The sequence below is a fragment of the Rhamphochromis longiceps genome, linkage group LG4, assembly GCF_057381845.1.
Source record: "Rhamphochromis longiceps isolate RC_006_pf linkage group LG4, R_longiceps_female_GT1.1, whole genome shotgun sequence".
Lineage (NCBI taxonomy): Eukaryota > Metazoa > Chordata > Actinopteri > Cichliformes > Cichlidae > Rhamphochromis > Rhamphochromis longiceps.
This window is the reverse complement of record NC_140560.1, coordinates 6,445,706-6,571,181: the sequence shown is the minus strand read 5'-3', so window position 1 is coordinate 6,571,181 and position 125,476 is coordinate 6,445,706. Positions and strand designations below refer to the sequence as shown.

General features: G+C 41.7%; 6 protein-coding genes across 8 annotated transcripts; 2 read left to right on the top strand and 4 right to left on the bottom strand.

Annotated features, from left to right (window-relative positions):
* Nucleotides 1-9,527: 9,527 nt before the first annotated feature.
* Nucleotides 9,528-22,800, bottom strand: LOC146670936 (uncharacterized). Of its 3 annotated transcripts, none has more exons than XM_085403059.1 (7): nucleotides 22,562-22,800; nucleotides 20,003-20,298; nucleotides 19,662-19,908; nucleotides 17,587-17,676; nucleotides 14,796-15,002; nucleotides 14,525-14,707; nucleotides 9,528-11,161 (listed from the first exon to the last, which is right to left on the bottom strand). In XM_085403059.1, exons 1-7 carry the CDS (start codon nucleotides 22,694-22,696, stop codon nucleotides 10,994-10,996), a joined length of 1,326 nt encoding a protein of 441 aa, XP_085259185.1. In that variant the 5' UTR covers nucleotides 22,697-22,800; the 3' UTR covers nucleotides 9,528-10,993. The 3 variants fall into 3 exon arrangements, with proteins under 3 accessions (XP_085259185.1, XP_085259186.1, XP_085259188.1); XM_085403060.1 differs by having other exon boundaries at nucleotides 14,525-14,704; XM_085403062.1 differs by lacking the exon at nucleotides 17,587-17,676 and having other exon boundaries at nucleotides 22,562-22,798.
* A 929-nt stretch (nucleotides 22,801-23,729) lies between these two features.
* Nucleotides 23,730-41,570, bottom strand: rab11fip4a (RAB11 family interacting protein 4 (class II) a). Its single transcript, XM_085403058.1, has 15 exons — nucleotides 41,199-41,570; nucleotides 35,557-35,644; nucleotides 35,016-35,104; nucleotides 32,212-32,357; nucleotides 31,941-32,102; nucleotides 31,092-31,226; nucleotides 30,171-30,206; nucleotides 29,817-29,925; nucleotides 29,380-29,483; nucleotides 28,995-29,135; nucleotides 28,225-28,306; nucleotides 27,857-27,994; nucleotides 27,581-27,727; nucleotides 25,654-25,797; nucleotides 23,730-25,573 (listed from the first exon to the last, which is right to left on the bottom strand). Exons 1-15 carry the CDS (start codon nucleotides 41,349-41,351, stop codon nucleotides 25,457-25,459), a joined length of 1,791 nt encoding a protein of 596 aa, XP_085259184.1. The 5' UTR covers nucleotides 41,352-41,570; the 3' UTR covers nucleotides 23,730-25,456.
* A 572-nt stretch (nucleotides 41,571-42,142) lies between these two features.
* On the bottom strand, nucleotides 42,143-50,241 carry coil (coilin p80). The gene is made up of 7 exons (XM_085403057.1): nucleotides 49,698-50,241; nucleotides 47,737-48,718; nucleotides 47,551-47,640; nucleotides 44,655-44,702; nucleotides 44,450-44,519; nucleotides 44,057-44,145; nucleotides 42,143-42,724 (listed from the first exon to the last, which is right to left on the bottom strand). Exons 1-7 carry the CDS (start codon nucleotides 49,946-49,948, stop codon nucleotides 42,677-42,679), a joined length of 1,578 nt encoding a protein of 525 aa, XP_085259183.1. The 5' UTR covers nucleotides 49,949-50,241; the 3' UTR covers nucleotides 42,143-42,676.
* A 991-nt stretch (nucleotides 50,242-51,232) lies between these two features.
* Nucleotides 51,233-59,737, top strand: scpep1 (serine carboxypeptidase 1). Its single transcript, XM_085403056.1, has 13 exons — nucleotides 51,233-51,369; nucleotides 51,575-51,714; nucleotides 52,889-52,978; nucleotides 53,068-53,223; nucleotides 53,360-53,434; nucleotides 55,376-55,448; nucleotides 55,626-55,663; nucleotides 56,084-56,212; nucleotides 56,915-56,999; nucleotides 57,168-57,281; nucleotides 57,397-57,534; nucleotides 59,223-59,386; nucleotides 59,496-59,737. Exons 1-13 carry the CDS (start codon nucleotides 51,309-51,311, stop codon nucleotides 59,556-59,558), a joined length of 1,326 nt encoding a protein of 441 aa, XP_085259182.1. The 5' UTR covers nucleotides 51,233-51,308; the 3' UTR covers nucleotides 59,559-59,737.
* A 13,016-nt stretch (nucleotides 59,738-72,753) lies between these two features.
* Nucleotides 72,754-92,715, bottom strand: engase (endo-beta-N-acetylglucosaminidase). Its single transcript, XM_085403055.1, has 14 exons — nucleotides 92,350-92,715; nucleotides 90,532-90,608; nucleotides 90,247-90,448; nucleotides 88,429-88,577; nucleotides 88,109-88,263; nucleotides 85,202-85,350; nucleotides 84,860-85,028; nucleotides 84,682-84,788; nucleotides 84,178-84,289; nucleotides 78,601-78,788; nucleotides 78,327-78,469; nucleotides 76,744-76,843; nucleotides 76,543-76,654; nucleotides 72,754-76,029 (listed from the first exon to the last, which is right to left on the bottom strand). The coding sequence occupies exons 1-14, from the start codon at nucleotides 92,433-92,435 to the stop codon at nucleotides 75,652-75,654; spliced, it is 2,127 nt and encodes a 708-aa protein (XP_085259181.1). The 5' UTR covers nucleotides 92,436-92,715; the 3' UTR covers nucleotides 72,754-75,651.
* Nucleotides 92,716-93,772: 1,057 nt separating this feature from the next.
* On the top strand, nucleotides 93,773-116,128 carry csnk1da (casein kinase 1, delta a). The gene is made up of 9 exons (XM_085403054.1): nucleotides 93,773-94,256; nucleotides 102,905-103,015; nucleotides 107,760-107,908; nucleotides 108,106-108,334; nucleotides 108,420-108,590; nucleotides 108,683-108,831; nucleotides 109,222-109,390; nucleotides 109,480-109,589; nucleotides 113,175-116,128. The coding sequence occupies exons 1-9, from the start codon at nucleotides 94,181-94,183 to the stop codon at nucleotides 113,223-113,225; spliced, it is 1,215 nt and encodes a 404-aa protein (XP_085259180.1). The 5' UTR covers nucleotides 93,773-94,180; the 3' UTR covers nucleotides 113,226-116,128.
* Nucleotides 116,129-125,476: the final 9,348 nt, after the last annotated feature.

Genomic DNA, 125,476 nt, shown 5'->3' with positions numbered 1-125,476 from the left:
CTGTTCCCGCCCTCTGGATGGGTATGATTTGTGCTAAAGTTAAAGAAGTTGTCTTCGTGACGTTACATAAATGACCTATGGTGAACCCATGGTGGCTGTCAAACAGCGGGACGGGGCCTCCATTTTGTTTTAGGGGCCACAAGTGTGCTGTAGTAAGATGGTAGGAAACCCATGTCCTCGTTTTCATACGTCGTCGCCAGGGTCCTTTTCCCCACCAACTGGAACAATGTGTCAGCTATGGCGTCGATGCATTACAACCAGGCACACTCTCGTAGTTCGTCTCGCTTTAAACACTTTACTGTGTGTTGTAGTTTCCCTGTGAGGTCATGGCTCCCAACAGGCGATACCCAGAGTTAAAGTACAGCGGGAACATGGCGCGCTAGCCTCTTCTCCAGCAATTTCTGCACATTTCTCGGTGTGAGGCGCACACAGGAAGTAATACCATGGCGAAGTCGCTCGCTACGCTTCACACGCACACTGCGCGCCCCTCTGGGTGGATGTCTCCTCAAAATGGAGGCAGTGCGTGATGCAGGCCTGCCTCTCCCCCACTCACTCATCACGCTGGAGTTTGGCTGTGGATATCGGCTCCCTTCTCTCCAGGTTGTGCCAGTCTCGTCTCATGGTTTTCTAATTTTGACGGGCTTGGTCTTGGCTTTTAAAGGGCCCCCTTTTCTCTGTGCACGAGGTTTGGACTTTTTAGCCATACTGCACACGCCCGGGGGGATACGTGGCACTCTGGTGAAGCTTGCTTTGGTTAGAAAATGGCTTCCACTCACAAAATGGATTCAAACCCTCAAAGAGAAATGGAGCTCTCGCCAGTAACTGTTGAATCATCAGGAGTGGGTTTTTTTGTTTGTTTTTGTTTTTTTACAGGGGGAGACATTAAATCTGAAAAGCACATCACATATTTCCCTTTTTTTTTTTTTTAAACTAGGCCTACTGGCTGTATTTTGTAACAATATATTTAATCAGTGTCCACTTTTTCCTCAGTGTCGTTTGACATTTAGTTTAGTACAGCGATGGTTAAAAACATCTGTACTTACATATTCCTTTCAGAACAAATTTGTTACCAGTTTTAATTCAAAGTCAGATTAAGTCCACAACTGTTTGTCTCAATCACAGACAGACATCAGTCACAACAAGCATTTATTGGAGTTTAGCTGCATTTAAAAACAAATGTTAAAGTGCTCAGTGTGCCATAGTGCCTTAGTTCACCTTAACTCAGCAGGAAACGTCACAATAGCCTTGGTGGGGTTTTGTCCTGAGATGGATAAGGCACAAAGGACACCTCCACCCAACCCCCACATGTCCATTAAAGCCTCAGCTGTGATTAAGACCAGGAACTAAAACCTGGCCTTCCATACGTGCCTGTTTAAGATTCAAACATAATCTCGTGTTTTTGTTGTGTAGCGTTAAAACGCACACCTTTATGCTTTATGGACATTTTTTTAAAAAACAGAATTGTTTGTTTGGCTGACGAGGTGAACGTTGTTTTTATGAAGTCAAACCTCTAAAATCCAAATTTTCATTGTATCAGAGTTAAAATGTTAAACGATACTTTTTTTTAGTGTGTGTGGGGTTGTTACACTGTCTAGATACTCTCAGCCGTCTCAGAGCGTATGTCCCCTGTATTCAGTTTTCCATGAAAACTATAATAGTGTCCTCCTGTGCTTACCTGGAGCTGAAGCATCTAAATGAAAATGCAGAGTAATTAAGTTGATGAACTTCACTGCTAACCACCAGATTCCTCCTACAAATCAACAAATGCCTTCCTTTGTTCTCTGAAACTTTCTAAAAACTGTATCACAAGATCCTGTCTGCAGTTACTCTTCTGTGTGTGTGTGTGTGTGTGTGTGTGTGTGTGTGTGTGTGTGTGTGTGTGTGTGTGTTGGAGGCAGAAGGGTTGATGGGCGGAGGTCAGATGCAATAGAGGAACTGCAGGAGGAGGGGAACAGGCTGAGGAAATGTGAATGAGTAAATCTCTCATTTATTTCCTGCCACACTTGTAATGTGAGATCACTGCATTGCAGGTGATACAGTCGTTCTTTAAAATCACCCGGATGGACAAATGATGATGTTTGATTTTTGGAACTAACTTTGTGAAGACACATTTCAGAAACGGCCACATTCCAGTGGAAGTTCAGTTAGCTGCTGTGTATCCCTGATCGTCAGGAGCCGGCAAAAGACGAATTCCAGTCAGAGCTGAACCATCGCAGGAACCTCGTTCCACTTTGAACTGAAAGTTTAGATCTCTAATTACATTAATTGCAACCCTTTAAGTGTGAGGTGAAAATAGGAATTATTGTAATCTGCTCGCTGTTAAAAATCAAAACCATCAGTGTGTGTGTCTATAAAAGCCCACTCTGTGCCACTGAGCTACAGGGGGAAACCTGTGCATCAGTCAGCTAAACAATCCCAGCCTAACAAATGTGCACGGGCCTAAAAGCTGCAGGTAAAGTGTTTGTTAGAGATGCAGGAAGACGTTGTTGTCTCAGTGTTTTCATGAAGCCTGAGGAGCAACCAGAGCAGCCCTTTAATGAGTGTTTTTACGTATGATGCTGTCGGAATAAGGCAAGCTGCAAAATCCCCAACGTGAAGTTTTCATTCATCACTTAAAAAAACAAAATACACAATCACTGTTCTGAGAGGCTGCGAGGGCATTTATGCCCAAAACGTTCAAGAAGAAAAGTCGGACCTCTCGCCTGCTTTGTGCCCGTTTTAGGCCCAGTGCTCCTCCTTGCAGAGCCTGCAGGTAGGAAACGTCTCGTTTCAGCATCTTTGTGGAGAAAACAAAAAGACAAACAACAGTCCTCATTACTGTAATGATGAGTTTGCTCAGGCAGGAAAAGAGGAGACCTTGTTCAAAATCAAATAATGAGGTCTGAGCTTTTATTTATTTATTTATTTGCCTTTTTTCAGAAATGAGCAACAGAGTTTGACCGCAGATTCCAGTTTTCTCTACAAAGTCAGCTAAATATGCTCTTCGTAAAGCTCGGGCCCTCTGCTTGCCAATTTCCAAATATCAGATACGTAACATTTTTGCTATTAAATGTAAAGCGAGCACTCTTTCATTCACACTGTATAATAGTCATTCGGTTTCTGTCACGTTTGAAGAGTTTCAGTTAGGCTTCTTCCACCACTTCCTTCTTAGTGCCCTCTCTCTCTCTCTCTGGGTTAGCACAGAGCAAACATGCATGTCAGTCATGTGTCACAGCTCTTCCTGTCTGCAGTTCAAAACACATCTCTGCAGATGATCTCCATGCTATCTGCTGCACACGCACAGTCGATAGAGGATGTGCTGCTGCTGGATTAATGAGATCCACCATCAGTGTGCACAGCCTGCACGTTAGTCCTGTTCATCTCAGCATTTCTCCCCATTGCTTCTTCCCCGTGTTGCCTTTTCATAATTATGACCTCAGACTTACTTTCCAGCTGCTCTGACCTCTGGCCTCGTTGCTGCTGGCTGATTGGGACTATTACAGTGTAGTCATGTGACCTGCTGGACAGCGAAGAGTCTTAATATGTAAATGTGGAAGTACCAGCATTCACACTCTGCACTGTTTGTGTGTATTATCTGCTTCACGTGCTTAAACAGCACAGATTTCTTCAGTGTAGTGAAAGCGATACAGATGTGAACCAAGAGGCAGTTGTTTCATTACAGATGTGCCTCCACCACCTGCCAACACCTCTGTAATCTGGTCCAGAAACAAATGTTGGCTCCTTTAAATATTTGTTTCTGACAGATCTATTCTGGTTCGATGGCTTTATAATATCAGAAAATTCGAAATGAGAAAATGAAACAAGCATTCAGATGTTGGACGTTTAATATGAACCTCCAGAGTAACTAAAGTACACTTTTTTAAATCCTTAGCACTAAAGTTGAGTACATAGTTACTTTCCACTGCTTCTATGAAGACCTGCTCTGGTCTTTTCTTTTTCCGCAGCAGCCTCAGAAGCGATCAGACAAAAAGGATATTTTGAAAGGACGCGATGACGACTGGGCACCCATCATGACCGAAAGCTCCTCATCGGCTGCTAAATGGACCTGGAGGAAACATCCTTCTGCCAGTATTGTTTCCTTCAGGTTTTACCACAAGCACTGGGGGAGAAAAGAGACAAACAAATCAGCTGTATATATTTCTACCATCTTTGCTATGTTGGTTTTTTCTGTTTTACAAAAACAGTAGGTAGAAATGTAAGTAATGAAAAGTACTCAAGCAGACTAGAGTCTGCACGTTTTTAAAAAGATGTTCGATGAAACGTGACAGGAATGTGAAAAAGGCTTCAGGGGAACTCATGGAAAATGTATAAAATGTGCAACATTTTCAGTGGGAAAGAAGGAGAACGTGCCATTTATAACCTCATCACTTCTTGTTTTCATTTGATCATTTTTAAGTAAGAAAAATGACCGCAGGAACATTTTTACTTCCTTAGTATTGCTGTAGATTTGGTACATATGTGACTCCTCTGTATGCAGTCACACAAACAAAAAGTAAAAGTTGTTGAAAGCTTCAAATAAAACACAAAGGAGGAAACTGTCCCGAATGTCCCCTCGTGTTTTGAAGAGATCCCCGTGGAACTGTGGAAAAAACAGTTTGACGTTTTTTCTGTCATCGACTTATTTAAGAATGTTTCACGTCTTAGATCTGGAAGAAAATTCACGTTTTGATTGTCTGCTTTGTTTTCACAGTATCATTCAGTGGTGAAGGCCTCGTCCATGTTTTGAAATCTAACTATTTAAATTTTTGCTGTATCTGTGGATTTACCTAATTTAAAAAAAATCTACAAGATTTTGTACATTTTTCATATTTAAAAAAGCTGTTTTCCCTTCCCCTCCGCTCCCAGCAGAGTGGAGTTGTCAAACCACATTCCTGGAGGAACAAGGACATTTGTTTAGCTTTTTATTGTATTTTCTCTTTACTCACTGGTCAGTGTAAAAAGGTTGGAGAACAGGTCTTATTGGAAAGATACGACAATAAAACGGTCAAAGAAAAACTACCAACTCGAGCTTATTGCAACCAAGTAAAAGTTCCACAAAAAAGTTGGGAAAACTTTATACTCATGTTGAAAAAAATGAGCCTGAATACACGTTTTCATTTACTAACTAGTATTTGGAAAAAGGATACATTTGAAGCGTTTTGGTCAATATTTACTCCACAAACCCTTTTTTAATGTGTGTGTGTGTCATACAGGTCATTTATAGTTCAGTCTCAGGATTCATTGCTATGATTTGTAGCGTGGCGTTGCTGTCAATCTCATGCTTATGGTTTTTGTCAAACATGGCAGACTTGATTGTGAAAAAAACTAAATGTTTTTATCTGCTCAAATTGTGGAAAAAACTTGAAAATTAATATTTCAATATTCAGTGATACTGAAATAATATTTTGAAATTCTCACAATAGCAGGCTGTCAGTGTTTGCTTCCGTTTTTGGAGGTCAAATGTTAACTTTCAAACATGTTTAGGATTTTAAAACCAAATGAGACATCGTATGACACAAGGCTTCACTTCCTGTGCCGACATGGAAACAGGATGTGCTGTCTGCCACTAAGAGAAGCATCATCATCGGGATGATGACAAATCCTTTGTGTTCGAGTGAAATCCTGTTTCTTCGTTTCAAGGAAAAACAAACGCACGTATAATTATGTGGTAATATGCAACTGATTTTATAGAGGGCTGCAAACAAGCTGTGAAGGACATAAACATGTATGCGTGCATGCAAACGTATGCAAGTGTATTTGAAACTTTACGGAAACAATAACTGAAGTTGTTCTGTATTTGTCAAAGCAAGATTGGCAGCAAACACTGTATAATCTGTGCACAGGGGACTGAATACAGACTGTTTCGTTGTGGAATGAATGAAAAGTACAGACCTGTGCGTGCACACCAAAGCTGAAATACATCTGCACCGTGTGTATGTCTCACTGATGTCTGATGATGAAACTGTGGTAAAGTTTTTCTTGTTACCCGGTGGCTTTTTCCTGGGAAGTGTTCAGCTGCTATAAGCGATGTGAAGTATTGTATTTGTACAACCGAGCAGAGTGAGCTTTACAGAGCTGCAGAGTCAAACAGAAAGTTTCCACACAGCAGCCGGGAAAAGATTGTACAGAGAAATCAAACCCCAAAGTTAATGCAACTTAACTAACTTCGTTAAAGCTGGCCGTGTGAATTCATGAGTAAACAGGATGTCGCCTGAGAGCACCTCACTGAAGCCTTTTCCACGTTTCTTGGGACAAAAACTCGAAAACGACTTTCTACGTGAAATGAGATGAAAGCATTGATCACGAATCACAGCTCCGTGTGAATTATCACGATCAAAAGCATCGTTTGTGTCCAAAACAGATGCAGCTCCAATCAACTAACTGCCACTGGTCAAATACAAAAAGACATTTAAATGGCTGGTTGGATTTTAGTTAATGTGAAATAGGTTAAACAGAGGGGGGATCCGGATCCTAGATCTAACAGTCATTATGGTCGGACAGGATTGGATGACCGAATTAAAAGAAGAAGAAGAAGCAGAAGGGAATTTAACTGTTTGTGTATCGGACTCACCGGCTACGACCTCGATCAGAATAATAGTCTCTCACGCGGTGGACAACGAGAAGACCCGGGGACGAGACCTTTGAGCAAGCACGCAAAATGGAGTGAGGGGGGGGGGGGTCTACTCTGAAGAACCCGCTGATTTGAAGAAACAAAACGGCCGAAAACGAGGCGGTATAACGTAATAAGAACAATTTCATGAGCGGAAATGGGCGGTTTTATTGAGCTGTAAACTCCTTGCAGTGGGCTATTGTTTGGAAATGTTGTGTTTACAATTAGCATGAAGTGGCATCAAGATTTAGAAGTCAGAAGTAAAAGCAGCACAAGGATGTAGGCGGAACTATGTACTCTCTAAAACTGTTATTCTTAAGTCAACTTCCTTTTTATCCGTACAAATCCTTTAGACAAGAATCATCCCGCCTCATATGCTGTACGAACATTTTATTTTATTTTTTAAATCTCACACTGCCGCATTTAAATCTTGGCAATGAAGCCTAAAATGACATAAGCTTTGTGTTCTGCTTGTGATTGGAGGTTGCAAAGTAAAACAGCCCACAGTAAATTTGCTGCATGCGGCTTCTGTCCTCTTCTCCGACCCATTACCGCCACCAAGCGGCTGACTCAGGTCGCTGCACTGTGTCGTTAGGCCTGAAAGAGGAAGTCGAGGCCTTCAGCCGGGAGGCCTGTCGAGACGCAACAGTCTCAACCAAGTAACGCAGAAACGTAATCATTTGCCTGAAATAAAGTACTTAAAAAACTTTTTTTCTTCATAAAAAATATTTAAATAATGGATTTCGACTTTTTCATTTTTCTAAACGGCTCTTTTCGGCGGTCATATTTCTTCGTTATTAAATGGATAACTTATAGAAAATATTATCTAGATTATTATCACGCATTAAATAATATTATTTTATAAAATTTATACAATTTAATTTGTAACAACCCACTCATATTCAACGCATATTTCGATTTTGTATTAAACAAACAAAGAAAAACACGTTTTTGAGTCGTTTAACGCACCAACACAGCTGCTAATATTACACGCCCTGGTTCGTGCATCATTGGTTGTCGGGGTCAGGTATGGCACACCGGTCTGTAGGTGAGTCAGCGAAAAGGGGACAATTTGGATCCGTTTAAACACGGGAGTCAGATCCACCGAGGCCCGCACACGCTGAAAAATCCGAGCCTGGTCATCGAAACGGCGAACGATTTTTCAACAGTGACCAGCGTCCATATGGAGCAAACGCTCCATCCACTGACGAGTGGAAATTAATTCACTGCCAGCCGCGCCGGAGTGACGCGCGGCAGGAAAGTTCACAGGCTACCGGAGGTCCGACAAGGACGCGCGACCGGCTCATTCACTTCTCCATCAGATGGAATACAATGCGCGTTCCCGGCATGTGCACGCAGTCTTATACACTATATGGACAGATCAGACTTAACGTGACGACACCTGCAGACTTTAGACTGACATAATAAACCAAATCATTCCCCTCTTTATAAATATTTCATCTCTTACTGTAAGGCTTCCCGGTTTTCCGATTGATCACGTTAATGATTGTGATTATTCGATTAAAAGATGTCGCTGCAGTGTAAACGCCCACGTCCTTGTTGTACAACTTTAGCCTACTTTCACGACCAAGGCATTTAATCACTCTCCATTTAAATAATCTGCCTTCCCCCCTTTGTTTTTAGAATTCAGTATATTAAAAAAAAAATACAAATTCCTCCAAGTAACGTAACGTCCTTCCATCCCAGTACAGCGGTCTCTTATCACGTGGCTTCAGTCCTGACTGACTGGAACCTTTAAGATATAATACATGCTAACGTTAGAGAGACAGTTTTTACCCACAAAAAGCTAAATGCAAACATCCTAAAGTGCCCATTACTTCATATGGGGCAAACCTGAGGTTTGAAGCACCTTACCATTCAACGATTTTCTTTTCTTATACTTATCAGACTAACATTCAAGCTGCACTGTGCCGCTTGTTTTCACATTCATCTGGGCAGACAAGGTTATCACCTGGATGTATTTGACATCAAATCCTAGTATGAATTTGGACAAGAATGACTTGGAGTATTGAACTGTTATATGAAAATTCATAGATTTAGCATAAGGACTTTCTGGCAAAGTCAAAAAGTCTTTGTGGGGAAAACCTTTGTGGCTTAACTGTTAAACTACAGACACTTACCTGAAGACCATTTGTCATGTGACCATGTCCATGCAGAAGACCAGGCATCTTCATCTGATTAGCCATTCATTCAAAAAGTTCACTTTTATTTGAATTAAAATATAAATCAGTGCTTTGGGTGCATTTCAGACAGTGATGTGATGAGCAAACAGATGTGAGAAAGAGCTACACATTTGTTTGCCTTGCTCTCCTTTTCTCCCCCAAAATTCAGAAAATAAACTTGCCAAATCCATAAACCCATCATTTAAAGTTTATGGAGGTCACAGAACGAGAGAAATGAAATGCTGTTTTTCCACAGAGGTCTTTAGAAATATAACAAGTCCTCTGCTGGGCATTACAAAGAGCACAGGTTTAACCTCTGAATATTTCAAACATAAAAATCCACCTAAATGCTACATAATCGTTTAAATTAACCCGCATCTTGCAAATATACACACCCCTGCATAGGTCACTAAGAAAACACAGCAGACTGGACTGATGTTAAACAGCAGCATATTACAACTACCTCATTTACATCACAGGTCCGATTCCTCGGGTCCCATTTTGCTCATGTGTGGACTATGATGACAAGGATGAAAACTTACTTATTCTGCAATTGTAGCTGCATCACAGTCTTCAGCAGGGGTTGGCTTTTCTGTCACACAGAATTTAATACTTTCCAAAACTTCAGGCAACTTTTAGACTCTGTAAAGTTGAGCGTGATCTCTCAACAGCTGCTGTTGAGCAAAGCAGAAATTCTACTTCCAAGTCAAATATTTACATCTATGTCCTCTCTGTGAGAAGAGCAGCACTGATGGTGATAATAATAAAACATTTTATTTGTATAGCACTTTTCTAAATACTCAAAGACACTTTACAAGGATAGAGAAAGCAACAATGAAAACATATGAATAAAAATAGAAACAACTTTAAAAAGAGAAAATACAATGTCAGTAGAACTGTGGGTATTTCAATGAACACCATGTTAGCGAGAGATATTCTAACAGAACTACATACTGGAGCCAGTCTTTCACTGTCAGATTGGACTAAATTCTTATCAACTTGGCCAGAAGTGATTGGCTGCTTACTGAAATCTAGGCTTTAACTAAACCCTGGGAGTAGTGAGTCAGGTGGTGTCTTGTGTGTGTTTGATTTTTCCCTACAGGAGCTGGAGGTGTGTGGGAGCCAGGCCCGGTGCGACCGCTAAGTCACTGGTGATGGCGTGAGCGAGTGGTGGTGGGAGGGGGTGGCAATGTCACATCTTTACAGCAGACACAGCTCTCGGTAGAGGGGTGGAAGTGAGACCGTGATAATTATACAGCACTTCTTCAAATGCTTCAAAGTGAAAGGAACAAACCTGGTAACAGTCAGTTTGGAACAAAAGGGATGGAGGCTCGCTGTTATCTTCTAGATTTGATTCCCAGCCAACATATTATTAAAACTACAATAACCACAAACCACCAGTTTAGAAAAACGTGAGCTTTCAGTTGTGTGTTAAAAGAACAGCGCCCCGACTGTCCTTGTTCGGTGGCTTCAGTCTCCACAGCACACCTGAGCTGAGCGGGCAGGAACAGGGAGACATGGGTTTTTTGCAGAAATGTTTCTTTTGTGGTCCTTGCTGAGAGAACGGAATTCATTACACCTCCTAACGCACAATATACACAATGTTCGTTCTGGAGCTCGTCCGAGGGGCGGGTGAAAAAAAAAATACAAAGAAACTGTTCATGTTCCCTCCGTCCTTACTTTTTCCAGAAACCTCATTGGACGAAAAAATAAAATAAAATGTTATGTTTAAAAAACTTTAACAATTATTTTTACAACTTGGCGCCAGGAATCCATTATCATTCATGGGTTTGGAACACACTCTTAATAAAAATAGGCTTCATTTAACATACGGAAAAGGTGGTGGGAGACACTACTCATAATGGGAAGGATAAATATTTCATAACTAGGGTGATAGAGGAGGACGAGGGAGATAAATTCTTAGTGAGGACAGATTAGGAGACAGACATTTTAACTTATATCCAGTACATGGCATAGATCATACATGAGGGTCAAGGCAACACATCGTTTTAAACCTAACTACTCAGTAATCAATCTCAACTAGTTCTCAACGGTGCCCTCCCCCAATCCCAAACAACGTTCCAGAGGAGGACTGAAGGAAAAGGCAGGCGTCCGGCAGTCGTCCGTCCTTGACGCTGGATCTGAGAGGGTCGGGGTGGAGAAGGAGGGTGTGTGGTCATAGATGTGACGCGAACAGGGAGGTGTTGGTTCCCCAGGTGTCTCATTGGTTGTAGAGGGAGCGCTGTTCCCAGGGCATGGCCTGGATGGTGCGTGGCACGGGGGAGGGCTTGAGTGTGGGCGCTCCGTTCGGATGAAGGGAGTGGCCGATGGGGTTGATGGTGGTGAGGGGTCGCTGGGGGGGCAGAGAGAAAGTGTCCTGGTGCTTCGGCTGGAGAGGGAGGTGGAGAGACAAAGAATTGTGTCACTGGTGCAGAAAAAGAGTCGGTGGATGAAATAAAACGACAGTCATGAATAATGCAGTGGATGTACGAGGAGAAGGCAAAAGGAAAGAAGTCACAGCGATGCATGAACGGTGGAAAAAGCCACTGCAAGGGCACAAAACACAAAAAGCAATGGCGGTGCAAAAGCTGCAACACAACACCTGACTGCTGTGATATAGATCCTCCCTTCTTACTCAAGTGGAATTAAACCATCAGGGCACAGTAACTCGTATCGAGAGTTAACTCCATTTTTGACTTGCTGTGGGAATGTGCACGAGTGGACGCGCTACACAGAAGGAAACGGGCAATGTTTCCTGATTTAATGACGAGAGCTTCGTTTTTGGTCGACAGTGTTTCTTGTTTTCGTTAGTTTCCACACTGACTTTGTTTATTTTAGTTTACCATTGAAAAATCTTTGGTTATTTCACTGCTTTACTTCATGAACACTCTTACAGGTGGTTCTAGAACAAGAGCCCGTGTTAAATAAACTTCACAGTCAGTCCTGTTGATGTTATTGTTTTTATAAACAGCATGTTGAAACACTCGACCACTCTATGAAAGACTAAGCCTGGACAGTCTAATACAGGGGTCTGCAACCTTTAACACCCAAAGAGCCACTTGGACCCTGTTTCCACGCAAAAGAAAACACGGGGAGCCGCAAATACTTTTTGACATCTAAATTAAAGATAACACTGTATATATTGTTTTTTACTTTCATGCTTTGTGTGAACAACTAAGGTGTGTTGCTTAAATCCATGAAGTGCTACAGAGAAAATTACATTTTATTTATGTAATTAACACATTTTGAACTCTTAAAGAAATATAACAAAAGGAAAGACACCCAGCTGAACTAAAATGATCCATGTAGCAAACAAAAACTGTTGTGAGCCGCCACCCTTATATCGCCTTTGGGCTTTTGGAGCCTTGGCCTGGCTTTTAAAAAAATAATTGGAAAAAAAGCACTATGCTGCTAAAAAAATAGATATTTGCAAAATTCTGCCTAAATATGTATTTTACCTGGTTAATGTGTGTGGCGGGGCGTGGTCTGCAGCGCCGCTGCAGGGGAGGAGGACGCACCTGAGCGGCACCTGCAATCACTGCCGTGATATGTTTACAACGGGACTTCTGTTCCTGAACCTCTGCGCACAGCGTCTGCAAATCAGGGCTGTACGAAGTCACTTTCATCTTTACGCAGGACTGTAAGCTGTCGTCTGTGAGGCGTGAGCGGTGTTTGTTTTTAACATAGTTCACGGTGGAGAACAGCTGCTGATATAATGTGGATCCGAAGATCCATAACTGGCCTACCCGGGGTTGAAAGTCTCGATAAATGCACGGCGTTTCGGCGGGTATACCGGCTTCCGCGAGTGTGACGCTTATTTTGAGCGATGAAAAAATAATAGAATATAATTTTATTTTCATATTTCAAAATCACAATAATCTTCCAATTTAGAACTACAAGTTAAAAAAGAACTAACATAAATAAAATACACTTCAGCTAAATACTTTTCCCAAACCACGTGGAGCCGCACTATAAGCACTAAAGAGCCGCAGGTTGCCGACCCCTGGTCTAATAAAATAATGGCACCAAAGTGGAAGAAGAAGGCTGTGGGTTCAAATCCTACAGTCTTCAGCAGGTTTTCTCATTTCTTTAGATAATATGACAAATTATAGCAGCATAAATATATTTTAAATACTCCAATCTTATTTGTATGCCTTGTTTAGAAGAACTAGGCATTTATTCTTTTAATCATAAACTACTCCAAAGAAGGAAAACCTTTACATTTGAAAGGTTTTCTACACAAAGACTTAACAAAACTGTTTTTACACTGATTTTTCTGCCTTTCATTCACAGGTCCTGACCGTCTGACCTGGAACATGTTCCTCCAGGGTTTTTAGAAGTGTTTGCAACAGATCTATGTTGCAGATGTCCAACTTTTTTAAACTTAGTTTTGGACTGCTGTATGAACATGGATGTCATAAATATGTTTCAGTATGTGATGGTGTAAAGCCTAAAATACAACATGGAAACGTGCAACACAAGCTCACAGGGTGACTGGTGTGAAAGAGCAGAAGGCACAGCTCCAGGTTACTAATGTTAGAGAGCCTCATACCGCCAGTGAAGGTCCACAGGTCACAGCCCACGACAAAGGATCACCTTAGCAGCCACATTTTAGCCTGTTTTCTTTGCTGGCTGACTAATTGAAAAATGAAATTTCTACCATAATTGGAGGCCGTTAGTAATAAACATCCTTCTTACGGAATGTCAGTATTTGATTCAATACAATGATTAAGGTTTAAATTAAAGCCAGGAGTGCTGCTCAGATGGGCTTATCAGCTGACAGGACATGGAAGAAGATCAGCACTAAACTGGCTTTATTGTTTACAACCAAGCAATGACTGAAGCCCTTTACTCCTGTATTGTTACAGCATTACTGTAAAGACCAAGTTAACACTAACATGTAGTATAATAATACACTAGAGTCAGTGAATCACTGCCTGTGTACGTGAGGTTACAGACTGTGAAACTACCTGGATTCTTTTAATAATTTTCCTTAAATTAGAAAGCTTAGAGTTTTACATCCTAACCTAAGTTACAAGTGACCACGCTGAGCAGAGGGTCAGCTAAAGGTCAGCTCTGAATCACACCCTGTATAGCTATGAAGGGGGAAGCTATTCACACACACCCAAATCATTTTTGTACCATGCTGTAAAACTTGTTCATTTCATTTCTGAAGTTGAGCGTTCTGACACGGGACTCAACCATCGTTGGCACGATGAGAACTTCTTCCTGTTACCCAGTAATAAACTCTAAAAGCCTACAGTTGTTCTCTTCGGACAGCGCTTTAAGATCCAGCGTGGGTCACGGATTCGCCGCTACAGAACTTTCCCAGTGTGAGCACTTCACAGAGAGTGGACACTGAAGGAGAGCATCTTGAAGTCTGGCTCAGTGGTAGCTTTGCGCAGTTCTGCTTACACAGCTGAAAATGACACGTACAGTTAACCGACACTAATTTGACGTTGTGCAGACAGACGGTCCGCTTCACTTTGCAAAGAGGAAGCCACGAACTTGCCACCTTTATCATAACAGAAACTCATTTCTGTCTCTTATAGATGAAACTGTTTCCCAATAGCAACAGAAAATGTTTCTCTGCGACTTTGTCAAGAGTGAGAAAGACCTGTGAGGAGAAGCTCCTGGTAGAGAGAGTATTATAGCACTAGTCTCTCTCTCCTGGTGTTATTAGGTAAGATAGAGGAAAGGCAGCTAGCCAGCAGAAAGCAAACAGCGAGTGTGTGGCGGTGCTCTCTCATACCATGGGGTTGGCGCTCAGCCTAGTGTATCCTGAGCTCATCTCCTTTACCTCAGGCACCAGGGGCTGAAGAAGGGAGTAGGAGGAGGACGGGGTAGCACTGGACGAGGAGACGTGTTTATTGGAGGACGAGCTCCTCATGTTCTGCTGGCTGGCCTGAGAGGACACTGAGCTGGGGCGGCCCTGCTGAGACACAAAGAAAGCTCGACGTAAACGCCGACAACAACAGAGCTACGAAGAAACAATCGCTCACCAGAGCTCCTCCTGACATTACCTGGTGGGGGTCAGGAACAGACTGACTAGCCACGCCCCCACCCTGCCCTCCTTGGGACATTGGTGAGACGCAGTGAGAGGGGAGAGGTTCCGGCTGGCCATGTCCACCATGCGGTTGCATCATAGAGTTAGCATTATTCTGCTGCTGTTGCTGTTGTTGCTGCTGGCGACGAGGTGTAGCTGAGAAGTTGGAGCGACGACCGCCGGACTGGATGGAAGCAAGGGTAGGAGGGAAAGACACAGGAAAGGGTGATTGTACCTGTCGTTAGACACGCTGTTAAACAGAAGAGGTGACAGATGAATGTGATGTTACTGTCGAGGTTGGTCTCAAACCTCTTGTGCTGTTCAGACCTGATTCTTCCACATCTATCTCACACCTTTCACTGCCCTGCCTAAACCTATTAATATGATGAAGATGAAGTGGTAAAGTTACACACACACCCACGCACGCACAAACATATACACGCGCGCACACACACGCACACATTCAAACAGAAATTCAGTATTTCTATTAAGGTTGCCGCTCCTAAAACGGGACAGTCGACTCCAATCTCGTCTCTGTCATTTAATCACGGAAGACACCGTCGTCTCATCGTGCCGTCCTCCAACCCCGACAGCGTCAGGATTTCTGCTGACATTAGTTTAAACCTAACATGCTCTCTGACGGTTTCCCTGAGCAGCACATAAATCCCTCTCACCCATACCTTTGCCTCCTCACACCTCTAACAAAACGAGCTATTTTATGGGAATTTGTGGTTGGTTGATTTTTTTGTCTGTTTTACAACCTTCTCATCTTTGTGGATATCGCTCATATTTACTTTTGTCTACTGTTATACAGAGCAGTGACATGGAAGTGAAAACAAATGCAAACGTATGAGACTCGGGCAGTATTAAAGTATGTTTGAGTATTTAGAAATACAAACACTAATGTGTTTTTAATAATGTAGCATTGGGATTCTGTATTGTGCTGCCATGGCAACAGTAAGTACAAACAAAGTAACTGTTGCACTGAATTTAGCCCAGCTGATAAAGGTGAGCCAGTCAGGAACAAAGCTGCGTGACTTCAGCCCGCTGACGTCTGCTGCTCCAGCAGCTGTCTTCAGCTTTAACAGCCAGATGTTTCCTGAGCTGCTGATTTTCTAATCAGTAACAGAAATTTAAATCGACATGACTGAGCTTGTCTGAAAGCTTAATGTAGCCTGTGCTAAATTACAGTTTGGGCTACATACTAAATATTCAAAATGCGGCCTTCCACAGCAGGAAAACCACACGTATAATCAATACATTACAAGCTGCAAAGCACTAGAGATCACTGCACTGATAGGGCGTTTTCACAAACTCTCAGATTTAGTCCATTTAAACCAAAGTCTGGACAGTGTTTGACTTTGATGCTATTTATTTGTGCAAAAAGACAGTTATAATTCCAGGCGTGGACCTTTGGAGTAGCTGGTCTCAGCCCTGTTCCATCAAACTCTAGAACAGTTACCTTGATGGTTAAAACATGATCCGACCTCAACCCAACTACTAGTTATGGTAGTTGGATGCAACAGGTGTCCAGTACACTTTTGCCCATTAAGTAAATTAGGAGCTATCCACTAGTCCACAATTCAACACCAACTTCCTGTTTTTACTTGTGTCTGCACAGACCTCAGACATATCTGGCAGGCTGAACATCCTGATGTGGTTTGTAGTGACACATTTTGGCTTGCCTGCTGTTTTCTGTGTATGAAAAGAAACCAAACCGTGGGAAAACGCTACAAGTACACAAACATATCAACTGATTCAGACCAAAGTAAATAAACCACAGGTCTGAGAACAGCAAAATTAGAAGTTGTTTAAAATAATAATTTAGCTCATGGTCTCTTTTGGTATCAATATATTTTTTTTTGTTTCCTTAATTTGCTTCTTTCTTTTCTGCAGTTTCCAGGACTGATACCGGCTGATGCTTGTTAAAATCTGCTGATACGTCACTGCATCCCTACAAGCAATGCACACTTCAAGCAGAGATGCTGCTCAATATTCACCATTCATCAAACAGCTGTGCAAAGCTGGGGTAGACTTGTGGATGTGTTAGCTCTCCCTGGCAGGGTTTGCACTGGATCTCATTTTTGCTGGTTTGTTTTGTTTTTTTAAAGAAGATGACTGCAGTAGTCTTTACTGTTCCACACTTGTGCTGTTTTTTCAGTTACCTCTGATCTCACAGCTCCACAAAAAAGTCAAAAGGTTTGCTAAGTAAACTGACGTCAACTCTACTTAAATATGGTCAAAGAAGTATTGTTACACACCTGCACGCCAAAATAAGTGGAAAAAAAGTAGAACCCATAAGGCTGTGCCTGCTGGTCACCGTCTCTACTTTTGATTGGATTGAGACGTGTCCCATGACTAAGGTTTAGTTTGAGAGTTCGAACATTGATGCTAGTACTAGCTGAAGTTATCCACTTTGGCCACCTTGCACTCCATCTCAAATATCAGCAGTCAAGTGTTAGGAAAAAAAAAGACTCAAATATTTCTGTTAAGAGATTTTAGATGTTATAGTCAACAGCAAGCTCCAAATATGGAATCCAAAAGTGTAGAGTATACATTCTGTGAAGACAGCGCCAGGAAAAAAGATCCGATCTAAAAAGAACATTGTGATGGTTTTTTACTAAAGAGCCGCGCGTACATCAGAAGCAGGCTGCATCAGGAATTTGATCTAAAATCTAAAATGCCCGTATGCGCTGGTTCTCCCTGAAACTGCCGATTCTGCCTCACACGCCACATTCACACACATGCTCACTCACGCTCACACCAACCTGGTTTTTGGCCGCGGCGCTGCAGCGGTGCTGGGCCAGGTCCAGCATGGTTCGGTAGCTCTTAAAGCAGGACGGGCAGTTGAATCGGTTCTTATGAACCAGCCCCATGCACACACAGACACACACAGACACACACATATAAGTTTGTATTACTGTACTTGTTAGGAAAATCAGCTGAAATGTATTCATTCTCTGTCATCTGAGCCCTGAGCCTTTCCCTAATCTCAGCCTAACCCTAGTCTAACCCTAGTGCCGCGGCACACTTCCACTACAGGAAGACTGGATAAACATTCTCCCAAGCAGGTCAGTGGAGAGAGGAAGGAAAACACAGTACAAACTACACTGTATTACATGCACACACACTTCAGTGTAGAAAAAGTCCTAGCCATACACATCAACATCCATACATGCCAGTGTTCCCACTAATATACATATACATACATATATTATTATATATATATTATTGACCCCCACATCTGTTCCAGCAAAATCAAGGAAACGTCTTTACAAGAAAAAACATAACACATTTTCTGAAAAATTAAAGTCTTCATTACTCTTCACTTCAAATATTCACCCAATGCAAAACTGGTGTGACACAACAGATAAAGCGTCAGTAGCTTTAAATGAGTGCATCGCTAATGTTAAAGGTTAACCGCTGTAACATGAGTGAAGAACAACATAACATACGTTTTGTTTGATTAGACAATAAGTGTGTTTTTGTCTGTTCAGGAGCATCTCTATCGAGCTCCAGAGCTACTTGAACGTAAGGGGAGTAAGGGGTAAAAAAAATGATATAAATAATCTTTCATATTGTTCTTTATGTTTTATTAAAAAAGATGCTAGCTCTGTTAGCAAAGTGTAAGCTACAGCATACCAAAGCTTCAAGTCAGGATCTCCCTGCTGCTGCTTCATCATTTGAGTCTTTTAATCGATGACGTGAGGCACGACACTAAGTTGCAAGATTACTCTTTAAGAGGTTAGCTAATGAGTGCGATGTTATTCCACAAACTAGTTACTGGGAACAGTTGGTTTACTAATGTGTATTTTATGTGCATAGTAAAGCTGGGAGTTTGTAACAGAGGACCCAGCAGATACAATAAGGTTGGCTTACATGGAGCTCACATTACATCAGTGCATTGAGCTAGCAGGGTCTGGCTTTTTCACTCTTATGCAGGTAAACTTACTTTATGACCAACTAAAAGCTAAGCTGTAATAACTGTTAGTTTCTCTGATGATGGTATAGCATTTTATCATGAAGGTGATCACACAGAACAGCTTTGTATTGATGTGCAGTGTCCCTTATAGCAGTGGTCCCCAACCCCTGGGCCATGGACCGGTACCGGTCCATAATTCGTTTGGTACCATGAGTTGAGGATCGAGTGGGAAATGTATGGTTTTCAGGGTGTTTTACCGTTTTTATCGTTATTTTGTTATAGTTTTTATCGTTAACTCGGTTCCCTGGGTCTTTTCCCGTGTGTTATGAATAAATCTTCTTCTTTTTTGGTACTGGTTTTATTTTGTTGTATTCATCCACGACACCTTAAAGGCCGGTTCGTGAAAATATTGTCAGACATAAACGGGTCTGTGGTCCAAAAAAGGTTGGGGACCGCTGCCTTATAGTTAAGAGGACAAATGGACCCAAAATGCACAACTCCCACAACACATCAACACAAGGGTCAAAGGGTCAATTTGTAACCAGTCTGTGTATTCATTAATTCATGCTAGGAAAAAAGAGAAAGCAGACTTCCCTTTAATGATATTCTATATTGCTCTACTTGTGTAATTACTTTACCACTGAAAATAATCCCTAACGAACTACATTTCCTCCTGTGAGTAAAGTTTAACAACTACGATACCCAGGTGTTTCAGGAAAACACTGAGCCTTTTTCTTTTAGATCACGCTGTAGAATAGACACACTCATCAGTGGGATGTGTTTTTGTAGCAAAACAAGTCACATTTAAACGCAGCTGCATTTTACATTTCTTTCAAATACAACACAAAAAACGGCTTCGAGAGAACTACAGTGTTAGTCACATCAGTTAAGCCCACGCTATCATCAGAAACACAGACCTACCTGGTTGGACACAGCAGCGCTGCAGCGATGCTGAGCCAGCTCTAACATGGTTCTGTAGCTCTTGCAGCAGGAGGGACAGTCAAAGCGGTTGGGCCCATCGTCGTGGATCCTCTGATGGTTACGGAGGTACCGGGCCAGGCGAAAGGCCTTCCCACACAGGTCGCACATGTAGCGCTTCTGACCGTGGATTCGCATGTGGTTGCGCAAGGACATGTAGTTGGTGTAGGGCTTACTGCAAAAGTCGCACCTGGGTTTTGGAGTTGAAAATGGCGTGAACATTAGTAACAAGGAAAGGAGTAGAATGTTTCATGCATTTACGCAAACAAGCCTCACGTCCCAACCTGAAGTCTCCGGTCTTGTGGGTGAGTTTGTGGTTCAGCAGGGAGCTGGCGTGTTTGTAGGCGCAGCTGCACAGGTCGCAGACGTACGGCCTCTCGTCTGATTCCATGTCGTCTGACACTGTTGTTGCTGGTGGCGGCGCCGGTGCTGGTGCTTGGGACTCCATAGAGAGCCTGGAGCTGGAGAGCGACGCTGAGGAAAGGCTGGAGCTGGAGAGCGATGCTGAGGAGAGGCTGGAGGTGGAGAGGGCTGCTGAGGATGAAGGAAGCTGATCGCACCAGCTGATCGTTGAACTTGGCTGTGACGGTAACGTTAAAGGAAATGTTAACACTAACTACATTCATACATTAAAGAAGAATGAGCAAAAATTCCTCAACAGCAACGCAAAAGACTCATCGATAAGTGCAAACGCTTGATTGCAGTCACTGCTACCAAGGCGCAACCACTGACTGTGAATTACTTTCTTATACAGGGCGAGGTTTTCTTCCCTTAAATGAATTCATCATGCAAAAAATTCAATCATAACACTTGTTCATAGCACTGGATAGTCTTGATATTTAATTCATCATTGACCTCCTCTCTCTTTCTGACCACTTGAAACACCTGACAAACCTGCACATGCAGCTGCCTGGTGTGATATGTGGATATCTGGGATGATAGACAGTTCTGAGACAAAGCTTTACACAAGAAAATTGCTAGAACACAATTCCAGCCAATCAGAGCCCAGATCTGACATAGCTTCAGTACCTAGTGGGAACATCTAAACACTTCAAATAAAGGGTACAGCCCTTCTTAAATATTTATTACTATGTATTAAACTTAAGCAACATTTAATTATATTTGCATTAAATGACAGCTAACGACTCTTATTATGTATTTAATACATATAATTTTACTCTTTCACGCATACGTATCTTCACATAAGTTCAATCAGTATGTTGAGAGTAAATTCTGAAAAACTACTGCAGTACCACATGTAGAACTACACTGTGGGCCTAGAAACACTAGAACCAAACACACACAGATTCTGTGGAGACACTAACAACTCAAAATCCTCAGGTCATTCATTAGACTGACACCAAGCATAGAGCAGAATGGAGTAATTAGATAAATCAACGCTTGTGATGCTTTGACAGTTCAAACACAGGCCTAATATCAGCCTCTAATGTGTATCCCCAAATAAGATGTCATCTATCAATGGGACTCTCTGTTTATCTGTTGTGCCACATCAAGTTTTCCTTGCCCCCTGCCACAAAGGGGGTAATTAAAGAAAAAAGAAAAAACCCGCACACATTACAGCAGCAAAATGATGATTTTAATGCTCAGTATCACTATGACCATTCTTACAGCTAGTGCATCCCAAAAAAATTCACTACGTTAGTTGTAAGAGTCTGAGATGAACACCAGAACTGTCTGCTTGTGTGACAACTTGTTTTTTCACCCCCAGAGTGACTAAAACATCAGGACAAACAGAAATGTAAACATTAAACTTCCATATTTGGCACTACATGTTTGAGATGCTACGTGACAACACACCAGCAAGCGTTTTATTGTTTTTGCATATCAACTCCTAAGGAGCTTCTGTGGAAGAGTATACACTGTGAGACAAATATCATGCTGGTGTGTCCACTTTACACTGTTGGACACTAAGGGAGAGAGGGGAAGGAATACAGAGTGACACACCGCAGAACGACTTCCACAAGTCACAAATCACAACAGATGCCTTGGACCTAAAAGCTACGGGACGCTATGGGAGCTACAGTGAACTCAACGGTTCATACCCCGCAGGCCGTCCCACAGACTATTATGTTTCGATTCTAAAGATTAAAGTGTGGTTGTGGTCGCTGATAATCTGTCGGAGACTGAATGAAGTGCAGTCCTCCGCGGGGCGTCTTCCGCTCCCGTTTCCTGCGAGGTAGCCAGCCGTGTTTACTTTGCGCTGCTCGCTAATATTGTAGGCCTGATACATGTAAAACTGGTTCCACTGCCCAGAAATGCACGCTTGTTTTGGTCTTACACCAAAGACAGATTAACGTGTAGAAGTCTACACATTTAAACTGTTTTTCCAGTCTTGTCGTAATGTGCAAAGACTGCTGCTGGCTAAGCGTACTCTGCTTTGACTGAGACAGTGTTGTGAGAAGTTAGCTTAACCGCGGTGCTTAGCTGCTCCATCATTATTTTCCTAGCAGGTAGTCACTTGGTGTTTCTCTTTCCATGACAGCATGCGTGGACATAAACGTCCAATTTCGCCAAACAGTTTGTGGAGTTGTAACAGAAACGAAATTCAAAAGGAACGAGTTATTAGCTACTTAGCTCTGCAGCTATGAGTCAAACTAGGCCGGAAACCGCTCAGCATGACGTTAGCCGAATGCTAACGAAGCTGCTCTGTGACACAGCCTGCAGCTTCAGCTCACCCACAGACACTCAACCAAAACCCACGTGTAACAGAGAGGCTGCTCTAAATGCTTAGCTGTAAAATTGTCGCTCCACTAGTTATTTGGTGCAGCTATTTCTACCCATGGTCGCTAGCTAACAGTGATGGCAGCTGCTGGCTTTCTTACTCCGGAGTCGTTGGGGTCCTTTTTCCAGAACAATTGAGAGCAGTGGCCGAAAGACTCTGTCGATGTAACATAGTTCACCCCGTTTCTATCTTGGAAGTCTCCATGTGTGCTGCTGGTATTTGTCCGAGCGTACATCGTCGGTTTTCAGATTTTCGACTATGTTTTATTTTTTTAAGCTGAAAAGAAACAGGGCCGCTTTGTCGGGATCTTCTTCCGAAAAGAAAAATATTGTTTCTGTGAAATGAGCGTTTTGGCGGCGGGTATATTGAAGCGTATGGAGCATTACTGCCGCCTCCTGGACCGGAGTATGACAGCGAAATGAACGCATAGACGCTAAATTTCAACCAAAGCTTCATATTTTCTTTGCAATGGTTTTAAGACTAAGCGAGCAGTTTATTTACACATCGGATGCTGACGAAAATCTTTACCATAATGCAGTGTGTGTAATTTTTTGAGAACGAAATGACCCAACAGCTGCCAAAACAATATCAACTTTTTGAGGACTTGTTTTATAATTACATGAGAAATACTTTTTAAGTGTTTCTTTGAATCTTTTTGAGTAATAAACATGACAGTATTTCATTTAACGTAATTAACTTATTTACTAAAACTAACAAAGCCACACTAAATTTTACCTTCGTATGTAAATGGTCCAAGTTACAGGCCTACAAGTAATTTCCAGTAATTTTGATCCCTCATAGTTTAAATAGGAAAACAGAACCCATTTAATATGTATACAATTTTTTAAGGGATTCTGCTATTGAAACTCCAACATAAATAAGACCAAATGATATTAATGCCCAAACTTGTTCAGAATAAATCCTGTTATTTAGATATGGTGACTTAGTTGCAGCTTTCACAGAGCTTAAATATGCTTACATGTGACCAGTTCCTGTATGTAAAAATGAGTGCTAAAAAGAAAAAGAATACCCAAAAGGAATCAAATTTCAACGCTGTAACGTGGGGACAAACCCCCAGTTAATAATTCACATGACTTCATTAAATATATTAAAGTGACTGTATGTATGTCCCAACTGAGGTTGGACAGAATTCCTATCATTCTGTGTACAACATGACATCACACCTGCATTAACATATGTTACTTTGTACCCAGTAACAAGACAAGAAGACTACGAATAAGCAACCAGGACCAACTTTGTGGTGCTAAGCGAATGGATTTTATTTACACATCTAGTCACCCATTGCTCCATGTGTGGTACAAAAATAAAAGAAATCAATGTGAACATGTGAATTTTGACAGAACAAGAATGTTTACACCCTATTTTAAAATCATTGTTCCAGGTATATAAACTTTGCCTACGAAACAAGTGTGTTACTATATCACGTGCTATGTGCTTTCATAGTTGGGCTACAGTGCAGAACCTGATTTTAAAGGTGCCCCACAGAGTTTTCTTGTAATCTATATTCAATGCAAAGAACATTAGTTCACACTGTTAAAATCCTCGAGCTTCACCACATGTGTCACATGTATTCATTTCCTTGCAAAGCTAAATACAATTTCCTGAACCTGAATATTTTCATATTTGGTGAGAAAATTTGGAATAAGCTCAGATCAGAACAGCACGACACGATCTGGACTTGCAGTTTTTATGATGTGCGCACATTTCTACACATTTATTAATAAATGCATGTTACAGTTCTGGATTCATAGATACACATGCTAATTTGGCTAATATACAAGTACATGTAAGCCATCCAGCTCTGCAGTATGATGCTCTTCATCTACTAGATTTGTGGAAAACAAATGATTTGGCACATAATTCTGTTCATTGGCACCTTTAAATATCTCTATAGTGAAAAGTCTTCAGAAAGCAAAGGCTTCATGTAGTTAGTGACATTAACATTTGGAACTACTACTGAAAACCGATATAAAAGCATATGGTTCAATGTAAACATTCGGCTGTGTTCAAACAGCTAAATTAAAGGGTTAGAAACGCAATCAAATGATCACAAGAACTGAAAAGTTGAGTGTCACCAGAAAGGCTTACATCAGTGTTCATGTACTGTGTAGCTATCTACAATCTCTACAGAACAACTCGTTTCTGATTTTACTACAGAAACGGTTCACCTTCCCATTTTATTTGCTTCACTTCTTAAATCTGTTTTCCACTTGGTGCCTGTGAGTCAAAGACAGTTGTCCAAATTACATAACATACAGGAAAGATGCTTTTCTTTTATGTACTTTCAAACATACAGTGATAAACATCGGTGGATAAGATTAAAATGGCAAAGTTGCTCTACAGTGATTCCTTATAAAGAGGAGTTTACTTCGGGTGGATGTGGAGACCAGCTGCTGTGGTAATGTACATACATTTGTGTGCAAGTGTCAAACATTCAGAATGTTAGCTGCAATGTAAAGTTGTAATCCTTAACTTTTTAGTGACATCAGATTCTGATTGTACCCAAACCAAAAACTGCCCATTTATTGCATTATCAGTAATTTGTGGTAACATCCACACATTAAAATGTGTTACCAGATTCAAAGTGGTCACACATTAAAGGGATTAAATATCCAGGGTTAGTGTCACCTTCCAAGTAAAAGCAATGATACCCAAAGAGTTGATGCTGAAATGCAGGAAAGCTTTAATGTGAACTGTTTGCTGCAGTTCAGCAGGAAAAAATATTTATGTCCACCAACAGAACATTTCCTGCATTTTGTACTGCAGCTTAAGATTTACATCTCACAGGGGGGACCAAACGTGCACAATATCTGTGAAAAAAAACATCACTGAGTGAACAATGCGAATGTGTTTGTCTGTAGCGTAAGCAGCTCCATCAGCTTCAGCCAGGACAGGAATGTTATGGATTACAACTTTACGGACTAAAGGTAACGGTAGATCAGCACAGCTTCACTAATACAAATGTGCATTGTGTTTAATTCTTGATCTCCAGGATGGAAGGATTGTGGTCGAGAATGGCCAAAATGATTTTGTCCATGTACTGCCTCAGACGCAGGTTGATCTCCTCCTGCTCCTTCAAAGCATCCACAAGCTGAGCGAGAAGAGGAATGCATTACAAGCGCAGTTATATCAAGAATAACCATTTCATCCAACCAACAGTAACAGACCAACCTCATCTCTGGAAGCGTTGTCAATCTCAGCTGCCAGGCACTGGGCCTTGGTTTGACAGGAGAACAGGTTCTTGGCCTCGTACAAGCTCAGACTGAGAATCTGAGCGTTCAGGTCGTCGTTTTGATCGCGCAGCTTGTGGTTCTCCTACAGACACAAAGGACCCGGTCCTGACTCGATGTGTGTGTGAATTTGAGAAAGCAGTGAGCTTGAAAAATCTCACAAATATAACCGAGCCATATCCATTACATGTGATTAGGATTGCCTGCCTTTGACTGTGGGTGTAGGTCTCACTCTCCCTCCAAACATCACATACACTTGGGTTTCTCTTCAATTTTTCTGAGTTGAAAGGAAGATTTTTACTTCATGAAAATATTGTTTTAATGATTTAATCAAGTATGAAACCACCGCTGGCCAATGCCAGTTTGGCAAAACTGGGTATTAACAGGGAAATGCAGGGTAGCCCAAATGAATGGTCATTACCAGTGATGGGAATAATGGCGTTAAAAGTAACGGTGTTACTTTTTTCAGTAACTATTTTTCAACACAGACTGTTGAAGCTGTCTTCAGCTTACTGGGAGATATGGGGGGGGTGCGCGAAACAATCGCACAGGTACTGCTGATTGGCTGAGAAAGAATAGGGCAGTCATGGTTAAACCAATCACATGACCAATTCAAGATGACATAGCAAATCCCAGTTAGTGTGTAGTGTAGTGGATAGTTTTGCTGTGTGTGTCAGAACAATGAGTTGCTGCCATAAAGCCACCAAAGGCAGATAACAGTATAAACGCTGTCTCCAGGTAGAAAACAGGACGAGTGATACACCTGTTGTCAGGCCTGCAGGTATCAGGCCTGTGATGTTCTCCTTTATCTCATGGTGGACAGAAATTATTTTTGCACAAATAGTTTGTGTGGCATCTAGATTGATGTAGAACACCTGATTGTTCTGTAAATAGTTTGAAATGGTTAATTTTTTTTTTAGGTAAATAGCTGCATACAACTTTGTGGTTTGCAAAACTTGTGCATAGATTTGTAAAGTTTACAATGTATATTTGCATTTCAAATTATGAAAATGATTCGTTTGTGGTTGCTACAGTAAAAAATGCAACTTTTTTTCTACTCTGTTTTTTGTCTGATTTCGGATCAATTGTGCTAATGCAGTATTTCAAAATGAAAAAACAAACAAACTGTAAATTCAGACATGTGAGGTTGTGCTGAAAAGAACGATACCAAACAAGGCGAGGTAAACACTTTTTAAAGCGGTAAAATCAAAAGTAGTCAAAAACAGCCACCCCAGAGGGTTAACCATAACGCAATAGTTACTTTTCCTAGTAATTAGTTACTTTTATAATATTGTAACTAAGTTACTAGTTACTTCTTCAAAAAAGTAACTACAACTAATTACTTTTTCAAAGTAACTTGCCCAACACTGGAGATTACCCTGTGACTGTTGGGAAGAGAAAAACAGACAAGGACACAACAGAGAGCATTTCTGACCTGACAAAGCGCCTTTGGGCTTGCTGTGGACTTTACAACTAAAGACTAATATTTGGCTTCTCTGCAGCTCAACATAAACATAAAAGTTTGAAACCGAAATTGATGTGAGAGCAGTTACGAAATGGAGCGCACGTTACAGGTGGTCAGAATGGGACTTTTACACAGCAAAGTAAAGTTAGCAGGACTGAGCGATCCATCAGTGTATCAACACAGGTTTGGGAGTTCTACTTCAGTATGCTACTTCCCAATACACATTAACGGGGCTCAAGCAGCTCCTTGTTTGGATATATGCATGTTTCAAGAATTTATTTTTTGTGTGGATTAAATAGAAATAAATGAAATGACACAAATCTGACCATTGTGGAATTAAAAGTAGAAGAGAAAGTCTTTTCTGCAATGAGGAAGAACAAGGATGAGTGTGTTCTGTGTGGACCTGTTTCAGTCTCTTCACTTCATGTTCCATTTCCATCTCCCTGGTTTTGGCGTTGAACTCAGACAGCCCCTTGCCTTTCCCAGGATGTTCCATCTCCAGTTTAAACAACTGCAGATACTCGAGCTCCCGACGGAGATCATCAATCAGCTGCAGACAAAACAGTCGGTCAAACAACTCTAACATGTTCCACATTAACCTTTTCTTATCTTACCTGGTGACTACAGTGGGAAATGAAGTTATTTTCATAGAAATGATTGCCTGGGAGGAGTGTCTCACCTCCTGCATGGACTCTTTTTCCTTCTGAAACTCGTGGCGGTTTTGCCAGAGCTTGTCCATTATCTTCCTGTACAGGTCCATCTCATCTTTCAGCCTCAAACTAGTGTCCTCCAGTTTGTCTGTCACCCTCTGCTTCTCCTGCAAAATACACAAGTCAGGAAACAGTGGCTGAGAAAAAGAAACACTCATGTTTTTATGATATATGTAGGAAAATTCGCAACATTTGAGATATGGAAACCTAGCAGCAACCAAGATGAGTACAGACAAACTAAAAGAAAAAAGCTTGTCAAGGTGAAACTACTCATGAAGTTTATATAAAATAATAAAAGGATTACATCATGATGACACAGGAAGATACTTCAGCATACCTGATCCATTTTTTCAGTCTGAGACTTGAGTCTGCACACATTCAACTTCATCTCTGTATTCTCTTCTTCTAACTGCTGTAACCTTAGGGTGAACAAACGCAAACAGCTTTAGTTTGGTATCACAGGTACCCCAGTGAACTTTAACCTCCTAAGACCTGAACTCTTTCATGGCATGCATTTTCAATTTCTCTTTGCTATTTGGGCTGATTGAGACCTGATGAATATAAAAAGAATTACCTGTTTTGTATTGTTTTTTTACCAGATTTTTGTTTCTGAGAAAAATGAGATCCAAAAATGAGGACATTTGTTTTAAATGTTGATAGAAGTGGCAGTATAATGTCCCTGTAAGCGGATATTAGGCCCTTGTAGAGCACAAGGGCTCTACAAGGGCCTGACAACCCAAAATGTGATGTCCACATATATGGACGCCAGGCCCTAGGAGGTTAAAAGACATGAGTAAGGCTTGGTGTTTTTAAAGTGCCAGAACGCTGACCGTCTTTGATCAGCACAGCAGCTTGTAAATTTGCGCTGCACATTTCCTTATTTCCTGTCTTAATAGCAGGCAACGGCAGGGTAACAAGGCTAACAGCAGTTTCATTTCATGAGACCTACAGCCAATCAGTGTCTGTGGTAGTTTATGGTTACAGAATGCCTGCCTTAACAGCAGATGTGTAGTTGATCTTGTATCAGAGCCAAATCTAGCACCAGCTTGTTTAGGAGTTGGATTATGGGGGAAAACTTCCCTTCAGGTAAATTGCTGGTTAGTTTACCTGTTACAGAGCAGCTCTATCTCTGTGTTTCTATCTCTCTCCATCTTGGTGTAAGCCTCCCGGTGTTTCTTCACCTCTTCTTTGAGACTCTCTGCAGACTTTGTCTCTGCATCCTTCACCTGCTCCTCTAGCTCATGAACCCTTGGAAGCAAAAACACAGAGGTCATTCAGACTGGTACAGACTAGTCAGCTAGAACCAAAATGCTGCACAGGTTTATATAAGATCTATGGACTAATTCACATCACATATATCTCATATCTGCACCACTTGTAAAGAATGATCAAACAGGTGCAATTAATGTTATTTGTATGAAAATAAACACCACGCCTTTTTGTACAGGAACCAAACCCAGCCAAAGCACCCACTCAGCTCAAGTATTCTTACCTGTGCACAAGGTGGGTGTTGTCATGCTTGAGTTTAGACTTGAGGTCATTGTTGGCCAGACTGTCACTTTCCAGTTCGGTCACCTTTTTCTCCAGGTAGCTGACCTGAGTGACACATCACACAGGTAAGGCCTAAAGGTTAAAGAGCATCTTCTTCATTTGCATACAGACATTCCCAGTATGCCTCTACACAGCTCGTTGTTAACAGGAGATTAATCGCCCGTTTTAAATTGATCCATCCTCCTACACACTAACACTATTTTCCCCACCTCACAGACTTCAATTTATTTCAGCATTGTTTTTATTTTTCATTAGCTAAAACGAGGCTGCTGCTTCACCAGTTAGACTCTTAGTTTGTGACAGTAGTCCTTGTTCTGCTCTGGAGATGTGCTATGAGCTAGAGGATCATCCAGCAGGTGAAGATTATTATGTGTTTACTTTCTCTGTGATGTCAAGGTCACAGGAGTCGATACTGTCTGTGAACAGATCCTCTGTGCTGCTGCCCTGACTGGACCCAAACACGCTGTGATTGGCCTGGAACAGCTGACTGCAGGGAGAGAGAAAACACCCGAGAAACAGGAGACATCATATTTACACTGCATAAACATGTAAATCCCGTATATGCTTTGCATTAGTGTCTACTACCACCATGTTCTTCAGTGGCTGCATTTTTTATATTGTAACGAGAAAGATGCCAAAACTAAGCAACAGTTTATGATATCTACAGTGCACAGATGATTTAGAGCAGCAAGAATTTAAAAAGGCGCTTTGTAAGAACGTCAGGTCACTCACCGTCCAAATGCCGTGCTGGAAATCTTCCTGTTAGGACTGAAAAAACAGGAGAGGAACCGAGTCACACATACTGACAGTAACACAGGCTTCAACTATCCATTTTAATAATCCAAAAGCCTTTGCTACAACTCTATTTGCTGGTAGTAAAATTAGTGCAATGACACCTCTGCTTTCATTCACACAGTGGTTTCAAACAATGTTCTTCTGTGGTTGCCATACGATACAGTTTTAACCACAGTCAGTGTTCTTGTTTCAGCTGTATTGCTGTTCGCACACAAGACACAAAAACTCACAACCAGTCATCCCGCCACATTGGGATACAGTTGCTATAGCAACAACTCGAGCTCACCCTTTGATGTGGATGCAGCATCTGATGCCAAGAATGAATAAGAGGGGATTTAGCTGGATGGCTAAGACAGCTAATCCAAGCTTTGTGACATTAGGGCGATGCTGAGGCAGCAAGAGTCATTACCATTACCAATAGCTCCAAAAAAATAGATAACTGTACGAATGTGCTATACTGACTGGTAAATTAAAGCTTGATCTTTTAGGCTAAGCTCTCTCCTCCCTGCCTGCATTAGCACTGATGCTACACCATCAGTCTTACGAACAAGACTGCAGCGTACTTGAAACATCTCTATCTAATCCCAGAGGGTCGAATCCACCGTTTTCTCACTGAAAATGAAGGCCTCATACTCGGAAGTGCTTCCCTGTCTTGAAAGGGTAATCAGGTGTTCCACGGTTAGCATGGTAGCCACGTTGGTCCTCTTGGACCCGGGGCTCAAGGCTGAGTAGTGTGATACCCCAATGATGAACACACACCATTTTTTCTTTTTTAAAAATCTGAAATTCATTCAGTCTTAGGATGAAGACAGTTCCAGGTCACTCCCAGAAATGAACATCAGTGAATGTGTGCTCCACCTGTTGGCCTTGAGGTTTCTCAGTCGAGCCTCCAAGTCATTGAGTAGATTCACTTTCTTGCAGCACTGCGAACAGTAGATGTCCAGCAGCTCACTGTTATACAGCTGCCGCATCTTTTGAGGGGTGTGGCCAGCACTGGAATTATAAAGAATGAATTGATTAATGTCCACATATATAATCAAATATAAATAAGCATGTCTGAAAAAGTGAAAGTCAGCTTCTTGCTGTTAGCTATAGATATTTGCAATGTCTGCAGAGCACATTGGCATGCGTCAATGAAATATCTTCCAGTCTCTACTTCATAGGTGTCAAACTGTGGCCCGCGGGCCAAATTTGGCCCGCAGCCTAATTACATTTGGCCCGTGAAGCCATACCAAAAATACTATCAGAGCTGGCCTACTGGTATTATACAGCTAATATATATATTGTTTAGTATTAAGCTTTGCTTGTTCCATATTCAGTTTTTCAGCAAAACGTGTTTGAGTCCATAAGAAAAGATTCATTCTTAAATCTGGAGGAATAAATATATTTCAATAAATATTAACGTTAGCCCGCGACTTTGTTCCAGTTTTGAACTTTGGCCCACTGTGTATTTGAGTTTGACACCCCTGCTCTACTTTTTCAAGCCATGGTTCAGAAAACTTGCAGTACTGTCTAAAACAATGCACTGCATTCAAATCAAACAGGCCCATTGTTAACAGCCCTGTGCTTTTCTCTTTAGGACAAGCAAACAGCCAAAAAGTCTGATTTGTCTTTTTCTGCATGAAAACTGGGTCTTAAGATATGTTTGTATGTAATTCTGCGTGTGCATACGATTAAGGGAGTGCTTCCTTCTCATCAGACACCAACCTGGAGGGAAGCGAGGATCCAAGATCTGAGAAACCATTTGTTCGTGTTTCTTCTTCAGGGCAAGGGCTGCTGGGAGTAAAATCTACATCCTCCCCTTCACCGTAGTCTTCAAACTGCTCCTCTCTAGAGATGACGGGCGCAGACGCTGAGCCAATCAGGCGGCTAGGGTTGCATTCCAAAACAAAACAATTAAAGGGGAAAAAAACAAACCCACAATCAAAAGAAATTCTAAGTCTTCCTAAAGTCCCAACTCAGACTGGTTATGACTGACCTGCGTTGCCGTGTTGGGTGAAGCGAGTCAGAGCTGTTGCCATTTTCAGTGCTGCTGTCCATGTCGCACTCGCCATCAGCACACGTGCTTTCCTGGTAGGACCGTGTACACATGATAATTGGAGGACCAAGCTTTGCCTCACCATTCTGAACATACAAGAAAAATTATGTGAATTAGGATTAAAAATCGAACTTTACAGGACTTCAGAAATAGAAGTAACAGTCACATTAGACACTTCAACACAAGGCATCGCTTCAACAGGACAAATTGAATTATAAGTTAACTTTACATTTTTTTTTTCAATTTCAAAGCAGAAACCCTTGAGTTCAAAATCACATCATCACACAGAGATGTTTACTAAAATCACATGTAAACAGTTATTCAAAGAACAGCTAAAATCATGCATGAGATACAAGTCCGATACAGTGCCTAGTCACTGATTACACTGAACAACGGATCATCAGCATCTTAATATATAGTTCTTAGAAATATACATTTCAAATAAAAAATGCGAAGATTATAATCTTGCTTACAAGGAAACTGTCATGAACCACTGTGTGTGTAAAAACACAAAAGGTGAAGAGGGGCGATGAAAACAGCTGGGGAACAAAACACAGCTGAGAATAATCAGGTAATAAGAGAGGCAGGAAAACTGAACCTTTCAAAGTAAAGGCAGGAAGTAGCTAAAGGAAGAAAACAGGCCAAAATACACACACAATAAAGTAACGAAAGGGAAAGACAACTAGATATAAGACACGAGGAGCCAAAATAAGCTCAGGGTCACCAGTAACTAAAAATTAAGGCAAAAATGACAAGACTTAAATTACAAAGGAATTAACAGCAACAACACAAACAGAAAACTAAATACTATCAATAAAAGAAACCTAATACAAAGATGACCTCAAACTAGAAAGAATCCCACTGCATTTAGACGAATCCAGCAATAAGATCCAGGAATGTCAGCCTACATTTATTAAAAGGCTATTTAGAGAAATCAGTCTTGCCTTCCTGTGCTTATTTTAGCAGATTTAATCAAACAATGAAGTTTTAAGGGTTAAACCACAGTTTAAATAGAAATTTAAAAATGTTTCTGCTTGTAATCTACTGTTGTTTCAATACCCCATCACATACTAACTGTATGAGACGTACAAACTCAAAGAATTTCAGATGTTTAAGTTTGATCTCAAGATATTTAAGATGACTTTAATTGTCCAAACATTGGATATTACTAACAATATCCAATGTTTGGACCTTTGTGATTAGCATTAAGGTTAGCTTTAGGTGTGAGCCAAACATTTTCCCCAGAAATCACTAAAGCAAAGAGGGGAGTTTAAATCAGCGACACAAAGCGACGGCTTTAAGAGAGAAACAGCAGTACAGCTGGTATTCTGACCTGCTCTCATGATTTGAACAGAATATGATGAAGTTGTATTTGAGGTAGTGTCTTGGGCTGATTTATCATGTGGGAGTTAGCGTGCCCCAGATAGTATATTATTAATAAATCATGCTGCTGTCTGGCTTAACCCCACTGTAGTACCATGACAAGGTCACACCCAAGCGCTCTTTCACACACACAAAGTCAAGTTTCTCATCATTACCAGTAAAAGCAGTGGCTCCATACTCTGTTCTTACTTAGGATTCTGCTGGATTGTGGATGTTCACATATAAAGACACAAGACAGACATAATATGGCATCTGAGGGACTGCTACCCACCTTTCACTCATTAATTAAACACATTTTTGTCTGTGATGAAGGGGTGTGGGAGCATATGTATATATATTTATATATATATACACACAAAATAACATAATATATCCCAATTCATCCACACACAGAAACGCCACATAAAATGAAAAACAACTTTAAGCTTTGTGCCAGTCTGTGTGCTTTTCCTTTATTGGACTAATCTTCTCTTTCAAAAAGTTAGAAATCAGTTAGTCTGACACATTCGTGCAACTTACCAAATAAGTGTGGACACCATCTCACTCATCTCCAATACAAAGTCACAAATCACACTAATGAGTGTGTACGTGTGAATGCATCTGCTGTGGTGGAGCTAAAAACAAAAATCTACTGTATTCCCAATGCCTGAAGGCTCAGTGTCCTCAGAGCTTAGACACAAATAAATACGACTGCAGCTCCAGCAGTAATGTAGAAAGCACAGCGAAGCTTTAGCTGGGACAAAACCACACCTCGGCTCTCTCGCTCTCTCTTGCTCTCTCTCGCTCTCCGTCTCGCTCTTGTCTCGCTCTTGTCTCGCTCATCCTCTTGTTGCTAAGCAACGATCCAGTTAGGCTAATCTCTATGAGGGACATAATCAGCCACGCACAGCAACATACATTTCACACAGTAAATTTATGATACAAAAATAATTGAGATATATTTAAGGTAGTACACATGCTAGGAACCAGCAGCATCTTCAGAGCTGTATGGAAGCCCAGCAGTACAGGTTTATATAAAAAAAATTGTTTCTGAAAAGTCAGTCACTATATCATATTTTTGACACTTAAACTCTGGTGTTTAGGTAAGAAATCAGTGCCTCGTGATTTTCATTTATTATGAATATAAATCTAAACCTTGAGAAACACTGTTCTAAATGAACAGTTATCGATGATCTTAGCTTCACTGCTGAATTATTGCTGTTTCACTCCATGTAAACAATGTCCACTTTCACTCTGACATCTGAGTTTACAAAAACTTTAAAAAGTGTCTTTAAAATAATTTGCAGAATTAACGGAGACGTTTCAGGGTGTGTTTTCACATCATGCCACAGAATTATGTGCACCATTGAAGATCCATTCACCTGGTATATATAGCCATTGTCTGTGACAGATGGCTGGCTGGAGGCATGGCTGCGAGGACCCACGGTCATCTTCATTATTTCTTCACAACCTAGGAGGACAAGTGTGGGGAGGAAAGTAAATAATAAGAGGGGAAATAACATAAGCAGATGTTTCCTCTGTAATAAAACCAGTAAGAATATTTGTTGTAATTTGAGCTACGTGAATAAAGTGGTATCATCTTCAATGTTTACATGTTTCATTTTATAATATCCAAACTCTTTTTGTCATTTTCAAGGTAAAATGGGCCATGTAGCATTAGAAGAAGAGTATGGAGCAGATTGTTTCCATTCTGACAGTTACATGAAAGTGCTGACAACACTATGATGTCTGTATAAACAACACAAGTGTGAGGTCAGCAGATGTTTGTCTTAGCTTAGCAAGAAAACTAAATAGTAGAAAACAGTTTACCGAGCTTTAACTAAATGTGACAAGGTTACAAAGTTACAAAGCTCACACATCTTCTCATGACAGAGAGCAGGACAATCAAAGTCCATGTCTCACCTTTGATAGCAAACACTCCGTGGCAAAAGTCTTTGAAGTTGATTTTCCCATGAGCGTTAGGATCCAGGTACCTTGTCAACTTCTTCACCTGCAAGACACAAAAGTAAAGTCAGCCTTTTCTAAAGGAAACCCGCTTTAATAAAAACACAGAAGGTAACTCGTACCCTTGTTAACTGACATCAGCAAAAATCTTAAAGGTGTGCATAGAAAAATATTAGACGATTCACACAAGTACATCAACCACGTTTTACTGTTAGAGGCGTCTGAAGAGACACCAGGGTCCAGGTTCACAAAGACTGCCTGTAACTACGGATTACATAAACCAAACAGCCGACTTCACAAAGAACTCCAGATTTATCCTACTTTTCTGGAAAAAGTGGCAGACTGAATAAAAAGTATCGAGTCCCTGTTTTCCCCTCCAGAAGATGCCAGCCACGGTAAAGTAGGAAACATCCTATTGCATAAAATTAATAATAAACTGCACAGCTATTACTGATGTCCTTAGATTAGGGCTGGTTTTTTTTTTGTTTTTTTTATCTTCATACATCAAAATGGAACTTAAAACACTTTTTTTCTATTTATTTGTATCTACATTACTGAAAAAAATAAAAAATATAAAAATTTTATGAAAATAATTGAAAATCTATGTTGTAAAGGAAAAATTTCCTGGAAAAAAGAAATTATCTGGGATGTTTATCCTCATATGCAACAATGAGTACTCTGACAGTACTACTACTACTACCCTGATATAGACTGTCAGATGTCAGAGTGGCCCCTTGGAGGCTCAAATGGAGTGAGACACCTCTGACAACTAAAATCTAAAATGTGACAAATTTGTAGTTTTATTTGTAAAAGTAAAGAAGCTTTTAGGATCGCTGTTCTGTTGACACAAAGATGAAATAAGTCAAAAGAGGATTATAGCTCCGGGTCTGGAAAGTGGTGGAACTACTCTGTGACACAGGCTTTGATCTTGCTCTCAGCTTTCTCAGTGAGGATAAAAAAGATGAAAATAACCAGTTAAGAGCTGAGGGTATACTGTGGGACAAGTTGTGTTATGTCAGCATCTATAGAAGCACAAACGGACACGTCCTGGAGTTCAGTGTCACGTTATCACAGAGGATTAAATGTAAACGTCAGCAGCTGTCTACCTGGTTTGACTTCAAAAACCTGAAGACTCTTTAATGTCACACGAGCAGAAACCAGACACTACAAACCTCTTACAGCATTAGAATTCACGAGAGGCTCTCTTGGGTCCTCATTTTCAACTTTAATCCAAAAGACAAAAAAGGTCCATCCAATGCCAACAAAACTCAATGCATGTATATAATAAAACCATGACAACAGTATTTTGTACAAAACCAGAAAGTAGCGCCACTGTGGATCTGACACTCACAGGACGGTTAGACAGGAGAGAGCTTCAGGAACAAATACTCAAAACAGAAATACAGACTGCAGCCAACAGAGCACACTAGAAATGCAGCCCACTAACTTACTTTGGCATCTTTAAATTACGGTTAAAACTCTTTTTTTTTCTTTTTTTTTAAATTAGGTGTTTTTTCTATGTAGCATCAGAAAAATGTGAGGAAAGTTAGATCGAGACCACAAACCTGACACAATTATCAATAATTTAATTTTACCTCAGGGTAACGAGACTGCTGCAAGCTCAAACTAATAACAAGAACAAAGGAAGACAACGAGAGGCTACTGGGGAACCAAGTCCACACAAATATAGCACCTCATTGTACTTATACAGGTACCTCGATCTGTCACTAGGTACAGAGGGGCGCTGCTACTAGGGGCGCTTTTAGCTTCGCTTCCTGTACCTTACAAAGATAAGTTTTCATTCGTGTACCTTCATACAGTACTACAGGGTACATTAAAATAGTGCAAACGTGCAAAATATAAAAAAGTAAGAGAGATGAAAATGGAAATATACAGCTCAGAGTGCTGAAACATTTCATATCATGTTTTTACAAAGACTATAAAATGTAGTATTGTATTCAATGGCTAAAGAAAAGTACAAGAAGCTAATAAACTAAAAGGATTCATATTACGTTTATGGATGCTGCTTTTAATTTCCCCAAATAAAAGCTCTGAGTGGAGTGCTCTTTGCCAGCCAGCTCTCATATCTCAGATTTTGTGTTTCACAAACATTTAACAACACAGTACATCAGCGGTAGACCTTTCCAATTGGTCTGAAAATAGTTTTTACCATACAGTGAGAAGATAATTCTGCCAAAGGGGAAAACAACAATGATTCAGTGTCAGGCTTTCAGCCAGGAAACGTATTAGACCCAGCGACTGCGACAAGAGGGATTCTGTGCTAATAAATGTCGCACTTGTTTCACATAGTGGTGTCCATCTACTTAACATGAAATGTGCAACGCTTCAGAGAACAGTGAGAGGAGGGAAGAAAGTAACGTCTAAATATAGAATAGAGAGCTCACCAGATCCCAGTTGGCCGTGTCCACATTAAAGTGATGAATAGTTTAGTCTGCCATGTTGAGTGGACATAGATGAAAAGATATCAGGTGTTTTCGTATGTATAAAAAGAAATCAACAGCAATGAAGTATTGGTGGCCTATGTATTAAAATGAGCATGTTTTTCACATATTGCATTGAAAAGAATAAACCAATCGTTTTGGGTCATGCTGAATAAAACATGAAGTTCATTTTGTAAATTCTGATCATTCTAATTGTCAAAAAGAGGATAACTGGAGTATATTCAATTACATATCATTAACCAAAGCATGCATAATCTTACTAAGAGCGATCTCTCACTCATCACGTCTATTTTTCAAAGACCAAAGTGGCGATGACAGAAATGCTCATCTCTGTGCTGTTAGTGTCTCTGAGTGTTACTATAGGTACATTCTCCTTTATATTATCTATGGTCAGAAGCAGATCAATGAAAAAGCTACATTAGTGTTGCATGCACATACACTCACCAGCCACTTAGATACAGCTGTTCAAACTGAACATCAATGCAAATAATCTGATCAGATCGAACGGCAGCAGTTCAATGTGTTTAGACATGTGATAAAGACAGCCTGCTTAAGTCCTAATCGAGTACCACAATGGGAAAGCAATGTGATTTAAGTGATTCCAAACATACAGGGTTGTTTGTGCCAGATGGCCTGAGTCCTGCCAGCTAAGAACAGGAAAGTCTGGATACGGTTCACACAGACTCACCAAAACTGGACAGCAGAAGATCATAAGAATATTGCCTGGTCGAATCGTGACGTTCAGATTGTAGGCTCATAATTTTGTATAAACAACATGAAAGCATGGATCCATCCTGCACTGCCTTCAGGTTGGTATTGGTAGTTTAATAGTGTGGGAATATTTTCTTATGAGACTTTTGGCCCTTTAGTAGCAACTGAGCATAAATCCTACATTGTACCTGAGAGTTGTTGCTGATCATGTGCATTACTTTATGAGCAGCAGAATGCAACACAAGTCACAAATTTCAAACTGGTTTCTTGAACATGACAGGGAGTTTATTGCACTTAAATGGCCTACACCGTCACCAGATATCAGTCCAATAGAGCGTGGGATGGGGTGGAATAGGGGATCTGTAGCAACTGTGTGATATTATCATGTCAACATGGAGTTTCCTGCACCTTGATAATTCTATGCCATGCAGGATTACGGGAGTTCTGAAGGCAAAATGACATCCAACCCAGTAGTAACGAGGTATACCTAATAAAGAGGCATGCAGGTGTATGGTCGAAATGAGCACAATAGGATTTGTTTATTTTAGATGATAAAATATAAAAATGTACATCTTTAGCAGTAAATTTCTACACAAAACATACAGAAATATGTCTTCAAAAATATGATGAAATAATACAGGATGTGTGTATAACCCACGATCCACAGACGCTGCTGGAACAAACAGAAATGCAGAGCTGCTGGTGTTCTCCTGAGTTGTTTTGAGCAGCTGAGCAGATCATTTAATTACTTAATAATCAACCAATCCACTTGCGGAGATCTAGTGAAGCTCCCGTTCCCATGGAGACAAAGCACAGAGATGAGTGGAAGTGCACGAGGGGAGGAGCGACATGAGGAAGTAGCTTCATTTTAGCATGGCTGAGCTATTTTTAGTGATGTGTCCTGGGTTTTCAGCCGCTGTTGCACTTTAAAGCAAACTCCACAGTCACAAGCAGACATCACTCCACCTTTTCAAATATGTAAACTCAATCAGCAAAGGACTGGAAACACTTGCAGACTAAGCCCGCTTAAAGTCATCAGTTATTATTTATATAGCTTTCTTATTTATGTAAACCTGAACAACAACAAGCATATTTCTAAATAAATTGAAGATCTACTCTGTGTGTGTGTGTGTGTGTGTGTATATATATATATATATATATATATATATATATATATATATATATATATATATATATATATATATATAGTTAGGTCCCTGGTTCGGGACTATAGCCCTGCTTGGGGTTATTATCATGGCACACAAAAATCATCATCCAATATGGAAAATTATATAATTCTGCTACAGAAAATATTAAATACTCTTTGATAAAATACTACATCACTTCACATATTTGGGGCTGTAATAAAATGTTACATAGCATCACATTTTTCATTAGCTGCTCCCTGACAGCTCAACGGGTCAGAAGCATGACAAAGATATGGTGCATCTCCAGGATCAACTCTGACCACTGAAGCAAGGCTCATCGATGGTTAATCACGGTAACTATGTGTGGAAATCTACGTGTGGCTCGGCCTTCTGGCATAATCCCCTTAAACACGCTCGTCCCAGGTGTGGACAAACTGTTTAGCTGCAGTGAAGGTTTCAGGGCGACATTTATCACAGTGTTTTAGGAACAACACAAACACGCTGATATCTGATCTTGCACACAGAATGTAAAGCCATTTCACTTTGTATGTTTCTTATCAAGGTTTAAATGACAAATGAAATTCTTCACTCCAGTCTAAACATTCAGACTGGAGAACAAAGCACTGCTCAGGATCCTGCATTTGCCCACTTTCTTCTATTAGTACAGTCAGTATCTAGGATAATATTACAATATTGTACAATACTATGTTTTTAAAATAGCCAAACATGTTTCTTATCCTGACAAAATCAGAGCACCTGTATTAAACAATGTATTTTATGATGCTGCAAAAATCAGATTTCAGAATTGTTTTCCCCCGCACTGACTTTATACAGCCACTGAGACTGATGTATTAGTTAACCCCTATTGGGGAGGGGGGATTACAGAAGACCTTCATCATTGATAAAAGTGTAGCTATAAGCAGTAAAGCTGCATTATTAGGCTTTCTAATTTTACAGAGGCTGTAATGCCCCCATTGTCGTCAGTCTTCAGCTTTCCTAATGTTGTGAGGCTGGAACAGTTTAAGTGAATGGGAAACGCAAGACAAAGCATGTCAGCCACCACCGAGGATGTCAAGTCTCCTGTAGCCTGTCCTATGTCATACCGCAGCAAATAAGCTGCTGGCACCTCTAACACACCTGTGACTGTTAATAAGCAGGACAGGTTGTCTGTTGTTAAAAGCTCCACGTATTACAGATTCACCATATTGGAAACATTATACGAATATGAATGCAGATGTGCTATTTGTCCTTTGTTACCCAGTCCCTTCCAGCCTCTCACCTCGTCTCCTTGACCGAATTGAAGACCGAGGTCCATCAAGTGCTCCACCCGGATGAAGCCGTCAGCATCCTCGTCACAGACGTCGAAAACCTCCTTGAGCCTCCTCAAAAACTGTAGGAGCTGTTCTTGTTCGGGAAAGGCACGTCCTTCCATTATACAGGCTTCGCGCTGCACACACACACAGCTTATATTCTGGTTTTCCTCAATCAAACGGACTGCAAGACACCGACTCCGACGGTCGCCATCACCATCCCAGCCTTCAGCTCCGCCGGACCGACTGGTACCGCTACTGTTATACAAGCAGCACGGCACGCTCAAGAGGCGCGAGGAGTGTCGGAAATACGCGACGACTTACGAGTTCGTCACGAGGCATTACGTCACAGGCCAGTTGCTAATTCATAATCCAGGTGTGCTGTCACTTTCCTCCCGCTTTTGACGACAATGTATAAAATGTATGGAAGCCCAGTTTGGCCAATAATAAAAGAACTATATGACACACAAGATTGAAATACTCAATCATACCATGTAAGACTATTTAGCCTACCACATGAAAACTAAGCAATAAGAATATTTAATTAACATTGGGAAACAAAAAAGTCGACTTAATTTAAACATAAAATTAGTATAAATAGTACAAATTAACATAAATGTTAGCTACTATAACTGAACTCTGAACTAACCACGTCGTAAAAAGAATTTTTAGTATATGACTGACTTCCAGAAAACTGAATAAGAAAACTTAAGAATTAATGTATTATTTGGAAACGGTAATATTTCAAGCGGACAAATACTGCTCAAAAAATTAAAGGAACACATAAATCACCGGTTGGATCTAGATGAATGAAATGTTCACCTTGAAAACCTTCACTGACGTACATTAGGTAATTTGTTGAGAACAAAATGACAACAGTCAGTGAAAACACAATAATCGTTTAAGTGCTGGATTTGAGGGAAAAAAGAAAATCACAACAGTTAAAGTTGAAAAGTGTGTGTTTTGTTAATTATCAGCATAATTACATTTTAGGTTAAACACTTTTTCAAAATCAATTCTCAGCAAGGTCTTTTTGTTACAAAATAAAACAGTCAGATAATGAATATGCAAAATATTATTTTGTGGATAACACACTAAAATTTTGCCCTGAGGATGTGGCTGAGGATGCAGTTTTTTTTTATTGGAAAAAACAGTTTATACAAGACTTATCACAGTCACATCTCTGTACAAAAAATAAAACCATTACAGTGTGGCCCAGTGCTCAAAATCATTACTCATCCCTTCAGCTGATTTAAGCATAAAAACCATTTCATCTCTAAACCCAGTTTAAACAGAGCTGTTAAAAATGTGCTAACAGAGAAGCACAGATAAGAAAGTTTAAATGGACCAGAATCAAAACCATTGGATGTTTTAGCTTTTAAAAGATAAGTCCAGGTCATTAAAAAAAGAACTATGTGGGCGTATGAATTCACTATTTCTCTCAAACTTAAATGATGAGTCTTGGCTCCAGCAGAGACTCCCACCGTTCTGTCACCTATGAGAAGAAAGTGAACATGTTAATTTAAGGACTAGTCAAGTCAGATTTATTTATACAGCACAATTAAAAATAAGAGCTGTGCAGCTAAGAGAACAGAACAATGCAAGACAATAAATTCAATCGTGTCTACGATGATGTAGACCAGCGGGCAAGCACTGTGTCCGAGTCTGACAACACTGGAGCACCACAAGGGACTGTGCTCTCCGCTTTCCTATTCCCCTTCTACACCGCAGACTTCAGCCACGGCACAGAGACCTGCCATCTTCAGATGATGGTTGTAGGATGCTAGCTGGATGCATCAGTGGGGGCAAGGAGACAGAGTACTGGGCTGTGGAGCTGCAGAATCATCTGCAGCTCAACGTGACAAAGACCAAGGAAATGATTGTGGACTTGAGGAGGACCAGGAAACCAGCGACCCACGTTTCAATCCAGAGGGTCGAAAATAAAACTTGTAACCACATAATTTTCACAGGGATTAATAAAGTATTCTGATTTTGATCTATTCGGAGTGTAAAGGCTTTACAAAAACCGAAACAGCACTTACCCATTCAAAGGCTTAAAAACAAACAGTAAAACCTTAAAATCAATCTCAAACTGACTGGCAGCTAAGACGAGTGATATGTGGTCCTGTTAACTCATGAAAAAAGAGAAATGTCTAAAACAATCACACCTTATTGGGGGGGGGATAATAATTTATTTATTAAATAATAAATAATAAAGTAACATGACCTAATGCATCGGTGTCAAACTCTGGCCCGTGGGCCAAATTTGGCCCGCAGCCTAATTACATTTGGCCCGTGAAGCCATACCAAATTACTATCAGAGCTGGCCTACTGGTATTATACAGCTAATATATATATTGTTTAGTATTAAGCTTTGCTTGTTCCATATTCAGTTTTTCAGCAAAACGTGTTTGAGTCCATAAGAAAAGATTCATTCTTATATCTGGAGGAATAAATATATTTCAATAAATATTAACGTTAGCCCGCGACTTTGTTCCAGTTTTGAATTTTGGCCCACTGTGTATTTGAGTTTGACACCCCTGACTAATGTATGTAATGTAAAAAGGTTGATAAAGGGTCACACAGAATTATCACCCTTATCAGCATCCATACATATATATTTAGCCTCTTATCTCATGGTTTTATTTTGCTCTTATCAGTGTCACATTCAGCAGCAGCAGATTGACTCAAGTAGCTCTGATAAATCTGCTGTGCACTTTGTGACCAGCTCCATTAAAAAACAGCAGATTTAAAGCACACCCACACTGGCTTTACTTTTACACTACCTGTGGCTTCAGAGGGTTATTAACAGCACATAAAGTCTTACCCAAGACCCTCTGGACACAGCATACTCCACCCTCTCGGAGCCATCTGGATTTTGATAGACTAGATCAAATTTTCCAGGTTCTCCGGAAGCTTTGGAAGAAGCAACAAGTTAGGAATCATTAGAAACAGAAATAAATTAGGAAGGTTAATTCTTAAATCTCTTAACTTCTTCTGAGAAAGTGTTCAGTTCTCTGAAAATGAAAAGGTTTTCGCTGTAACGTATTATATATCACTACCAGTGACATGACCAGTTTAATTAGGTGCTGACAATTCAAAGACATCAGGAGTCGTCTTTTAAATTTTGATATAATTACTTACATGATACATTATTTTTAAAAAGGCATGATTATACACAGTTATGATATTGTATGCCAGCAGTGAACTGATCTCCTACCTTGAGAGACATTAAGGAGTTCAAGTTCAATCTGTCTGTTGATTGGGTCAAAGCTCACAATCTTTCCCTCCTAATATAAACAGAACCATAGTTGGTCATAGAGTACGAATGACAGTTTATACCATATTAAATATTATTAAATAAGCTTTTATTAGTAACATCATTCCAAGGTTGTGATTAGGTCATCACAACTGACTGCCCTCACCTTGTATTCAGATACCTCTGGTGTGTAGTTTTCAGTTAGCTCCAGCAGCTGCATATAAACACATAGAATTAGGAAATGAATGCAATTCACTTTTTTATTATTTATATAGCTTCAAATCACAACAGCAGTCGCTTTAAGGGGGCTTTACTCTGTAAGGCAGAGGCGCTACAATAACACAGAGGAAACAAAAGCACTCTGACAGCGCAACTCCCCTCGAAGAGCGAGGGCTGTAATACATCTGTGATGCTTTATGTTTTTATTACAATGCATCAGAGAGCAACTTAGTATCTTCCCCAAGGAAATTTGACATGAAGCAGCCAGCCATGTATTTATTTTATTTTATTACAATATGCCCTCATAATTATAATATTACCCTGCTTTTATAACAACACACTGATGTCTGACCTTTGACCTTTAAGCATTACATACTAAAATGATGTATTTTATTATCTTTAAAAATAGAATTGAAGCAGAAATGGCCGAAATCTTTGGTTTCAATAAGCTGAAAAAATGTGAGTGCGGCAGGGTGTGGTTTGTGGCTCAGCCGCAGGGGAGGGGTGGAGCAGCGGGTTCAGGGTGCCTGTCAGGGGAGTCTGACACACACCTGAGCTCCATCATCTAGCCATGGCTCCCGATAAAAGACGTGCTGAGACCTGAGGTGGGAGGTGTGTGTGCTACAAGCAACTGCAGGCAATTATGGGCAAAATAACCACTGGCAGGGCTCTAGACTAACTTTTTGCCATGGGTGCACCGGTGCGCACCTTTAAAAAGTTAGGCGCACTCAAATTTTTCAACCGCATCGCTTAACACCGCAGTTTTACATGTGCACTTTTTTGGGGGAGAAATTGCAGTCCATACTGACAACATTCATTTCTAAACTATTAACTAACAATCTTGTGCTTAAAGTGCTTTCTTTCCATCTTTTCTTATTACCCACAGCTACATCCACTTCTGTCAGGCCTAGGCTGCTCATTAGGGCTGGGTATCATCACTGATTTCTATAATCCATTCGATTCCGGTTCTCAAAGTCCTGATTCTATTCAATTTAGCCTCAGACAGTCAGAAATATTATAATTCTGATCATTTATCAGTACTGATACATGTGAGACTTCATCAGAATTATGAACATCACAGCAGATGCCTTTGTGTGAAAGTAACTGAGAGAGAGAGAGCTGTGCATGAAGTGTGATTTTTTCGTGGTGGAAGCAAAACAGCAAAAGTCAGAGGGAATTCATGACGACATTGATCAAATGTGAAGCGTAGTTTGCTGCTTCTTTTGCTGCTGGCTCGGTGAAGTTTGGTTGGAGAGAGACAAAACCTGCAGCTCAGAATCAGCGCAAAAAGACGTAAACACAGAGCGGACCGGACGCATCAGGATTGTTGAGCTCCGACAACGTATCCGTCTACGGGCCGTCGGGTGAGAAAGCCGAGAAAGAGAAAGCTGATTCTGATGCGTCGGGTCAGGTCTGTGTTTACGTCTTTGTGTGGAATCCGTGTACCTGCTCTCATTTGCTGTTTGGTGGTTGTAGAAATAGTTTTGTGAGCTTTAATCTGAGAATCTGGCGTTTCTGGTAAAACACATTTATATTTAAAAGTCGATTCAGGATTTAATGAATCAATATCACTTTATTCAAGCTACTCACCTCCCACTTCCACCTGCACTTTCAACTGGACCACGGCCAATTTGAGAGGTCCCGCCCCTGACTATCTCTGATTGGTTTAGTCCACAATAGGGGCATAATGTGTGTCTGTTGTTGACCACACGGAGAGTTGCAGAGATTTTTTTTTTTTTTTTTTGTTACCCGAACAGTTGGTCGCAGTGGTGCGACCAATTATTTTTTTAGTCGCACCACTGAAAAATTTGGTCGCACTCTGGAGCCCTGACTGGTGATCCAAAGTGGACAGGATAAACAATCCTCTGTTTCCAGGTGAACAATTAAAGGACTACCTATGAGAAAAGCTGAAAATTGGTGATTGACTTATGAGCTACTTAAATATATTAGTGGGTTACCTAGGCAACTGAAATACTCAAAGGTGACCTGCCATCAGCTTCAAAGACATGGGCAACAAACTAACTGCTTCCACTGTGGATGCAGTTTTAAACAACATAAAAAGCTGCTAATAATGGGTTCACAAAAATCTTTGTAAAACATGGTTCCTAATTCTTAGCGACTGCTACCCATAGTGGTTAGCTTCTGAACCACTGTAGCTAACGAGCTAGCCTCTAGCTAGGCAGGGCAAACTGCTGCTATTCAGTCACTTTTTCGACTTCTCTATAAAGAGTTGCAGAGGAGGAGAAAAATCCCAGAGGCTCACTAACAGTGTATTTGCTTAGAGAACACTGGATTTAAACATTACATAAAATACTGCACTGTAAGATAAACTCATGGCTTATGTCTGTGAAGCATTTTGATTTTTCACATAAGTTTACACCTGAACAGAAAATCTTTGATAACTGTCCCCCCGCCCCAAAGTTAAGCTAATTTTGAGTGTTCTACAGTATATTAGCTACAACAGTGTACTACAGCTGATAAGGATGTTGAAAAAACAAGGCACAGAAAAGCAAACTTGGAAGAGTTGACCTGATTTGTACAAATTGAAATGGCTTGCAGTGGACAGATGCAAGGTCATCGATGTCTACATCCTTGTGCATTAAAGAGGGAGTATGCTGTATTGTAAGAGGGCTGATCAGCCTGTTTCACTACCTCATCTACAGAAGGCAGAGGGTACAGCAGATTTAGACTTTTTTTTTCAAAATAAAAGTATGACATTATTCTCAAAATCATCAATAGTATTTTTTTTCTTAGTGTAGCCCTAAAACTCCTTCAGAACAACAGTACGAGGGCTGATAGCTTTCATTTTTAACCTGGAGATGACTGCAGCTTACAACACCCACCTTAAAGGCAATCCTCTGCCCCACCTGTGGAGGAGCAGCTAACAGGGGCATGGAGTTGTAGTCCTGCTTAGGTACACTCACAGCTTCCTTCTATAAATGGAGACAGAAAGTCAAGAATGCCTTTTAATTCATTTTACTTGAGAGCAGATATTACACTTAAATTTTAGGCTTCAGATGCAGACAAACCTGCAGGATCACTGACGTGTTGGTCAGTGAATCATTCTGGTAAGACGGCTCTGTGGCTCCATTATAGCTGGACCCAAAGCTGCTACTGTTCCCTCTGCTTGCTCCTCCTCTACCCCCACCCGTAACACTTGCTCCCTGACCACCGCCACATCTGGCTTTCCCTCTGCCGCGGCCTTGCCAAGGAGACTGAATACCTATGCCACCTCTGGGCTGCTGCAGCGGCCTTCGTATCACCAGCTGGATCTCGTCTTCACTGTCCGAGTTGGAACCCTTTGCTGCTGTATGAGGTGGCTCGGCTATGCTGGCGGTCTGTTCTGGATTATCGTTTGTAGGCTGCGGGGCTGAAGGAGCCTGACTTGATTCTGAGCTGGTAGCCATGGTTTTTAAAGGTTTGTTTCTGGGCTGGATTTTCACACTGGCAGCCTCATCAGGAGAAGACTCTGTTTCTGAAGAGGATGACGATGACAGTGGAGGTTTTTTGGGGGCAGGTTTTGTGTTTGATGGGACCTTGGAGGGAGCAGGAGTGGAGGTGGGTGTTTTTGTTGTTTTTTTGGGTACGACATCTTCATCACTGCTGCTACTACTGGAATCTGAAGAGGAGGCTTTTTGTGGTTTTGATGCTTGGAGCTTCTTGGTGCTTTTACTCAGCCGGCTGACAGCAGCTGGAATCTTCGGGAGATCAGCTGGTTTGGGAGAAGCAGGAGCACCTTTTTCCTTTGGCTTCTTTTTCTTCTTCTCTTTCTTCTCTGTGGGGTTTCCCTGTACATTCTCATTCTGGTCATCACTTGCCACTAGGTTGGCACCGTCTGTCATTCTGTCCTCGTTATTTTTCTTCCTCTTTTTCTTCTTCCATTCGACACTCACTCCATTTTCTTCTGGCACAGTGTCTTCTGTGGCTCGCCGTCTCTTTCTGCCGCTTTCACTTGCTGCATCTGGATGACTGCTGTATCCATTCAACTCATTCATCCAGCCCACCTTCACCCTGACACAAAAACAGAACACATCTTAAAGGAATAGTTGAACATTATACATTATACAATGGATTTATTATGTCAAATTTCCTTGACACAAATAAAAAGGTCAGTGGCAAACTATCCAGGGTGTACCCTGCTTCTCACGGACGGACAGATGACCGAAATGAACGTCAAACCTGTTTACTTAGTTACTAGTTATCCAACCCTTACAGGGAAGTTGGAACCTTAAGACACACTCTTGATGACACAGGGCTAACACTGAGAAACAGCAGGCAACCACAAAAGCACATTTAAACCTACACATGATTTAGAATCAGCAGTCTGTCCAACATGCAGATCTCTGTGCTGTGAGAGGAAACCCACACAGATCTGAACCCCAGATGGCAGTGCAGAATACTGAAAAACTGACTGTTGTAAAGCATACAGCATTTAGTTTGTTGTAGCTTTTGAACTAACAAAATGAATACGTGTGAATTTAAATATTGTGTCGCTTATGTTAAGACTTAAACTTAACAAACTTGAGGTGTGTTGGTCATTTGAAGTATGTTACATTGGTGCATACTTCAAATTAGATTAGTACAGACTCAAGACTCTGGGGTGACAGGAGAATAAATGGTGCCACAAATTTTGGAAAATTAAGTCTACATGAAGTTTGTTTCAAATCCACACTTCACTCAATAGCCCTGTGCCAAATACGCGTATTTCATTTTTGCAAACAGAGCCTAAGAATAGATAACACTGAAAGGATGTTTTTAGTTGTATTTTATTAACGTTTTTCCCCTTTATGACGACAAAGTGTCTAAAAAATCATGATATACCGTGCCACGATCCAGGTTTTTGTTCATACCACCCAGAGCTAGGCAAGCAAGCAGCGTCCACATGGTACTGAGCTGAGTGTTTAGAGACATGTTGTAACTAAATAACTCGTATTAAATATGCCAGGATCTGTCAGCGCTTTGAAAGTTACAACTAACAAAGCACGCGCACCTGACGCTGTCGTTGTCCCGCACCACGTAGATGCTCTCCGTGTGCGGCAGGTAGCAGTCTTCTATGAACAGGCTGAGGATGCTCCCGCCGCTGAATTCAAACTTCTCCCTGATGACGCTCTCCAGGTCGGCCACCACGCGACACACGTTTAGGTCTACGAGCAGCCAGCACATGCGGCAACCGACGACAGCCGGCGGCGGGTAGTCAAAGTACAGGCGCAGTCGGATAAAGTTGTTACTGTGGGCAGCCATGACGGCTACAGCACCAAAACACACCGGCTGCTGTACTCCCTCTGCGAGCTCAAAGACGACACTTCCGCTCTTCAAAATAAGAGTGCAAACTCAAATGTATTTCATTTCCCTATTCAAAGAAAAGATTATTATAGTAATAATAACTCTGTAATGACAGCTATACTCACATCATATCAACTTATCACGTATTCGTTTGTAGTCTCAGACTTTTATTTTAAATTATCACTTTTCAACGGAAGTGAGGCGCACGTGTTTGGCGCTGTCAATACCCTCGTTTACAATATTGACCTCTGCCGGCGTGGAGGAAGTACTGAATTATTACAGAGCTCCATCGCAGCCAAATATTCACCAGAGGCTCTTGTCGTAACTTTAAACTAAGCTCAAACTGAACTGAAAAATGACTTGAATAAAAGCTTATCTTCATTCTTCTTGGGATTTTTTGTTAAAGTCCTTAAAACTGACTTTATGACTCATTCAAGCATTAAAAATGCACAGTTGAACCACTGGTCTGTCTGTCTACACATAATAGACAACTTATATCAGCATGGTTATCAGATTTTCCTTAAAAAACGAAAAAGAAAAACATTAGGACCAAAGAAAAAGTGGCAAGCCTAGATGCACTGTCTTACATCAGATGACCAGTTTCTGGAATCCATGTCTGCTAGAAATAGGAAAAATCCAGCAAGACCTGGAAAAATAAAAAAAGAGATATATTAAGACCTTGATCCATCTACTCTTGGCCAAAGTCGTGTCGGAAATGGTCTGAATGAAAAGGTCGCTGTAAACAGGCCATTCCTAAGGCTGCAGTATGTCATAGTACACAAAAACTGGATTGAAAATGAGGGGAAACAAGTCAAATCTAAAATGGTTCTAGCTATTATCAGCGTGTATGTCTCTGTAGGACACAGTAGGAGAGTCACTTTTATCCCAATACAGCAGTTCTGCACCTAAACTCTGAGCCTTTCCTGCCTCCTTGCCGTTTCTTTTATAACTGAACTGCTCACTTTGTCTGAACTGTGCGCATTTATATTGATGCTTTATGTCTGTCTTACGAGGTGCAGTGCTCTCTGTGCCTGTTTTAATTGTTAATTGCCCCTTGGGGATAAATTAAGTGTGTCTGGGATTTGAAATGAATGTTAGATCAAACTCATCGTCTTTTCTTCTTTTCTTTTGATGTTCATTGAGGTTTTTCAGAGTCCGTAGGTCACTTTACTCCCTTCAGTGCTCTGAGGTTATTCCAACTTTACTTTGTGACGCAATATTTAAAAAAACGTGTCGGTCAGCTGACCACGGGTTTGGTCATGTGATTTCTCGTTGCAGTTGAAATTATGCGGAGCCTTTACAGCTAGACACTTTAACGATGGGTTCCTTCCGAGTAGACTTTACTTTGTGTTTCTTACTCAGCGTTGTGCTGTCTAAAGGTAAGATATCCGCACTGTGGACGAGGCTCTTACAGACTTCTTCTCGGGGTTTTTTTTACCTCCCACTTTGACTTCAAAACGAAAGTAACGTTTTGATCGCTCATCACAGACTGGTTTATTGTTTCTGGTAGAATGACGATGTAACACTGTCACACTGTAACCGAACACCAAGTTAACAAAGTGGATGTGATTGAATTCTGCGCAGGGCTCCCCTCTGCTCTGCGGAGCAAAGAAGCCTGGAACTATGTGGAGGTGAGAGACGGGGCCCACATGTTTTGGTGGCTCTATTATGCTGACAGTGTACAAGCCCAGTACAAGGACCTGCCTCTGGTCATGTGGCTGCAGGTAGGACTTCATGATTTTTGTTTTCCACCTTAACTGGGCTTCCAGCGTTGTCAGCATTTCAATCAAACTCCCGATTCGTCCCATTTACGAACATTTTACGCGTGTTTAGTCGCTTAGTATCAGTCCCATTACGTTTAGACCAAATAAATTGTCAATGAGATTTTCTTTTTACACGAATAAATAAATAACCTATATAGCAATTTAAACTTTGAATTCCTAACTTTGCCTGCAACTTCCCCCACGACCTTATGCTGACAGCTTAAAAAGTTATTTTTCATTTAGGCAGTAGGCTGTCTACAGTCTGCAACTACAATACCTGCACTGTCTGTACGGTATCATATATTTTTGTAGTTCATTCAAGTTGAAGCATGCAAAAGTTTTTTTTTGTACTGGACACAGAGAGTGATCCATCCCCAGACACTCAAGCGTTCAACTATTAGTTGGAGTAAGACTGGAAAGTGGGGGTCAGTCTTGTCTGTATGTTTCTGAGGGGGAACAAAAGTTCACAAGACTAATAATGCTTCAAGTATTTATGTCTTATTTAGTGATTCTCATCCCATATCAACTGTCTGTCTTGCCCGTTGTATGCAAATACTGATTGAATAAATAATAAAGTCCACAGGAAGCTAAGAAATCCCCTGAAGCTGTTTGCTGAGCATCATTAATCGCTTAACAATCAGGTCTGTGACAAATCGAGCACATGCATGGTTGCATTCTCAAACATGTGCAGCATCATGCTACCATTCCATCTTCCTGTACAGTGATGTCTGCAGGAAGTTGTGATGTTCAGAGATTGTGTCCCCGTCTGATCAAATGATCAGGCCTTTGGTTAAAAATGGAATGGGGCTCAGACTGAGAGGTGGTAAGAGTGAGTAATAGCAGTGTTGTTTTTATTCCTAACTACAAAAGAGGAACAATTATGGTCTAATTTTAAACTTTCCACTTTATGACCTTGTATTGCATTATTTTTCTGATCCCACCCCCTGCCACCAAAAACAAACAAACAGTAATAGAGACGTGTACGTTAATGGCTCATTTAATACGAATGTGGCTTGTGCTGAGTTAAATGGCAAATATAAGTGTGTGTGTGTGTGTGTGTGTGTGTGTGTGTGTGTGTGTGTGTGTGTGTGTGTGTGTGTGTGTGTGTGTGTGTGTGTGTGTGTGTGTTTTTTAGGGTGGCCCAGGAGGCTCTGGAACTGGCTTTGGCAACTTTGAGGAAATTGGACCCTTGAACAGAGATCTAGAGCCCAGAAAAACAAGCTGGGTAAAGATTTACTGTAACTGAAGAGTGCTTCAAAGAAAGTATGAATGAATAGATTAGCATGCTGACGTGTGTGTGTGTGTCACCTTTAGGTCCAGGCAGCCAATTTGTTATTTGTAGATAACCCTGTGGGCACTGGCTTTAGCTACACAGACAGGCCAGATGCCTATGCTACCAATGTGTCCACTGTAGCCTCAGACATGCTGGTGCTGCTCAAACACTTCTTCTCAGAAAAGCCTGAGTTCCAGGTATGTCCATTATTGCATTTTTTATTTTTATTTTTGCCTGTTTGTCAGAAAGATGGGCTCATCAAACGTTGTCTAAAGTGACTCCAAAACACATTAGTATTAAAGGACCTAAAGTGTACTGTTCTGTTCTTTTCAGAGCATCCCCTTCTACATTTTCTCTGAGTCATATGGAGGGAAGATGGCAGCTGCTATCTCCTTAGAGCTCAGCAAGGTGAGGTGACTTATTTTGGGATCTTTCTGTTGTTCTTTGCACAGCATTCAGTTCGGTGTGAGCTCCCTGCTATTGGAAAGTCCCAGTAATAAAGATGTCATGTGATAGAAAAGGGAAGTAGAGACAATGTGACGTTTAAAGAAAAAAAAGCCTGTTCTTCTGGAGAACTAAGCAATAACTTTTATTGTAGTTTGTTTTATTTTTTTAGCTGGTCACATATTTTTTTATATTTTATGAGAGAGAGATATTTAGAGCTGTTAATGATTTATATTCTGTTTAAAGCACATTGATTGAGTTAAGTAACATGAAATGTGCTTTATAAATATAGCTGACATTCGCAATGTTAAATTGATAGGTATGCTGTATGAAATCAGATGATGGCCATTTGTACCACCAGTCAAAAGTTTGGACACACCTTCTCATTTAATGGGTTTTCTTTATTTTCATGACTGTTTACATTGTAGATTCTCCCTGAAGGCATCAAAACTATGAATGAACACATATGGAATTATATAGTAAACAACTCAAAGGATGTTTTATATTTTAGATTCTTCCAAATATCCACCCTTCGCTTTGATTACTGCTTTGCACACTCTTTGCATTCTCTGGATGAGCTTCATGAGGTCGTCACTTATAATGGTTTTTCAACAGTCTTGAAGGAGTTCCCAGAGATCCTGAGCACTTGTTGGTTCTTTTGCCTTCACTCTGCGGTCCATCTCGTCCCAAACCATCTCCACTGGGTTTAGGTCAGGTGACTGTGGAGGCCAGGCCTCCATCACTCTCCTTTTTGATCAAACAGTCCTTACACAGCCTGGAGGTGTGTTTGGTGTCATTGTTGTTGAAGAATAAATGATGGTCCAATGAAACACAAACCTGATGAGATGGCATGCCGCTGCAGGATGCTGTGGTAGCCATGCTGGTTCAGTGTGCCTTCAATTTTGAACAAACCCCCAACTGTGTCACCAGCAAAGCACCCCCACACCATCACACCTCCTCCTCCATGCTTCACAGTAGGAACTTCCTTTCACCTTTTCTGCTTTGCACAAAGAAATGGTGGGTGGAACCAAAGATCTCCAATTTGGACTCATCAGACCAAAGCACAGATGTCCACTGGTCTAATGTCCATTCCTTGTGTTTCTCTGCCCAAAACAAATCTCTTCTGCTTGTTGCTTTTTCTTAGTCGTGGTTTCTTAGCAGCTATTTGACCATAAAGGCCGGATTCACACAGTGTCCTCTGAACAGTTGATGTAGAGATGTGTCTGCTACTGGAACTCTGTGTGACATTTATCTGAGCTCTAATCTGTTAACTTGAGATTTGTGAGGCTGGTGACTCGGATGAATTTATCCTGAGCAGCAGAGGTGACTCTTGGTCTTCCTTTCCTGGGGCGTCCTCATGTGAGCCAGTTTCATTAAGGCACTTGATGGTTTTGCGACTGCACTTGGGGACACATTCAAAGTTAGCAATGTTCTGGACTGACTGACCTTCAGTTCTTAAAGTAATGATGGGCTGTTTCTCTTTACTTAGCTGATTGGTTCTCGCACTAATATGAATTCTAGCAGTTATCAAATGGGACTGTCAGCTGTGTACTAACACGACTTCTGTCCAACACAGTCTCTCAGTCTCAACCCCAATAAGAAGGCACAAAATTCCACAAATGAACCCTGACACAGCACACCTGTGACGTGAAACCATTTCAGGTGACTACATCATGAAGCTCACTGAGAGAAGGCCAAGGGTTTGCAGCCCTGTCAACAAAGCAAAGGGGTGGTTACTTTGAAGAATCTGAAATATAAAACATATTTATTTATCAATATTTTTCTTTGTTACATCATTCCATGTATCTTGCTTCATATATTTGGTGTCGTCAGTATGTATCTACAATGTAGAAATTAGTAAAAAATAAATAAAACCATTCATTTGTGTCTCTCATCTTTTTATAGGCCATAACCCAAGGGACAGTCAAATGCAACTTTTCTGGTGTGGCACTTGGAGACTCATGGATTTCACCACTGGGTCAGTATCAGATATTAAGTATCAACACCATGTGCCAAGAAAGACTTCATTTTAACCATAGGATGAGAACAAATGGCAGGTTTTTGCTGTTGGCGTTAAAAACTGAGAATTCTTTTATGTAAAACTTCAAGCAAGGCTGAGTGAATTTCTGTTGATACACTTTTGTTTCATCCACAGACTCTGTTATGACATGGGGACCATATCTCTACACCACTGTAAGTAACACACCATAGACTGCATATATGAACCTGTCTTGATGTCACCAGTTGGTACAATCCTGCATTTTCACCATTGCGATCTTGGGGTTTTAAAACCGGATGTGATGAGTGAAACATGGATCTGACTGAAAAACGTTGCGAGCTCATTGGCTACCACTTATCATTGGGTTCTTTTTCCTTTAGCATAATCAGTTTATCCTCCTTTCTGTCTCTAATAGTGATCATAACTTACTAAATGAACTCCATTTTGCATTCACTATGACCTGAAATTAGCATCTAATCTCAACAGTGTCATCATTTACAAAAAATGATGACACTGTTGAGATTATGAAGCTACGATGATCTTTCATATACAGTGTATGTAACACAGAGTCTTTTTGTCCATTGTGTTGAGCTTCCATATGATTCTGTCTGCAGTCCCTCCTGGATGATTACGGCCTGGCAGATGTCAGTAAGGCAGCAGAGGCAGTGAAGCAAGCCGTGGAGCAGGGCCAGTTTCTTAAAGCGACTGAGCTGTGGTCTATGACGGAGTCTGCCGTAGAGCGGGTTTGTACAACACTACATAATTTGGAGAAAATGCTTGCTGGATATTTAATGCATTGTCTAATCTTAAATTGCTTTATGGAAGTGGTGTTCCATCGGGGCAATCAGGGCAAGCAGTGCTTGTCTAGTAAAATCTACCAACAGACATTAATTTAAACATACAAAAGAGAAAGCATCTCTCCTTTCATCTCAAACAACCTTGTCGTAAAACTTCTCACCTGTTTGCATTGTTCTTGAAGTTACTGCCATCTTGTGGCCATAGTTTGTTCATGGCTCTGGAAGCAGAATTAACTCTGCTTGACTCCATTCTTTGGAATCTGCATCGGCCAATGTTTTCATGGGCAAATCTGTGTCCCAATAAAAATGGCTTCAGCCTGTCAAGCTGAGAAGCCATGTTTGCCTATGTACATCATAAACTTCTGATGTACATATCTGACTGATAGTGGAAACTGATATGATCTCTTCAACAGTGTTATAAGATAGTGTGTGTATGGAATCGCTGTTGCTTTTAGCTTTTATTCTGTTATACATGCATAACCTGTTTAACTGAGCTGACTATTAGTACAACTATATATTAATATGGTCACCTTTGGCTAGGAGCATACACACTGAAGATATGTTATATTTTTGTGTAAATAAAATGTTAATAAAGTAGTTTTTGCCATATTTATGTATTGTTTTGTCTTATTTTTGGTTTTCCTTAAGAATACCAATGGAGTCAACTTCTACAACATCCTAACTCAGAGTTCAGATGAGAAGCTCACCTCTTCTGCAGGGCTGGACTTTATCAGTAAGACTCTGATCTAAATGATTCCATCTAGTTAGTAAACTAGACCACATGGGTTTGGTGATTTTAAAATAAACCTGTCCTACTTAAGTCTAAATGTAAAGTAAAAGTAAAAAGTAAAAAAAAAAATTTCAATGACTATCTACTGATGCTCTTCCTACTTTATACCAGGTCTGCAGAAACATCGTCACATTCGCCCCCTCCACAGCCAGTCCCTGAGTCAGCTGATGAATGGACCAATAAGGAAGAAGCTGGGTATCATTCCTGACAATGTCACATGGGGAGGTACGATTTCTTGAAGTGAAAGATCAAGGAACTGTTTGTCCTTTCATTTTAGATCCTTGAAAATACTAAACATCATAAAACCTTGTTCCCTCTCCTGTTTTTGCTGTGACCTCAGGTCAGGCTGATGAGGTCTTCACTAACATGGCAGGAGACTTTATGAAGCCAGTGGTGGACATAGTTGACCAGCTGCTGACTGCTGGAGTTAAAGTCACAGTCTACAATGGACAGCTTGATCTCATTGTGGACACTATGGGTTAGTTACTCAGTAAATCACGAAGATGGGTGACGCACCAAGTACAGGGAGGGCCATTTATATGGATACACCGTGATATTAAAGTCCTGTTTGTGGCACATTAGTATATGTGAGGGGGCAAACTCCTCAAGATGGGTGGTGACCATGGTGGTCATTTAGAAGTCGGCCATCTTGGATACAACTTTTGTTTTTTCAATAGGAAGAGGGCCATGTGACACATCAAACTTATTGGTAATGTCACAAGAAAAACAATGGTGTGCTTGGTTTCAACGTAACTTTATTCTTTCATGAGTTATTTACAAGTTTCTGACCACTTATAAAATGTGTTCAATGTGCTGCCCATTGTGTTGGATTGTCAATGCAACCCTCTTCTCCCACTCTTCACACACTGATAGCAACACGGCAGGAGAAATGCCAGCACAGGCATCCAGTATCCGTAGTTTCAGGTGCTGCACATCTCGTATTTTCACACCATAGACAATTGCCTTCAGATGACCCCAAAGATAAAAGTCTAAGGGGGTCAGATCGGGAGACCTTGGGGGCCATTCAACTGGCCCACGACGACTAATCCACTTTCCAGAAAACTGTTCATCTAGGAATGCTCGGACCTGGCACCCATAATGTGGTGGTGCACCATCTTGCTGGAAAAACTCAGGGAATGTGCCAGCTTCAGTGGATAAAGAGGGAAAAATATCATCATGTAGCAATTTCAAATATCCAGTGGCCACTATCGTTGTACCCCATATACCACACCAAACCATCACTTTTGTTGTTCCAACAGTCTTGGAGGGATCCATCCAATGTGGGTTAGTGTCAGACCAATAGCGGTGGTTTTGTTTGTTAACTTCACCATTCACATAAAAGTTTGCCTCATCATTGAACAAAATCTTCAGCGTGAACTGAGGGTCCTGCTCCAATTTTTGTTTTGCCCGTTCTGCAAATTCTGTGCACCGATCTGGGTCATCCTCATTGAGATGCTGCAGTAGCTGGAGTTTGCAAGGGTGCCATTTGTGAGTAGCTAATATCCGCCGAAGGGATGTTCGACTAATGCCACTCTCCAGTGACATGCGGCGAGTGCTACGCTGTGGGCTCCTGCTGAATGAAGCTAGGACAGCCACTGATGTTTCTTCATTAGTGACAGTTTTCTTGCGTCCACATTTTGGCAAATCCAACACTGAACCAGTTTCACAAAACTTAGCAAGCAGTTTGCTAACTGTAGCATGGGAGATGGGTGGTCTCGTAGGGTGTCTTGCATTGAAATCGGCTGCAATGACCCGGTTACTGCGTTCACCAGATATCAACACAATTTCGATCCACTCCTAACCTTTCTGACATGTCAATGGCTGTGAACAAAGAAACTTGTAAATAACTCATGAAAGAATAAAGTTGCGTTGAAACCAAGCACACCATTGTTTTTCTTGTGACATTACCAATAAGTTTGATGTGTCACATGGCCCTCTTCCTATTGGAAAAAACAAAAGTTGTATCCAAGATGGCCGACTTCTAAATGGCCACCATGGTCACCACCCATATTCAGGAGTTTGCCCCCTCACATATACTAATGTGCCACAAACAGGACTTTAATATCACCAGACAAGTCCCATTTTATTATGGTGTATCTATATAAATGGCCCACCCTGTATATGTCCCTGTTGAGTCTAATCACCTGGATCTTTGTCTTCTCACAGGTCAGGAGCTGTGGGTGAAGCAGCTAAAGTGGGAGGGGATTCGTAATTTTAACGAGCTTAAGTGGACTCCCCTCGATGATCCTGCCACCCCGGGCGTTACTGGAGCTTTCTGCAAGACTTTTAAGAACTTTGCCTTTTATTGGATTCTCAAAGCTGGTCACATGGTAAGCTAGAATGAGTCAGTTGATGAAATGTAGATAAACAGAACCTCATTTCTTTTTATTAATATTAATATTTAACATAAAATGTCATCCTTTTTGTCTGTCCTCACAGATTCCTTCAGATCAGGGACCTATGGCCTTGCAGATGCTGAAGATGATCACCCAGCAGGCCTGAACACCTTTCTCTGATCCAAGCTGGAAGTGCACTGACAATCATAATGATCACATTATTTTTAAAAAATATATAAATTTCACTCCCTGCTAAACAAACTCCAAAGTGCAGTTGATTACAATACTGTGTAACATTTTAACCCAATAAAAAGCAATAAAGACACATTTGTTTCATAAAGGCTACTTTGTTGTCTTTATTTAAATGTTGTACAGAGTGTCAAATAACAGTTGTACAGTACAGAGTCCTGAGCCACCCCTCATTTTATGAAATGGGGAAACGGATGCAGTGATTTATTCCATCCATCCATCCATCTTCATCCGCTTTGTCCGGGGCCGGGTCGCGGGGGCAGCAGCCTAAGCAAAGAGGCCCAGACCTCCCTCTCCCCAGCCACCTCCTCCAGCTTATCCGGGGGAACACCAAGGCCTTCCCAGGCCAGCCGAGAGATATAATCTCTCCAGCGTGTCCTGGGTCTGCCCCGGGGCCTCCTCCCGGTGGGACATGCCTGGAACACCTCACCCAGGAGGCGCCCAGGGGGCATCCTTGTCAGATGCCCGAACCACCTCAGCTGGCTCCTTTCGATGTGGAGCGGCAGCTGCTCTACTCTGAGCCCCTCCCAGATGGCCGAACTTCTCACCCTATCTCTAAGGGAGAGGCCAGCCACCCTTCGGAGGAAGCTCATTTCTGCCGCTTGTATCCGCGATCTCGTTCTTTCGGTCACTACCCACAGCTCGTGGCCATAGGTGAGGGTAGGGACGTAGATCGACCGGTAAATTGAGAGCTTCGCTTTTACACTCAGCTCCCTCTTCACCACGACGGACCGGTGCAGCGTCCGCATTACTGCAGCTGCAGCCCCAATCCGTCTGTTGATCTCCGGCTCCCTTCTCCCATCACTCGCGAACAAGACCCCGAGATACTTGAACTCCTCCACTTGGGGCAGGAACTCATCCCCGACCCGGAGTGGGCACTCCACCCTTTTCCGGCTGAGAACCATGGCCTCAGATTTGGAGGTGCTGATCCTCATTCCCGCTGCTTCACACTCGGCTGCGAACCGTTCCAGTGCGAGCTGGAGGCCCTCACCCGATGAAGCCAACAGAACCACATCATCTGCAAAAATCAGAGATGAGATTCTGAGGCCACCAAAGCGAAAGCCCTCCGCCACTTGGCTGCGCCTAGAAATCCTGTCCATAAAAATTATGAACAGAACCGGAGACAAAGGGCAGCCCTGGCGAAGCCCATCACCCACCGGGAACGAGTCCGACTTATTGCCGGCAATGCGAACCAAGCTCTTGCAACGGTTGTATAGGGATCGAATGGCCCGTAGCAATGGGCCAGACACCCCATACTCCCGCAACACCTCCCACAGGACACCCCGAGGGACACGGTCGAATGCCTTCTCCAAGTCCACAAAACACATGTAGACTGGTTGGGCAAACTCCCATGCACCGTCAAGTATCCTGGAGAGGATAAAGAGCTGGTCCAGTGTTCCGCGACCAGGACGAAAACCGCATTGTTCCTCCTGTATCCGAGGTTCGACTAACGGACGAACTCTCCTTTCCAGCACCCTGGCATAGACTTTCCCAGGGAGGCTGAGGAGTGTGATCCCCCTGTAGTTGGAACACACCCTCCGGTCCCCTTTCTTAAAGATGGGGACCACCACCCCGGTCTGCCAGTCCACAGGTACTGCCCCTGATCTCCACGCAACATTGCAGAGGCGTGTCAACCAGGACAGCCCTACAACGTCCAGAGCCTTCAGGAACTCGGGGCGGACCTCATCAACACCAGGGGCTCTGCCACCAAGGAGTTGTTTAACTGCCTCAGTGACCTCGCCCCCGGAAATTGGCGGGTCATTCCCCTCATCCCCAGACTCTGCTTCCTCCTCGGAAGACGTGTCAGTGGGATTAAGGAGGTCCTCGAAGTATTCCTTCCACCGCCTGACAATTTTCTCAGTCGACGTCAGCAGCGCTCCGCCAGCACTATACACAGTGCAGGTAGAGCACCGCTTTCCCCTCCTGAGACGTCTGACGGTTTGCCAGAATCTCTTCGAGGCAGTCCGAAAGTCTTTTTCCATGGCCTCTCCGAACTCCTCCCACACCCGAGTTTTTGCTTCAGCCACTGCCCGAGCCGCATTCCGCTTGGCCTGTCGATACCTGTCGGCTGCCTCCAGAGTCCCACAGGCTAACCAAGCCCGATAGGACTCCTTCTTGATTTATTGAAAACGTGTAAACAAATGGAAATGCTGCATATAAAGCAAAAACAGTTTATTCTTCAACAGTCTGAACTCTGTTAGGTAAGCATTCATGAAAGTTCTTTAAGTACAGGGAGTGCAGAATTATTAGGCAAGTTGTATTTTTGAGGAATAATTTTATTATTGAACAACAACCATGTTCTCAATGAACCCAAAAAAACTCATTAATATCAAAGCTGAATGTTTTTGGAAGTAGTTTTTAGTTTGTTTTTAGTTTTAGCTATTTTAGGGGGATATCTGTGTGTGCAGGTGACTATTACTGTGCAGAATTATTAGGCAACTTAACAAAAAACAAATATATACCCATTTCAATTATTTATTTTTACCAGTGAAACCAATATAACATCTCCACATTCACAAATATACATTTCTGACATTCAAAAACTAAACAAAAACAAATCAGCGACCAATATAGCCACCTTTCTTTGCAAGGACACTCAAAAGCCTGCCATCCATGGATTCTGTCAGTGTTTTGATCTGTTCACCATCAACATTGCGTGCAGCAGCAACCACAGCCTCCCAGACACTGTTCAGAGAGGTGTACTGTTTTCCCTCCTTGTAAATCTCACATTGGATGATGGACCACAGGTTCTCAATGGGGTTCAGATCAGGTGAACAAGGAGGCCATGTCATTAGTTTTTCTTCTTTTATACCCTTTCTTGCCAGCCACGCTGTGGAGTACTTGGATGCGTGTGATGGAGCATTGTCCTGCATGAAAACCATGTTTTTCTTGAAGGATGCAGACTTCTTCCTGTACCACTGCTTGAAGAAGGTGTCTTCCAGAAACTGGCAGTAGGACTGGGAGTTGAGCTTGACTCCATCCTCAACCCGAAAAGGCCCCACAAGCTCATCTTTGATGATACCAGCCCAAACCAGTACTCCACCTCCACCTTGCTGGCGTCTGAGTCGGACTGGAGCTCTCTGCCCTTTACCAATCCAGCCACGGGCCCATCCATCTGGCCCATCAAGACTCACTCTCATTTCATCAGTCCATAAAACCTTAGAAAAATCAGTCTTGAGATATTTCTTGGCCCAGTCTTGACGTTTCAGCTTGTGTATCTTGTTCAGTGGTGGTCGTCTTTCAGCCTTTCTTACCTTGGCCATGTCTCTGAGTATTGCACACCTTGTGCTTTTGGGCACTCCAGTGATGTTGCAGCTCTGAAATATGGCCAAACTGGTGGCAAGTGGCATCTTGGCAGCTGCACGCTTGACTTTTCTCAGTTCATGGGCCGTTATTTTGCGCCTTGGTTTTTCCACACGCTTCTTGCGACCCTGTTGACTATTTTGAATGAAACGCTTGATTGTTCGATGATCACGCTTCAGAAGCTTTGCAATTTTGAGACTGCTGCATCCCTCTGCAAGATATCTCACTATTTTTGACTTTTCTGAGCCTGTCAAGTCCTTCTTTTGACCCATTTTGCCAAAGGAAAGGACGTTGCCTAATAATTATGCACACCTGATATAGGGTGTTGATGTCATTAGACCACACCCCTTCTCATTACAGAGATGCACATCACCTAATATGCTTAATTGGTAGTAGGCTTTCGAGCTACTTTGGAGTAAGTACTAGGCTTTGGAGTAAGACAACATGCATGAAGAGGATGATGTGGACAAAATACTCATTTGCCTAATAATTCTGCACTCCCTGTAGAAGAAGAAAGACATCCTGAGGTGCTTCTTGGGATCTTAGCTGCCTTTTTTGTTAAGATGATCCCACACTGCTTCAGTAATGATGAGGATGTTGAGGATCCTTAAATTACAACCAAAACTTCCATCACTGAGCACAGTCAGAAGATCCGTTTACCCTTTGACATTTAAAACGAACTTTCCTTGACATTTGAGGAAACATACCATATGTAATCATCGTCTTCATGCAATAATGTTGTACTGTAAGAATCTCTCTATGTTTGCTCCGAAAGAATAATAACACAAAAATGAATATTGTATAGCCTTTACTTTTTGGCTGGTATTAAGCACTGGCTTCACCATTGTCTAGGTGGGATGATAGACCTTAGCCACCTTGGCTCTGGGCCATGTTAGTACCAAAGCTTAGCGAACATGGTCGAAACTGTCAGGGTTTCTTTTTTCTCCACAAAACTTCATCACATAAAAGCAGAAACTAACATAATTCCCATTAGACACAGGGGTACTATGAGTTTGAGCGGTGGAGAAGCCAGGTGAAAGCGGAGACGGAGAAGCTCATCAGCTGAGTATTGGTAACGTCCAGCACTAGGTCGGTAGACCAATGACATAAAAATCCAGACCCACACGAGCAAGACGCAGATCCTGCTAGGCCACATCACGGACAGTCAGGTAAGCCAAACAGTCAGGTGTAAGGATCCGAGGGAGACAACGGCCAAAACAAACAGGCAGATGAACTAGAGCCAAAATACTCAGGCACTTGCAAAATTCGCTAGATCGCCAGTAGTGTCAGTAGAAAACAAGAAGGTTTAAACATTTTTAAGATGTTTAAACCAGAAGGGCTCCCGCGCTGTCATCGCTGTGGACCGGCTGTACGTGGACGGACAGCTCCACCGCGACCCCAACATCACTCCGTGGCTGTATTAACCTCACACCAGATAAGAATCAGCTACACCATTTCCCTATCCACTCACACTAACTTGCATTAACATCTGTTTAACTTACCGGTATCAAATCGCATCTTAAAGTGTGATTTCATAGCAGAATTAACACCGTCACTCTCCGTCAGTGATTTAATTGGAATGTTTACGTTTTGTTTCTGTTTTTTTTTTCTTCTCGTTTTTTTTTCCTCTCTTTCCCCCCTCTTGGTTTTATGCTGCTCACCCCTGTCCTTGGTTTCTTTCTTTATTCCTTTCACTGCCTCGATCACCTGCTTCGACACTCATCCACAAACATCCTTTATTTCGACACATACGCACCATGTGCTCAACGGCAGCACATTTACATCAGTCAGACAGCGCACACAGTCGTTTAGGATACACACACTTAAGCCAAGCCTACTCATATTAGTAAATATGCAAACACATAGTCAGACTCAGGGAGCATCTCGCCACACATTTTTTCTCTCTCTCCTTCTCTTTATTTATGAACAAGTGACGTATTCTCTCCACCTGTCTAAGCGACGCACACAGCATACATCCCTAGTTATACACAAACATCTATGGGTACACTGAGGTTCATTACATGGAATATAAATGGAGCTGGCTCCAGAGAAAAGAGGTTAAAAATATTTAACCAACTCAAAAAACTACAGGCAGATGTTGTCCTATTACAAGAGACCCACAGACCTCTTAGAGGTTCGAATGAACTTAAAACACCTGAGTTTCCCAATGTGTTCTCAGCTTGTTATAATTCTAGACAAAGGGGAGTAGCAATTTTAATACATAAAAATATTAATTTCACAGTACTCGATACAGTTATAGATCCAGAGGGCAGATTCTTAATCATTAAACTATCTATACTTGATAAAAAGCTATGTATTGCAAGTGTATATGGTCCAAATGTTGATGATCCCTCATTCTTTCATGGTTTTTTCAGTGCACTCTCTGAACACTTAGATGGCACACTTGTTCTTGGAGGCGACCTCAACCTTGGACTAAATGAAGACATGGATAGGCTCAATACAGCAGGAACTCAGCGTAATTGGCAGTCCACAAATATAATCAAACAGTATATGAGCGACTTTGGTCTTTGCGATGCATGGCGCTCCCTTCACCCCACCAGTAAGGAATATACTTTTTTTCTCACTTGTCCATCACTCCTACTCTCGTCTGGGTTATTTTTTGGTCAGCAGCTCACTGCTGAGCGACATTTCAGACACTGAGATTCATCCTATAGCTGTCAGCGATCATGCTCCTGTATCTTTAACACTAATGCACAAGAATAATACTACGCCAAGAAAAAACTGGAGATTTAATATATCACTACTTAAAGATGAAGACTTTATTAAATATTTTAAAAAAGAGTGGACTTCATATTTGGACTATAATGACACTCCCGAAACATCAGCTTCTGTTCTATGGGAAGCAGGGAAAGCTGTGATGAGAGGTAAAATAATTTCTTTCTCATCACATAAAAAGAAAAAAGAAAACGAAAATATTCAGGAATTAGAAAAAAACATCAAATCACTAGAAGAAGCCTATGCGTCCCACCAAGATCAGGAAACATTGAACAAAATATGCAAAACAAAACTAGAATTAAATGAGATAATTGATAAAAAAAAAAACAGAATTCTTAGTACAAAGACTACGCCTACAAAATTATGAACATGGTAATAAATCCGGTCAATTTCTAGCAAACCAGCTAAAAATAAAGAAAGAAAAAACAACTATATGTGCTGATCAAGATTCATCTGGGAACACAATATATGATCCGATACAAATAAACAACATTTTCAGGGATTTCTATAAAACGTTGTATTCACCACAAATAAACCCATCTAAAAAAGAAATTGATCAGTTTTTGGACAACATAACTCTTCCAAAATTATTGGACACTCAAGCAATGGCACTGGATTCACCACTGACACCAGGTGAACTCCAGGAAGCCCTGATAAGTTTGCCCAATAATAAGGCTCCAGGTCCAGACCGCTTTCCTGCAGAATTCTACAAAGAATTCTGGTCGATTCTGGCACCAGTTTTCGACAGAACGTTGTTGGAAATCAAAGAAAAGGGCAGACTTCCATCAAATATGAATTCTGCAAACATTAATCTCCTGCTAAAACCAGGCAAAGACCCTGTATATCCCTCAAGCAATCGTCCAATATCCCTTATAAATGTAGACCTTAAAATAATCTGCAAAGCTCTCTCAAAGAGACTGGAGAAAATAACCCCCCTCTTAATTCATCCTGACCAAACTGGTTTCATAAAAGGTAGGCACTCATCAACAAATACACGTAGATTACTTAATTTGATAGACTACTCTTACAGTAAAAACCTAGAAACTACAATATTCTCTTTAGACGCAGAAAAAGCATTTGACAGAGTTAACTGGAAATTTCTATTTGCAACATTACACAAATTTGGTTTTGGATCCTCTTTCATAAACTGGTTAAAAATATTATATAATTCCCCAACAGCTTGTGTCAGAACAAATGACCAGACATCCTCCAGCTTCTGTCTCTTGAGGGGCACCAGGCAGGGATGCCCACTCTCCCCTTCACTGTTTGCAATTTTTATTGAACCACTAGCAGCAGCAATTAGACAGAATTCAGTAATTAAGGGCATAAAATGCAAGAACGTGGAACATAAAATCAGCCTTTATGCGGATGATGTGTTACTCTTTCTCCAAAATTCACAAACCAATATCTCTGGGGTGATTGAATTGATAAACTCTTTTGCAAGAATATCAGATTACTCAATTAACTGGTCAAAATCTACAGTTCTAACGATTAATTGCTCCTTCCATAATTCCTCTTCTACACCACTGCAATCGGGAAATATAAAATATTTAGGTATTAATGTTTCTCCCAAGCTTGCAGATCTAACTAAATTAAACCATATCCCACTTTTAAAGAAGGTAGAAGGTGATCTGGCTAGGTGGAAATGTCTACCCATATCACTCATGGGAAGGGTTGCCGCTATAAAAATGACGGTCTTACCAAAAATAAATTATTTATTCTCAATGATCCCAACTAAACCGCCACAAGATTGGTTCAGATCTCTGGATTCATGTATGTCCAAATTCCTTTGGAAAAATAAACCCCCACGTATAAGCTTAAAAACACTACAAAAGACCAAGGATAAAGGAGGACTAGAACTGCCTAACTTTCAGCACTACTTCTTAGCCAACAGGCTTCAGTTTATCTCAGGATGGCTAAAACATACCCTCTTAGATGAACCTTGGCTAGATGTAGAACAAGCACTTTGCAATAATCTAGAGATCTCAGACCTACCATTTATCAGCTCAAACATCCAACGACATGAATGCTTTAAAAGCATCAACATCAGCTCTTCTCTGACAGCATGGTGGGAGTTTCTAAAATTGACGGCGTCTTCATTAATCCCATGCAAACGTACACCTATCTGGAACAACCCTGACATATTAAAAACAATAATATAATAAAGTTTTCAGATTGGAGTGGTAAAGGAATCAAATATTTAGAACATATACTAGAAGGAACAGAATTTATTTCATTTGACGGACTAGTTACACAATATGGGATCAACAAGAAAAGATTTTTAGAATATCAACAAATTAAATCCATAGTAAAAAAGAAATTTAAACCGGGTCAAGTTGAACTACAAACACCACCAAGTGTGGTTCAATTTCTTACTCTTAAAACCCCCAAATTACTATCCAAAATATACAGAATGCTTTCTAAAACAGATGAATCAATATCACTTCCTATTGCAAAATGGGAAGCGGATTTATCAGTTAACTTAGACCTAAACTTCTGGTCTCAGATTTGCTTAAAAACCTTTCATCTAATTAAAATAAATTCAAATTCAAATTTTTATATTTGTCACGTACACAGTCATACACAGTACGATATGTAGTGAAATGCTTGGACAACTGCTTGTGACCTAAGAAAACAAAAAAGGAAAAGGCTATGAATAAGAAAGGAAATAAATATGAAAAATTAAAAAGGGTAATTAGAAATCCCAGTCTTCAATTAATTCAATACAAAATATTACATAGAGTGCACTATACAGGTCATCGGATGTTCAAGATGGGCTTTACGTCTACCAACAACTGCTCACACTGCCAAACCAATTCACCGGACAATTATATCCACGCTCTTTGGTTCTGTCCACCAGTTCAGAAGTTTTGGCGCGAGATATGTGAAGACTTATCGAAGTGTCTGAAATGTAACATTCCAACTTCCCCCTTAGTGTGTTTGTTGGGCAGCTTAGATAATGTCACTACAGATAAGAATATCGCCCATATGGTTTTCACTGCCCTATGCATAGCCAAGAAAACAGTCCTCATGAACTGGAAAAATAAAAATAATCTTAATTCTAACCAATATAGAAATTATCTATTAGATTACATTAGTCTTGATACAGCCTCTGCCACCACATCAGATCAATTGCTCTGGGCTCCTTTGATCAGCTCCATCACCTGGTGGGGGTGGGGGTGGGGGGGGGGGGGGGGGGGGGGGGGGTCATAGTTTGGTCCCGCCTTCACTGTTGTGATTGGTGTGGGGGTAGGGACAGGCTTAGGGCGTCGGGGGGTTCCCCGGAGGCATCTTCCTTGGGGGGCTCAACCCGGGGTAGTGGTCATGTCCGGTTAGGGGCTCTGTTGGCTCTCAGGTGACTGTTTCCTCACGGCTGCGTGCAGCGGGGCTAGGGGAGGGTCTGTGCTGACGGACGTGGGTTACTGACCTGGTAGCCTGGCTGCCTCTGGGTGGGTCCGGGATGGGCGTGAGGTTCTGGGGGCGCTCCGTCTCTGGCCGGGCCTCGGGGGCTTGGGTCCTGGTTGGTGTGTTGCCGGGGTTGTGGGCGGGTGGGTGCATGGGGGCCCAGCCCTGGAGCAGGGTGCCGCCGGTGCATCGAGCCACCTGGGGGGCTCTTCAACTGGTGGGGAAGATTGTCACATCTTGCAGGAGCTTTCCTCTCCTCAGGGGCTCTCTCTGCAGGAGGGGGAGATACAGGAGAGGTGGAGGAAGATCTCAGCCTGGGTGTTTATTGTCTTATGTAGTCTGGAAGATGAGTGGATGGTGGGGTGGGTGCAGTTTTCTCTGTGGTGGGGTTGGGTGGACTGTCCCGGGCTCTGTGGGGCCGGGAGGCGCTGCTGCGCTGGGCCCCGGTCTGGATGGGCCTGGGCCCCCTTTCCCTGGCGGGTCGCGGAGTATGGGAGTGCCTACTGGGGTCAGCGAGGGAGCTGGCCCCAGGGAGGGGTCACGTGCCCCTCCCTTCCTTCCCTCCCCATCTCCAGCTGCCTCCCTCTTCCCGCTCCACCACAACCACCCACACATGCAGGACCTTGGAGTAGGGGTAGGGATGGGTACCGGTGTCCGGTGCCATGATGGCACCGGTTCTGACATAAACGGTAGTAACCAGACCGAAAAGCAGCGCACATTTCGGTGCTTTATTTCGGTGCTTTTTTTTCCTGAGCTGTGATACACTTCTAGCCAATCATTTTACGTTTCCGAGGATAGTAGGCGGGGCCAGGTACGTACGTTCTGTTAGAGCAGAGCTACAGATTAAAAATGCCCAAGGCGAAGCGGTCAAAAGTCTGGCTGTACTTCACAGCAAAATATGCAAACTCAGCAGCCTGCAACAAGTGCTCTAAGCTGATACTGTGATACTGTCAAAGGAGGTAACACCAAGAATCCGATTAAACAGCTGGCGACGCATAGCGTTTTTTATAAAAGCCGAGAAATGCGCCGTATTTGATAGCTTGCTGCGAGACCTCACACCGTGCACGTCGGGTGGGTTGCCAGTTATCGGACCCGGAGCAACATCCCCCAAAAACCCGAAGAATAGAGTCCTGGCCCCTAGCCCTGCCAGTGTAGCAGAAATGATGACGGGTGATGATGGCAGCAGCAGCCGTTCTTCTCTGCATGAGTAGCTTCATGTTGTTCGTGTGTAATTTACGTTGAGTAGGCTAACCACGTTATTACATTAATGCATGTAAGGTGAACTAGCAAACATCATCATAGCTACATGCGGCTGTCTTCTTGTTTGATGGCAGATACTCCCTTCACCCTGGCCAAAAAGGCTAAAATGACTAAAGAAAAAGTGGGAAACAGTTAAACATGAGAGGTTTTTGGACAAAGTTTGTGTTTTTTCCATTGATTAAGCACTGCTTCCAGCCAAGAGTGATGCCATATATGCCCCATAGCTGCAGAAAAGGCTAACATTGTTATCTTTTTACAAAAAAAACCAGCTGAACATGAGAGGTTTTTGGACAAAGTTTGTGTTCTCCATTCTTTAAGCACCGGTTCGAGCACCGTTTAAGCACCGGCACCGTTTCAAAAGTACCGATTTGGCACCGGTATTGGATAAAACCTAAACGATACCCATCCCTAAGTAGGGGTATGTCACCAGGGTGCAGAGGAGGCTACCCCCCGTCCCCTTCTGGCTGCCTCTGCCTCAATTTTATCCCACAACTTAGACATTCACATTACTCACACTCTCATTACACATACATATAGGATCTTGGGGGTGGGCACGATACACGGAATCCAAAGTACCATCAGGGTGTACACCTCACCCCTGGCGTCGTTGCCCACCTCTCAATGTTAAATACACGTAGACATTGAGGGCCAGCAGGAGGGACCATGCGCTGCTCTCTGGCAGGTAGCTCCATGCCCTCCTGGGTTTTAAATGCATCAACACTACAATGAGCGGGTGGAAGGAGGTTTGGAGTCTTCTCTCACCCCCATTCTCTGCGACCTGCTGGAGCGGGGGGGCTAGGAGGAGGAGTTGGCCGTCCGACTGCGGTCTGGAGTGTGGTGCCTCCCTGCTGCTGCGGAGTCGGGGCGGTCTGCCTCCCCCCACCGCAGGGAAAAGGGTAACACCACCTGGGTCTGGATGCAGTTCCCCCCTCCAGGGGCAAGGGTACCTAGACCCGGTTCGTAGAGTACGCTTGGGGAGTGTGATCGTGTGTACAGCGTCTCTTTATGTCTGTCTCCACGTTGGTTGAGTGTGGAGTAAGTGCATATGAGAGCATGAGGGTGGGAATGGATGTTTGTATATGTGTGTGCCTGTATTTCTGTGTCTATATGTCAGGTTGGGTGTCAGGCGCCACCTCTCTGGGGACATCTCAGGCCCTCCAAGGTTTGGAGGGCCTGAGGTTTCTATCTCCCCCTACCACCACTTCCCCTGCCAGTGGCGGACTCCCTCAGACATCGGTGCATTGGTGGTTCTTTGTGTCCGGGGATGGGCGTCCAGGTACACACCGGCTCACTCCTTGGCGGCCGCTTATCGGGGCCTGGCTCGCTCGGGCCACTTCGGAGGTGGGGTGCCCTCGGCCTCTCGGCCTGGGGCTCGGTCACTCAGGCACGGCTGGCTGCCGGCGGAGCTCACGGGCGCGTCACTGCAACTCCCCCTGGCTTCTGCTCCGCGGCTGCTGAGTGAGCCCTCATCTGGGACTCTCCTCAGCTCTTTCTGGGACAGTGGCGCGGCTGCCCCTCTGTTGGTCTTCCTTGGTCTCTTGTGTTCTGGGGGCCTCTGGATGTCTGGAGTTTTGATCTCCTCCATACCTGCTTCATACCCTGGAGGACGGGGCTGTGCCCCCCCCCACACCCTCTAGCAGATCATTACATGAAGGAACCTTTAAAAAAAAAAAAAACAAACGCGTCCATGCTCACAGGTGTACACACGGGTGATCACACCCACAAACTACACCCTTTTTGGCTCCTACCTCAAAGCACACTGTGTTCTGTTGATCTTATGTGCTGCACAATAATGTTTAATATTTAGTATTTACTGTCATATTCCCATAATCATTGTGATGTTGTTTATTCTATTACTCTTGTTTTCTTCTGCTTGTTTTCTTTTTTCTTTCTCAGCAGGTGACCCAGGTGATTGATATATGCATTTTTTTCTTCTTTTTTTTTCTGCTCATTCTGTTGGTTTTTGTTTTGTGCCCTTCTCCCCCGTCCCTCTTCTCAGCTGTTTCTCTTTCCCTCTTTCTTTCTCCCCTTCTTTCCCCCAGTATTCAGTAAGTGAAAATAAAATAAACAATAAAAGGTGAATCAAATGGACCATTATGGCAAGGCTGGGATGGTCAATTTGGTAAAGTAAATCTGTTGGGCATCTTTCTTTGCCTTTAGACAATAATTCTGATGCAAAAGAGCCAAACGGGACAGGCAAAAAAAAAAAGAAAGAAAAAAAAAAGATGTATCAAAGAATATATAAATAAAAGATAAAAAGATACCGGCATAGTATGTTAGCATGCTAATATTAGCATTGTATTAGCTTAGTTATTATAGCAGTTAGCATGGCTGTAGATTTGATTGTATTCACTTATACAGACTGTGATTAGATATTCAGACAAAGACATAAAACAGTATAAGGCAAGGCAAGGCAAGTTTATTTGTATAGCACAATTCAACAACAAGGTGATTCAAAGTGCTTTACAGAGACATTAGAAACAAAAACAAATAAAAAGCATGGTTTAAAATTGATTAAAACAAGCAAACAAACAAATTAACTAATTAACAAACAAACAAACAAACAAAACAGTATATAAAATCAAAACAGATAAAATCAGAACAATAGATAAAATCAGTAGTTAAAATGTTAGTTTTGAAATTTAAGCTTAAAAGTGTGGATTTGGTGCTTTATTCAAATGCAGCTGAGAATAGGTGAGTCTTCAACCTGGATTTAAATAAACTGAGTGTTTCAGCTGATCTGAGGCTTTCTGGGAGTTTGTTCCAGATATAAGGAGCATAAAAGCTGAATGCAGCTTCTCCGTGTCTGGTTCTGACTCTGGGAACTGATAAAAGACCAGATCCAGATGACCTGAGGGATCTGGAAGGTTCATACTGGGTCAGGAGGTCACTGATGTATTTTGGTCCTAAACCATTCAGAGCTTTATAGACCAGTATTAGAACTTTAAAGTCTATCCTCTGACGGACAGGCAGCCAGTGTAAAGACCTCAGAGCTGGACTGATGTGGTCCACTTTTTTGGTCTTAGTGAGGACTCGAGCAGCAGAGTTCTGAATGAGCTGTAGTTGTTTGACTGATTTTTTAGGTAGACCTGTAAAGATGCTGTTACAGTAAGCAAGCCTACTAAAGATGAATGCATGGACTAGTTTTTCCAGGTCCTGTTGAGACATCAGATCTTTTATCCTTGAAATATTCTTGAGGTGATAGTAAGCTGACTTTGTTATTGTCTTAATGTGTTTTTCTAAGTTTAGGTCTGCATCCATAACTACACCCAAATTTCTCGCCTGGTTTGTGGTTTTTAGATGTATAGATTGAAGTTCTCTGGTGACCTGTAATCGTTTTTCTTTGGCGCCAAAGACTATTACCTCAGTTTTGTTTTTGTTTAGTTGGAGAAAATTGTGGCACAACCAGTCATTAATTTCCTCAATGCACTTACCAAGAGCCTGTACAGGGCCTCGGGCTCCTGGTGACATTGTGATATATATTTGTGTGTCATCTGCATAGCTATGATAGTTTATTTTGTTGTTCTTTATAATCTGTGCCAGTGGGAGCATGTAAATGTTAAACAGAAGGGGTCCCAAGATGGAACCTTGGGGAACTCCACTTGTGATACTTGTCTGCTCAGATGTGAAGTTACCTATTGATACAAAGTATGTCCTGTTTTCTAAGTATGTTTTGAACCAGTTTAGTACAGTTCCTGAAAGTCCTGCCCAGTTCTCCAGTCGTTTCAGTAATATGTTGTGGTCAACTGTGTCAAATGCTGCACTGAGATCCAGTAAAACTAAGACTGACATTTTTCCACTGTCTGTATTCAGACATATTTCATTAAACACTTTGGTCAGAGCGGTTTCAGTGCTGTGGTTCTGTCTAAAACCTGACTGGAAGGCATCATAGCAGTTATTCTGTTTTAAGAAGTAATTGAGCTGTTGAGAAACTGCTTTTTCAATGATCTTACTTAAAAATGGGAGATTTGAGATCGGCCTGTAGTTGTTCATTTGTGTCTTGTCAAGATTGTCCTTTTTCAGTATAGGTTTTATTACAGCAGTTTTTAGTGATTCTGGAAACACGCCTGACATTAAAGAAAAGTTGACGATCTGTAACAGGTCTGACTCTAAAGTCTTTGAGACCTTTTTGAAAAAACTTGTTGGCAGGACATCTAAACAGCAAGAGGAGGAGTTCAGTTGACCTAAGATGTCCTCCAGGTCTTTGCTGTTAATAGGGTGAAACTGTTTGATGGTGGACACAGTACATATTCTGGATCTGCTGTTGATGTACCAATTGCTTGTCTAATCTTTTGGATTTTTTCTGTGAAGAATTTGCCAAAGTCATTGCAGGCCATGGTTGAATGAAGTTCAGCTGCCACTGACACAGGAGGGTTTGTTAGCCTGTCAACTGTAGAAAATAAGACCCGAGCATTATGGCTGTTTTTAGTGATGATGTCAGAGAAGTAGGACCTTCTTGCACTCCTCAGTTGTAAATTATAATTGTGAAGTTTCTCTTTATCGATGTCATAATGAACCTGGAGGTTTGTTTTTCTCCATCTGCGCTCAGCTTTCCTACACTCAGTTTCTCCATGGAGACTTTTTCCTTCCAGAGATAACCTTCACCTTAATGGGAGCAATTGTGTCCATTACATTTAACATTTTTGCATTGAAGCTATTGACGAGCTCATTGACTGACCCTCTGGCCAGGTCAGGTGTTAATGGGAAGACCTGGTTAAAGATCTCACTACTGCCTTCAGTTATACACCGTTTTGTGATCACTGCTGTTGATATATTTGTGTGGGCTGTATAAGGGTAAGGTGCACCTTTCTTTTGTTTAGAATGCTACTGGCTTTACACATAACTGATCAAAACTATCAAATTTAACAAATTTCTTTCTTTCTTTTCTTGTCTGGAATGCCCAGACACCAGACTTATTTGACCCAAATATGGATCATATTTGCATTTTCGTACAGGTTACATATTGCTTTTATCCCTTCAATTTAAATTTTTGAAAATATCCTTTAGTTATCCAGTTTTATTGTTGAACATTCTTGTTAATAACTAGATCTTAAACAGGATGTAAAATGTTACAAAGCTGTATTCATAAGTATACTTACACAGCCTCAATTCACATTTCACAAGATGTTTGACATGTTTCTTTAAGCTTCTACTACACTGGGACGAGATTGGTGATTACATCACTGATGCACACTGATCCTGAAACAAATTAAGGCATTTCTCCACATTCTGCTTCACAGGTGTGATAGTAACAGTCGTAGCATGAGAGTAAATGAAGATGCTACTGGTTGGTATTTGTGTAAAATTCATTTCGAGGAATCCTTTGTGTAGCTGAGGCTTCTTCTTCCCCAGTGGCTCTCTGGGACTGGGAAACCCATCTTGATCACTGGCTCCACCACCAGCTCCAACAGGCCAGGAGGTTCTGGCACTCTCAGTTCCGTCACCCTGAACAAATTGGAATACGAGCGACCCACCAGAACCAACTGACCGGGGGGGATGCTGGGATGAGGTCCTCTCAGCTGTCGCCAGTACACCTTGAAGTGACGTACGAGGTTGCCAGGGTAGTCCCAGCGCAGAGTGGCGTTGAGGAGTGAGGTTCCAGCCCCACGCAGCCACACCACGTCATCAATGCACACACCGTGAATCCTGTCTGGGGGCACCTGCAGGCTAGCTACATCTAAGACCTTGTAGAAAGAGACGAATAAGAAACATGCTAGAACCAGATTTAAATTCAAATTTTGAATAGATTACTTCTCAAAGAAAACTGGTAACCTTACTGCTGATATTGTTATAGTTGGCAAAAAACCTCTGTCCATCATTTCTTTGTCTGTCTTGAAACCTGTTCATTTAATCAGCTTCAAACTTGGAGTGTATTCTCCCAGTTTAATCTCAAGTGGACTGGAATAAACATATTTATCAGTAACTTTACATTTGTCTTCATGTCATGTGTGGCTAATAAAATGTGTACCAAATACCACAAAATAACCCCACACAAGCCCAGTGTGTAGGGCTTATTTTTTTTGTTGTTTACCTTATGCTTTTATTTTGTCGTACTGTAAGGTGACCTTAAAGGTCTTTAAAGGCACCTATAAATAAAATGTATTATCATTATTATTTATGGATCCAAGCTTACATTCTAATCTCTAACAGCAGGCACAGAGTAATACATCGAGGAGTACTTGCTCCCACTGTCTCACCATGAGTTCTCCCACCCTGCAGCTGAAAGGCCTGTCCTCAGGCTGTCCGATGCGTTCGATCTTCACACAAACTTCTCGAAGAGTGCAGCAGTGAAGCTCCAGCTGTGAACACCTGCTCACAAACATGGGGAAAAAAATAAGTCCAAGAACTTCAACTCTTTGGAGAAATTAAAATCACTCAACTGTTAGTGCTCCACACACCTCATGGTCCAACCATTGTGGTTCAAGTTTCCACATAGCTGAGTGAACTTGTTCACTAACTGGTGCTCGTCATCCAGTACTTCAGGGGATACACTGTTAACTATAGACACACAAAAACACCCAACAACGACTCGACTTGCTGTGTGATTTGGAGGCAGGATCACAAACCTTCAATAAATGATGAAGTATCAGCAACTGTGTGAAACTAAAGCCCCTAAGCCTGACCAACAGCACTATGTAATAAATTGAGACATTAATATATATATATATATATATATATATATATATATATATATATATATATATATATATATATATATATATATATATATATATATATATATATATATATATATACACACACACACACACACACACACACACCATGTACTGGTGCCTTTTATAGCACCAGTTCACCTCAGCACACTGTTTAAGGCCTGTTGATCAGCATCTTGGAGAACTTGCCACAGTTCTTCTGTGGATTTAAAATGTCAGTATCTTATGTCTCCTCATGCAACCCCGGACATAATCCCCGGTGTTAAGATCAGGGCTCTGTGGGGGCCACACCATCTGTTGCTGGGCTCTTTGTTCTTCTTAAAATAAGATAACAAATGTTTTATTTATCCCAGTGTTAGATTTTTTTAATAGCAGTTAAAAATTAAGTTAAACAAACGTACTAAATGGCCTAAATCATGAGGATACTCCTTTATGACTCTGGATGGATGATGTGCTGCTAAAGGAATTAGGGACCAATAGGATGGCTCTACAAAGGTTTTGTTTATTGAATATTGGTTTTTGTATGAGACCTAATGGCCTCGAAGTGCCCATACTGTGCTGTAAACATGTTTAAAGTTCTTTATTTGCAGGTCTGCCAGAACAGGTTTGCGCACTGTAATGTTCAATAAACACATTTTCCTCATCCAGAACATCGCTGCAACACTTCTTTTGACAAACTCTATATTTTGCCTTCCGTCTCTTTGAGAAATCACAAGAGAATTGAGGCGTCAAAAGCAAAAAAACCCATATCTCTAAAGAAATGGAATTATTCTGATTTAAGCAAGAGTTTTGCTTAGAGTGTCTATAAGCCAGACTATTCTCACAATCATACAGTTTAATATTCAAACAGCTCAGTGCCAACGCTGAGGTTTTAACCTGTGGAATCCAGAAACCAATGGATGAGTCTCTTAATCCATCTTTTGTATACAGTCTATAGTTTCCAGCCATTGAAGAATAGTAATTTCATATAGTTTGGATTGAAACACTGCAAAGTCTAAATATCTACACCACTCACCAAAGGAAGGGTCCTTTTTCTCGTTTTTAAAGAGGCACTCGCTGGGTAAACTGTCTATAATGAAACTCAATAAGGTAACAGTTTATAAAAACAACCAACAGCCGTACAAACTTAATTTCACACATGAAAATCAGTCAGTTTTTAATTAGTCTGCTCCTTAAATGTTCTCAACTATAATGTAAACCAAACTAAAGCAGAGAGGGTTTTGACTGTGCGAAATGAGTAGTGATTCCCTGTCAGGCTTAATGGTGGTGATTCAAAAAGATTTTTTGAAGGGTCTTAAGAAACTCACGTTGGATTTCCTGGACATCGACGTGTGTGCACTGACTGGCATCAGTCGTCTTCAGCTCCAAGGAGACTGCGATCTCAGGAGACGCCTTGTAGATGAGGCTCACCAGTGTACTGGACGGCAGGGGTACATGGATGGAGAAGATCCTGAATCAAGGAAAAAAAAAAGAGAAATGAGCTGTTCCATATGTGCCTTAGACTGCAGTTCTGAGTTTTCTATGTGAAAATAAGGTAGAAACTAAAACAAAATAAAGCCTCAATCAAACAAACCCACACACTTGGCACAAACTGGAGTGGTGTGGCTTGCAGGGATGAGTCCGTCGAGCAGCAGCGAACAACTTCCATTCCAGGCGTCCTTCGGGCAGCCAGAGCTTCTCAGCCACCCGAGGCCCCCTAGAGTCTGGTGGTAGTACAAAGGCTGAATCTCCTGGGCTGTCAGGTTGAACCAGCTGCTATTTGTCTCATGCTACATACAGAAAAAAAAAAAGAGTAAAAAATACAAAATTACTCTGCACATTTTTAAACAATGTTAATAAACTAATAAAGCAAATAGTACACTTTAATAGGTTTGACAAGTAAACTTTTGAGTAACAGGTAAGCTTTCAGCTGCTTACAGCTTAACGATGACCTGTAAAACATTACATGTTACAAACCTCTGTAAGCATGTTAAGGTTAAAGTTCATGACCATACAATTAGAATAAGACTGGCTTGTTGCAATGGTTGTAGGAAAAGTCCACTTCTCTCTGAACATGAGAAGACGGCAGCATGGTTTAGGTTTGCAAAGTTGTTGTGTCTGAACAAACCACAAGACTTGTGGAATAACGTCCTTTGGACACACAAGGGGAGGTGCCTGCACCACATGTGAAAACAAACACCTCATACCAACTAACGAGCAAGGTGGTGCAGAGATGACGGTTTAGGTTGGTTTTCAGAGGATGGGACCCGGACACCCTGCTGACCCTGAACTCCTCCGTACACTAAACTAGTCTAGAGTCAAATGTCCGGCTGTCTGGGCGATAACCGATCATCTTAAACACACAAAGTAAATCTACAACAGAATAACTGAAAGTGGTTCAAGACGTTAACAAGAAGTGTACTTTGTTTTTCACAGACTAATTCTGGAGTTTGTCTTCTTTAAATAAATAATTACACTGTTGATGATGTTTGTTTGTTTTTTAAATTATCACCTGATATGCAAAATTGTCTTTCCATCCATCCATCCATCCATCCATCTTAATCTGCTTTATCAGAGGCCGGGTCACGGGGGCAGCAGCCTAAGCAAAGAGGCCCAGACCTCCCTCTCCCCAGCCACCTCCTCCAGCTTATCCGGGGGAACACCAAGGCGTTCCCAGGCCAGCCGAGAGATATAATCTCTCCAGCGTGTCCTGGGTCTGCCCCGGGGCCTCCTCCTGGTGGGACATGCCTGGAACACCTCACCCAGGAGGCGCCCAGGGGGCATCCTTGTCAGATGCCCGAACCACCTCAGCTGGCTCCTTTCGATGTGGAGCGGCAGCTGCTCTACTCTGAGTCCCTCCCGGATGGCCGAACTTCTCACCCTATCTCTAAGGGAGAGGCCAGCCACCCTTCGGAGGAAGCTCATTTCTGCCGCTTGTATCCGTGATCTCGTTCTTTCGGTCACTACCCACAGCTCGTGGCCATAGGTGAGGGTAGGGACGTAGATCGACCGGTAACTTGAGAGCTTCGCTTTTACACTCAGCTCCCTCTTCACCACGACGGACCGGTGCAGCGCCCGCATTACTGCAGCCCCAATCCGTCTGTCGATCTCCGGCTCCCTTCTCCCATCACTCGCGAACAAGACCCCGACATACTTGAACTCCTCCACTTGGGGCAGGAACTCATCCCCGACCCCGGAGTGGGCACTCCACCCTTTTCCGGCTGAGAACCATGGCCTCAGATTTGGAGGTGCTGATCCTCATTCCCGCTGCTTCACACTCGGCTGCGAACCGATGAAGCCAACAGAACCACATCATCCGCAAAAATCAGAGATGAGATTCTGAGGCCACCAAAGCGAAAGCCCTCCGCCACTTGGCTGCGCCTAGAAATCCTGTCCATGAAAATTATGAACAGAACCGGAGACAAAGGGCAGCCCTGGCGGAGCCCATCACCCACCGGGAACGAGTCCGACTTATTGCCGGCAATGCGAACCAAGCTCTTACAATGGTTGTATAGGGATCGAATGGCCCGTAGCAATGGGCCAGACACCCCATACTCCCACAACACCTCCCACAGGACACCCCGAGGGACACGGTCGAATGCCTTCTCCAAGTCCACAAAACACATGTAGACTGGTTGGGCAAACTCCCATGCACCCTCAAGTACCCTCGAGAGGATAAAGAGCTGGTCCAGTGTTCCGCGACCAGGACGAAAACCGCATTGTTCCTCCTGTATTCGAGGTTCGACTAGCGGACGAACTCTCCTTTCCAGCACCCTGGCATAGACTTTCCCAGGGAGGCTGAGGAGTGTGATCCCCCTGTAGTTGGAACACACCCTCCGGTCCCCCTTCTTAAAGATGGGGACCACCACCCCGGTCTGCCAGTCCACAGGTACTGCCCCTGATGTCCACGCAACATTGCAGAGGCGTGTCAAGCAGGACAGCCCTACAACGTCCAGAGCCTTCAGGAACTCGGGGCGGACCTCATCAACACTAGGGGCTCTGCCACCAAGGAGTTGTTTAACTGCCTCAGTGACCTCGCCCCTGGAAATTGGCGGGTCATTCCCCTCATCCCCAGACTCTGCTTCCTCCTCGGAAGACGTGTCGGTGGGATTAAGGAGGTCCTCGAAGTATTCCTTCCACTGCCTGACAATTTTCTCAGTCGACGTCAGCAGCGCTCCGCCAGCACTATACACAGTGCAGGTAGAGCACCGCTTTCCCCTCCTGAGACGTCTGACGGTTTGCCAGAATCTCTTCGAGGCAGTCCGAAAGTCTTTTTCCATGGCCTCTCCGAACTCCTCCCACACCCGAGTTTTTGCTTCAGCCACTGCCCGAGCCGCATTCCGCTTAGCCTGTCGATACCTGTCGGCTGCCTCCGGAGTCCCACAGGCTAACCAAGCCCGATAGGACTCCTTCTTCAGCCTGGTGGCTCCGTTCACCTCTGGTGTCCACCATTTGGTTCGGGGATTACCACCACGGCAGGCACCAACCACCTTTTGGCCGCAGCTCAATGCAGCAGCTTCGGCAATGGAGACGCTGAACATGGTCCATTCGGACTCAATGTCCCCAGTCTCCCTCGGAATGCTGTTGAAGCTCTGCCGGAGGTGTGCGTTGAAGATCTCGCGGACTGGGGCCTCTGCTAGACGTTCCCAGTAAACCCTCACTACGCGTTTAGGTGCACCAGGTCTGTCCAGCGTCCTCCCCCGCCACCTGATCCAACTCACCACCAGGTGGTGATCAGTTGACAGCTCAGCCCCTCTCTTTACCCGAGTGTCCAGAACATATGGTCGCAGGTCTGGTGATACGATTACAAAATCGATCATCAACCTACGGCCTAGAGCGTCCTGGTGCCACGTGCACTTATGGACACTCTTATGTTCGAACAGGGTGTTCGTTATGGCCAAACTGTGATTAGCACAGAAGTCCAATAACAAAGCACCGCTCGGGTTCAGATCAGGGAGGCCGTTCCTCCCAATCACGCCCCTCCAGGTCTCGCTGTCGTTACCCACGTGAGCATTGAAGTCTCCCAGCAGGACAACAGAGTCTCCAGGTGGAGCACCTTCCAGCACCCCCCCAGGGACTCTAAGAAGGCTGGGTACTCCGAACTGCCACTCGGCGCAGGGAACAAACCCTCTCGTCCACCGGGAAAAACCCCAACGTACCGGCAGCAAGCCGAGGGGATATTAGGATACCCACCCCAGCCCGCCGCCTCTCACCAGGGGCAACTCCAGACTGAGACAGAGTCCAGCCCCTCTCCAGGAGACTGGTTCCAGAGCCCAAGCCATGCGTAGAGGTGAGCCCGACTATATCTAGCCGGTACCTCTCAACCTCACGCACTAACTCAGGCTCCTTCCCCACCAGAGAGGTGACATTCCATTTCCCTATTGCCAGTCTTGGCAGCCGGGGGTCAGTCCGCCAGGGCCTCCGCTCCTGGCCGCCACCCGGCACACAATGCACCCGACCCCTATGGCGCCTCCTGCGGGTGGTGGGCCTGCGGGAGGATGGGCCCATGTCTCCTCTTCGGGCTGTGCCCGGCCGGGCCCCATGGACTAAGGCCCGGCCACCAGACGCTCGCCCTCAGGCACCCTCCCCGGGCCTGGCTCCAGGGCGGGGCCCCGGTAACCCTATCCCGGGCAGGGTAAACTGTTCCCTCGATATTCTTTTCATAAGGGTCTTCTGAATCGCTCTTTGTCTGGTACCTCACCCAGGACCAATTTGCCATGGGAGACCCTACCAGGGGGCAAAAGCCCCCAGACAACATAGCCCCTGGGATCCCTGGGACACACAAACCCCTCCACCACGATAAGGTAGCGATTCAAGGAGGAGAATTGTCTTTCCTTTACATAAAAAAAATGTAAAGTGTAATATGAGTATTCACTGTTGTACTGGTAACAGTGAATACTGTCCTTTTTCTTTTTTATGTAAATTGTCTTTCCTTTACATAAAAAAGAAAAAGGACAGTATTCACTGTTACCAGTACAACAGTGAATACTCATATTACACGAGTAAGCCCTCTGATCCAAAAGCACAGGCTTCAGCTTGGTCTTGGCTTCAGACAGTTTCTTCTATTCTATCTCTATAGTGATGTCAGTGAGATCATTACCAGAGGGGGACACCCTAAATAAGGCCATCTGAGTCACAAAGCTCTCTGTAAGTACAGAAGACCACCCACCTGCTGTTCAAACCTTCTGTTTGTGAGGAAAAGCTCTGTTTAGAAGAATGGGAGACGGGACAGCAATGGCAAAGCAACTTAAGGAGTGTACATCAAAGCTATACAACACCTCAGAAATCAACCCTTTTCTACACAATCTATGACGCTAACACAAAGTTAGCACACCCCTTCACACTAGCCAAGCAGATGAAACTTGACTGGGATTGAAAACAAAACAAAAGAAGTGATGCAACAGCTTTTAGAATCACACCTTGTTCCAAGTGTACTCAGATCACTGTCAGCCCTGTAAACTGCTCCAGGGCTGTTTTTGACTTTGCCGTGAGTTTTGTGGTAAAACTTCAAAGAAATATCTTATGGAAGTTTTCCTTATTAGGATAGAAATATGTGCAAGTATGTAGGAGCATTTCTTTTAGGATTCATTTTAAAATTCTTTTATTTGCTTTTAAAGCCCTCCATAGCCTAACCCCATCTTATCTCTCTGAGCTGCTACAGCCTTATACACCCACCCGCTCTCTCAGGTCAGCTGATCAGCTGCTCCTGAATGTACCCAGGGCTGAGCATAGAGGAGATCGTGCGCCAACCTATGGAACGATCTCCCTTCAGAGAGCAGACAGGCTTCTTCTCTACCTGTTTTTAAATCACTCCTGGAAACCCACCTCTTCACCCTGGCCTTTGACACCACGTGAGATTTTGGTTTTTATTTTTAGTGTTATTTTAGTTGTTTTTAGTTGATTCTATGCTGTTTTATCTTGTTTTTTAATATAGGGCTGTTTTAATTTTTTATGTATTATGTGTTTTATTTATTTTTGCTGTCTTCTGTTATTCTATTGTTTTTAACTTATTTTCTGTACAGCACTTTGGTCCTGTGCTGGGTATTTTAAAGTGCTTTCTAAATAAAATGTGAGCAAAAGAAAGTTTAGTGTCATATTGTTATTGGCATTTACACAGGGAGTAATGCAAAGGTAATACATGAAGCAGTGTAATACATAAATAACGCTTTACTTCAGTACCTGTCCTTGCCAGTAGACGGCATTCCCAAAGCCCTGGCAGAAGGAGGAGACGAAGGGGAGCGGTGAGGCTAGTCGGTGGATGTACAGGTAGTTTGACAGAAGAGCCCAGAACCTGCACAGAGGACAGACATCTCAGTCTTTACACTGACTAACATGCCCCACATATTGTCTATATTTGAAAGATGGATGCTGTGTCCAGTTCTCAGAAGTGTTGCAAATGCACAAGAACCTTAACTTAGCATTTACTCCAACAGCCAGCAAGGAGTGATTGTAAGTCTGAATGTGAAAAAGGCTCTCAGCTTCCTCCCCCTATTATGGTTCTCATTAGAGCCCAAAAGGACTGACAAGTGAGAAGTTACTAGCCTCTCAGTGCACAATCTCACTTCTGCTGCTCACTGTTAAAAAACAAGACAGTGATGGCTAAAGCCTTCAACTTATGGTGCCTACACCCATCTATAAATACAGTCTGATTTTTTCACAGAGTAGATGTTGCACTAGTCTCACTTGTCTTGATTCTTGCGGAATTCACTCTTATCCTCATGAGTCTCGTATACCCAGCCAGGAGCAAAGATGGCTACAGAGAAGTTGTGCCTTCGAATGATCTCCAGCGCCTGCAGACAACCAAAATCAGACGCTGCACGGTACAAGCACAAGCTGGTAAACACAATTCACAGTTTCTTACCTTATTTGTCTCAAACATTCCTCCTACTACCTCTCCTCGAGCAAACACATCCACTCCAACATAGATGTCAGCTTGGCGGTCTTGGAGCGCCAGGTTCTTCATCTCCACTAGGTTCTCCTCCTTCCAGTTGTAGTTGGTAAAGAGGCCATCGCAAGCATCAAAAAACACCCTGGTATGGAGATATTGACACGGATACATAACTGTTTGCCAGGAACTGACAGGCTAGAAGCAATCGTGATCTAAAAGGTCTGACACACTTCTGTGGACCAAAGTTCTCTTTTTCAGTCTTTGTTTTTGATCAGATGCTATAAAGGAAACACGTTTTGTTTTTTTTTAATCTACCTGTTGGACTGGTTGAGCTCATTCTGCCATTTTAGCTCTCCATTGTCAAGTACACTGTCGTACCACAGCACAAGGCTGCCGGACACTCTCTCGTGCATCTGGTCTGTCAGATAGCGCAGGAACAGCGGCACATTTCGCACTGCAACCTCCTGTAAGCAGAGAGCAGCACACATGATCCATCTGCTACAGCTGCAAAGACTGACACTGTCATGCAATCGGTTTACTTTTTCCCAAAAGGTAAGCACAAATCAAAGCACACATCAGTAGTACAGCGGTCCCTCGCTATAGCACGGTTCACCTTTCACGGCCTCGCTGTTTTGCAGATTTTTTTGTGCAATTTTGCATGCTTTTTTTTTTTTTTTTAAATACACAGCGAATTGTGTTCTGCATGCTGATTGGCTGTAGACCATTGTCAATCGTGTCGTGTCTCCTGTCCAGTAAAGAATGCGTTCAGCTTGTCAAATTTACATAAATCTTCAATTGCTAGCAGTGTGACTCTGAAGTGCTGCACTGTGTGTTTGTACGTTTTCTCCCCAACAAACACGGCAATGTCAACGAAACGTTTTATACTACTGGACTTATTTTTCTACAACGGTTTGAACTTTAAGAGTCTTTAAACAAGAGAGAAAAGTGTGAAAATGTTCATGCCTGTCTGAAAAAAAGTGTATATAGTGAGTAGTGAGGGGTTTTACATTAAAACATCTCTAATAATTGTAGAAAATAAAGCTGACTACTTTGTGGATTTCACCTATCGCGAGTTATTTTTAGAATGTAACTCCTGCCATAAACGAGGGACCGCTGTTTATGATTAAATAATTTCTTTGATCTGCTCCAATAGATGGTAGAGTAAAAGCTAAATACTCACAGCCTGTTATTAATGACAGATGTAGGATTTGTTTTTGCTTCTGTGGCTTTTTCAGTGATTTAATAGGTTTTCAATAAGATTGCATAAAAGCTGTCTGTAATCCTTCCCCTCTACATCTACTGACAAAGATGTAGAGGGTGCTGCCATTTCTGGGAAAACGGTACATTAAGATTTACAACATACAATTAAGTATTGTGTAAAAGATGACTTATTCGTCTCAGTCCAGTTTATTTTTTTAAGTGTTATTAAAAAAATAAACAGAAAAAAATTTAGGCTTTTTTCCTTTTTTAGATAGTTAAGAATAGAAACTGGAGACAGAGAGAGCGGGAAGATGGAACAAATGGCATCCGGTTGAAGTCAAACCTGCCACTGCATTACAGTTTTTCTCAAATGCTAAAACACATGTCACAAACGTTACCACCAGGTCCCCCAATGTCCAAACACAACACCCTTCTCTAAAGCTGCAAAACTCAAACTCCCACACCAAGAGAGCAGCTCGAAGCTGTCAAAACTGTAAACACTATACACAGCATTACACACTACAGCAAAACAATTGAAAACACAATGCTCAATTTGTGAGAAGGTTCTTTGTTTCATAACTGCCAATGCATATTTTAGAAACTATACAGTAACGGATCGTCGTAGATCTCTGCAGAGGATTAGGCATTTAGATTTGTGAGTTTCATATGAGTAGTATGAATCTATAGAAAATCCTGCATGTACGTACACTACTGTAACACAACTCAATGCAAAAACAGAATCTATTGCACACAACAGTAATCTTGAAAACATGAACAGGTTGTGAAGTGTATTTACGTTATTCACACCACACACACACCACAATCACTGTGCGGCATCATGTCGCTGAGCTGTTGCTCGCATCTCGTCCGTAATGATGGTGCGAGGTTGTCTTGCTCTCCCTCCTGGACCTTCTCCTCTCCCATGTTGGCCTTCTCCTCTTCCTCGTTGGTCGCTCCTCTTCCTCCTCTCATTTGAACTCCTCTTCCTCATTGGCCTGCTCCTCTTCTTCCAGGGCCAGCTCTTCTCCCTCCTCTGCATCAAATTCCTCTTCCCCTGACTCTGCCTTCATCCATTGTGTTTGTTTGGAACCTTCAGCATACTGTGCACTCTGAACTTGCTTTTACATGTGGGTACAGCATTAGCAACAAGTGTCTTCAATTTTGAGTCATTGTGTGTAGTGAATGACGCCAGGTGTGTTCCCTGTGTTCAAAGATTGGGGACTGTGGCAAGCATTTTGCATCACATGGGCTTTCATTTGAGGATATGAGCAGAGTTGTTTTGCAACATGTGTTTTAGCAAGGAAAAATGTGTTTAGATTTATGAGTACAGAGGGTTGTGTTTTGTGAATTGTGTCTTCATGTGACATGTGTTTATGGTACTGGAATATGGTGGCTACATTTAGTAAATGTGTTTAGACTACTGGTCATTTGGGTTACAGGATTGGCTTTTGTGTTTTAACATTTGAGAAAAACTGTAAACACAGGTTCATTATGTCAGCTACACTGGCACCCAATATGTTGGCTTTGTAATCATCAGGAACTCTGTCCCTGACTGCCTCCTAATCCATGCCATTCCAAGCTATGGTAAATTCTTGATCAAGTGCAGGAGTTTATGTACCTGAGGGTCTTGTTCATAAATGAGGGCACAAGCAGCAGAAATGAGCTTCCTCTGAAGTGTGGCTGAGCTCTCCGTTCAAGATAGGATGACGAGTTTGGTCATTAGGAAGGAACTTGGAGTGGAGCTGCTGCTCCTCCACATCTAAATAACCCAATTTAGGTGATTCGGGCATCTGTCTACAATGCCTCCTAAATGAGGTGTTGCGAGGAAACCCCACAATAAACACAGGACACACTGGAGGGATTATATCTCTTAGCTAGCTTGGAAAACACCTGTGAGTACCCTGGATGAGCTGGAAGAGCTGACTAGGGGTAAAACTTGGTGCCGGTTGGGAGATGGATTAAAAAATTGGCTGTATTTCCTAAACATTTTGTTTTAGAGGTGAGCACAGAAGCTTTACTCACACTGAGCTTGTTCTCTATGTTAATGAGCCAGCCGTCAAAGCCAAAACAGTGGCTAATCTGGACAAGTTTATCAGCTACTCTCCGGTACGACTCCTCATCTTTCAGGAAGTCTTCACACATCGCAGCTCCATTTATCCACTCTGTGATGAAAGTCCCTGTAGACCACAGCAGTTTAACATTTCAAGACAAGAAAAGATACCATTTCTCTTTCTGCCAACATACTCCTTTTCTTTTAGTATATCCTACATTTAAAATTTATGATGCTATTTCAGACGTACTAAACTGGGTCTGGTTCTGCTTTATTGAGACTTTCTGCTCACCAATAACGATGACTCCATGTTTGTGTGCAGCATTGGTCCACACAGCCGGAGGAATAGTTACCAGGTGGTGTGAAAAGTAGTTAAAAATATCGATGTACTGCCAGTGGTAGAAAGCATATGGAGCCTCTGCATTTGTGCCCTGAACAAACCTTAGAGGGGAAACAGAAGAAAGCCTGTGTGAGACCAGTACAACAGTGTGACTGTAACAACATCTCCATGAACTTAAACCAAAGAAATAAAAGCTTAAGCCACAAGTTTAGGCTGTTCTAGGTAAGGTGTATCAAACTGTAGCATTTACAGTACATGTAGTTGGTTGTAACTGGATGTGTGTTGGGATTTACAAGCATTTCGAATTTTCTTCTAGCTGGGAACAAGTGACCTGACATCTTTTCTCCAGAGGAAGAAAATGTGTCAATCAGATCTAAAATAATTTAAAGTAGTAATGAAACTCTACGCGTTTTAAGGTTATTTTACGGCATGGAGCCTCACTAAAAACTGTCATGCATACAAAACTGCCGTTTGCTGCAGTTTTCTTAAGTAGCTATACCATGGTCTAAGGCATAGTTTGTGGGCTGGCCCTTGATGGATCTCAGAACTGGGCAGAGCGGCAGCCTGCAGCCAGTTAGAAGCTAATCAGTTGGATGACCTGGTGCAGTGTCTAAGAATAATTCAGAATGAATAATTACAGATTTTAATATAATACACTGGTTTTAGGGTGGACCCTTTAGTTATTAAATCAAAGGCAGGGGATTAGTTGTGTTGACCAAATCTTTTCAAAGTAAATTAAAGAACTATTTGTGGCAAAGATGATAAGAGGAGAATATGTCCAATATTGTTGCAGTCGCTTACGCACGCACGCACGCACGCACACACACACACACACACTATGCTAACTAAAGCCACAAAGAAATTATGCTTTCAAAAAAAAATTGTTGGTAAGATAAAAAAGACAAAAACAGCTCTGTATCACCTGTTTGCATGTTTTCTGACCGTCTGCACTGAGACAGAAGCAGCTACTGTCGATGTATTAGCCTTCCCCGTCACAAACGCTAGCTCACAAATTTAATTATTCGGCTGCTCCATGGCCTGTTTCCTGTCACGCACGCTGCTGTTTTGGCTGCAGCTCATTATTATTGTAAAAATATGCCACTTTGACCGTAGGCCTGCTGATATATTGCGAAAGACACTTTGTTTTCTAGGGCTCTCATAAACATAGCTTTTGTTCATGTATAGAATCGATCAGCATTGCGCATGATTGCAGGTGTTAGGGTAAATGACGCAAAAATGCCACTGAAAGTGGTTATATGGAAAAGGACTAATATACAAGGACTGCTGATTCAGCGTGGTCCTTGTGTAAGAGTACCAAACAATCAGGATTTAACACCATAACACACCCACACATATCATTTTTGTGCTTAACATGCACGGACAGAAGAAGGTTATTATTTAAAGCACCATAGTAAACTGCTGTATTGATAGTCTATGTTAAAATATGAAGAAAACTATCACACCCTATTATTAAGACAGACAAATATCTGACTTTAATTACAGTTTTGTATTTCAACAAGCTAATTAAATATAGATATTTGCCAAGGCAACAATTTTAGCTGTACCCTTTACCCCAGTGGCTTTAACCCTTTTTATAAGGTCAGCATGCACAAGGTTTGGGTGCTCTGTGATCATATCGCAAGGTGTCACATTAAGGTCTGTCAGCAAGATTAGCCAGAAATCACCGTGCTGAATCTTATGATTCAGAAACGTGAAGCATAGACAAAGAAAGTGCGTATCACATGTTGGCATGGCTCACTCGCTTCATACCTGTCATCAAGGTAGCCACCCATCATGTCATGAGACACCAAGGTCCGTCGCAGACAACGGTCCAGAGGAGGCTCTCTAGGTGCCAAGGGGACAACTGCCACACTGAAGGGGTTTGCCTTACTTCTTGTCCACGACAACAGATCCTCCATTGATTCAAGACCGCAGGTGATTGGTTCAGTGGTGTCAGCATCATAATGTTTCTCTTGAAGACAACAAGAAACAGCATGTACAAGAATGTACAACATACCAGCTTTAACTCAGATCTTTTTAGACTTGTAACCTTACTAGGTAGCGGTGACGCTGTATACGTGACGACTTCACAAGTAACTGAGTCCGTGGGCTGATCCAAACAAGATTCCAACCTGATAAAGGATAAGAAACCAGGAAAAGGTTTTTTTTTTAATTGGTTTTTAAACTAATCTGATGTGACAGTATTTCCGAAAAAGGTTCCCAGACATCAAAAATTTTTCTGACAATATTGCAATTAATCGGTTCCCAGACAGAGAAAATTCCCTTAACATAAAAAAGTTGCTCTGGAAGAGTCCTGGAAGAGTCCAGCACCCACCGGAAATTAGTCCGAATTGTTGCCAGTGTTGTGCCAGAAAGTGATCGCCTACAAAACCTGATTTCCAGTGCTTCCTGGTTTTTATGTGTAATCTCTTTGTGTATGTTGGTAAATAGACTTCAGTGAAGAGGGTTTACAAAGGGGTTATATACAAAATGTAAAAATTACATGTTTTTCAAGTATCTTTATAACTCTGTGTTATTGTACTTACATTATAACCAATCTGGTCCTTTTTGTCCACTTAAAATATGTTTACAGAACTGTTGTTATATTTGTTGCAATATCTTCTGTCCTCTTGGCCAGATTGCGCTTAAAAAACACATTTTTAACTGGATAAATAAAGGATATATAAAAGTCACTGCCAAAAACTGATTACGGCTTCTACCTTGTTACAAGAATGCTGTTTGTGGTTCAAGATGACCTGATATCATTCATACATACATATATTTGACATATGTCTCACATATTATAGACCAACAAGTTATTTATAGCAGTTTAAATACGAGCAACCAGTTTTTGGCAAATACCGGAAATCAGTTTTTGGCAGACGATCATTTCTTGGCATAACACCGGTAATGTGGACAAAGCTCCCGTAACAAGGACTGAATGGCTAATAACAATGGACCGGACACCCCATACTCCCGAAGCATCCCCCATGGGACACTCCAGTGCCTTTTCCACACACTCTCAAATATCATTGAGGGGATAAAGAGCTGGTTCAGTGGTCTGCGAACAGGACAAAAACCACCTTGTTCCTCCTGTATCTGTCGTTCAACTAACAAACACTCTCCCTTTCAAACAAACAAACTGTGGTTTATGAAAAAGTCCAAAAACAAAACACAGCTCGGGATCAGTTTAGACAGGTCGTTCCTCCCAGTCACGCTCCTCGATGTCTCCTTGTCGTTGCCCACTCAGTGACTTCAATAAGCCTGGTTACTCTGAACTGTTTGATGCATAAGCACAAACAGTCAGGAATCGTTCCCTGACCAGAAGGTGCAGGGAAGCAACCTTCTCATCCACCGACGAGAACCCCAATGTATCTGGCATGATCCCCATAAATGATCATTCCCTTCCTGCTTCCAGTAATGTGTCCCGTAGTTTTCTCCTTTCTCTTCTCCTAGGTGAAGACGGAGCTTAACTTGACAAGACAGAAGATCTTGACCGGAAGTTCTCTAACATAACTTTTTTTTGGCAACGTGATCGATCATTTCGTATCCTCTCTTTGAGATTTAAAAATCAGTTTTACAAAAGACACCTGACAAATATCTCATAGCATTTCAATAAAGACATTTCAAGTGGCAAAAAGGTGATTAATTATAATATCAAACGCAGAGCAGGAAGAATAGCAGACTGTTAAACATACTTGCAAAGCTGTTCTTTGTTTTATATTTAACGCCATAGGTTATGTTGACTACAGCCTATTTACCAAAATAAATAAAGATATAAGGCATAAAAAAAAAAGAAATACGTATATCGGGAACTTTTAGGCCTAATTTTCACACAGCAGGCAGAAGGGCTCTCCTGACTAAATGTTGTACCTCTTTCCTGCGACATCATCACTTTCCTCTCCGTTCTTTCTTTTCCTTCGTAAAGGAAGCTGGATTTCCTCACCACTCGATGCCATTTCCCTGAATTTCGTGCAGAGAGTAATGAAGTGTCAAGTTATCTGAAGACATGGAAACTGAAACGGCTTTTCAACCAGTGAGGACGTCGTTCTCTCTCTCATTCTCTCTCAAGTTAATAGGCGGTTGCAGACAGCTGAAAGGTGCACACCACCACCTACTGTACAGTGTGTACATCATCATGTTATTAACAAACTAAATCAGCTCCCAACCAGCTGTGTTTCTCTCAAATAACAAAAATTGCTTTCCTAGTTCCTTCTTCTCTTAGTCTCCTTCCTACACCTTCAGCCCCGCCCATCTGTTCCCCCAAATATCCATCAATGACCGTTCCCTTCCCTGCTTCCAGTTTCCCCTTTCTAGTGTATTTCACATTTTTGAAATATTTTTTCATTTCTTATCCTCATACTATCTTTTCTGCCATAGTTCCATCCTTATCTTATTGATAACTGCCCTTCCTTCACATTTTCCAAGTGGAATGGGTATTGTTATTTCTTTTAGCAAAAGCACCTTTTGGTAATTTATCGGCATTTTCATTTCCATTCCAATTTCACAAACTAAAACGACAAAGCTGGACAACGTGGGAGCTGTTTAATATAATGTGATAAAAAAAAATCTGGTTTGTACTTTTTGATGTCACTATGCTCGATATACGAAACCTATAGGCGTCAAAATCCAGTTGATAACACTCAATTTAAACCACTGTTAATTACCAAACAGCTATAAAATAATTGATGATCTAATTTATTTTATTTTTTTAAACAATTTTTAAGAAACTGGTTAGATTAAACATTAAACTCAGTCCCCGATCAGTAACATTTTGTATTAACGGTTTTATTTTAAAATAAATATCTATTTAGGACTTCTTTTTTTTTTTTTTACCATGTCATACAGCAAAAGACTGTATTTGTTTAATTTGTTTATGAGAAGGTGGACAGTGGCCAGCTGGACAAAAGAGTACATCTTTTGTTTATGTGCACGACCAGACTCTTTCGCTTTGTAAAGATTAGTCTCTAACGGAAAATACAGGTGCAACAACACAGAGCCCCGGAGAAGGTAAAAATGGCGGCTACGGATCAGGCGAAACCTCACACTCTTGTCCCGTGTGAATGATTTTCATTTATTTTTCATTACACTGTATTTCCCGGTTATTTAAAAGCAAACGTTTTTAAATTTAGCTCTTGTAACAGTTCAAAGTGAAGAAACTACCAAGGCTGGAGATGTGGTTGGGTCCGTTATCGTTAGTGGTATCTGTTGGGAACTCTACTGCAATAGGCTCTCTGATTAGCGTCCTCCCCCACTTCACCCTGCAGGGAAGTGATGTCAGACACATTCAGAGAAGTGCTGAACAGGGTCCTCACAGAGAGCAGACAAGGCAGCCAGACGAAGAGGATCAGAGCAGAATCGTAAAAGTAACCTGCTCAAAATCCGCCTTCATCCGTGGAGAATTAAAGTGTATCGGCACAGAAAACACCAGGAGCAGAAAGTACAACGATTAACCTTTCCAGTGAACCTCATATTGTCACATTATGAAGTTAGGAATACTTTAAAACAAGAGGCGAAAGATTGTGAGTATCGACCTCATCCGGCGACAGCATAGAGAAGAGTCAGTCCTTCGCCTGAATAGCTCGTTTGCGTTGGATGCTTTTGGCTGTGGTGCTTTTAAATAAGGCTGAGCTCTAAACCAGGACGTTTTTGGCTGTTTCCGAGCTAGCGAGCGTGCTTGCTAGCCGACTGAAGCTTGCTTACCATGGAGTTGAGAGTGGGTAACCGATACAGACTGGGGAGGAAAATTGGAAGTGGCTCTTTTGGAGACATCTACCTAGGTAAGTTATTGGCGGACAACATTTTTGTATTGTTTACCGTTGTTAGTCTCGTTATAATATAGACGTCTCTAACAATAAGTCATCTTCTCCGGGTTTCCTATTCGAGCTCACAATCAATCAGCTGTTCTGTGTTTAGTCCCAGTAACGTTAGCTACTAAGCTATCAGTCTGTGTAGCAAAGGAGCTAGCAGTGACATCCGCTGCCATAAAACATTTGATAATAAACGATATCATTCTTCATTGTGTTTGACTTCGAGAGCATTTTCTCTGTTACAAGATTCAATTATTGTCCAAATTAATCGTCCTAACGATAAGAATTGACACTGACGGCTCTTGTGTAACTAAATGTCCACTGCCTATAGATAGCTAATGTATAGGTTTCCAGTCTTTGCTCCCCTGGAAGCAGCAGCAGTGATAGTCTCGAACAAAATAGCAGATCAGGCCACAGGCTTTCATTTAAGCTTTTTTGGTAACTGTTATCCAGCGTTTATTTACTTAAGCTGAACATCCTTCTTTAAACACAACAGACCGATTTAATTTCCTCCTCTTGTTCATAAATGCACTAAAAAGACTACCTTAGTGTTCTTGAGAAGTGAGGAGGATATGGTCCTTTATATCCTAAAGATACTTTTGAAGACATCTTTATTTATTAAAATGATAACCTAGTTATTCAATCTGTGAGGATGGTATATTTGGGACTACATTTGATCAAAGGAGGCTCTATGGCCTGCTGAGACAGGCGGGGGTAACTTTGAGTATAGTACTGGTTGTTTGGTTTAAGGTACACGTTCATATAGTTTTTCATCTACACTTTTGGACTACTGGTGGATCAGTCCTTACTATAATGAACTGGATGTCCTTCCTCTGGCATAGGTGAACAGTAGATGTTGAATATTATTTACTGCACAGGCTGTGTGGGCTAATACTGGCTGCTAGCAATGATATAATTTATTGTGTGATGGGGGAAGTCGATAGTGGCAGAGGGAAGTGTATCTTCTTTGAGCTCTCCAACTGAGCTATGAATATAAATATGCAAAAAACATTCTCTAACAGGGCTTCATCAGCTGCTGTAATGTGTTCTCTTGTGGCCATGTTGGAGGTTTTTGGCATCAGCAGTGGAGAACAGCTGATCACATTTTTGAGCTTAAAACCTAGTCATCTAAACAAATGTAGAGGTTATTCATTTGAGTTTTTCTCTGGTGGTGGACTGACTATTCTGTGACTGACGGCGCTCTAATCAACCAGGAGAGAAAATGGTCAGCTCTGACTGCTGGGACTTGGTAACAATTGAGTATATGTTACACAGTATTAAGTGCAATGTTTCCGCTTACTCAGGAAACAGTGAGATAGGTACATATGATTGGTTAAATGTTTCATCATCAGTTTAATTTAATCACTAAGCATTTTGAATTTGCTGTCTAAGTTGGAATTGTGGTTTTCCTGTGATTCTATGACATGAAAGTCAACACGATCAGTCCAGTTGTAATAAATACAGTCTCTGTTAAATTTTTAGGCTAATTTGTAACATTTTTTTCTTTTTCTTTTTTTTTTTTTTTTGAGTAAATGATAAAATGCTAAACAGCACAACATGTAGAGTTACACCAGTAGCATTTATTGTCCCTTCTTGAATTAGTGTTGGGTTTTTCCAACCCATGTAGTGTGTTAAGGTCTCAGTCTAGAGCAGTTAAGCTGCAGCTGACTTAATAGTTTATTCATATTTAAATTTTACTTGAAAGGATAAAGTATGTGTTTGATTATTGGTTAACAAGCCTAGTTTCCTGTAGGGACAAACCTGTGTACATAGTTTATATAGCGTTTTACCCAGACTTGTTGGTTTTTGACATTTTTCTTTGTGGAAAAAACGAATAAGATTTGGTGTCTGACGGCTGTTACGGTACATGATTTAATCATGTTGCCCTCTGCAGTATAGCAGATGACTTTTTAATCTGTGAAATCAGAAATTATGCAGGGTGGACTGCAGGTTTAACAAAGTGCTTAGATTCAGATTCATAAATGCATTTATTTTTAAAACGCAACGTTTTAAACAGAGCAAAGTGGAAGTTAATGCATCAACTGTATCCAGTTTGCTTTCCACGTGATGCGTTGTTTCGACTGATAGTGAGCTCTGCCAGCTGCTTGCATAATCACTTTGTGGTTTTGTCTCTCCCTCCCTTCCTCTTTTCTCCTCCAATTGGCTGGTGGATAATGTGATGTAACATTGTTAATCAGCCAGAACAGAGAGTCACGCATTGTGCAGAGGTGTTTTTCCAAGTCTTACAGCACAAATTTGCACTTTAAGTGAATAATAGAATTGAACAAGTCAAACACATTTGGAGAAGTAAAATCTCCAGGAAGTAAACAAATTCTTAAAAGTCTTGAGAAAATGAAACTTTGACAGTTTAGGCAACTGGATTTCACAGTCATTCCCACATTAAGGCTCCCACACAGTGTGTGAAAACAGCGCGTTAATAATGCTGACAATGTGTGAGCAGCTTGGCTGAGCAGTGGATTGTGCGAGAGATCGGTTGTTGTTAGCAGGATTGAGGTTAGCTCTTGGAGTGAAGCCTTGTACTCTGTGTGCTGTGACTGGACGCAAATGTGGATTGTCAAATATTCTGGTACAAGTGGTAGAATAGCTTTTCCACTTTTGAGAGGCTGTCACGACAAAATGCCAGTTATGCACAGAGCACACAAGCGCTTAGTCAAGGTCTGAGTCATCTTGTATTTCCAAAGATCTTCCATTTGAATCTCTTGCTGTGTTATCTGTTGGGTGATGTGCATGTTGAAACACGGTTCAAAAATCCGGATGTGGTCTTTATCATTGTCCAAACTCCTTGAACTGTAAAGGTTTTCCCCTCATCACAGCACCAGACGTCAATACTTGTTTGGTATCGCCTGAAAAGGAGCATTCAAGTACTGCCAATATCTAAAGTTTAAACTTGGGAGATGGACAGAAATGTTGGTCTTTCATTGGAGTTCTGTGGCCAATTACAGATTCTAACTTAGGCAAAGTTCTTTTATGTCTTTCTGTTGTACAATTATTTTAATCAACAATTTAGAAATACGACTTATTGACTTTCTGTAGAGTTATTTAAAGTGAATGTATTTATACTTACTTTCAGCAAAATATTTTTATGATTTGAATTTACTAGAGTAGTCTACAAATTTGAGGTTTTAAAATAATGCTGTTGTTTTGGGGCCTTGGTGTAGGTCTAAATTTGCCAAAAATAAACAATTTTATACATTTCCTCTCTGACAGCAGCGTGGAGCCTGAGCTTTTGTTTCACAATGACTGCTTGTAAATAAACTTGACTTATTAGTGGCATTTTTAATATAAGAATCCACCTTACAAATGCAAAGTAAATGCAAAGTACCTTCATAGCTAGCTCTGCCTGTTCGTATTAAACGCTATCGTGGTAACTTGAATGACCTGAATACCCTTCAGATCTGGAAGAGTTGCTGCTTCAGTGCATACACTGCATATAAGTATTGGTTCTGTGACATCCCTATTCTGTATCATTGTACTCTGTATTTATGACTAATATTTTATAATTTTAGGGCGATTACCACACCCCTTCACCCAGAGGCACTGAACACTCTCATACGTAATCAGTGCAAAGTTGAAATGAAAAAACTTGAGTGAGTTTGTGGGAAAATGTCACAAAATTACCCATATTGATATGCTGTGATGATGCGTTGTATTGACGTAAATTTAACCATTGATGTATTTCTTTTACACCGCATTATTGATCACTATCAGTAAGAATAAAACCTGTTTTTCAAAGTGTTCAGCGCTCCAAACTCTACCTCAGCCTGTTACTTAGCTACCTGAGACTTGTCTAACATTTTCCCAGCTTTTGATTTTTGAAAAGTTTCCAGTAGAGTATACCAAAAGGGATGGGTCTGCTTACACAAGGAAAAATAACAGTGAGGTTGCTATAAGGCTGCCATAATAACAAAGAACCTAAGATGTGCTCAGAACTAATGCTGGCGGTGAGTCAGTCTTCAAACTGATGACGCGTTCCATTGCTTCCCATCTGCCGTGTTATGGTGTCAACAGTAGCTATAATGACGCTGTCTCATCCAGCCCAGAAACTTTGGTATTGAGCAATCTTGAGTCTTTTTTTTTTTTTTTCTTAACTGAGCGTAGAATATGTTAATGCAGCCTAAATTAAGCCTTAGTTCAATGGAGTCCTCGCACTGAAGACTTGAACCACTGCAGTCTTGGTCATCTTCTGTGTGAAATGCCAGCTTAGACCTGCTTCAGCATTATTGGGGATTGCTGGTCTGACTGGTTTTACTTGGATCGTGTTGCCTGTGCTGTCAGTTTCTCTGATTTACTCTCTGCCTGTTTGCCTCGATCATGGTAGTTAGAAATATAGAAATATATTACAATTATGCTTATGGCAAAAAACAACTTTGATTCTATAAAGTGTGTTAATGCTGAGTTTTGTTTTTATTCCTATATAGTCATTACAGCACAGTTTTGTGCGCTGGTCTCTATGCAAATCTCGTCAAATATTTGCATATTTAGAGTCTCAGTAGCCTGCCTGTGTTTGTTTGTGAGCCAGTGTGGAGAGACATGTCAGAACACGTTTCACAAGCAGGACTGCACTTGATAGAAACACACACCATGTACATACACACTGTGTTTTTGTTTTGTTTTTTTGTTTGGGGGGGGTGTTCCACTGACAAACACATCTATGCCCCCAGCCTCGCATTTAAAACCATGTGGTTGAGAGAAGGGGGTTGTTGGTGGGTGGAGGTGGGGGACTACATTCTCTAGGAAATGTGTCCAGGCAAATCACATTCCTATGATGCAAGAGAGCAGACACCACAGTCAAACACACGCTAGTTCTCCCCATAAAGAGGCTTTGAAGCCTTTTCGTTGTGACTGCGGATTGATTTATCAATCGATTGGCTGAGCACATACTGGATTAAACACTTATTTCGAGTTAAGTGTCTTTGTGTTGTACTGAAAGCTTTAATAGGGTAGAAACGCTAAGGGTGTGTTTTTAAAAACTAAACATATTTTGCATAACTATGCAACTGGATTTCTATAAAATTATATCAATCCACCAATGAATAATAGATTACTGCATGTTCAGGAACTACTTTGGCATTTCAAATAGGAGAACATTAATTCTGCAGGGAAATCCATAAAGAAATGTTTATTTAGATTGTTGTGGGTTCTCTGTGCCAGATAGATCTCATGTATTCTGCCTGGGATCCACATATTTGCATGCATATACATGTTATATATTTGTATATTACATTACATGCAATTGACCCTGTGCACGAGAACATGCTAACTTCCTGGTTTGAAGGATCCAAAACTCGAAAACGGAAAGATCGCGTTAAGTTACAAAGAGCAGAAGGTGGGAACACTCACCACTGTTGTGTCATAAAAAATCTAATGATCAATTCTGACGTTTAAAGAGTTTAGATCGATCAGTTGTTTACATCACTCAACACAAGCAGAACTGCATCACTGCAGCAGAAGACACATCGTCCACATTCAGAAGCACATCTCTGTATAGTGACTGGTCTCATGATTTAAACAGGCAAATGTTCAGCATTCAAACTACAGGTGAAGAATAGTCAAACCAGATGTTTCCCCCGTTATGTCGAGATCAGCTAGTCAAGTACACACCTACACAGCATGTTAATAAACTGTGAAAAAAGCCACACAAAAAATTAATGACTGCTGGTAACGGTTTCTATACATTAGTATTTACGAAGAGTATGTTGTGACTTACCTTAAAATTTACAGCGGTCCCTCGCTAATAACGCGGTTCACCTTTCACCTCGCTGTTTCGCAGAATTTTTTTTTTTAGTGCAAGCTTGCATGCTTATTTTTTACGTCACATTGTGTCCTGTGTCCTGATCGCTGCAGACGATCTCCTCCGTCACTTCTCTCCTGTACAGTACAGAATCGCTGCATCGATCGCTAGCAGTGTGACTCTGAAGTGCAGTACTGTATGTCCACGAAACGTTTTGCACCGTCAAAAAATAAAATTGGCTACTTGATTTCACCTATCGCTGGTTATTTTTAGAACGTAACACCCGCTGTAAACGAGGGACAGCTGAGAAATATAACATTTGAATCCCTTTTCTCTTTTGCTCTGAGGCGCGGGGAAAAAATATCGACAAGTCGATGAACATCATTTACAGATATATTGAGTAAATGCCCAAGACATCTATAGAAATGTAAATCGCCGCTTGATTCATTCATTTGCTTAACTTGTTTTGGACCGTAAACTGGGCGCGAATAGGACACCGGAAACAAAGCTCCCCACAGGAGTTTCCGCACCGGAAGTAGCATATGCTAATGTGCACACAGTCAATTAAATCACATACAGCAAGTTACAGCATTTCAGTCCACAGTGGGATATGTACCTGAGAAGTGTATGATGTTAATGCATTATCACAATGCATTATTGTTTACTGTGAACAGAAGTCATTATCTGTTACACTAAAATACTGATACAATGGATTGTGTGTACATGAGAAACAGTTCTGAGAACTTACATTTAAAAAGAATCGGCCATGAAAAAATGGGAGGAGCCAAATGCAGGTGGCAGTTTTAATGGAGCAGGGAGAATATGCTGTTATCTGAAAGAAATCATAATAAGATTTTCTCTGCTTGGTGAGAAAAAGTGACATTGATTCTGCTTCTAGTTTTATAGGATATATAAGAAAATGTATGCTAAGAGAGAAAAATATTTCTGAGTGCAGATGACCAAGTGATTTGGATAAACTTTAAAGTAACTGTCTCGAATGATTTGACAGTGGGTTTGGATTGCTAGCTTGGAGTAGATCAAAGTCAAATTTAACTGCGTAGATGAGGAGCAGCAGGTGCATCATGCATACTCATGCAGCTTTAAAAAACCCAAAATAAATATGAAGTCCTCTTCACCCTGTTAGTGTTGTTCTTGTATTAAAAACTTTGATTAAACAGTTAGGGTGCAAGTTGGAAGCCCCACCCATGATTGCTACTCGTTCCAGCCGAATGACATCATTTAGAGTTGTCTGATACACCATTGGTTGGCCTACATGATTGAACAGTTCCTTGTGTGAGATCCTGTATGCGTGAGAGTGTGTGTAATGGCATTACATAACCTGGTGTCCAGTTGCTGTTTTCATGTGGAGGGAACTGGCTTCTATGGCTGTGATTGGGAAGAAATGAGTTTGTCAGTTTGAGAGCCATTTCCCAAAATGCTTGATTGTGTGAAACCGTATCTAAATGTAAGGATAGTTGTGAGGAATAAGAGCGTAGATGTATGAAAGAAGAGCACGGTACAAGTACATCCAGTACACAAAATTGGCTGGTGTATCTTACACTTGGCTGGCTTTGCTGTGTTAATAACCACTGATATTTCCTTGTGTACCCAAGCAGGGCTTCCTAATTTCATCCACCAGCCAAGTGCTGGTTTATGTTTTTTCTGTGACATGTTGATAAAGCAAACCTTTAAATGACAACGCAGCACATTAACTGCTGCTTTTAAAGTAGTGAATCACATTGATCTAATGGACTGTTACTTGTTTTCTTGATTTTCAGAGGCTTATGGCACAGCTGATGATGCAATATTGGTTTATCTGCTGATGCTGTAACTTGGTTTCTAAATTACTTGTCTGCTAGAACAGTCCAACTTTCTATATATATATATATATATATATATATATATATATATATATATATATATATATATATAAAGAAAAATCAATTGCTCCTATTTTTATGCAAATGATATGCAGTATTTGCGTATCATCAGATCAGTATGTGTCATTTAAAACTCACACTGAAAGGCATTATTTAAGACTAAATCTTGTTTCTCTGTCCAAGTGAGGAAACTTGATCTCTAAAGGTTTTGTTTTTTTAACCTTTATTGGATTATGGCGATCTGCTCTTTGTAAATGCACCAGGCCTGGGCGCCGGTTTGAGCAGGCCCTTCCCCTTTCTCTCTCTCCCTCCACTTTCCTGTCATTTCTTCACTGTCAGTAAAGCTGAAAATTGCAGCAGGCCAGACCTAAGGAAGTTGGATTCTGTCTGTCATTGTGCTTTTCATGTTATTGCTAGCTGTCCTGTCCTACATCATTCTGTGTGCTGCTTCAATGTTGCAATCTCTGTTTATCTAAAGATTTCCCCATCAGTTGTTTTTTAGCTATAAATTGTCGCTAGTTCCTCTTTATCTGCATGTGTAAAAACCACAGACGGTACACCATACAGGGTTTTAAGGTTGCTGTTGTAATAATCGGTTATTTTGTACGATTCACGTGTTTGTATCCACTTGTCTGTACTGAATATCATTTGTATTTGTTTCTTGCTATATAATGTGTTGTATTGTTGTAACTCCTACTGCCCCATTGCCCAGGTCCATATTGGAAAAGCGACATAAATGAAGGACAATAAGATTATAATAAAAACGACATTTTTTTTTATCTTCATCATTAAATTGTATAACCATGACAGAGTTGTGTTGGACTTTGACATGACAATAATACTCCCTTGATTGTGTTAACCCCTGACGCAGTGCCCATTGTTCATATTGTTGATTAGATACTGTTGGGTTTTATTAATTAAATATAGGTTCTGACTGAATGTGTAATGCATCTTCATGCAGCTAACCCCTCTGCTGTTTTGCCCAGGTACTGATATCTCTGTTGGAGAGGAGGTCGCCATCAAATTGGAATGTGTCAAGACCAAACACCCACAGCTCCACATAGAGAGCAAAATCTACAAGATGATGCAGGGTGGAGGTACTGTACACTATGACACTCACTTTACACACATGCATCCATGCAGCTTTTATAAGTTCCTCATCATTTTAAAGTACTTGGATGGAGGCTGGTTTACACTTTTGTCATTATAAACCACAAAGAAAATGCTCCGTACTGGCTGTCTGGTAGACATTGGTAAAGGATGTTTGTTCATTCATTTTTTTCTGTTATTAAAGTGACCCTCCTGAACTGAACACCACCCAATAGCTGGGTGCTTAAAGCACACACCAAATGATTTTTCCCTTCCTTTTTCCTCCATTCCCTCTATTAATCACTTCTGACACCAGTTTTTTGTAAGCATAACATTAGCATTGTAATTGTCCATGAACTGTTTGGGCTATCTGACATTATGGAGTACAGTTACCGAGTGCTCCAGCGATACTCTGAGTCATTTGTTTACCATTGGCTGTCACATCATCAGCTGCTAGTATCTCCTCCTGTACCTTGTTGTCAAATCACTTGTTGGATCGTCAGTTTTTCCTGTAATTTTTGCGTACAGGTCATACAGTTTCAACTCATCTGTCATAGCTGTTGTTTCACCACTTTGACTTTAAACAAGAAGTAGAGATTAGGATAAGATAATTGATCCCACAACGGGGACATTTTTGCATTACCTCAGCTCAGGAACAGATATCAGAAGGAAAATACAAATAAAAAATAAGTAATATAATACACTAAATACAACAGTAGCATACACAGTATGTGATTATGGATATGGTTGTGGAAATATGCAAGACATAAACTATATAGCTTAACATAACTATTCTACCACTACTATTCCTATGTATAGACATGTACACGCACACACATGTGCACACTAACGTTGAGTTTAAATCACATAAAAGATAAATACACGAGTGTTGAGCCATGCAAGAGAAAGAGTTATTTACTTCAGTAAAGCTGAAAAGCTCTTTACAGTTCAAGCTTCATAAATCGAGGACTGATGTGGAGACTGTTGGAAAAACACAAGTAACACCTTTTTTCTATCGTATTAGGTAACAGGTTACAACTACATTTTCATGGAAGCGGGCCATCCTCAAAATCTTAGTAGTATTTATTTATTGTCATTGTCAAGAACAATGAAATTGCGTTTGGGGCTTCCATACAACCCAAAAAAAGAAGAAAATAATAAATACCCCTTAAAACCCAAGTGTACATATTTAACCCAGTGTGACTCCAATGCAATAAGACAATCCTTAGCAATAATGTTCGTAGAAATTCAGACAAAGACCTGAGAAACATGACAAAATACAACAATGCAACCCATTCAATATTATTGTACTGTGAGATATGATATCAGATATGATAGTTATCTATTTAAGAAAGAGGGGGGGGGGCAGGAGGGGGAAGAGAATAAAGATATGATGCACCAATGCAGACCAGTTCATTGCTATTAAGAAGTTGGATATGGTTATTGTCCGTGAGAGGGGGGCAGAGAGTTCAGGAGCCTCACAGCCTGTGGATACAGGCTGTTGGCCAGTCTGGATGTTCTGGCCTGTACCTTCTCCCTGAGGGCAGCAGATGGAAAAGGTGGCGCGCAGGGTGATGTTGGTCCCGCAGGATACTGTGCACCCTCCTCAGACAGCGAGTGGGGAAGATATTACTGATCTCTGGCAGACTTGTTCCAATAATTCTGCCAGCTTCTTTCACCACCCGCTGGAGTGCTTGCTGATCGGCCTTGGTGCAGCTGGGGAACCACACTAGAAATCCATACGTCAGAACGCTGCTGATGGCACAGTTGTAGAAGTTCAACATCAGAGATCTGGGAATGTGTGCGCTCCGCAGTCTCCTCAGGTAGTAGAGGCGCTGTTGGGCCTTCCGTGCAACTGAGGTGATATGGTTGCCCCAGGACAGGTCCTCGGTCACAGTTACCCCCAAGAATTTAAAACTGCTCACCCTCTCCACCGCCTCACTGCCAATGAAGAGAGGCAGATGGTTGTTATGACCCCTCTTCCGGAAATCTACAATGATCTCCTTGGTCTTTTTGGTGTTTAAGACCAAGTTATTGTCGTGGCACCATGACTCTAGTTGTTGCACCTCTGTCCTATAGTTTGTCTCATCATTGTTGGATATAAGTCCGAGCACTGTAGTGTCATCTGCAAACTTAACAATGAGATTGGACGCGCAGGAGGAAATACAGTCATGGGTGAAGAGAGTGTATAGCAGAGGGCTCAGAACACAACCCTGAGGGGCACCGGTGTTGACCACAAGGGTGGAAGAGGTGTTCTTACCCACTCTGACACTCTGTCTACGGTTAGTGAGGAAGTCCACAGTCCAGTTGCACAGAGAGGAGTTAAGTCCCAGTTGGTGGAGTTTGGGACGGAGTTTGTATGGCCGGATGGTATTAAAAGCCGAGCTGTAGTCTACAAAGAGGAGCCGTGCATAGGTGTTCCTGTGTTCCAAGTGCTTCAGTAATGTGTGCAGCACTGTGGCGATCGCATCCTCGGTTGACCGGTTCTCCCTGTATGCAAACTGGTGCGAGTCCAGGGATGGTGGAAAAGCAGCTCTGATGTGTTTAATGACCAGTCTCTCCAGGCATTTGGCGGGAATGGGGGTGAGTGCCACAGGTCTGAAATCGTTCAGACATGTGACATTTGACTGTTTTGGGATGGGAACGATGGTTGCTGCTTTGAAACAGGATGGTACCAGTGAACAGGACAACGAGGTGTTATATATAGAGGTGAAGACGTCCGCCAGGTCCGCAGCACAGTCTTTTAGCACCCGGTCTTTTATGCACCACTGATACTAAAAAATATTCAAATTTGCACAGTATCGTGGCACGATAAAAACATAAAGCTGTACTTATCTCCTGTTGGTGTTGAAGAAACCAAAAGAAAAATGATTTGCATATAGTTTGTATTTAGGAGAAATTTCTGTTTGGGGAAAAATATTTACTGTTTAATGTCGATAGACACCGTGAATGGTTCCTGTTGATTTTTTCTTTCTTTTTTTTCTTTTTTTAAGTTTAAACCAAAGTGATCATTCAGTCTAGCTAACTGGCTGATAGTCTGACTACTAGCATAGCTTAAAGAACCCCTTGTGCCACTGCAAAGGTACCAAGAGCAAAGGAAAAGAACATCTGACTCTGAAACATGCTCACACACTTCCAACGTGAAAGAAGCAAGAAAGGACTTGCTGCTTTGAGTCAGTAAGCATGGGTAAAGTTTAATTGTTCTGCCAGCTCAGTAGTGTCTGCAACATCATACCTGGGGTAGACTTGTTTGCATGTTTGTATTTCTGTACCTCATACTGTATATTACTACACTATTACTGTGTGGCATGAAATGTACATTTTGAAATGTATTTTTCTTTTGTGACTTATTGATTCATGTCGTCTATACTACTGGCGTCTGCCTTTAAAACAGTAAACTTTAGAAGTCAGCAGTTTGTCTGTATGCACAGCTATGTCCCCACATGCATTTGTATTTTAGTTCCAGCATAGTTAGATTTATTAGGGCACAGTAGCCGACTCAGACTGTGAGATGTATTTGTGTTTGTATGTATATAAATAGCTTATGCTGTGTGTGTGTTGCTGAGCACCAGCATTTTGTTGCCGCTTGCCTGTAGAAGGAAATGCCAGATGGTCTATTTGCCTTGGCAGGGTCACCGGCTCCTACGAAACCAGCTGGCCTCTGTGTATGAGGGCAGGAGTCGAGCCATTTTTATTATTTGGAGTTGTATAAGTTTGTTTCAGGAAGTTGTTTTTTTTTTTCTTTCTAAATAATGCATGCAGAGTAAATGTGTTATGCATTTCCTGTTTACATATACACAGTGTGACTTGCTTACTTGGAAAAACCCCTTCATGACAGAAATCAGAAAAGTGTGTATGTGCGCTGCACTAATTGTGTTTGCTCAAAAACCTCAAAACACACAAGCTTGTCTGTAATACGATCCACAGAAAAGGGAAATGACATTGCACACGTTCATAGTGTGAAGACCTGACATCATTGCTAAACACTGCCATCAGCAGTGATGGTTGATCAGACTCACATACGTCTGTAGACTTCTGCAGATTTAACCCTGAAACGTGTTCACCAGTGCACATGTTTAAAACACCAAAAATAAAAACGGAGTAGAAATACTGTTATGCATACACACAAGGAGGGAAATCTACTTTGTTCAGGAGAAAGTTTGTAATTTTAATCCCTTAACACAAAAATGGGATTGAAATTACAAAATTTCTAAGTGAATGCCAATTAATCAAAAATGGTTTACCCATGGTCCCCCTCTGCAAACAACCCAACATCAAACCACATGCTTGCATCACAGATTGACACATTATGGCAGACAGTTTTTGAAACCAAAAACGACAATTTTAGTTTGAGTTTACCAAAGGTTTGTTATTCTGTTTTTTTCTGATCACTGCCCCATATAGCATATTGACAAACATGTAATTATGAGCATAATGTGTTAATATGTGTGCAACCATGAGACTTGCTGTTGGGTTGCTTTAACAGAAGACGTGATTGTGGAGGAGTCACAGCTGTCAGTACTAAACACGCTTGACCTTTGGCTTCCTTATACAGGCCTGTAAAGTCCTATATTTGACTTTTAGGATTCTGATTTGAGGACTTGCACATTCCAGCCTTAATAGTGGCTGCAGTTTCATCAAGTTATTACAGTTTAGTGTCAGCTTGTGGTTCTCACTGAAGTGCCAACATGAACAAAATGGCACCAAACCAAACTATAAATGTGACCCTTGTGTTCCCTACATTTCTTGCAGTGGGTATTCCAACGATAAAATGGTGTGGCGCTGAGGGTGACTACAATGTGATGGTGATGGAGCTGCTGGGTCCCAGTCTGGAAGACTTGTTCAACTTTTGCTCTCGCAAGTTCAGCCTCAAGACAGTCCTGCTGCTGGCTGACCAGATGGTGAGTTCCCAAAAGGAAAAAGAAAAGGAATAAAATGAGGAATGCTGGTCCTACACTTGATGTTAAAGATGCATCACAAATTGTATGTACAGTAGTGCAGGACGGTTTAATCTCTTCACTGATTTCAAATATCTACTTTGGTTAAGCTCCTGGAATGACCCCTTGTGTTCATTTTTAACCACCGTTTTTCCTTCCAGATCAGCCGAATTGAGTACATCCACTCCAAGAACTTCATCCACAGAGACGTAAAGCCAGACAACTTCCTGATGGGCCTGGGCAAGAAGGGAAATCTCGTCTACATCATCGACTTTGGCCTGGCCAAGAAATATCGTGACGCACGCACGCACCAACACATCCCCTACCGCGAGAACAAGAACCTGACAGGCACCGCCCGCTACGCCTCCATTAACACACATCTGGGCATCGGTAAGACCGACCTCCACAAACTAATGATTAATAACTCTGATACGTCCAGATCCCGACTGACCTGGCCCTCTCTCTGCATTTACAGAGCAGTCCAGGCGGGATGACTTGGAGTCACTGGGATACGTCCTTATGTACTTCAACCTGGGGTCTCTGCCTTGGCAAGGCCTTAAAGCTGCCACTAAGAGGCAGAAGTATGAACGCATCAGCGAGAAAAAAATGTCGACACCCATTGAGGTCCTCTGCAAAGGCTACCCGTGTAGGTTCTAGTGCTCTTATGTACCTATGAATAAAGGCACCACATCAGTGTTAGCCAACACTAATGTTTTAAACACCTCTTTGTCCCCAAAGCCGAGTTTGCCACCTACCTGAACTTCTGCCGGTCTCTGCGGTTCGACGATAAGCCCGACTACTCATACTTGCGCCAGCTCTTCAGGAACCTCTTCCACAGGCAGGGATTCTCCTACGACTACGTCTTTGACTGGAACATGCTGAAATTTGTAAGTTATAGCTTCACATCTAAGAAGACTTTCTTTGTGCTTTTCACTACTGTCTTACTTTAATTATATAAGTGCTTTCGTTAGAAGGTTGTGCCAAAAACAAACAGTGTTTCTTAGGAATTTCATTGGCAAGCAGAATATGAGTCAAACTTGAGAAGAACTGGGTGATGTGTACTTTCTGTTTACAACTGGAACATCAGCATTCTCAGTGACATAAACGCAGCTATAAACATGTTGTGTAACATAATGTTAAGTTGACCTTCCACTGTTAAATGGCCTTGTGTATTCTGCCTAGATGCATTTTCATGCAGCATGTTTGTTATTTTGTTTATTTTTTTTAAGTGTGCAGCTGTCTTAAAGGTTAATAACCTCAGCTGTCTTGTGTGTCAGGGTGCCAATAGGGCCGTGGAGGATGCAGAGCGGGAGCGTCGGGAACGGGATGAGAGAATGAGGCACAGCAGGAACCCCGGGGCCAGAGGTATGGCCTCGGCCTCAGGAAGAGCCAGAGCCCCTCAGGAAGTTGCAGCCCCCTCCCCGCTCAACCCCGCCTCACACACAGGTGAGCAAAAAATATGTTTTGTTTTTCCTTCTCTTTAAACAGTTGCTGAAATATTTAGCCTACCCTTGTACCTTTTCTTTGTCTTTCAGGTATGGAGAAGGAGAGGAAGGTGAGCATGCGCCTTCATCGGGGAGCCCCTGTCAACATTTCCTCGTCAGACCTGACAGGACGCCAGGAAACATCCCGCATGTCCTCACAGGTAACACGAACTGCGTTACAAATATCATGTTGAAAATCCACAGCAGACAGCTGTTTGCAGCCACATTTCTTTAGGCTGTGGCATATCTCAAGTGACTGAGTAGCAGGGTACACGCTGTGCAGGTTGGCAGACCATAAAACATTGTCGTTAGAAACAGTCGGTTTACTGGGAGGACTTTATGATTGCGTGTCAGTTAATAAGAAGAACTTGAATCATTTGTGCTCAGTTGCCCAACAAATCCTGAAAACAGGAAGCGTCTAGCATAAGAGAACATAGTGTTTGTGCAGACACCACATGCATACATGTTCTCCTTTTCCCTCTGTTCAAACTGAACAGTATCTGTACTGATTCATTTCCACTGACACAGTCCTTCCCAGTTTGTAAAATAAGCGTAAAAGCACTCATGGAGCAAAGGAGGTCATTGTTTAAAGGCTTCATTAAGTCCTTTGTTCTCTTCTTTGCGTGGACCTCCGCGCCCCCCAGAGGGCAAAGTGGAGAACTGCTGAACAAATGAAAAGAATCGGTCTCCTCCAGTCACTTTGACGTTTTTGTTTCTTTTTTCTTAATCGAGTGTTTAAAAAGTGAAACATTTCTGTGTATTATCCCACACACAGACACGGGATAAGACATTGCATGTCAGTTTCATACTAGTTACATTTATCCATGAATAAAATGAACCATAATTAACTTGTTTCTATAGCTTTATGGAGCATTCGTTTAATGTTGTGGCAGTATGATGAAGAGAAAATTCAAATATAGAACACAAAGTCTGTGAAAATAGGAAAGTTACATGAAACTTTTGTTTATTCAGAACAAAAACAAAGAAGTGTTTCCAAGGACAACCAATGGAGGCCGGTGATTTGTCCTTAGGTAGGCATCCAGCTCATTTATGCTTCTGGCTGGCTCCTGATTGGTCAGTTTGTACCTGCTGCACTGGCTTCTTCAGCATATATACAAGAGTATATTCACAGGGAAACACAGCCAAAGTAGTACATAAACTTCAGTGTGAATTATACTTCAGTGGGAAAGCTGCATCGCAACTTATGAAGTAACTTCTCTTTTGGCTCTCAGCGAAGGCGGTCGCACTTTTCTCCTCTCCTGCCCTTATCTTCCCTGCTTAGCCTCTTGTGTCCTTGTCTAGTCTCGTGTTTTTTGAATTACTTTTCCCTGGAACACTCTCTCACAGTCTGTTCTCTAAAACCTAAAAGAGGAATTATGGATTTGATCAACTGGTCTCTGAATGCAATTGACACCCCTTCTCAACGAGAAGTCTGGGCTCGGGTGAGCCTGAGTGCTGAAGATATCTACCTATTCGGAACCATGATAACATGGTTCTTGCTGATCCGAGCTGGCTTGGCCCTGACTTATCGAAGAATTAAGGAAGCGGAACCGGCTGTTCAAACCCCCACAAGGCTGCCCGCTGGGATTGAAACGATGGGAGAGGCGTGAGTTTCTCAAAATGGGCTCATTGAGTGCAGCACGGATAAGATCTTGGAGAACACACGGCTGCCGTGAATACTCAGAACAAGACCTCTGAGTGGAAAAAACTGGATTACATCTGGAGGGGCTAGCTCGAACAACACCTTTGAGCGCAAATTGGATCAAATCTTGGGGAAGTGCACTGCGATCGTGAGTTCTCAGAATCTGCTCTTTGGGCAAAAAGAATGACAACATCATGGAACGTAAGTTTGGATAACATCATAGAAAGCTCGCGGCTCTCCAACGGGAGATTGTGAGACCAGTGTTGGACTGTTAGAACAGCTTTGAAATTCATATGAGCTGTTCGCACTAAAGTAAAAACCACCATCACTTCATGCGGAGACCCCATCGGCGCCAGCTGCGGTCTCAAGGCTGGAGCCGAACAAAAACACCCTGATAACGACTGTGTTTAGACTGTTCTTCCCATTCCATGCAAGGTCACCTGGGTTGGCTGGAAGACTGTTTACTTAGCCTGGCAGGGCGAAGGACACTGTCTCAGCTGAACTCTGGACACACACACACACATACACTGATATGCACACACTGATCCCCCCTCCCTTTCCAAACGCCTTCGATGCTTGTCCCCTCCCGGGGAAGATGGCGGTCGACTGGACCAGCGCAGACATGCTGCAGGACCGGATGTGCTGTCTACACCGGCTCTCTCTCACCCTTTACCCGCCCCTGTTGCTTGTCTTGTGTTTCTATGGTGTATTGATAGTCATGTGCTTTTTGTGCTGAGGTGTCTTTTCTGTTATCAAACTGTTCTCCCACTAGGAGCTCAGTCTGAGTGGAGTTTTTTTTTCTCCTCCTCTTACCTCATGTTATGTATTTTTGTTGTTTTTTTTCCTATCAGCCTACCTTTCTGACATGTCTCCCCAATGTGATGTTTGTGTAAAGTTGGTCAGAAGGTTCCTTTGTAAGTGCGCATGCGCCATTAGCGTGCTGCCTGCTGTAACCCTAATTTCCTTCGGGATTAATAAAGTATTCTGATTCTGATTCTGAACCAGAAGCTGATGCGCACCTCCTGGGAAATGTAATCACACGTCAGGTCGACGTAGCCTGCAGCAACCTGAACAGTGAAGGTTGTGGTGTAGGGGGAAGTGGCGTTTCCAGCTACATTGCAAATTGGGATGTAGATTTCCCGCTGAAGTCTAAAATCAAGCCCAAATGCTATCTTTACTTGAGCAGTGTCTCTACACAGAATGTAAGAATGAGTGGGGAAGAGAAACGGTGCAAACACAGTTTAGATTCAGCTCTGCACACAGAAGCTTCATCAGTGCTTGTCTATTTTGCAGTGACGATCATATTCATTTCCAAGGGTGCAAATATGCAAGCATGGTCTGCATGGGTGGATGTAGCCAACAGGCTGTCACCTGTTTGCTTCGGGGCTGCAAAGTTCAGGACTGTACTGTTGTGTTGTGGCTGCAGCCATCTTGTTTTATTTGTTTTTGGAGTCAGGTTTGTCTGTGGGTGAGAGTGGTTATCAGCTAATACAGCCAAGCTTGTTTAGCAGGCTGGGCTGAAACTGGACTTTTGTAATCCACAGACACAGATATCTGCTAATTGGTGCCGAGTAATGAATCAAATCTTTCGTTGTAATTCGGTGAAACTAAAGTACACTTTTTGGAAAATATTGTGAAAGTGAGGCTTAGCTGTGTGTTACAGCGCCTCCTTTTGTTAATGAAGGCAGTCACGTCCACGTGTTTGTATCAGCCTGTAAACATTTTCACTTTTAAATGTAACTTTAGCCTTTTTAACACAGGAGTGTTATGGCTCACTGTTGGAGAGGATCTGCCGTGTGGGCACTTCTTGCCGTCTTTATTTTTTTTAGCCTCTGAGGTTGCTCCTTGCCTACATCAAACTATGATGGGGCATTTAATATTAACTGAATCTTATTAGTATTAACATATTGGATATTTGGTAAAATAAATGAAATAAAATGGGCTATTTCAGTGTTCATTCTAGCCCAAGGTTTTGAGCAGAACTCTAGTATGCAGTGTTTGCGCTAAGCTAGGCTGCTGGCTGTAGCATCATAGTAACCATGCAGTAACTGTAACTTCCAGTGATGTGCTCCCTGCTCAAACTGTGACGTTATTTTTCTTTCAGGCTCTGTCCCGGGTCACACCAAGTGGCCTCCAGTCTGCAGCCCCTCGGTGAAACCCTCTCATCCAGCTGTGCACCATGGAGGCCTCAACATGTACCACCTGCAGCCACACACACACACACACACACACACACACACGCGCACACTTTACACGCACACTTTACACACACACTTTACACACAACACACTTACACATATGAACAGGACTTTGCAGATTACACGGAGGACTTACCAACGATTGCACAAGTATCTGGCTACTCCCCTGTTCACTCGACAGAAGAGGTGCACAGCCAGAAATGAGTGTGAGTGTGTGTATGTGACAGAGAGATGGGCAGGTGGAGTACGGTTTGGTTGCCTTAACAACAATTTGGGCAAAGTAGCAGCCGCAGCATCTCTTCTTCTCCGTGGGAAGATTTGGAACCCCCCCTCCTCCTCCTGCCTCCCCCTTGCTGTTGATGAAGCCATGGATTCACTTCTCTGTGGCATCATCTTCCTATTTTTTTTTTTTTTTCTCCCCCAACTTTTTGTTTTTACTTATTTTTAATCATTAAGAGAAATTGTACTGCACCAGCTGGCCAGACTTCACAAGAGAGAATGACATGTCTGTTAGCTGTCAAAATTAGCCTGTGGGATTTATTAAAACTACCAGAGACACGTGATCCATCGTGGCAGTGTTGTAGAGCAGTGCCTCAACTCTATTTTTGTGTCCTGAATGACTGTTTAAATCCCACAAGTGGGCATACTTTTCTTTTATTTTGTATTTTAGGTGTTTGAGGTTTAGCTCTACAGTTACATTAACAGGGGATTTAATGTTCTCTTTGCAATGATCCCAATGGTATGAGTAGATGTTTTGGGGTTTTTGTTTTTGTCTGCGTCCACCTCAGGTGCGTTGCAACCAGGACATTGTAGTAAATCCAAAAAAACCATACAGCACATATAGTGTGTCTTCAGGTTTGTGGCTGCGGTGGGAAAAGCTGTGAATGAAACGATGATCTAGTCTGGAGGCTGGTGTGTCCGCACCGAACGGATGAGAAATTGTTTTTAAACTCAGTGCATAGTGATGTGGTTTTTGTGTGTTTGTGTGGTTCTGTCTTAGGGTTATCTTAGGGTTGTACAAGCTTCAAATGGTTGTGGGATAAACATGTTGAGGGTATTTCTTTCTTTTTTGTCTCCTTTGCCTCCTCAACCTCACTCTAGACCATCTGTCCATCTACTTCCAAAGGTTTTGTTTTTCACGCGTACTCTGACAGCTTTCTTCGTAAACCTTAATAAACACTCATGGATGATTTCAACCTCCATGCAGCCTCCTTGTCTCCACGTGTCTCTAGTAGAAGCCACAAAAACGAATCTCTCAAACGTTTTAACGCAGCAGAACTGCAAGACAGAAACTTAAAGGATTAATTACATTGGAGGAAAGGCTCCAAGGCAGTTTAATGACTTGGATTTTACTGATACCCAGTTTGTTACATCGCAAAGTATTTTACATCATGGTTGCACAGTGCAGCGCAAGCCGCTTGGGTAAGGTGTCTTTGATTTGCCTTAAATGGGGGTTTCACAGTTTTTTAACAAATCGATGTTTAAGTCTGAGGGTGGAACTGTGAAAACACGCTTTGACCCTCAAACCTGATTTCCTGATTGCACCTGCAGCCCTCATCTAGTAGAGATCACACATTAGCTGCTGTTTAACCTGCCGACTCTCCAGTCCGTGCGTGTGGTGTTGGATTGCAGCTAATATTCCAGTGTGTTCCCCGCCAGTGTGTGCTGCCTCCAGAATGCACTCGGTCACCTAAACACAGCGGGCGTCTCTGAGCCGACTGTGCTGCCGTGTCTTACGTGTGAGAAAAACAGCTGTACGTTTAAACCATCTTCAAGTCTGATTTTGCAAATGCCGCAACTTTCTGTGAGCTAAAGACTAAATTACTGAGGTTACCTTTTAAAAAGGTAGATTCTAGTAATGTACTTTCCTCAAGCTGGGATCCATTCTGCCGATAGCAAGTTAAAGATAAAATGAAAAAATGCCACAACTCTTCAGATGTCATGGCCTCAGTTTGTACCTCCTGGTAGTATTTGATCCTGCATTTGTTTGTTTTTTCTTCACAGTTTAGAATTGTACTGTGCAGCCTATGTTGCAATGACTTTTAAAAGTAATTGGCATAGAAGGAGCTTGATATAAAGAAAATAAAGATCATTAGTTTCAGTCTGGTGCTGACCCACATCAGAGGGTCTGGCAAATAATGTGAAAGTTTGTGTAGAAAATGGACAGGATTGGTTTAAACAGAATGATTTTGGAGACAAATGAAGCAAGTATTAATTAAAAAAGGTGGGCGGGGCGGGTTGGACGAGTCCCAGTGGTACTAAAAGCCACGCACGGCTCCTCTCTGTGGCTCAATCTGAATCGTGCACATTTTAAAGTAGAAAACTGTCGATGTGGTACACTGATTGCAATGTAACGTAGGCTGATTTTCTGTAGTTAAAGGGGAAAGGGGTTGTCGTGGTATTTTGTACTCGTCGTTGTGTATAGGATGCGCCTACTTTGTCTACCAGGTCCACATGAGCCCCTGGTTTTGGATGATGACGACAGTGTATGGAGGGAATGGGAATGCCTCACTCCATTAGAATTCCCGCTAAGGCAGTTTTTGTTTCATACACTTCACCTGTGGGCTTGAAAATCAAAAAAAGTGATGCATTAACTTGTTCGTTTCACTGATGGCTATAATAAATGCAAGTCCAATTTACATGGGATAGATTTTGCAGTCTGCCTCACGCAGTTCTCCTTTTGTCAGTTTTGCTTTGAACTGTGCGTTGTGGAGATGGTTGCTCATGTCCCAAAATGCATCTTTCTGTGGATCATGGGAAATCGTTTCTTTTCACTCCCACCTCAAAACTTTTGCTCCTCATTTGTAATACCACTGTATTTGTGTATTTTAAAATTGTTTAAATAAATTAAGTACTTGTATGTGTGTGTGGTGTTTTATTTTATTTTATTTTTATTATTTTTTTATATTGTGTCAGTGTGAGACCCTTAGGCACAGTCATGCTGAGGTCCTCGTTTATCAATTTAAACCAGCTGTGTTGGATCAAGGACGCGTCTAAAACCTGCAGGACCCCGGCCCTCGAGGCCTGGAGTTCCCCGTGGAGGCTGTGCATCTCGAATAAAGGAACTGACAAAAAAGGATTTGTTAAGAATAACAGCAGTGTTTGAAAAACGTATGACAATATCCATCATTCCAGTCGAAGAGAGGATGATTGTTACCTCAAAAAGAAGCAAAAATCAGATGTAAGTCATAAGCGAGGCATAACTACCTGAATAGACATAATGTACGTGTAACATTAATGCCCAGATATTTGAGCCCAGCACATGTAAGGTTAAAGGACAGAGCTGATGTATTTATGTGGAAACCACTTTCTTTAGTAGTTTAGAAAAGACAAGATGTAGGATCAGTCACACAGACTATTGTCATAAGTAGGCAAGAAGTGGACCCAATGGCAAGGCTGTCAGGGAGATTACCTAAACGAGAACTATTTAAGGAATGCAGAAAAAAATGTGGTTTAGGAGGTAGAGCAGGGCATCTACTAACTGGAAGGTTGGTGGTTCGAGTCCTGGCTGTTCCAGTCTGCGTGCCAAATGTCCTTGGGCAAAATACTAACCCCCAAAATGCTTTTTGAGTCACACACACAGTATGAATGTGTGTGTGAATGTTAGATAGAAAGCACTACATATGAATCAGTCCATTTATAATTGATGAATAAAAATTAATTACAAAAAACTGAAATCCAAAAGTAAAAAAAAAAAAACAGCAACAAGGAACACAAGTAAGATAAACACACGAAGAGAAGAGAAGAGAAGAGAAGACTGCACAAAGATACACCAAGAGCTATTTAGGGAACTAATCATTGACAGGAAATAAAGCTGAATTCTCTGAGACACATAACTTCAAAGACTACTTCAGCAACTAGTAGCTGGACCAGCTACTAGTTGCTGCATTTCTCACATTCCGAGGTTTTTTTCCTGTTTCTTAAGAACCTGATTTCAGTTCATCTGCTGTGGATGTTCTTTAGGTCTGACACTTTTTTTGTCCTCCTTTTGTTCAGTTTCTTTACACTTTTAAGGGAACAATCTTAAAGCTAATCTTGAAGCAACTGTGCTTTTATAAATGGGCGTCTTCTTTTTCTTATTTTGCAGTGCTTCCTCACTCGGTCCTTGCATCCTCCTTCACTAAATCTGTGAATCTTCTCTGTGTGTTCCTTGTACGCTTGTATACTGAATGACAAAGTCCGTTTGTCTCTTTTCCTCACGGCTAGCTGCTCTATACCTTATATCCTTTGTCCAGTACATCTACTATCCCTCCTCTGCATATGTCCATAGATTCATTTCTAATCTTGTCCATCCTAGTCACTCCCAATGAAAATGCTACCTTCATCTTCACTTCCTGTCACTTTCGTTAGTGACACGATTTCCAAGCAGTGCACCTGGAAATACTTCACAGCGCTTCCATACTTTTTCATGATACAGCCTGATTCCAAAATGGATTAAAGTGAGATTTTCTACACGCAATACCGCATTATGACAAAGAGGGAAAATGTTTGGTTAAGATTCTTGCAAATTGATTAAAAATGTTAAAAACAAAACAAAAATATAATATGTACATAAGTATTCACAGATTTAGCTCAAAAGTTTTTGAAGCACTTTGGCAGCAATTACAGTCACATCTTTTTGAGTATGATGTGACAAGCTTGGCACGCAATCTCTCCCATTCTTCTGTGCAAACGCTCTCACGCTCCATCAGCTTGGATGGGGAGCGTCCAGTCTGGGCTCTGGCTGGTCCTGAAGACATGCCTTTGTTCTCTTGGCTGTGTGCTTAGGGCCATTGTCCTGTTAGAAGATAAAGGCCAGAGCGTTCATCGGACCAGAGAATTTTGTGGTGTGCAGCGCAGTGAGGTGTGCTCAGGCCTCAACATAGAAGAAATCAAACAGCCACTCCACGAACTCGTGGCACAACATAGAAGTGCGATCTGCATCTAAAGGACAAAGGTCATTTTTTGGAGAATGGCTGTGATCACATTTCAGACGATGAGACAGATGGTTTGAAAGAGGAGTAAAGGAGGCCATTGATGCCTTCTGTAAATGACCACTAGACACCCCAGAAGCACCAACCCCCACTCACACCACACCCCAGGTGAGCTCAATAGGTGGGTCATGGTCTCACAGTGGTTTTACCCTTAATCCCCAGTGATGGCAATGACCCATGCCTTTTTCCCCACTTTGGCTCTTAAGAACTAACTGTGGAAACTGTTGACCAAGTGTGAAATAAATGAAATGAAATGAAATGAAATGAAATGATGACTGACATGTTCAGTGGTGGGTTAACGACCCCCAAAACGATGTCCAAGGGGACAACCAAACCAGAGCATTCTCCACTATTTGTTTTTTTGGGGGGAAGTCTCCTGGATGCCTCTTCAAATGTCTGCACAAACTAACAGAAGTCCAGTTGCCTCTTTATTCATACTCTCTAGAATTTAGGCTACTAGTTTAACATTTTACACATAGGATTGCCATTTCATAAATATTCTGGTCAAAAGAATTTACAACAATGATATTATGATGATGGCCACAAAAAGCTCCATCATACTGAGTTGAGTCCATTTGTTCCATTATTTCTACATTTCATTTGCTCAGGTTGTATTTAATTTACGTTTATCGTAAAATAGCAAAGTTGTAACACCGCAAATGCTGGTAAAACATTATTTTACTGGTGAAAACAATGTCAGGATTGTATGTTTGTATTTTCACTGCATCAGTGCCATAGTGAAACCAGTGGGCGGTGCTGTCAGACAGTTTCCATGCCACTGCACAACCATGACAGTTATACAACACACCACGTAGCTGGTCCCTGTAGATTGCGCAGAGGTTAAGGCATCCAAGACAAGCATGGCTGTGGTGGTGAAAACCCCTAAAGCAGATGCAAAGCTAGGTGGAAAAAACAGAGGTGGTTTTTGGAGCATGGTGTTATATATTAAGCAAACGGCTGGGCGTTCTTTTAGAACATGTGCTCATTATCAGTCAGGGCAAATGGAGTGAAGTCCTAAGGGAACTAAAGGATGAAGAGTCTGAACACGCACACATGCTCCCTGTCTAGGGTTAAAGTGGGGCAGGGGGATCGTTGACGTCAGCAACCCACAGTCTCCAGCCCACAGCAACAGCGCTGCAGTTTATTTATTCCCCTGTTATTAACACTCTGTCACCTAAGGCATGGGAGCAGAATCACAGCAAACCCACTCGCCTTCAGGTGCACAATCATTTCCTTTGTGTTTTTGCTATTTAGTCCTGCACATAGTCACAGATAAGACTTGAATGATGAATTATGACAGTCAATCCTGATGTCAGCTTTCTAAAGGCCTTTCCCGGCTCCGCAAACAGGTCATGTGGCCGACAGGGACTAACTGACAGGAAGGTCATCAGAAAAACAAAATGATGGTGATGTGTGAATGCAAGATTTCTTTGGTCAGTGTGGGGCTGAGGTGGCGACCAAGTAATCACCACAGCCTATCGTAATAAAGGAAGGCACCTGTCAATCAAGTAATCAGCTCCAAAGCACGAGTCTCATAAATTCTTAAAGCTCCAGTCAGTCAGTATTTTTATACTGACAGTAATCAATTGGTTATGTGAGGGAGCTCTAGCATTGCAGTTGTCTTCAGTGTTGCACAGTGAGCAGCCTGTTTAGTTTTGCAGGCTGACACTTTAATGTTTTGGTTCATGCCATAGAGCAAATATAAAAGAAGGCTGGAGTATGTCCTTAAAAGTGAAGACATTGAGGAAATACAATGCCGTGAAGCTGCATTATTTCAAATGGCCAGCAGGGCCCATGTGAAATAATGCCCTTTGTGGCCATTAGAAGAACTAGCTTTTGTCTCCCCTCTTCTGTGACCCGTACAAACAATTTCTTGATGAATTCCTGGGCTCAGTCTTTAGCCTTGAGTCTTATTAAATACAACATGATAATTACGCTCCACATTAGAGCTATAAGTATGTATGTAAGGGTGCAACTTTACTGCCCCAGAAAACCTTCTGCAGTTTATTAATATCATTTTTATGTTTAAGGTGAGTAAAACAAAACAAACACTTTGAAGAACTCTTTGTTTCCCCATCAGACCCCTAAACATCTGACATAGCCCTGGCCTACAACTGAGTACATTTTTGCATCTTATATTTCTACTGTGTTTCTCATATGGTGTTTTTTTAATAACTCTTTTTAAACGATCTATTCTATTTGGCCACTTTATTTCTTTTTGTTTGTTTGTTTGTTTGTTTGTTTGTTTGTTTGTTTGTTTGTTTGTTTGTTTGTTTGTTTGTTTGTTTGTTTGTTTGTTTGTTTGTTTGTTTGGTATCTATTGCAGACTGCAAAGGAAGAATTTAATTGTACAGGGAAACATGTTATAATAAAAATTTGAAACTTGAAAAATCTTCACTTACATTATTAAACTAATATTATAGATTTTTTTTATAAAGGGGACTTCCAGTGTTTTTGTATCTAATAGGGACAGTTTTCACAGTTTTAGCTGATGAAAGTGAGTGAGAAAGTTAAAAGCAGCAGACCTCAGTCATCAGTGTTCAGTGATCCAGTTTTGGAGAAGATGCATGAAAAGATTGTTGCATTTGACCCCAGCAGATGGGTTGGACACAGATTCCTTATATTTGCCATTTTAGTGTTGGACAGTGCTGAGCTGGAGCATCAGTGACATCAAGATGCAATAATGGAACACAGGAAAACTTCAGTTTATGCATTTGTTGATCCCATAACCAAAGACTGTGGACAAACCCCAGTCTCCTGCTCAACAGTGTAGCAGTAAACTTGAGCTTAAGAGTTTTCTTTCTTTCTTTTTAGCACCGTTCCAACATGCTTTGGCCTCTCCTTATCTTTGACATCACCCTCAGGGCAACCTTCATTTTGCTTGCTCTCTTCACTTCCATCATCTTCCATTACATGTTCTTGCTGACTATCTGCTACACAGACAGAGCCACTACCAGACTGAAGAATACAGGAGCCTCTTATTAGCTTCTTAACCTGCTTAGAGTCTAATATTGTTTTCAGCCTTTCCGGTGGTAAGGCACATCAGAGGTCAAACCACATCACTAATTATAAATAATGTAATTCTATTTATTTCCATGAAAGTTTAAATGTTTCTCCAAACCTTTTTATGTTTAACAAATTATTCATCTAAAATTACAGTACCTTGGTTGAGGAAGCTTAACGTTAGAATGTAAAATGCATTAGATTAAATTAGGTTTATTATATGTGCAATGAACATTTTCTATTAGCGTTCCTCTCATGTCCCCCATGCCCTCTTCCCTCTCTTCATCATCCATATGCAGACTCGAGTGAAGTAACTCTGCTTACCTCCTCCAGATGTTGGCATAACTATGTCAGATTTTCATCTACAATCATCAGCAGTATGTAACCCTGCTCCTGCTTTCCCTCGCTGGGTTCTTGATATACATTACGTGGCAGTCTTACTGAGTTTGTTTGTTTCCTGCTTGCTAAGCTGCAACATACTTATCTTGGTGTCCTCCCTCATCAAGTTCAAACCTGTAAAGTCAGAGAGCTTTTAACTCGAGCCTGAGGGAAACAATAAATCCTTACCTGAACCCTGTGAAATACACTGTAGACCTATCTGTGACTGTTCATGTGAATCCTGTATTAACTTATCTGAACCTGCAACCTACAGAAACAATGAGCCTGACAACCTTGTGGTGATTTGACCAGATCCTGTAAAGAAATGGACACTTCATCTTAGTAGTTTTTTGAAGAACTGCAAGCACTCACCTGTTATTTACTTAAGTGTTCGTTAAAATCTTTGAACTGTTCCCACTGCATCTTGTCTTTGAGTCTTCTGACAGTTCCTTTGTTTTGTTGTTGGATTGTACTAACCATAGTTTCTCCATAACAAACACCATGTTTGAACAACAATGTGGTTTTCATCGAGATCCTGGAACCTTGGACTCCTGAACCATCGTTTTAAACTTTTGGAGGGTATGTGCGAGTTTACAAGTATTTTGTGTACTTGGAGAAAGCATTCGGCCACATCCTTTGGGGTATCCTGGAGTATGTGTTATCAGTTCCATGTTGTGTGCAGTCCTGTCCATGTACAACCAAGCAAGAGCTTGGTTCACATTGCTGCCAATAAGTTGCATTCATTCATAGTAAATGAATGCACTTTGTCACAGTCTGTATTCATAATTTTTATGGACTGAATTTGTAGACACAGCCAAGAGTGGAGGGTGTTTGGCTCAGTGGCACCGGCATCACATGTCAACTGAGAGGAAGTGGGTGGTGAGAAGGAGGTCTGGAAATCTCTGCCTAGACTGCAGCTTCTGTGACCCAGACCTGGAAAAGCAGGTGGAAATGGACAGATTATAACATTTAAAGGAGAGTAAATGGGTATATCAGTGTTTTATTAGAACTAGTAAAAGCTAAATAAATCCATCCTTGCAATATGAGTGGCTACCTGCATTTGTTCTTTTCCTTTTTTAAAAATTAAGAAGCAGTGTGGTATTTTAAAAGGCCGTTTCATCCGCTAGAGCAGTCTTCTTCAATTCCCTGCTTACCTCACAGCTGATCCTCATACACTAAAGCTCAGTGCTACTTGCTGTTAGTCTTGCTATTGAGGCTATGGACACATATGATTGCTTGGAATGGCTTTTAGTTGCCAGTATATGACGTCACCTTATATCGCATCCTTTGGAGTGGACATTGACTCACCATGTTTAACAGCTGCTGATGGCTGAAGCTCTTTTTTGTCTTTTAGTGGAGCAGTGAAGAGAGACAGGAGCAAGAGCAAAGGGTTGTGTCTTTCTTTCTTTTCTTTGATACCCTGAGCTTGCTTTCTTAGGAAAACACATGACTCGTGGTGAGCATAGCAGTCACCTTGACACAACAAATTTAGCTGTGTTGTACATGGGAGTGTCTGATGGGCTAAAACATGTTGTGTCATTATTGAGGGGTGAAGAGGGCATCAAACGTAGTCACACAATTGATTTATTCAGGTCATTCAATTATTAAAGTAATTAGAAATAAAAAAAAATGCAAACAAAACCAAACTTTGCCAGTCTTGCAAAAGCTGCTCCTGCAGCTCTGGTTAGTCAGTAACACCCCCCTCCCACACACACCCATCCCCCAAACCACACCCGTCTCCTGCTACCTCTCTTTATTACAGTCAGGGGCTGGGTCTTTGACCCAGCGTTTTGTGTTATTTTGTATTGTTTTCTTACATTTGTATTATGTTTAATTCATGTGCTATTCTTCAGTTAAGGGTTTAGTTGAGTTATTTTTGCATTTTTTGATTATTTATGAGATAATTTTAAGTCTTATTAGTATTATTATTAATTGCCTTGAGTTGTAGTCTCGTTAGGTCCTTTCATGTCTCTTTAGTTATGAGTCTCTTCATGTCCCCTGGTGTAAGTCTGTCCTGGTCTTCTGTGTCATGTATTTCCTGTCTGTGTGGTTTCATGTTGTCAAGCCTGTGTCATGTCTATGTCTTCCTGTGTTTCCTGTTTTGTTTTGTAGAGGTCTTGTGTTCTACGTTCATTGTTTTAGTTTCACTTTCCCTTAATTTCACTTTCCCTGTCGTGTCATGGCGTTTATTTATGTGTCCCTATTTTGTTTCCTCTTCCCCTAATTACCTCCTGTGTGTATTTACTCTTTGTGTTGTTATTCAGTCTATGTCAGGATGTCTGTTCATCCCGTTCAGTCATGTACTTCTTGTCATAGTTATGGTCATAGTTTCATAGGTATCATAGCGTTCGTAGTTGTTTCCCAGTTCCACGGTCTCGTCACAGCTTGTCAGTTATTTAGTTTTTCCAGTTTATGTTGAGTTTTAGTTTCGCCCCACGTTGACCTTGCCTTGTATTTATGTTTCTCTCGTATCAGCCCAATAAAGACTCGCCTTTTGTTCAAGCTCCAGTTCTGTTCTCCACTCACGCTCTCCGTGACAGTTACTATAATTGCCTGAAATTTTACATTCAGGGTTCAGTTTATTCAAATAGGATTATTAATGTTGCATAATGTCCTGTGAGTTGAGTTGTTTAGGCACAAGAATTTGTATTTACTCTGTACATATGCACTGGGTATACTGTTGTGGATGCTGCAGTGAATACCAAACTCTTGTGGCCCACACATGATAGTAAATCCTGCAATCTCAGGGCACCCTCTCAGAAAAGTCAGGCAACAAATCTCTGGCATTACCTTTGGATTTAATAGACAAATGTTAATTACGCTTAATGATTACATAGGAAGTGGACTGTTGGAAAATCAGCTGGAGCTTTCTTTCTTTCTTTCTTTTCTCGTTTTATAAAATAAAGTTTTAAGTTACTGCATACAGTTGTAACAGTGCAAAGGTCTTGAGCCAGCCCTCATTTCTTGAAATTTTCTTCCATGGAGATAGGCCTGCTTGTAATTAAAACAAACAAACAAACAAACAAAAATAATCTCAAGCAACAGTCGAGGATTTCTGACAGTCGTTTCTCAAGTTCTTCCTGTGGACATTGGCTACTTTTATTTGTCAATTTATTATATCCGGCAATTTCCAGAGGAATGCTTTTTATTTGCTAAACTACTTAACACTGATCTGTGCATTGTTTAAGAATAAAAAGACACCTAACACAGGTAATGAACCAGTTTTGTGTCTACACATAACAGGCAGCTTAAAATTCTATTTGAAAGAGCATCAACTCTGTTATTAGCAGCTTGATGCAGAAAACAAACAAACAAACAAACATAATGTGTTTCCATTTCTTTAGGTGAGTCTATAAAAAATGCCAAAGATTAGCACAGTTTGACAAGAATAAAATACAAGAAAATTAGCTAACAACTTTTCATAATGTATTTTAAAACTGCAGCTCTATTCGATTTAATTCTAATTTATTTCTATAGTGCCAAACCACAGCAACAGCTGCCTAAAGGCACACTAAAGTAGAATTTAAAGCAGCAAGATACTGAGTCAGCAATGTCTACTGGAGATACCAGTTCCTTAAGATTAGTCAGTGATGAGCTACTTTTACTTACCAGTGAGGTGTCATCTGTTGGGTATTCATTAGTTTCAGTATAGTTATGACCTGGTTGCTTTTGAGGGTTTTTTCTTCACAATAATAAAAATCTGTTTTATGTTATCACATAATAAACATAGTATAATAAATCATTTTAATAATAAACCAGGCCACATCCCAATATGAGAAATTTAAGAGAATAACAGAGAGAGTTGAGAAATTGCTTATCTTTCTCCCCTTTCTTTTCCCCAGTCAAGTCTGTCC

Excerpts from the sequence above, each read along its gene's own strand:
- coil (XM_085403057.1), bottom strand. The coding sequence starts at position 49,948 with ATGGCTGCCCACAGTAACAACTTTATCCGACTGCGCCTGTACTTTGAC. Across the intron at positions 44,703-47,550 it reads GGCAGAGGATTGCCTTTAAG|CTGCTGGAGCTAACTGAAAA; the intron begins GTGGGTGTTGTA and ends GTTTATATGCAG. Across the intron at positions 44,146-44,449 it reads ACTCCTTAATGTCTCTCAAG|CTTCCGGAGAACCTGGAAAA; the intron begins GTAGGAGATCAG and ends CTTCTTCCAAAG.
- engase (XM_085403055.1), bottom strand. The coding sequence starts at position 92,435 with ATGGCATCGAGTGGTGAGGAAATCCAGCTTCCTTTACGAAGGAAAAGA. Across the intron at positions 85,029-85,201 it reads GAGCTCAACCAGTCCAACAG|GGTGTTTTTTGATGCTTGCG; the intron begins GTAGATTAAAAA and ends TCTCCATACCAG. Across the intron at positions 76,030-76,542 it reads GCAGGGTGGGAGAACTCATG|GTCTTAGATGTAGCTAGCCT; the intron begins GTGAGACAGTGG and ends TCTTTCTACAAG.
- LOC146670936 (XM_085403059.1), bottom strand. The coding sequence starts at position 22,696 with ATGTACGCTCGGACAAATACCAGCAGCACACATGGAGACTTCCAAGAT. Across the intron at positions 20,299-22,561 it reads AGGACCCCAACGACTCCGGA|CCAAGTTCAACGATCAGCTG; the intron begins GTAAGAAAGCCA and ends TTACCGTCACAG. Across the intron at positions 19,909-20,002 it reads CACAAGACCGGAGACTTCAG|GTGCGACTTTTGCAGTAAGC; the intron begins GTTGGGACGTGA and ends TCCAAAACCCAG.
- scpep1 (XM_085403056.1), top strand. The coding sequence starts at position 51,309 with ATGGGTTCCTTCCGAGTAGACTTTACTTTGTGTTTCTTACTCAGCGTT. Across the intron at positions 57,000-57,167 it reads TGCAGGGCTGGACTTTATCA|GTCTGCAGAAACATCGTCAC; the intron begins GTAAGACTCTGA and ends ACTTTATACCAG. Across the intron at positions 59,387-59,495 it reads TTCTCAAAGCTGGTCACATG|ATTCCTTCAGATCAGGGACC; the intron begins GTAAGCTAGAAT and ends CTGTCCTCACAG.
- rab11fip4a (XM_085403058.1), bottom strand. The coding sequence starts at position 41,351 with ATGGAAGGACGTGCCTTTCCCGAACAAGAACAGCTCCTACAGTTTTTG. Across the intron at positions 30,207-31,091 it reads AGAAACCTCAAGGCCAACAG|TCCTAACAGGAAGATTTCCA; the intron begins GTGGAGCACACA and ends CTGTTTTTTCAG. Across the intron at positions 25,574-25,653 it reads ACAACGCTTCCAGAGATGAG|CTTGTGGATGCTTTGAAGGA; the intron begins GTTGGTCTGTTA and ends CTTCTCGCTCAG.
- csnk1da (XM_085403054.1), top strand. The coding sequence starts at position 94,181 with ATGGAGTTGAGAGTGGGTAACCGATACAGACTGGGGAGGAAAATTGGA. Across the intron at positions 94,257-102,904 it reads TTTTGGAGACATCTACCTAG|GTACTGATATCTCTGTTGGA; the intron begins GTAAGTTATTGG and ends TGTTTTGCCCAG. Across the intron at positions 108,335-108,419 it reads TAACACACATCTGGGCATCG|AGCAGTCCAGGCGGGATGAC; the intron begins GTAAGACCGACC and ends CTGCATTTACAG.